The following is a 144,179-nucleotide window of genomic DNA, read 5'->3' as shown; positions in this document are numbered from 1 at the left end:
CGAGCTTAGTGGCAAAGAAAAATACACCAAATTTGGGTTATTAAAAATGCCCCAGTTAAAAAAATCTGACTGAGTGTGAAAGAATTTGCTTTGATGATGATGGTAGATATGACATAGAGAATGGAGAAGAAAAATCACCTCATCGAAATGAGGTTCAGGCTTAGCCTTTAACCTGAATGGGACAAAAGATACCTCACGGAGGAGGCTGAGGTGTAACCCTTAATCTGAACTAGCATGGATAAAATACCTCACGAAGTGAGGCTCAGGTGTAACCCTTAACCTAAACGGGTATGGATAAAATACCTCACGAAGTGAGGCTCAAGTGTGACCCTTAACCTGAATGGGTATGGATAAAATACCTCTTGAGATGAGGCTCAAGTGTAACCCTTAACCTGAACGGGTATGGATAAAATACCTCATGAGATGAGGCTCATGTGTAACCCTCAACCTGAACGGGTATGGATAAAATACCTCATAAGATGAGGCTTAGGTGTAACCCTTAACCTTAACGAGTATGGATAAAATACCTCATGAGATGAGGCTCAGGTATAACCTTAACCTGAATGGGTATGAATAACAGAATCCTCGAATAAAGAGACCATGATGGAACCTTCGGATTTCACACAATAAATCTGAGAGGGGTTTGCAAAAGGATGAAAATGGGGGTCCCTAAGGCTTGAAAAGGGATTGATCTTGGGTGTCTCATTGCTGAGACTGAATGACTTAAAATAATATTTTTTTAAAAAAATAATTCACGTTTAACCCTTACTCTGAACGGGAATTGTCTATGGTGAGACAGTGGGGAACACAGAAAAGTGTGTGAATCTGAAAGCCTAGGTGCTTAGATTAAAAATAGAAGGGAAGGATCTTGAAAACTCATGTTATCAAGTCCTAAAGAGGGATAACAACAACTCCAGGGTATGTCAAAATAGACATCAAGCTCTCACTTCATGTCGGAATAACTTGAAAATATTGCCAATAAGATAAAAATTGTAGTTGATTTGAAATGATTGAAAGTAAGCACATTTGTTTGAAAGATATTCCCTCTTCTACCTAGAGTATTGCCTCCAATTAGGCCAACTTTGTAGAATCCAGAATCAAAATCAAATTATTATAGTTGAGTTTCTTCAAGGAAGCTATCAATTTTCTTGATATGAAAAGAAAGGCATTTGTTCTTAGTATCATAAAAGTAATTTATGAAATGATATTGATAAAAAAAATCACATAAATAAAGATAATTCATGGCAGATCTGGCAGTTTGATATCTGAGGTTTACCCATGATGATATTTTTGCACTCTTTTGAGACATAGGAATTGAACTTTTCTTGGGGTTTGGCAAGAATTTCATCACATCAGCCTTTAACTTAGTTATGTTTTAATTTTCCCTGGAAAGACATATCACATACTCCTTCAACTTGGAGATGATCCGAGTCTTCTTTAGTCTAAAAAGTACATTGATAATGTTGTCTCTTTAATTGAAATCTCTTGATAATCTTTTGTGCTCTTTTGAGACATGAAAAGTGAGCTCTCTTGGGATTTAGCAAGAATTTTATCACATCAACCTTCAACTTAGCGATGTTCTGATTTTTTCTGGAAGGACATGTCACATACTCCTTCAACTCAGAGATGATCTGAGTCTTCTTTAGTCCCAAGAATTATATTGATAAAATTGTCTCATTGGATTGAAAATCTCTTTATAATAACAGTGATCAAATATCTTTTAGGGATTGGCGGGAGGTTCATCGCATCAACCTTCAACTTGGTGATGGTTTAAACTTTTCCTTGAAAGACACGTCACATACTCCTTCAACTTGGAGACAATCCGAGTCTTCTTTGGCCCCAGGGGTCTAACTCATCCATCAGTCTTCAACTTGACGATGATTGAGAGATCTCTTTTGCAGATAGTTGATTGTAGCTTGAATGATTAAAGAGATATATTGAGATTGAGTTGATTCTTTTTTTGCTCAAGATATTTTCACTGCCTTATTACCAGAAGAATAATCTTTAAAAATGTGTCATAGATATGATCAATATCAATTCATTTATTGCTTTTCAATATCATTGGATTTTTCCTTTACCTGTCATATCAAGGATTTTTCTTCATCCTTTTGGTTGACCAACAGAAAAGCTTAAATTTTATTATTTCTTTGCAAGAGTTTTATCCTTTTGGAATAAATACTGAAGGTAATATGAGGTAATTCTTTATGCAATAAGAGTTTTTTGAGATCAACAACTATTTTTTATAGCAAATTGGCAAAATATTCTTGAAATCCTTAGTGAAAGAAATCGATTGACATCTGATTGACCCATCCGTGACTAGATAGTGAACCTTGAAAAAGACTAGGTATTAATAAAAGATCAACTCAAAAGTTGAATTTTTGAAAGGCCATCACAGGACTGGATTTGGTGAGAGGACCAGAACAACTGGATTTGGTAAAAGAACCAACGCAAAGATGGATTTAGTGAAAGCACCAATGCAAAGATGGATTTAGTAAAAGGATCGATGTAAAGGTAGATTTTGTAAAAGGACCAACGTGAAGCTGGATTTTGTAAAAGGATCAACGCGAAGCTGGATTTTGTAAAAGGACCAACTGAAAGCTGGATTTGATAGAAGAACCAGTGCTAAACTGGATTTAGAAAGACTAGTACTAAACTGGGTTTAGGACCAGTGCTAAACTGGATTTGGAAAGACCAATTCGAAAATTGGATTTGGAAGGACCAGTGCTAAACTGGATTTAGAATGACCAATTCAAAAATTGGATTTGAAAGGACCAGTGTTAAACTGGATTTGAAGGAAAATTTGAGTCGAAACTCAAATCTTCAAAGGAAAACTAGAACGATTCTTGGATTTGAAAGGAAGGAAATTCGAGTCGAAATTCAAATCATAAAAAAACTGAAAAAATTGAGTCAGAACTCAAATCTTTGAAGGAAAACTAAACCAATTTGGAGTTTAAAGAAAGAAAATTCAAGTCGAAACTCGAATCCCAAAGGAAAATTAAACTAATTCAGATTTAGAGGAAAGAAAATTTGAGTCAGAACTCGAATCTCAAAGGAAAATTAAACCAATTCGAATTTAAAGAAAAGAAAATTCAAGTCAGAACTTGAATCTCGAAAGAAAATTAAACCAATTCAGGTTTAAAGGAAAGAAAATTCGAGTCGGAACTCGAATCCCAAAGAAAAATTAGACCAATTCAGTTTTTAAAGAAAGAAAATTTCAGTCCAAACTCGAATTCCAAAGAAAAATTAGACCAATTCAGTTTTTAAGGAAAGAAAATTTCAGTCAAAACTCGAATCCCAAAGGAAAAAGTAAACAAATTAGGATTTAAAGGAAAAAAAATTGAATCGAAACTCGAATCCCGAAGAAAAAACTAAACCAATTAGGTTTTAAAGGAAAGAAAATTCGAGTTGAAACTCAAATCCCAAAGGAAAACCAATTCAGATTTAAAGGAAGAAAATTTGAGTGAGAACTCGAATCCCAAATGAAAATTAAACCAATTTAGGTTTAAAGTAAAGAAAATTCGAGTCAAAACTCGAATCCCAAAGACAACTGGAAAATTTGAGTTGGAAATTGAATCTTCAAAGGAAAACTAGACCAGTGTAGACTGGGTTCGGAAACATTGACCAGTAAAAACCGGATTTAGAGAGTTCGACCAGTAAGAATTAGATTTAGAAAAAGGCTTAACCCGAAGGTTGATTTTGGCATGACCAGCAAAAATGGTTTTGATAAAAGACTTGACCCGAAGGTCGAATTTAAAAAAGACCGGTGTTTTTGAAAAGTGCTTCTCAATTGTGATGGGAGATTTTCAATCTTCACCCTCACGATGACTAGGACAACTGTCGGGAGTCTTAGGATTATCCCTTATCCTGAATGTGTAATAAATTTGATACAAACTGATGCAAATGAGTGCAAATAGAGGCAAATAAATGTAAATAAATACAAATAAATGCAAATAAACGATGAAAATTTTTGTTTGATCCTGTCTACATACAAGACGTTTTGAGGTAAAAATAAATTTTCAAAAGATGCCCCAGTGTGACTAGGGAATAAAACAATGAACAAAAGGATAAATAATTGATATTTGACGAACGCACTTTGAAGATAACAAGGGAAATATTGACGTTGCGCTTCTTGATTGATTCAGGAGGCACTCTGAAAGAGGTCACTCCTCGCAAGAAGATATTTTGCAAAAAAAAGATGGCATCAGATTATGAGAAAAATAGATAATTTTATTGATGCATTAAAGAAAGAATGACAAATCAAGGAAAGAAATGAGACTATATCGTCCCTTTAAAATGACAAAAGCAAGATGGGAGAGCATTGACATTATCACTTTCTTGAACGATCAAGGAAAGGCTTGGTCAAGACAGTCGGTTGATCTTGTTCTTCATCTACCACAAGAAGCTTTTTGTCAATACAGTCTTGAATAATATTCTTGAGGATAAAGCAACATTCAGTATCATGCCCCATTGCTTGGTGGAACTTGCAGAAATGATCTTTTTATTTTCCTAGGGTGACTGGAGGATCGGCAACCCTTGAAAGTTTGATCATATCTTTTTCGAGCAGGTATTCAAGAATTTCCTCAAGCGACTGATCTAAAGGAGTGAACTCGCGATCGTAACCCCAACTGTCGTGTTTTATCTTCTCTCCGGTGCTTGGTTTCTGCGGGGAGCCAGAAGACTTGTTATCATGCTTGAGGGCATCACCCTTTTTGCCCTTCATATTGTTGTTATTGTTTTGGCCCTTGGTATTGGTTGCGTAAGTGGCTCACACTTTTCCCTTGGCATCTGAGCTATTCTTCGATAGCGTGAAGCTCTCATATACACCATTTTCTATCTCTATTTCAAGTCATTCAGCTCATTCTATTAATTCGACAAAGGATCGCGCTGGAGAGGTAGAGATCAGGGCCCTTAGAGGTTGGGAGAAATTATTTAGGATCACTGATAATGCATGCCCTTCTGATATCGGATCCCTCATTCGATTGCAAGCGGATCTTCATCTGTGAATGAAGTCTCTGCCCTTTTTGCCCTCTTTCTGTCTCAGGCTGCAGAGAAAATTCAATATGGGCAAGACTTCAGTATTGAATAAGAACTGTTCAATAAAAAGGTTGACCACCTTATCAAACTCTTGCAACTCGATTGGATTGATATGCTCGGAGTACCATTTGGCTATTGCGCCTTCCAAGCTGCGTGAAAAACATCTAAACAAAGCCTGATTGTCTCGCTTGAATTGGTTGCACTCTGCGAAGAACATGATTGAGTTTATTAACTCTTTAGAAGCGAGTGCACGTGCCATTTGTGTAGACCATTGTGAATTTAAATATGCATGAATCATCATTCATCACACATTGACATTATTTAAAAAAAAATAAACTATATGCAATGCAACCCTAATTTGAGCATAAAATTAAATTCTTATTCCACTTTTTTTTACAATTTACATCAATAATAAATTGAAATAAAGAAACAAAAAATAAAGGAAATACAGTCTTGAGTGTTCCTGCAAAACTAGCAAACTTGTTAGTGAAGATATGTCAGTTTTTTTTATTTATCCAACAATATTAGAAATGGAGGGATTTATCTGAATATAAGTCTTTTTCCATGTTTTCTTAAAATAAACATAATAAATGATGATGCAAATTTAAATAAATAATAAAAATAAACAACTTTGAAATTTAAAATTTTGGGAAAAATGACCAAAAGCACCTGAAAACAATACTATGGCCTTGAAATCAGGGTTTTCAAAAAAGAGTTTTATAAAACTTTTAATTCAGAGATCAAACAGATTCAAATCAATACCAAATCGGGTGTGGAGCACCCTAGCATGATTATGAACATGATCAAACCCTAAAAATATAAAACTTTTCCAAAAAAAATCAAAATATCAAAAAAATATCAATTTTTGCCCACGTTTCAGTTGAATCGGGACTCTGCGGGCATCTTGTTCTTATAATTTAACTAAAAAATGTATCAAATGAATTCTAAAGTCTGTAAAAATTAACATGAACACTTTTAATAACTTTAAAATTAAAGTTAGATTGATAAATAGAATTTTTGGCATTATTTTGATATGAAAATTAAATAAAAACATGAAAATATGTGACTTTTCCCGCGAGCACGTACCTATCACAGTTTCAAACCCAAATCAGGTGTCAAATAGTAATGAAAAATAGTGAAACTTTATATGAAGAAATTAAATAGATAAACAAAAATAAATTTTTTTTTGCATATAGGAAAAAACATCTTTGGTTAGGAGATATCATTTCGGCAGTATACGCTTGATACCGGCAAATACGTAATGGTTCTAGAAAAGACAGTTCTGATTTCGGTTTAGATAAAAATAGTAGACAGAGTTAAAAAATTACCAAAATTATTTTAATAAAACAAGACATACTGCTAAATTCTTTGCATTTTATGGATTAAAAAAATGATCTCCGGTTAAGGAGATACGATCCATCCAAGTTGACCTAGAGCTTAAACCACACATAATGGTCCCTGATAAGCAGATTCTGATTTTTGATAAATTAAAAATAGCAAACCACCATAGAAAAATCTGAACATTTTACATAATATACTAGACATTTTGATAAACGCACTGTTTTTTACGGATTATCGATCGAATATCCGATGAGGGAGATATCACCTCAACAAACTGTACCTGATTTTGTACAACATTTTCACGGTATAGGAACCAGGTTTCGGTTTATTATTTTTTTAGTTGGGTTACAGAACTCAAAGTAATTTGATATTTTTATGGAAAGTCACTGACACACGCATGATTTAACTCTAAAAAAATCAGATTTTATTAAAAAAATATATACATAAAATAACATTGTTCCTGCATGGCCAAAATCAAAATACGTATATTATCGATAAAGCATGAATAACCCTAATCTAAACATGCAAAATAATAAAGAAAAACTTGTAAATAACATAAAGAATTTTGATTTGATGCTTAAATGAGTAAAACAAACATGGATATGATGAAATAATAAAAAAAATTAGGGATACACAATTAGAAATTTGATTTGGTCTTTGAAAGAGGGATTCGACCTATAAAAAGGTCGAATCTTGATCTTTTTGGGGCATTTAACATAATAACCCTATTTCTAACAAATCCAACGGATTAAAAATGTGAAAACAATGATGGATGATCAGTAGATCATTATCTTAGGTCATGGAGAATGGATCTTAAACAAAAAAATAAAGAAAAAGCTCACACATAAGGGTGGCAAGGGTGAAAATCAATAAAAAAAAGAAATAAAATAAAACAAAAAGAAGAAGAAGAAGAGAAGGCTCACCTTTGTTGCAGCAATGAAGGAAGATGAGGAACTTGGAGGGGAAAGAGAGCCACAAATTTTAGAGAGAGAGAGAAGAGAAAAGCATGCTTGGTTGACCCCCTATAGAGCTCATTTTATAAAAAATTTCAACTCTTAATTAAAGAGTTGGATTTTTTTGAAACTTCTTTAATTAATTAAGATAGAGCAAATGGGGGAACGATTTTTGGTGGAGTTATAACCCAAAAAGACTCTACCTAATTAACCTAATTGAGTCTTAATTAGCCTAGAATAATCCCAAATGTGGAGCCACCTACTGTGGGGCCACATTTAATTTTATAAGCCCTAATTTCAAGATTTAAAAACAAGGTTTTAAAAAGTGAAAATAAAGGTTAGATTTTAAAATCAATTTTGATATTTTTGAAATTCTAATTCAATTAAGACACTAACCAAACTTGAACTAACCTCTTTCAAATGTGGTGCCACCTACTGTGGGCCACATTTAAGTTTTCAGAAAATGATTTTTAAAGTTTGAAATTAAAGAGGTTAAAAACAAGATTTTCAAAGAGGGTTTAAAACAAAAGCTTAAAATCAAAATTCTAAATCAACTAGAGACCTAGATGAATTGAAAAGCTCTCGAATGTGGCGTCAGGTATGTGGGCCCCGCATTTGAGTTTTTGAATAGGTTAAAAAAAGAGTTTTTAAAAACAAATGGGAATGAAAGCAAAGAACAAATTCGAGAAAATTAGAGCCCTAAACCAACTAAAACTCCTTACTAGAGTCCTAAAATTTTGAAACTCTTAAATTTTGGTTTTTGAAAGACAAACGAAGAGGTTTTGAAAGATCTTTTTCATAGATTAGAAAAAGTGAACAAAAAGACGAAATCATGGTCCGAGTCCTAATCAACTGGGACTCTAGAATAAAGTATCAAAATTTTGAAACCCTTAGAATTGGATCTATTTTCGAAGAATAAGTGAAATAAAAGTAAAAATATGAAATCAGAGTAGAGTTCTAGACCGACTGAAACTCTGGGCCAGAGTCCTAAAATTTTGAAACTCTGTGATAAAATCATAAAACCTTAAAATTTGGTTTCTAAAAAGATAAATGCAGAGATTTTTGAAAGATTTTCTCAAAATTAAAGTCAGGGTTAGAGTCCTAATCCGACTAAAACTCTAGAACAGAGTCCTAATCCGACTAAAACTCTAAAATTTTGATTTCTTTTAAAAGATTTTGAAAGGTTTTCTTAAAAACAGGTAAAAATAGAAATGAATGATAGAGTCTTAATCCGATTAAAACTCTTTGATAGAGTCCTAATCCGACTAAAACTCTAAAATTTTGATTTCTTTTAAGAGATTTTGAAAGGTTTTCTTGAAAATGGGTAAAAATAAGGATGAAAAGTAGAGTTCTGATTCGACTGAAACTCTGTAATAGAGTCTTAGTCTAACTGAAACTCTAAGATTTTGGTTTCTTTTGAAAGATTTTGAAATATTTTTCCGAAAATAGGTAAAAATAGAAATGAGAGATAGAGTCTTAATCCGACTGAAACTCTGGATAGAGTCCTAGTCTGACTGAAACTCTAAAATTTTGCAGGGACACTCAAGATTATATTTTCCGTTATTCTCTTTTTTTTTATTTCAATTAAATTATTGATGTAAACATTGGAATAAGAATTTTCTTTTTTTCTTAGATTAGGGTTGCATTGCATATAGTTTATTTTTCAATAATATCAATGTGTGATGGATGGTGATTCACGCATATTCAAATTCATAATGGTTTACACAAATGGCTCGTGTACTCACTTCTAAGAAGTCAATAAACTCGATTAAGTTCATATTTGTGACCATAGTCAGAATACAAACAATATCCAGATTTATCATCTCCTTTTAAACCACAAACGGCCTACACTCTTGGGCTATTTCGAAAACCCATTGCATATTTTCAAACTTTTTCTAAGTATTTTCTCCTTTTAGAATCAAATAAACTATATTTAATATATATTCGTGATCATAGTCAGAGATATGTGACAAATCTATTTCATCTAAATTCTATAAGGCACAAAAATCCTTTTTATCAATGATTTTCTATAGATTCTTTAGAAAAGATTTTCTTAAATTGCATTCATGCATCATCTAAGTTTAGATTGCATCATGAAAAGTTTTCACAGGGCCACACGCCCATCCTTTTGATCAATTCAAAAATCCTATCTCAAAAAATTTGATTTTCTCAAAGTCACATGAGCTTTTCTCAAAATCGATTTTCTCAAAACCCTTGGTTTTTTAAGAAATTTTTAATCTTTCTAAGTTTAATTTATGTTCTCTAAAGTTTCAATACTTCTCAATTTCAGAATTCAAGTTCAGAGAAATCGACTTTCTCATAGTCATTTGAGTTTTCTTCAAAATCAATTTTCTCAAAACATCAGGATTTCTTCAGAAATCAATTTTTCTTTTCTTCAAAAGTATTTTCCTAATGTGATTCACAATTTTCAAAGTTCTTTTCTCGAAGTATTTTCTAATATTCCAAGCATACTTCATATTTTCAGTCAAAATCTTTCTAAGTCATAGCAAATGCCAGATTCATTGTGCATTTAGGAATAGAACATCAATTTAGATAGTTGAACAATGCAAAACACTAGATTGATCCTTGGTCCGATTACCCCTAGTTATGGTGCAAGAAAGTGTTAAACCTCGTACCGAGAGGCGAGTCTCATTCTTCAGAATTTTCTTGCATTTTAAAATGAAGGTGAGTTATTTTTAATTTTTTTTCAAAGGTCAGTTTAACTTGCAAAAGTAAAATTTTACAATAATAATATTGGCGTATTTATAATAAAGAATATTGAAGCAATATACAATGGACGAGAACCTGATTTCGATGTTGTATGCTCTTTATTATCCTCTATTATTGGGGACTCAATTTATATATTGGTGTCACATTACATTTTTGTTGCAGGATAATATACTTGAATTCTGCACAGAACTATGCAAAAAATTGACAAAATTTTTAATTGCAGAAGAGAAAAAACTCAGTCGGCAAGAATACCTAGAAGGCAACGAATGTCGCGACCCCCTAGGAGTAATATGATCACTACAAGAAAATTACCAATTAGTGACGGATATTTGCGATGGATTTTTTTCATCGCAAAGTTGCGGTGGATTAATGAGAGAAACTAATCCATCGCTAATATTTATAATATTTATGAAACTAGCGAGGAAAACACTTTTGTCGCTAGATAGCGAAGGTAGGTTTTTGTTGTAACACACTTGACGGTTAGCGACGGCTTTGGCAATGGACATTTTTCTGTCGCTACGTAGCAATGACAGTCGCGACGGAAATATTTCGTCGCTAACTAGTCATCTAAATTTATGATGGATTTGTGACGGAATTCGACCGTCACTAATTTTCGCGTAATCAGAGCCCTTTTTCCTCTTTTCTGTTTCGTCTCTGCCGCCTACCCGACGCACTCCTCTGCCGCCCGACGCACTCTTCTGCCACCTGAAGCACTCCTCGGCCCACCACCTGTCGCTCCCTGGCCCATTGCCCCCCGGTCCCCCGCCAGTCGCCTGGTGTCTCCCAGGTAAATCCCTCTTTATTTTTTTCGATAAAAGGGGCATTTGCCCCTTTTATTTTTTTCGGCAGGGGGTTGCCCTACCTGCCTCGTTTGTATTTTTCGGCAGGGGGGGCGACCCCCTGCCGCATTTTATGTTTTTTGGCAGGGGGGTGACCCCTCTGCCGTGTTTTGTGTTTTTCAGCAGAGGGCGACCCCCCTACCTCGTTGTTTTGTTCAGGCAAAGGGTCGGCCCTCTGCTTTTTCGACAGGGGGTCCCCCCCCCCCCCCTATCGCATTTTGTGTTTTCTGGCAGGGGGGCGACCCCCTGCCTCGTTTGTTTTTTCCAGCAAAGGGGTGACCCCCTACCGTGTTTTGTTTTTTTCGGCAGGTGGGCGACCCCTTGCCTCGTTGTTTTATTCGGGCAGAGGGTCGCCCCCCTGCTTTTCCGATAGGGGGTCGCCCCTCTGCCACTTTTTTTTTGGCAGGGGGGGGGGGGTGGCGACCCCTACCTTGTTTGTTTTTTTTGGCAGGGGGTCGCCCCCTCTGTCTCATTTTTTCATTCGAGCAGGGGTCCCCCCCCCCCCTTGCTTTTTCGGGAGGGGGTGGGGGGCGACCCTCACTCATTTTTTTTTCGGTAGAGGTCGCCCCTTCTGCCTCGTTTTTTTTTTTGGCGGGGGGGGCGACAGGTCGGGTGGCGCCCGGTGATCGTCGGGTTCCTTAACCACAGCATCACCCCGTGCTTGCCGCTTCGGGGGACTATCACTGCCTCTAGAGACCTCGTGTTGTTGTCGTACATCGCTGGCCTACTGACTGGCAAGCCGAACTCGAGGGCGGTCAGGCCGAACGGAGAGGTAGTCAATGCCCGGAAAGCATTCCGCCTCGCCGGAATCCGGTCCGACTATGATATTTATTCTAATTTTTTTCCTTTCGGCTGAGGGTGACTTCATTTTAACACAATGTCTTTTGCAGATTTCTCAACGGATCACTCTTGTGCCCTGTCACCCATGGTAAGTAAGTGACAAAAACAATACAAATCGGGTAAATACTCGTGGTAAGTGATGCAAGCACATCACATGTTATTTAATTTATTGGATGCAACACTTTACTGTTCACACACTCACTTAGTTGTTGATATCTAGGACTGCTTTGTTGGAGTTTGGAGATCATGCTGAGCATGATTTTAATTTATGAGAATAGAAGTGTTCTTATTTTTGGAGTACAGATTCCATGCTAGGCATGGTAGTAGTAACGGGATATTGAAGTGTGTTTGTTGCAGGTACATGTTTGACATTTTTTGATATGAATGTTTTCGATGTATTGCAATGTTTGATGTGATTATATTCATGCTTGCATGTAGTTACTTTCAATTTGATTATGACTTACATGTGAAATTGTATAATGAAGGCATGCTTCAAATGAATGTATCGTGTTATGAATAGTTTGCATATGAAAATATTAAGTTATCAATGCACGCATCATAATTCTTGTGATTGTATGACATTATATATTGCATGATAAATTTGATATTTTCTTTATCATAGAATTCTGATGATTCTTTTTTAACTGGTTAGGATACTATTTGTAACATCATACGATAAAATGACTGCAAACCGTGAATAGATATACCATAGGATAGTTGATAATAAGTTATTGCATGAATATATAGATGGTGTTGAAAGTTTTATTGAATTTGCAATGGCAAGTGTCAGTACAATGGATCCTACAGGTTGGATTAGGTGTCCCTACAAGATTTGTAAGAATAATCGATTTGTAAAACCTCATGGCGTTAGACATCACCTATACAGGAAGGGTTTTGTGAGCGATTATCAGAATTGGACGTTTCATGGTGAAGAATTTATAAACAATTTTGATGCATGAGTGAATATGGCGCACGATAATCCATATATAGATTTGATATTTGATGCCACAGGAACAGAATTGGGTTCTGCTATGGGTCCTAATGATATAACAATTGCATTAGATGAAGAATCATCAAACGATGCAACTAGTAGATTTTATGATTTACTTAGAGATAATAATGAGCCACTTTCGAACGGTTGCGAGAGTCACACTATCTTGTCTGCAGTTCTTCAACTAATGAATTTGAAGTCCGAGTATAATTTGAGTCAATCATGTTTTGACCGTTTGTGCATGATTGTGAAGAGTATGTTGCCCAAAGATGAAAAATTGTCACAAAATTTCTATCGTGTGATGGTTATGGTCAACGCTCTAGGTATGGGGTATAAAAAGATAGATGCTTGTCCAAATCACTGCATGTTGTATTTCAAGGATCTAGAAAACAACATATCATGCCCGTCATGTGGGCATCCTCGGTTCAAGCCAAAGACAAGAGGCAATGGTAGCATGAGATCAAAAGAAGTTTCATACAAGTCGCTCCGCTACTTTCCTATCAATCCTAGATTGCAACAATTATATATGTCTTCAAGGACAGCTAAACACATGAAATGGCATGCAAATAAAGTTTGACATGATGAAGACAAGATCACGCATCCTATTGACGCGGAAGCTTGGAAGCACTTTGATCGTACTCATCAGAACTTCGCAATGGAAGTGAGAAATGTTAGACTCGGTCTATGTATAGATGAATTTAATCCATTTGGGGGTAGATCAACTCCATACTCATGTTGACTAGTATTTATAACTCCATACAACCTTCCACCAAGCTTGTGTATGAAGCGTCCAAATCTTTTCTTGTCTCTATTAATCCCTGGTCCGACCTCACCTAACCAAAATCTTGATGTATATTTAAGGCCATTGATTGATGAACTAAACGTACTGTGGAATGACGATATTACTACATATGATGCCCACAAAAAACAAAATTTCAATATGAAGGCCGATGTTCTATGAACAATCAGTTATTTCCCTACATTTGGTATGTTATCTGGTTTGAGCGCGTATGGGAGGTTGGCATGTTCGTACTGCATGGAGGATACAAAAACTTTTAGATTGATGCATGGAAGGAAGCCTTGCTAGTTTGAGTGTCATTGTTGATTTTTACCCAACAACCATCAGTTTCGAGGACAAAGGAATGTGTTTTGAGCAGGCACAATTGAAATGGAAGGTCTACCCACAAGATTGTCTGGCATAGAGATTTTAAGAAGATTGCGATACTTTCCAAATGTATTAACAGATGCCCGTAGTCTGATGCCCTTCCTTGAATTTGAGAAGGATCACAATTGGACAAAGAAATCTATTTTTGGGGAACTACCATATTGGCCAACCCTATTGATACGACATAATTTGGATGTGATGCATGTGGAGAAAAATGTGTTTGATAATGTGTTTAATACAGTAATGAATGTTAAAAGGAAAACAAAGGATAATCTGAAGGCCCGTATGGATTTAAAAGTAATATGTAAAAGACCAGAATTGGAACTCAAAGAGTATAATGGCAAAATACTCAAACGAAAGGCAAGGTACGTCCTTGGACCTGATCAAATAAAGCAGGTATGTCAATGGTTGAGACAGTTGAGATTTCTAGATAGATATGTCTCTAACATTACTTGGGCTGTGAAGATTGATGATGGACAATTATATGGGTTGAAGAGCGATGATTGTCATATCTTTATGCAACGATTGATACCCCTAACCTTCCATGATATGTTAGACAAACCTATATGGGGGGTACTGTCTGAGTTGAGTAGATTTTTTAGAACAATGTGTGCATCGAAAGTTGTAGTATTTGATGTAAAGAATCTCGAGGACTTTGTCATCACTACTATTTGTCTGCTAGAAAAGATTTTTCCGCCAGCATTTTTCGATGTTAAGGAACATTTGATCATACATTTGCCATATGAACTAAGGGTTGGTGGTCCTGTGCAATATCGATAGATGTACCCATTTGAAAGGTATATGTTTTATTATATTTGTCTCTTCAATGACAGATATTTCAAATTTGAAATATATATTTTTGACATATGCATGTTTGACCTCAAAAAAAAAAAGGTTCGTAATAAAGCAAGAGTAGAAAGCTCTATTTGTGACGTGTACACTTTAGAAGATATTTCAAATTTCTGATCTATGTACTTTGAACCTCACATTCAAACACGTTACACATGCCCGCCTCGTAACGATGATAGAGAACAAGTAACTGTAGCTGACAAGCTGTCGATATTTCAACCACTTGGGCATGCATTTGGTAGTTGCCGATCAAGACTTTTGACAGATCGAGAGCAAGACGCAACACACATCTATATTCTTTTTAATTGCTCAGCGATCGACCCATACATCGAGTAAGTATATGTAGACGTAACATAATTCTAAATCCTTTTATGTCCTATACGTGCATACATGGTTCGGTAATATAAGTATTTATGGTTTGCAGACGATTTGATCTGGAGTTGCGAAGATAAGTTTCACATCTCACTGATGCAGAAGTACAAAAAGAACGTGAAACTAAGTTTGTGGAGTGGTTGAAACAGTTGGTAAGGATGCTCACATAAATTGTGTACTTGTAAACAACACTAAGTTACTTAATTGGTCGTGATTACAATCGTTGTTTATGTTTGTGTGTAGGTCCACCATGGTGATGTTAAAGATCAAGAAATATGTGATTTACAAAATGGTCCGACCAAAGTTGTGCAATGTTACAACGGGTACATCATAAATGATTATCGATTCCATACAAAAGATTACGGTATAAACAAATCAATAATGAATAGTGGCGTGTGTGTCAAGGGTAGCAGCTACGGTGAAAATGAACATGATTACTGCGGTGTTATAGAGAAAATAATAGAGTTGACATACTTAGGCATAAATAATGGGTTAACTTTATTCAAGTGACATTGGTTTGATCCAACTGCAACAAGCGTCGACAAGGCCTCTGACATTGTGGAAGTGAATCATAAATCAAGGTTTGGAACATATGAACCATTCATATTAGCCTCGCAAGCTCAACAAGTTTATTATACTTCATATTCGAGTAATAAGAAGTCAGATAGAAATGAATGGTGGGCAGTTTGCAAGGTGAAGTCCAAACTATACCCTGAGTATGATCAGTTACAGGAAGACAAGTTAACTGAAGAGAGTGATTACTATCAATTAGATGATATCTATGACTTCTCTTATGGTCACGATGTTGTGCATGATATGCATGTCATATCTCCATTGGTCGATGAAACATTCATAAAAGAATGTGATCCAAATGATATACCAAGTGGATGGTCAAACAATGAAGAAAAAGAAGATGATGAAGAAGAAGAAGAATATAAAAGTCAAACAAGTGATGAGGAAGAATTCTCAAGCTAGTGAGTAAAATCTTGTAATACAAACCTTTATTTGAATGTATTGCAATACTTGATGTGAATGATTTGAATTATTTGAATGTATTGTAATACTTAATGTGAATGATTTGAATGTATTACAATACTTGATGTGAATGATTTGAATGTATTGCAATGATGTGAATGATTTGCAGGTATTCCAATGGTTTGAATGATTTGAATGTATTGTAATACTTGATGTGAATGATTTGAATGTATTGCAATACTTGATGTGAATGATTTGAATGTATTGCAATACTTGATGTGAATGATTTGAATGTATTGCAATAATGTGAAAGATTTGCAGGTATTCCAATGATTTGAATGCTTTGAATGTATTGCAATACTTGATGTGAATGATTTGAATGTATTGCAATAATGTGAATGATTTACAGGTATTCCAATGATTTGAATAATTTGAATGTATTGCAATACTTTATTTAAATTATTTGAATGTATTGAAATGTATTGCAGTGATGTGAATGATTTGAAACAATTTGAATGTATTGCATGACATTTTCTATTTGTTAGAATATGGTTCATGGAGCTTATAGTGGTCGTTCATCCAGTAGTAGCCAGGCTCAACCTTCATCTTCACGGGCTCCTTTGATAGGTATATCATTTAACTAATTAGATGCTTGATTAGTTGAAATGTGCATTCTGAGAATTTCTAACGTATTTTTTTACAGATGATGTTTCACTTGTACATGACCCACCTACACCAGTTGATCATATAAGTCAGGAGCCAACACAGGATGCAGAGTCTTCTCAGTCTGGCACAAGAAGACTCATTCGAATAGTGTATATCGATAATCGACCGTAAGTATTTCATTTTCACTTATTGCATATCTTATAAATATTATATATTGATATTTACTGTGTACCAATTCATATGCAGCACGAGGTTTGGGCCACAAGAAGTATTACGCGATATTAGGAATTCACTTCTTCAATATCTACCAGGACCGATCGCTCAATGGAAAGACTATAAAAAAAAGGTGATAGACAGATTGTGGTCCTCATTCATGGTATACAATCATCCATCATAGTTAATGTGTCTCATATTTAATTTTTTATTATAGTCATGTCTGCTAACTTTCTAAAAATATATATAAGCTTTGAATCACATCGCGACTACGATGGAGGAACATGATGCAAGGAAGGTGTGGCAGAAGGTGGCTGCCAATCGATTTGCAGACATGCTGCACAATATGAAGACTGCATCAAAAAAAGCATCTGGCGGAATAGATGATCCACTAAAGTGGAAAGGCCATGGCCTTATTACTGTCAAAAGAGAATATTAGGAGGGAATGTGTGACAAGTAGGCGAGGGATGCATTTCGAAATCGCTCAGCGAAGGCTGCACAAAATTGATCGAAAATGCCTGAAACCCATCTACACACAGGTGGATCTAGGACTTTTGGAAGCCACATGAAGAAAATGGTAACTCATCAATATATATTGTTAATTTTATAAGTATTGTTGCAAACCTGTTAACTAAATCTTTTATCATTTCACTTCGCATGAAGCAGAAAAAGTAGGCATTGTACCATACAAGGATGTGTTTGTTGAAACACATAAATGTAAGACCACGGGAGAGTTCGTATCAGAGAAGGCGAGAACGACAACGGTATGTATTTATTATATTAATAATCATTGTAATATACAAGTTATAATAAACATTATAATTCTTAATTATTAATGCATATTATAAATATTATTTTGTAGGAGACATATGAGCAACAAATGGTAGAACGATATGGCGATGACTCTACTCAACATCCATCATTTGATCCTGCAACATGGGTGACTGTAGCAGGTGAACCTAAAAAGGGTCATGTGTTCGGGTTTGGGAGTAATATGAATACCTCACCAGTCGTTGCTTCCTTCAGTCACGGCTCACAGACTTCTCCTGTCGACATCAGCTCCAAGCATCCTATTTTTTCGGGTGATGATGTACTCCAGATCATTAAGGACACAATACATGACTACTTCCATGAAACAACTGTTGACGTTCTCCGAGATGAGTTCAACAGTTTTTTGCAGAACAGGGGAACTTCGATTGCAGGTGCCTCTTAGGTATGAAAGTTTCATGTGATATATTGCATGTCATTAGAATTCATATAACTTTGATTGCCTTAACTTAGGTTTGGATATAATCTATTTCAGTATATTTTGTTTATCAATACTGATCTTTTATATAATATTTTAATATAATATTTTTACTGCCTTTGAACACATATGAGCATGATAGAATCACATATACAGTTTTTTTACTGCCTTCGAACACATATGAGCATGATAGAATCACAAAAACACTTTTTTTACTGCCTTTAGAATACATATGAGCATGATTAAATCACATATAAAGTTTTTTAACTGCCTTAGAACACATATGAGCATGGTAGAATCACATATACAATTTTTTGTCTGCCTTATAACACATATGAGCATGATAGAATCACATATACATGTTTTTTACTGCCTTAGAGCACATATAAGCATGATAAAATCACATATACAGTTTTTTGTCTGCCTTAGAACACATATGAGCATGATAGAATCACATATAAAGTTTTTTTACTGCCTTAGAGCACATATGAGCATGATAGAATCACATATACAAATTTTTTGACTGCCTTAGAACACATATGAGCATGATATGATCATATATACATTTTTTTGCCTGTCTTAGAACACATATGAGCATGATAGAATCACATATAAAGTTTTTTGACTGCCTTAGAACACATATGAGCATGGTAGAATAACATATAGAGTTTTTTTGACTGCCTTAGAATACATATGAGTATGATATAATCACATATATAGTTTTTTGTCTCCCTTAAAAGACATATGAGCATGATAAAATCACATATAAAGTTTTTTGACTGCCTTAGAGCATATGTGAGCATGATAGAATCACATATACAGTTTTTTTGACTGCCTTAGAACACATATGAGCATGATATAATCACATATACAGTTTTTTGCCTACCTTAGAACACACATGAGCATGATAGAATCACATATAAAGTTTTTTTACTGCCTTAGAACACATATGAGCATGGTAGAATCACATATAGAGTTTTTTTGACTGCCTTAGAACACATATGAGCATGATATAATCACATATATAGTTTTTTGTCTGCCTTAGAACACATATGAGCATGATAGAATAACATATACAGTTTTTTTACTGCCTTAGAACACATATGAGCATGATTGAATCACATATAAAGTTTTTTACTGCCTTAGAACACATATAAGCATGGTAGAATCCCATATACATTTTTTTGACTGCCTTAGAGCATATATGAGCATGATTAAATCACATATAAGTTTTTTTTACTGCTTTAAAGAGCACATATGAGCATAATAGAATCACATATACAATTTTTTTACTGCCTTAGAACACATATGAGCATGATAAAATCACATATACAGTTTTTTTACTGCCTTAGAACACATATGAGGATGATAGAATCACATATAGAGTACAATTTATTTCAATATATTTTGTTTATCAATACTGACCTTTCTTTTCTTGTGTAGGTTGCTGGCGATAATCAACGTAGTGGAGCTGAAGGGAGATCAAGACAATGAACAAGAGGACGCATAAAATCTTGGCGATGATTAGATTCATGTGTTAAATTTGTTCTACTTTTTTTTTGTTTGAAAATGTAAATGTTGAATTATAAATAATTAGAACTTGCGAATTTTAAAGTGGATCGATTAATTGTTTTAGTTTCCTTTTATATGTATTTTGATGTGTACTTTATTTTTTATTCACAAAAAATATAAATTGTACAGAAAATATAAATTGTATCACGAGAATTTTTTTTCTCGATATTTAATTTTTAAATAATTTTTTTAATTTTCCCTTGTTTGCAATGAATTGGCGATTGATATATCCGTCGCTAATTAATATTACCATTGAATGTAGTGATGGATTAGCGACGACTATAAATACGTCGCCAAACCAAAGTTGCCGTATAGTAACGACGGTCTTGCGATGGATGTTGGCATTCGTTATTCTGTCGCAACTTAGCGACGAAACTGGCGACAGATATAGTTCATCGCTACTTAGCGATGGATTGGGCGACAAATATATTTTGTTGGTATTTAGCGTTGAAAAATTCGCGATGAAAGATATCTGTCGCTAATGCACCGCTAATCCATCGCTAAGTTGTTTAGCGACGGATTAGGGGCAGATTAGCGACGGATTTAGGTCGTTGCTAATCTACAAGTTTCTTGTAGTGAAACAAAACAATATCTCACAAATCGTTAGTATGTTACTATAACCGCGATTTATGATATATTGCATATACTGAGTGAATGAACAATACTGAATGAGGTAGAGACCCTTCCTCGCATATGTAACTAGCATTCTTGTCAAGAGGTCCCAGCGTCTTACAAATATCTTTCATTTTCCAACCATCGAAAGGACAAGATCCACCTACAATAACAAAACAACACTTTAATGGCACTCACGACAACATACGTTCTTTAACAATAGCAAGATGACAAGAAAAAGTACTCACGATGCCTTAATGACACTTGTTGGAATGTTTGTGCGTCATTGCTTTCTTCCATACTGCCTAACGACAACGAAAAAGAAGAGAAGACTGTAAAAAGAGATGACCAACAAATGCGCCTATGACACCCACCAATGATCGAACCAGTCGGTCGTGAACCCAGAAATGTTTTTTAACACAAGGCAGGAACGAGAAGGCGACAATGTGTTGTAACACAAGCTAAAAACCAAGGTGAGAACTTGGACTCAAGATGACCGCAAAGGCTGCTCTGACGACAGCAGACAACGGTAAAAGGTGCGTCATCAAAGGGAGCTTCTGTTACAGCAGATGGTGCAAAAGTTTACTGCTTAGGGCAAAAATAAAATGTTTGGACTTTGAAGAGTTAACATCATCCTCAACTTTCTGGATGGAGGACATTTTTGTCCTTTTCTCGAACCGTCGTTTCCCTTTTTTTGAATGGATCTTGAACCATCATTTCATGGCGAGAATAACAGGAAAGGGTACTTAAGTCTTTGCAACTGCACTAGACTCTGATGCTAAGTGATGCCGACACACACATGAATACGAGCCCCACGTGCTTATATACGTGGCGCTCATTTGAACCCCCGAACACACAGTAGCAAACAATGCGTCTTCGGGGGAGAACACACAACATGGTCTCTAAATTTGGATATAACAGAGGTCCTAGGATGGGATAACCCGAAAAAGAGATTAGCGAGTCCAGACTATCTTCTATGCCAAGGAAGCTCTTGAAAAAACAGTCTGATAGGATATTAGTCCAACTCCAAAGTCAGAAAATGGTGGATTTGCTTTGGTTAGACTGAGGGTCCGTTTGCATAGTGCAGAAAGCCGGGGTTTTCGAGGGAGATGAAGGTGGCACGGAGTACCTCCCTGTGCAAAGCAAATGCACCCTCAATGAGGGCAAGGAGATGAATGGATTCAGCTTTGGGAAAGAGTCACCACTCACCAAATTCAAGTTCGTATCTAATGATGTTATACATGAAGTCTAATCTAGATAAGATAAACAAATCAGGAGCTGGTAAGGGCATGCCCACTTAGATTCAGGATCCTAGTGCTTGTGGAGTCAACCGGTTAGGAATGACCCAATTCATATTCGAGTTGGGTCCAAGAAGAGCCAGTTTAGGGCTTTATACAATAGGTTCACTTAGCAAATTGGGTCAGTTTCAGATGTTCAGACTTCAGAGTACTATATGGACCCGAGTATGGTTTACAATTTTCCAACCCTAAGTTCCAACTAGTCTGCAAATTCTCCGTGTGAAAAACATGTGTTTGCTTTGGGCACAAGGTCAATATTGTGAGTAATTTTCACCAGATTCAAGGCCAATCGACTTAGCAAAGTGGCAAATCTCTTTTTTTTCCCCACATCCGACACTATCTATAAGTATTATTTAGTGGGAACTAGCTTTTGCATTGTCAGAATCCGATCTGTGTATGGGTTTTTCCGGCAATAAAAAAATTCAACAACTATGAATGTATAGGTTTTTGGTATCTGGACTAAATATGCTCTTGCCTAAGTGGGGCCAGGGTCAAAACCAAACCCAACACCAGTGCTTCAAAATCCAACCTGGCTAAGAGAGCTGCGCCTGCATGGTTCGGTTCTGAATCAAATCCGACCCGTTGACAACCCTTGCCAAGTCAAGGATTTGGTCTTACCTTTGCTTGCGTTCAAGTCTTGAAAATTTCGATATTTTCAAAGGATATACTGAAACAAGCGAAAATATCATGTCTTAACGCGACGTCAGTGAGAGAAAAACACTAAAAACAGTTTTTGCAATAGTTCATATTATTTATAGAATATTCACGTGCCCGTACAAAAATTTATATGAGGATATTTACCGATATTTTCACGATAAAAACTTGAATTTAAAAACATCATCAGATTTTCCCTCGCCGAGTTTTTTTTGTTTTTTTTCCCGAGAACGCCATTCATTCGCATTCTTCCCTTCTTCTTTCCCTTCGTTTGGGTGGCGCGCAGAACTGTCTTTCTCCTGCGCGTTCGCGTTTGGAGGCGGAGACCAAAATCGCGATTTTCTCTGCGTCCCCGAAGTCTCAACCGGGCGGGCTGGTTAGGGTTAGAGGAGAGAGATGGTGGGGAGCGGAAGCAGCAGCAAGTCGGGGGTCGGGAGGGCGCTGGTGAAGCAGCACAACCAGACGGTGCAGCTCGCCAAGGAGAAGGGCCGCGCCCTCCGCAAGCAGCGCGTCCTCGAGTCCGTCACCGACGTCGCCGACATCGACGCCGTCATCGAGCAGGCCGAAGAAGCCGGCCGCGTCTTCGACGCCGATAATCCGCTCCCCGACCTTATCAACCTGTGAGCGAATTCCCACCCCAGTTCTTTGTTCACTCCTGTTTCATTCATTCATACGTTTTTCTGGATTTCTTATCGAGACGGTTCTCCCTATGAGTAAAAAATCCCTGAAATTCGCTAGCGAGATTGCGGGATTCGTTAGTCTTTTAACTTAATTTGGTGGTGTTTTTCTGTTTGTTGCCCTTGATGATGATGATGATGATGAATGATTGCTGGTTTTTTATTTGAACTATCATTCATGGCACTGTGCATCTATTCTTGATCAGACAACTGTTGTCTTGAAACTATAGTAAGTTTGGAGATAAGAAGGTGAGGGTGCGAAGAATTTATATGATGCATTCAAGGGTGTTTGGTGCACCCACTTATCCAGATAAATGGAATAACTTGGGGTAATGCAATTTGCAGATTGTCCTTTTTATTTGGATATGTTGGTTTGACAATTACCCATGAGTAGGGGGAAATGGAGTCCGACCGAACAATTGTGTTAGCAAATATAATTTTTTTTCTTCTTTTGAGCACCAATGATGTATTGAAAATGGGGAATTCTTTCTAGAATGCATCACTTTTCCTGCTCTCTTTAGTTGTTAATTCATTTAATGGTGGATAAATTAAGGCACCAGTCAATTAGATAAACTCCTAATGATTCTAACCTCTTGGCAAGTTGACCTTCCTGAAGGGTGGCTGAAAAGAACAAGAGAAAATCAGAAAGAAGTGAATGCTTGCACATAGATGATCGACGCCCACCTTGGGTTTTGTTTATCTAATTTGTAGTTTGTGTTCTTTATCAGATAAGTTGGATCTTTGTCCTTGGCTTGTAGGTGTATCATTGCTGAACCTTTTGGTGGTAAGAATAGTCATAAATATCGCCCATAACTTGAAAATGATACGATTTTATTGCAATGGTGAAATTATACTGAAAACCCAATATTTTCAAACTTTCATCTCTTTTGAAAATATCGTGTTTTTAACATTAACATGATAAAACGCTTTTCCCTAGTTTTTATGTTTTTAGGTTTTCATTATTATTGTTTATATAATTATATATGTGTACACCAATATTTGCCAAAGACTCATTATCTCAAAATATTGCAAGATTTTCCCTCACCAATATTTTCCCGAGAACGAGATTTGTGACTGTTAGTAAGTCCATGCATGTTGCTTCTTTCTTCCTCAACAAATTTTGGCAGTAAAGAATAATGTACACTTCACATGCCCATTTATATTCGAATTCTTGCTCTTATTTGCAGCTGTGATTCATATCTTTGTTTGGATCTTTCTTCGTAGTCTAATCATTCACTCTCCTATACATACTGTAAAACACTCATGGACATGGCTACTAGCTCAAACAACTATGTTAGTATTTCTGTTCATTGTATGGTTACTGGTGCTCTATGCCTTTACACACATAAATTTTTGCAGTGACTTGAACCCTGATTTAACACCTGAGGAAAGAAGACAACAACAAAAGAAAGAAGAAATCTTATACAGAAGCAACCTTCGTGTCCCTCGTAGGCATGTATTTCTTTCTTTTACTTGAATATTCTTTTTTCTTTGACCTTATGCCACTGTAGGTTATCTTGTTTTCATTATAAGGGACCAATTCTCTTGAATGCTTGATGATTTGTGTTAGAGCTATGTAGTGGTTTGAATCTTGTTCCTTCCTTTACTACCTATTTCTGTTTAGTGGTTTCAAATTAGCACAGCAACTCATGTTTTTAATGTTCTCCTTTTACTATGCTGTAAAAGCATTCTGGTTTGTTAACTGAAATTCATAATATAAATAAAGTATCAAACTGTGTTTCTTTCTTCTAATCTTTATTATATATATGGTTAAATGGGGTTTGGAAGGTGTATTACGGGAACCTTTTTCCCTCCTGGGTTATACTTTTGGCTTGTACAGAATAGAGTAATTAAGGGAGTCAGCATTTGATGCTTGGTAAACAATCTGCTTAGGATTTCTTGATCAGGGACTAACCTGAATGTATTTGTGGTTGCCAAGATATTGCTTCCAAAAACCAACCCCAAGTCAATTTTGAACAACCTGGGCAAGATACTCTTGAGGCAACACTTGCACATTCCTTAAGTTCATCATTAGTGTGTGCACATGTGCATGTGTTGATGGCTGATTGTTAAAGCATATATATATATATACTTATAGTTTTGTGTATGTAAATATATATACATATATTTATATGTATATATTTCTTGATGTGATAAGTAAAACCCATTAGGGGTATTTTATAATTTCACCTTATGTAATCAGTTGTGTTCATTAGGGGCATTTTAGGGGTTTCTTTTTTCTGTATTTAATTCATTTTATCAAGGGCATTATAGACCTTATAATGCCCTTGAAATAGAGCTGTTGGGAGCAATGTTGTCTGTATTGTATCGATGCAAGAGATCAATACAATACACACCCGTATCTTGATACATGTGTGTATTGTAGGTGTATCACATGTATTGTATGATATAGTGTCGTATCACACGATACGATGCCTACAGTCTTAAAAATGAGAAAAATCGTGCTTTTATGTTTTTGGGTTTTAAAGAGCTTTTGAGGACCTAACTCTCATTTGTAAAGAACATATTGAAGAGCTTCCCACACACCCTAGGAATCATGAGACCATTTTGGGGGTCGATCTTTGTGCTGAGAGGGCTTTCGTGATTTCATCAAGAGTGCATTTTCACCCAAAAAAGTGGGTTAAGGTAAAAAAGTGCAATTCCACCATTTTTTCACTTAAGAAAATGGGTTAAGGTAAAAAATCTTTATTATGAGTAAAATTACAAAGCTACTCTCCAATTTTTTTTTGCCTCAGAGGGTGCTGTCCCTTACAACCTCCTGCCAACTTACCGTGAGGTTGGATCTGCGAAAAATAAAGATTTACATCAAGGTTGAAATCAGGATCCACACTCCAATAAAGATGGCATCAAATGATCTGTCAATGGCAATGGGGCACTCAAGTAATGAGTGAAAACTGATTGAAAATCGAGTGCAACTATTGCCATAAAGCGCCAACTAAGAGTTTTGCATAAACATAAAAATGTTGACATTATTGATAAAATGTTCTAAAAAAGCCATTGAGATTTTAATAACATACATAACTATGAACCCACACATAATCACATTAAGCAAGGGATTTTTCTCACAATGTAACTAATATACAATCTCCAAGATACATGATATAAGATATCAATACACAAGAAAGAAACCACTAAGATAAGCAACAAAAAATGATTTGAGTATATGATAACAAGTCATGCTTATGCTATTCAATAAAGACTATTTGAGGTATATACCTAAAGTTGCCTTAATCCAACACAAGTCATTTGAAAATAGTCTTACTTAATAGTACAATATCACTCATACATGAAATTTAGTATTTTGCAAAAACATGAAACACATAAGATTTTAAGAAACCATATATTTTGAAAAATATAAATTTTCACTACACATCACATATTTCAAAAACATTTAATTTTATCATGACCCCTTTTACATACACTTACCATACATATGAAAATAGACAAGCCAAAGATACATACCGGAATATAAAATGCTTAAATCCATACCATCCATTAATACAAATCTTTCTCAAGACCTCAATGCCTTGCTCCGATACCATCTCACGAAATAGTACATATCCCAATGCACTCCGGAATGTGTCCCATGAGCCAAGATTACAATGTAGTTAAACATACATTCACAATGAAAATACCCATAGAACACAAGACTTTAAAAGTAAACAATTTTATTAAATATACAATTTGAAAAATAAAAAAAATGAAAAATTACAAAGAGCCTCACTACAACACTCAAACACTCATAACGTAGGAAACTGCTCATTACTCTCTCATCTTCAAAGTCACATACCCACCCATATATATAGGCCAAAAAAAGAGAGAAGAGAGAGGAGTTAAAAGGGAAGGAATCTCTTTTAGCCGTTGGACTAGCCTCCAATGGCTAGAACACAATCAACCTAGGTTGACCAATGGCTTAGTCAACCTAGGTTGACTAAGCTATATATATATATACGTACTTGTATACGTACCAATGATAATTTATCGTAACAATAGCATCTCCTTCACACCTAATAATTGTTCCATACAAGATCTCCAATCCGGGAGACAGATCGGTGAAGGACATAGGGAAGGAGTTTTTTACTACATGGATCAGATCGATCATTCCCAAAGATGATTTTTGTCTCAATGTACAAAAATTGGATATTGTTTTGTGACATCAAAGACTAGGACATCCTAGCATTTATAAGTTATCCAATGTATCTCATTAGCTTCCACAGTTATATGCATGTGTAACCATCCATGTGTAATTGATTTCATGTAATCACTTAACACACATGCATTTGTCCATAGTTTCATAAGTATATGAGAATATTTATGCATGATTATACATGCCAATAGACTTCGATCCCATATATGCACATGCACTTACAATTTGCTATTTCATGAGCGACACATGCTTCCTATGAGTGGTCCGCACACACAATCACTATACAATTTAATAAGATATTGCAAAATTTCAGTGAACATAAGGCACACATAGATATTCAAGTTTTGTGTTTCACCATGCCACATTTCATAGCAAATAAAGGAATGCACATTGAGCTAAGCATATAAATTTTACCATGACAACTGAAAACACAACACTTTTCTAATTATTCAAATTCAACATCTACTATCCTTAGATTTAGTTGACTGTCCAAGACAGATCGGTTTTACCACTTTCTAAACAAAGTTAGAGGCAACAAAAATTCAGATTCCAATTGGGTTTCCAAACAAATTTCTTGTACATGCCAGAAATTTAATTTCCTTTTAGAATCAGATTGAATTAAATATCTACAACAAAACAAATTGCAACAATCATTCAGTTTAGTGTTAGTTGACTATTCAAGACTGGTAAATTTTGTGGTTCCAAAAGAAGTTAACATTTAGGACATCATAAATAAATTTTAATATGTTCAAACCTCCTTCGAAATCTGATCCAGTGTTTATACTCATATGTTTATATATATATATATATATATATATATATATATATATATATATATATATATATATATATATATATATATATATATATATATATATATATATATATATATATATATATATATATATATATATATATATATATATATATATATATATATATATATATATATATTGGCTGATTCAAGAATCTACCCCGAATCTATCAGCCCCAAAATCGGTCAGTATTACTGTTAAAACTTATCAAACTCTAGGTCAAGGAATCACAACCATATATTTTTTTTTTACTAATCAATCGAGTTATAGGCCAGCTCCCAGCTGACTGGGTCAGCTGGGCCTGCTGTGGCCTGGTTCAAAAGGTGCACAACACCCCGCCGACTTGGGTCGGCTGGGCCTGTCACCCCTTAATGCACAGTATATATATTTTTTCTTAAACAATCATAGCTCGGTCACAGAATGAGATTGGTCTTGTACTTAACTGAAAGAAACTCCTTGTATTCTTGAGTACTCCACGGAAACTGAATACATTCAATGTTTTTAACACCAAAATTTCTCAGTTTATAATTAAGCTTAATCTATATTCACTACTGCTAACAACTATGCAGAAGTAATGTAGATTTTAACATGTATGCCAACTGCCAAAACAAATCTTAAGTACATTTATATTGATTCCACCAAGAACGATATCCCTAAACAGAATTTACATGTATCATGCCTCAATTCCAAATCAAGAGAACCCAAATCGGGTTGATTTTGGAACTCAGCAGATTAGGGTCATAAAAAAAACATCAATTTAAAAATCTCCATATGCAGATTCCCCCTTCTTGCATAAAAGTAAGAAACCCCCAAATTGCACATCTAGGGTTTATCAGAATTGTCTTCCCCTTTTTTTTTTAAAAAAAAAAAAATCGGGAATACCTCCAGCGACAGTCTTCCCTGGATGCTCCCCTCAAAACCCTCACACGGGATCGAACCCATGTTCGATCCCTCACCCAAATTCGTTAGAAGCACCGTACCTTATGAAGAGTTTTCCGGCGATCAGAGGCTGAAATCACGTGGTAAGGCCGACTGGGGTTGCTCCTTGTTGCTGCTGTGACAGGGAGCTCGCTGGAGGTCGGCGATGGCTGCTAGTTGCCGCAGCTCGCCGGCGACCTCTTCTTCTTCCGACACACCGAACTCGACAGAGAGAGGGATAGAGGGAGAGAGAGATGAGGGAGAGAGATGGGGGACTGAGTGGAGAGAGAGAGACGAGTGGAGAGGGCTCCCTCTCCACTTCCTTTTATCGGCCAAGACCCCCCCTTCTTCCATGCCGAGATGGGGGGAGGTCGGTTACGCCCTGCGTAACCCCCCCTTCCCCCCTTTCCTTTTCCTGTTAGTTTTTATCGGGCAACCCTTATCGGGTTGCCCCTTATCCTTAAAAGGGCTGTTATATGGGGCTCGGGTCCGAACCCGGGACCCGTAACCCGGCCCCAAACTATATGGATCCACAAGTGGATCCAAATGGATCCAACTGTGGATCCTCGGATAAATTTTAAAACTTAAAAATTTTATTTATTTTGAATCTCACATTATACATAAAATTTTAACCACCAAAAAATATGGATCCGCAGGTTGGATCCAAGTGTTTCCAACTGTGGATCCTCGAATTGCTTAATCTATATATACATATATATATATGTATATTTCTATTTTATTACTAATATTAATATTATTTTAATATAACTCCATTATTTAAGCATAAATACCCCTCTATGGGTCTTCGTTCCGAAACTGGATCCCAGGCCCAAATCACCCATATCCTAATATATTTAAAATAAATGCTTAAAAATTATGGTTATTACATCCCTACCCCCTTAAAAGAATTTCGTCCGCGAAATTAGAATGTACTAAATGTGAGTAGTACCATAATCAATTATCACATGAGTACTAACGATTGTCAACTAAGAAGATACCTTAAACCAGATCAGTCTGATCGTCCTGAGTAGCAGTCGTAACAGCGTAAACTCTCCCATTAGTCTTCCGCTGACCCTGTTGCGGTTGAGGTATCTGTTGTTGTTGCTGCCGTGGTTGTTGTCCTACCTGAGCTGCTGGCTTGTTCAGACAAAAAGGAGCAATGTGCCCTGGCTGTTGACAGTGATAGCAATTTCCCTTGAACAACGGGCAAAAACCTAGTAGATGGTTCTTGCCGCACCTACGACATGTTGGCGGGGCCTTTTCTTGCTGTTGCCCATTATAGGTCCGCTGCTTCTTGCCACCCTGAGTCTTTCCGCCTGTAGGTGGATCATTCCTCTTTCCGCCCGAAGCATCCCCTCCATTTGTGCTTCCCTTTTGCGATACATTCTTAGACCTCTCCCAGTCCTTGGTCAGAACAGTGGCTGAGTCGATAGCATCAGCCAAGGTAGGAGGCCGACCTGTCAGGACGCGAGTTCGCAACCCATCCTTTAATCCGTGCACGAACTTTGACGCCTTTGCCTTCTCATTCTTGAAGAGGTTCGGACAATACCTCTCGAGGTTCCGAAACTTGGTAGTGTAATCTACCAGACTCATGGTTCCCTGAGTCAAATCAAGGAACTCCCGTTGCATCTGTTCCTCAGCGTATGCGGCGAAATATGTGTCTAGAAACTCTTCCCTGAACGTCTCCCAGGGGATCTCGTCCCAATCGGCGAACTTCACACTTCGCAGGGTATCCCACCATTTCTTGGCATCGCCCTTCAGACGGTACGTGCCAAAAGATGTCTTCTTGTCCTCAGGAACAGACAGGACGTCGAACACCCGTTCCAACTCCTTAACCCAGTTCTCCGCTGCCTCTGGATTTGCCTCTCCTGAAAAAGTTGGCGGATCCAACTTCAGGAACTTTTCGAAGGAAACTCCACCCGCGTTTGGAACAATATTGACAGGAGGGTCACGAGTCGCTGCCTGCGCGGCTGCCTGTGCAGCCTGTGCCACTTGCGCCGTTTGTGCAGCCTATGCCGCCTGGAGGTTCTGGGCCGCTTGCAGCGCCTGCGCTGTTTGTGTTGCTTGAGCCGTCATGGTCTCGGTCAGGGTATGAATGGCCTCCATCATAAAGTCTCTCTGTTCCTGCCAGTTCGCTGGAGCAGCAGTAGAGGACGAAACACCTCTGCGGGTATAATGCGGCATCTACAACGCACATCCTTTCTACAAATTAGACTCTTACTTATCCTACCCCCTTAGGGTTGATCACGAACAATAATCGTTCACGTAATCGCACCAAGACTTATTAAACTATAATTGCAATCAATCACACAGAATTCACATAATTCAAGTAAAGTATTAAATAACCATACCAGTGAAGAAGATTGCTCTGAAGGACGAGTCACACTTGTCGATGCTTCAGGACAGGGCTCATATACCAAAATAAAAATTTAATACTCAAAAGATGATAAAATTGCAAGTCTTTGTGGTGGACTCTGATACCAAACCTGTAACGACCCCAATCCAAACCCTTTAAAAATGCGGAATATTTTTTTTTTCTAAGAGTTGCGGAAACTTTCCCAGAGATCTGGGGTCCTCACAGTTCCACTTTCCATTGGATAGCCCAACCACCACAAACGAAGTTGCAATTATCATCCATATCAACCAACTAAAACTCTTTTATTAATGAGTAAGAAAATTTCAAAGACAAGGTTTTCTTCAACTGAAAGTAAAGTAACAATTACAGAAATTAAAAGAACTGAAATACAAAAGAAAGAGCCACTATGTCCTCTACTAAAGCTGACAGGCCCAAGTATAACTCATCCATCCCCAGATGCATGTCCAACTTCACTGTTCACCATTTCCTGTGAAAAACCAACAAAGTAGGGTGTCAGAACCGAAATTCTGAGCACAACTACTTCTAAAGAAACCAGGTGAGATAAAGAACATGGATAAGATTCCATGCCGTGATTTGAGTGAGTGCAGATATAAAATTTGCAACATTCAAATATCTATAACTACCAATAATTGCATATACTCACCAGTCAAGAACAGTAAAACAATGTCATATATCAAGAACTAAATAATCAAATCTTGCAGCATGATTTCACAAAGTAAATCATATGCTACCACCAAATGATGTCATGATATCAAGAATGATTCAAACATGCATGATCTAATGCATAACAGAAAAATGCATGATTATGTGCAATGCATGATTTCTTCTGTTATCTTTCATTTAAGTTCCATCTTTCCATATGCATGCCCTATTAAATGCACACAACTTTAAGTTCCTCTTTTTAATTACCGTGGCCCGCGGATACACCAAACGGGTACAAACCTCGAGGTCAAGTAGGTTCCCAGGGTAGCTTAACATACAATTTGAATTTTATTACTGGGTTCCAACTTAGCCCTTGACCGATATCAGGAAACAACACCATCCATCGGAACATTAGACCTCCACATCTAATGTCGGGGACACAAGGGACACCCCACGCCCACAAGTGTCACTTCCTTGGTACCATAACAACAGCTGTGTCAAACACACCACTCCCGGATAAAGTGACAGACTCTCCTTAAAACCGTGGCTAGGAGAAAGAACCTCAATATCGGGTTCAGGGGGCCAAATTCACGCACACGGAGTTTTTGTATCCTCACAGTCTCCCCCAGACCGGATATCCAAGATTCTCATACTCCAGATGAGATACCCCAGAATGTATATTACACTGTTCTTATTCATTATATTTTTAATTAAGTCCATTTCTTTAAGTTTGCAACACATATGCAAAAGTAAAGTGAAAACCCACATCCTCCCTTGCAGGGACCCATTCGGGACTCCAGCCCTTATAAACCACTAGAACAATGTAGTAATGTGCCAAACCATCTTATGTGGTTTAAGTGATGCAGTTAAATTATATGTGAAAGAAAACCAAACCCACGGCTCTCCAGGCCGATGATGCTCCAATTAAGCCATCGGTGCATCCCACAACCAAAATCATAACTTGCAATGTATGCAATAATACCAACATAATTAAAAATGCACATTCATTCATACCATTTTAAGAATGTTCATGAGCTTCCACAGTTATATGCATGTGTAACCATCCATGTGTAATTGATTTCATGTAATCACTTAACACACATGCATTTGTCCATAGTTTCATAAGTATATGAGAATATTTATGCATGATTATACATGCCAATAGACTTCGATCCCATATATGCACATGCACTTACAATTTGCTATTTCATGAGCGACACATGCTTCCTATGAGTGGTCCGCACACACAATCACTATACAATTTAATAAGATATTGCAAAATTTCAGTGAACATAAGGCACACATAGATATTCAAGTTTTGTGTTTCACCATGCCACATTTCATAGCAAATAAAGGAATGCACATTGAGCTAAGCATATAAATTTTACCATGACAACTGAAAACACAACACTTTTCTAATTATTCAAATTCAACATCTACTATCCTTAGATTTAGTTGACTGTCCAAGACAGATCGGTTTTACCACTTTCTAAACAAAGTTAGAGGCAACAAAAATTCAGATTCCAATTGGGTTTCCAAACAAATTTCTTGTACATGCCAGAAATTTAATTTCCTTTTAGAATCAGATTGAATTAAATATCTACAACAAAACAAATTGCAACAATCATTCAGTTTAGTGTTAGTTGACTATTCAAGACTGGTAAATTTTGTGGTTCCAAAGGAAGTTAACATTTGGGACATCATAAATAAATTTCAATATGTTCAAACCTCATTCGAAATCTGATCCAGTGTTTATACTCATATGTTTATATATATATATATATATTGGCTGATTCAAGAATCTACCCCGAATCTATCAGGCCCAAAATCGGTCAGTATTACTGTTAAAACTTATCAAACTCTAGCTCAAGGAATCACAACCATATATTTTTTTTTTTACTAATCAATCGAGTTACAGGCCAGCTCCCAGCTGACTGGTTCAGCTGGGCCTACTATGGCCTGGTTCAAAAGGTGCACAACACCCAGCCGACTTGGGTCGGCTGGGCTTGTTACCCCTTAATGCATAGTATATATTTTTTTTCTTAAACAATCATAGCTCGGTCACAGAATGAGATTGGTCTTGTACTCAACTGAAAGAAACTCCTTGTATTCTTGAGTACTCCACGGAAACTGAATACATTCAATGTTTTTAACACCAAATTTTTTCAGTTTATAATTAAGCTTAATCTATATTCACTACTGCTAACAACTATGCTGAAGTAATGTAGATTTTAACATGTATGCCAACTGCCAAAACAAATCTTAAGTACATTTATATTGATTCCACCAAGAACGATATCCATAAACAGAATTTACATGTATCATGCCTCAATTCCAAATCAAGAGAACCCAAATCGGGTTGATTTGGGAACTCGGCAGATTAGGGTCATAAAAAAAACATCAATTTAAAAATCTCCATATGCAGATTCCCCCTTCTTGCATAAAAGTAAGAAACCCTCAAATTGCACATCTAGGGTTTATCAGAATTTTCTTCCCCTTTTTTTTTAAAAAAAAAATCGAGAATACCTCCAGCGACAGTCTTCCCTGGATGCTCCCCTCAAAACCCTCACACGGGATCGAACCCATGTTCGATCCCTCACCCAAATTCGTTAGAAGCACCTTACCTTTTGAAGAGTTTTTCGGCGATCGGAGGCTGAAATCACGTGGTAAGGCCGGCTGGGGTCGCTCCTTGTTGCTGCCGTGACAGGGATCTCGCTGGAGGTCGGCGATGGCTGCTAGTTGCCGCAGCTCGCCGGCGACCTCTTCTTCTTCCGACACACCGAACTCGACAGAGAGAGGGATAGAGGGAGAGAGAGATGAGGGAGAGAGATGGGGGACTGAGTGGAGAGAGAGAGACGAGTGGAGAGGGCTCCCTCTCCACTTCCTTTTATCGGCCAAGACCCCCCCTTCTTCCATGCCGAGATGGGGGGAGGTCGGTTACGCCCTGCGTAACCCCCCCCTTCCCCCCTTTCCTTTTCCTGTTAGGTTTTATCGGGCAACCCTTATCAGGTTGCCCCTTATCCTTAAAAGGGCTGTTATATGGGGCTCGGGTCCGAACCCGGGACCCGTAACCCGGCCCCAAACTATATGGATCCACAAGTGGATCCAAATGGATCCAACTGTGGATCCTCGGATAAATTTTAAAACTTAAAAATTTTATTTATTTTGAATCTCACATTATACATAAAATTTTAGCCCCCAAAAAATATGGATCCGCAAGTTGGATCCAAGTGGATCCAACTGTGGATCCTCGAATTGCTTAATCTATATATACATATATATATGTATATTTCTATTTTATTACTAATATTAATATTATTTTAATATAACTCCATTATTTAAGCATAAATACCCCTCTATGGGTCTTGGATCCGAAACTGGATCCCAGGCCCAAATCACCCATATCCTAATATATTTAAAATAAATGCTTAAAAATTATGGTTATTACAATTCCTTATCAAGAAAGGACCTTTTTTGCTTCCAAACCGCTTGAGTTAATACACTCAGATGTTTGGGGTCCTGCTCCTGTTGACTCTAAAGGACAATTTACTTGTTATGTGATTTTTCTAGATGCTTATTATCGTTTCACTTGGATTTACTTTCTTAGGCACAAATATGAAATTTTCGTAACTGTCAAAACCTTTCATAATCTTGTCAGAAATCTCCTTAAAACCAATATTTCTATATTCCATTCAGATTCAGGAGGAGAGAATATATGTCAAATGATTTCAAAAGTTATTTGGAAAATCACGGGATTTTGCATCAAAGATCTTGTGCAAATACGCCTCAACTAAATGGTTTGTTCTCAAGGAAACACAAATATATAGTAGAAACTAATAGAACCTTGCTTATTTCTAAACATGTTTCAAACCATTTTGGGTTGAAGCTGCGCTTACTTCAACATACCTTATAAACAAACTTCCTTTAACCAAACTTCAAAATATTTCTACCTTTGTAAAAACTTTATAAAACTACCTTTGATTATTTTAGACTAAGGACTTTTGGATGTAAATATTTTGTTTTTACAAATTAAGATGATAAACTTTCACCAAGAGCCATTCCTTGTGTTTTTCTTGGTTACGAAGAAAGCCAAAAATGATTTAGATATGATTTTAAATATGATAAATTCTATATATCAAGGAATGTTACCTTTACAGTGCAAAAAAGTTTCTTTGAGTCAAATGTGCCTATTAAAGAAAATGATGATTACTCTTTTCTTGAATTATTTTCTAAATGTAATCATGATGTGTTAAACAACAATGATGTTGTTAATGATTAACCTTAATCCAACATCCAAGGTGATGTGTCTAATGACGTTGATGGTGAACCTCTAGTTATCCAATATAGAAGAACTGGTGATAGACATCCAAATGGCTTAAAACAATATTCTAGCATAGAAAATCAAGAATCAAGCACTCATAGGAAATCTGAAAGAACACGTAGGCATCCAGATAGATTTGTATCCTAAGAAAATTTTACTCCTCAATATAGAGCTTGTCTAGCCAAGATATTTTCTTATTTTGAACCCTCGCCATACAACATGGATAAAAATTATCCTGAATGGACGAGTGCTATGAATGCTAAAATACAAGCCTTAGAAAAGTGTTTTCCTTATGAAAAGAAAACAATAGGTTGTAGATGGGTATTTAAAATTAAAACCAGGAGTGCTGGAACTTTAGAGAGGCATAAGGCTAGATTAGTGGCTAAGGATTATTCCAAGAAGTATATAATAGATTATGCTGAAACTTTTGCCTCAATTGATAGGATGACTTCCATTAAAATTCTTATGGCTGTAACTACCATTAGATGTTGACCTATTTATCAAATGGATGTCAAGAATGCCTTTCTTAATGGTGAATTAAAGGAAGAAGTTTATATGGACACACTATTTGGATAAGAGGTTTTTGTTGGAAAGGTGCTTCACTTAAGGAAAGCCCTTTATGGTTTGAAACAGACGCCTAAAATCTGGTATGATCATTTTAGTTCTGTTATGGTTAAACTAGGTTTTACTTCATGTTATACTGACACTGCTATGTTTATTAAGAGATCTGATGCATGTATTATTATCCTTATTCTCTATGTTGACGACATGATCATTGGAAGAGACAAACATGGAGTCAGTTTTATTAAGAATGTTTTAAAACAAAGCTTTGTAATGATTGATTTAGGCTTTCTTAGATACTTTTTAGGGAATGAGGTTGCATATTCCGCTCGTGGCTATTTTCTAACTCAATCCAAGTTTGCTTATGATATCATACATAGGTCTGAAATTAGAGATGAAAAAAGAGTGGATGCTCCTGAAGTTATAAATGCAAAAATGAAGATAGATAATGGAACACCTCTGGATGATTTTACTCCTTACCGCCAAATAATTGAGGCCCTCGCATACTTGACCATTACCAGACTTGATATTGCACATGCAGTCTATACATCAAGTCAATTCTAGCATTCTCCTCACTGTGCACATGAATGCCATGATGCGTATAATTAGATTTTTACAAAATTTTGTTTCTAAGAGGATTTTTTTGTCTTCCTCCTCTCCACTTGAATTAATTGCTTATACTGACTCTGACTGGGGAGGAGATCCTAATGATAGACGCTAAACTACAAGTTTCTGTGTGTTTGTAGGTGACTCATTAGTCTCCTAAAAATGCAAGAAGCAACAGAATGTGTCATTGTCATCAACCAAAGCTGAGTATCGTTCCATGACTACCACAATATTTGAAATTGTGTGGTTAAGAAGATTATTGGAAGACATGAGGGCATATGCAATCAACTTCAAGGTTATGCTATGACAATAAAAACATCATCTACATAGCTGACAATCACACGTTTTATGAGTGCACCAAACATATTGAAATGGATTGCCACTATGTTCGTGAAGAGTGTTTGAAGAAGACCATCATCCTGCCTTATGTAGCATCGAAATTTCAGTTGGTCAACTTCTTTACGAAAACTCTTTTTTCTCTCTGGTTTTATTTTTTACTTGGCACACTTTCGGTGATTCCACCGTAAGTTTGAGGGAGAGTGTTAATATATATATATTATATAATAAGTAAAACCTGTTAGGGGTATTTTAGTCATTTCATCTTGTGTAATTAGTTGTGTTCATTAGGGACATTTTAGGGTTCTCTTTTTTCTGTATTTAATTCATTTGATCAAGGGTATGCCCTTGAAATAGAGTTGCCGGGAGTGCTCCCAACGACTATATTTCTAGCCATTGGGAGCACTCCCAATGGCTCTTACTCCTTTTTTGTGTATAAATAGGGGATGAATCCTATCTTGTATGTTATGCTTGTTCTCAAGCTATGTTACACACTCTTCTAGCAGGGGCGCCCCACCTGCAACCATGCGGGTGCGACACTTGGACACAACTTCTTTTGTGTGTGGTGAAGTCAACCACACTGAGGTCCATTTATGTTCAAAAGTAGATTCAGTTAACCCTAACCAAGTCCAATTTTATCTATATTATATATATAAATCAGACTTACCGAAAGCGCCTAGGTAAGTGGGGAAGCGCGGAACGTCGCGCTTTCGAAATGCGCGAGGAAGCACCCTTTTTAAATAAGAAGCGCACTTCTCTTTTATGGGAAGCACACTTAATGGGAAGCACACTTTCCATCACGCTTCCCCTGCGCTTCCCCCATTTTTTTCAATTTTTTGTATTTATTTATTTATTTTTCGCTTCCCCCTCACTTCCTAGGTCGCTTCCGGTTCGCTTCCTAAGTCACTTTCGAGACGATTCCCGATTCACTCCTAAGTGGTCCCACGTTTCTCGCTTCCTAAAATTTTGAAAGTGCCTCGCTTCCCGCTCCCGCTTCCTCAACTGGCAACCATGATATAATTACATAAATGCACACACATACATGTAGTGCTAACTTAAAACTGTTAAAAATTATATATGTATATATATACCCTCCCCACATCCTCGCACCCAAGTTTTTTTAAAGTGCCGCATAGCCGCATCTGCACCTGCACTCGCACCTATGTGACAGAGTTCTCAAGCTCTCTATCAATAAATCCTATATATTTTTTTATGTTTTCTCTCTTTCCCATAAGTGGCATTGTGTGTGTTGTACTTGTTAAAATGTATCCAATATATATATATATATATTGTATATTACATCAATACCCGTTAGGGGTATTTTTTGTAATTTCACATAGTTGTTTTAGAAAACAACTATTTTTCTTTTTTGAATAAATGTAATTTTATTTTTTAAATTCTTTTTTTATTTTATTTGAGGACCTAAAGGGGCTCCAACCTTAGAGTCGTTGGAGCCCCCAACGGTCACAAATGTGACCGTTGGGGGCTCCCAACGACTCTATGGGAGCCCCCTTTTGGCTCTCCTTTTGAGGCCTTTTGGCCACCCCTTTGCTCCTCTCCTTTTTGTATAAATAGGGGTGAACCCCTTGTATATTCTTCATTCTTGAGAGCTTTCTCTCTTCTCAATAAGAGGCTTTTTATATTGTTGCCTTCTTAAAGGCTTGTGCTTGTATTGTCCCTTTGTGGACTTGTGATATTGTCTCTTTTATTCTTTATTGTAAGTGCTTGTATGCACTCTTTATATTTCCGCAATATCTCATTACAGTACTTGCCCATAAGAGGCATTGGTTTGTGTTCTTTGTATCTCATTACACTGACTCCATGCCATCAAACTATCTAGAATCCTTTGAGGCTAAGTTGTCACCAGTTGGACTTAACTTCCAGTGCCAGATTTTCATCAATTTCTTCTCTGTGCTTTTGAGTCCAAGGCACAAGTAGCATTCCTTAGGAGCCTAATGCTCCTTACAAGAAAGTGCATCTTTTCACCAAGAAAAGGAAGTTGTCAGGGATGTTCCTCTTTTGAGCAACTGATCATTTCTATTGTTAATGCATGGTGTGGATTTGCTAGTAAGATGGTAGTCCATGTTTCATACTGTCCAAAATTAAAGGTTTAGAATCAATCAGCCTAGCTCAAGGGCTTAGATCCCTTCTATATATACTTTTCTCTTTGTAGGATTTCATCTAACGGTTTCTGAAATGAAATAGGGATCTTCGAAACACGAGCTTAGATTTACAAGGGCAAGTGTCAAGAATGACACTAAAGCATAACCCTTAAAAAGGGTATAACTGAAAACAAAATAAAAATAAAAATGTATTCTTTATTGATATGAAAAACCAATTGCTTAAGAAGCATTGGAATAAAATACAAGAGGGGCTGCACCCCTTTATATGCACAACGGAAAGAGGACTCAATAGAGCTGTTGGACACAGTCCAACAACTCTTGTTGGACTGTGTCAGTCCAACAACTCCTGGTGGACACAGTCCAACAACTCTATTGCTAGTCAACTCTGGACAGGACATGACTAGCAGCAGTCATTCTAGTTCAAACTGAACTAGATGACATAAAGACAAAAAATAAAAATAAAGGAAAAAATTATAGAAAAAAAGAAATGAAAAATATATTTATATATATATATATAATAATAATAATATAATATTATTATATATGCATAGTTTTACATTTTAACACTCCCTCTCAAACTTACGGTACAATGAGCGAAAGTTTGTCTAAGAGAAAGTGAAATCAGGGAGCAGCGAGAGGCTTTGTAAAGAAGTCTGCTAACTGATATTCTGAAGTGACATATGGCAGATCAATTATCCCGTGTAGATATTCCTCTCTAACGTAGTGACAATCCATTTCGATGTGTTTGGTGCGTTCGTGGAATGTTCTGTTACTGGCAATGTAGATCGCACTTTTGTTGTCACAACATATTTGTGAAGCCTTTGTTGCTTCAGCTCCCATGTCAGCAAGCAGTCGTCGGAGCCAAATTACTTCCATGGTCGTGGTTGCCATGACTCTGTATTCAGCTTCGGTGGATGAGAGAGATACCTTCTGTTGCTTTTTACACCTCCACGAGATCAATGATTCTTCTAAAATAACACAAAAGTCAGTGGTTGAGTGTCTGTTATTGGAATCACCTCCTCAATCAGCATCAGTATATTCAATTAAATCAAGAGAAGAGGAGGAAGATAAGAAAAATCATCGTGAAAGAGAGGACTTGATGTATCTGATAATACGCATGACTGCTCCTATATGAACAGAAGTAGGAGCATGTTGAAATTGACTTGCTGTGTGAACAACCTGTGCTATATCTGGTCTGATAATGGATAGATAGGAAAGTGCCCCGACAAGCTGTCTGTAAGGAGTAAGGTCTGCAAGAAGTTCTTCATCATCAATCTTCATTTTATCATTAACAACTTCTGGAGTGTCAACTTTCTTATCATCAGTAATACCAGACCTGAAAACAATATCAAAAACAAATTTAGTCTGAGATAATATATATCCTCTAGGAGAATAAGCAACTTCAATGCCTAAAAAATATCTCAACAAGCCCAAATCAGTCATTTCAAAATGAGATTTAAGAAGTGTTTTGATTGTTTCAACTCTTTGTTTATCGCTTCCGGTGATGATCATATCATCCACATAGAGAAGAAGCACAATGATCCCTGTATCAAAATTCTTAATAAACAAAGCAGTGTCAGTTAAACAGAATTGAAAACCAATATCAATCATAACACGACTAAACCTATCATACCAAGCTTTTGGTGCTTGTTTAAGTTTATAAATAGTTTTTTCTAAGCGAATGACTTTACCATTACGAATACTTAGACCAGGAGGGGGTTCCATGTATAGTTCTTTAACTAGCTTTCCATTTAAAAAATCATTTTTGACATCCATTTGAAAAATGGACCATTTTTTGATAGAAGCTAAGACAATTAAGGTTCGGATAGTTGTCATACGAGCCACCGGAGCAAAGGTTTTTTCATAATCAATCCATATTCTTGGGCATAACCTGTGGCTACTAAACGAGCTTTATATCTTTTAAGAGTACCATCACTCTTGGTTTTAATTTTATAAACCCATCGACATCCTATAGTTTTCTTCCGTGGAGGAAGATCTTGAATGTTCCATGTAGAAGCCTTTTCAAGTGCACCTAGCTTTCATGGCTTCTATCCATTTGATACCATTTTTGCTTGAAAATATGTGGATGTTCTTCATATGAGTGAATTAATGCAATAACTGCCCTATATGTGGGTGAGAAAGACTCGTATGATACAAACTTTCTTGGAGGCCTCGTGACTCGGGATGATTGTCTAGTTGGAATGTTAGAATATTTTTCAAGTGCACATGGAGGATTAGACTCTTGTCGCCTGGAATATTGAATACTAGTATCTCTATGAACTTCTTCATTTTAAACATTAAGATCAATAATTCTTTGATCATCATCAAAGTTACAGTCAAGGTCATATTCATCAGATGCTGATGTTAGATCTAGCAAAAAGGAGTACTTAGTGACGTCTTTTAATTTTCTAAAATCAAAGAAGCTCTCATTTTCAAGAAAGGAAACATTTATAGACACATATAGTCTATTATTTTTGAAGTCAAAACATCTATAACCTTTCTGTTTTTCAACATATCCTAAAAAGGCACAAGGAATCGTACGAGGGAAAAGTTTATCATTTTTGTCAGTAAATATGAAACAATTACACCCAAATATTCTTAGTCTAGAGTAGTCTGGAGAAATGTTCATAAGTTTTTCAATGGGAGTGATATTTTGTAACGAAGAAGATGGCATCCTATTAATGAGATAGGTGACAGTTAAGGAACTTCTGCCCAAAAGTCTTTCGGGACTTGATTTGCTATTAATAAAGACCTAGTGGTTTCTATAATATGACGATGTTTTCGTTCTGCCAGTCCATTTTGTTGAGGTGTATAAGGACAAGATCTTTGATGTGTGATGCCATGCAATTTAAGATAATTTTGAAAATCTGTGGATAAAAACTCTTCCCCTGAATCTGTGCGAAAAATAGTAATATTATTTCGAAACTTATTTTTGACCATATTATGAAAAGTTTGAAAGTATGAAAATACTTTAGACTTATGTTTGAGAAAGTAAATCCACGTATGTCGGGAGAAATCATCGACAAAAATAACATAGTAAACAAATCCTATTTTAGAAATTACTGGTGCAGGACCCCAAACATCTGAGTGTATTAATTCAAGTGGTCTTGAAGAGAAAAAGGTTCTGTTCTGAAATGATAATCTTTTCATTTTGCCGAGAATACAATCTTTACAATCAAATGATTCAGAGTTACAAAATTTTCCTAGATTTGAAAAATGTTGGATTTTGGCTATATGTGAGTGACCAAGTCTCTTATGCCACAATTCCAACTATATTTTCTGAATATTATAACAAAAGGCTTTCTTCGACATTTCCAAAAAACCAATGTAATAGAGTCCTCCTTCTCTATGGCCTTTCCCAATCAGTTTGCCTCACTGGCGATCCTATACCCAACAACCATGAGAAGAAAAGGAAATATTACACCCATAATCAGGAATTCGAGATACAGATAAAATATTTAAATTTAATTTAGAAACATGTCTAATTTCTGGAATAGAAAATTTCTTTGTTTTATAAATTTTTTCAAAATTTCTATTCCTTCTATTTCAAGAGAAGTCCCATCAGCAGTAAAGACCTTTGACACACTTGTTTTATTTTTAACACATTTGGATAAACTTTTATTATTTGGGGTCATATGAAAAGATGCACCAGAGTTAAGGAGCCAAGAAATTTTACCTAGATCAGAAAAAGATGTGGTTGCTGCGCCGGTTGAAGTTTCAGATGAGGAAGAGGCACCTTTGATGAGAGGCTGAAGAATCTCCATTAGTTGGGCCAGGAAAACTGGTGCATCCTGATCTTTAGGCTCCGATCTAGCATTTGCAGCTCTTTTTTCTCTCAGCTCCTTAAGTTTGGGACATTGTGGCCTGTACTGTCCCGGTTCATGACAGTGATGACAAATAACTTTCTTCTTATCATAGTCACCATTTTGTCGGTTAAAGTGAGGAGGCCTATATGATCGAACATGATTCCCTGGTCTAGATACGGCTAAAACGGAATCATCTTCAATTTTTGAAGAACCTTTCCGGAGACGATTTTCTTCCATTGTTAACTCTTCAATAGTTTCAACAATAGAAAAAATTTTTCCCCGGTGAAGTAGGCCCAATTTAGTGGTTTTAAATTTCGGCCTTAATCCAGTGATAAACTGATAAAAATGTTCAGCATCGAGTTGTTTCTGACGAAGCTCGATGTCTTCGGCACAATGACACTTTGGTTCTAAAAGGAAAGTTCTTCCCAAAGTTCGGACAACCCATTGTAATATTCACGAATAGTTTTGTCTCCTTGTGTCATTATTCGAACTTTTTCTTGGAGGTTGCACACATGTGCAATATCTTTAAGGGAATACATATTCTTAAGGTATTCTCATGCTTATCGGCATGATCAAATTTGGCAAGACTTGAGCATTTTTTAATGTCAACGCTATTGATAAGCCATGATCTTATCTTCGCATGAGATATTCTCCATTCTTTCCATTTCTTCTCGTATGAGGCAAGACCTTGATTTTCTCTTCTTTCGATAGAGGGACCTCTTTATCTCCCTCCTTTTTAGTAAGAGATAGTTTAGGTTTCGAATCAGAACCATCCACAATCCCCCATAGGCCTTTTCCCCATATATGGTGCTTCATGATTGAAGCCCATGTTATATAGTTCGTATCGCTTAGTTTTATAGGCATGATGGTGACTTTATCATTGTCATTCATCGATTACAAGGAGAGAAAGAATAGGGATAGAAGAGAAATAAGAAGGAAAATGAAAAAGAAAGAAGATAAAAACAATACAACAAGATGTGAAATCTTCCCCAATAAAGTGATAAAACACTTCTCTTCAAGTGGCGAACACTTTTACAAATAGGCACAGAAGCCGAGGCAGCTTTTCCTCAAGATTTAGTACTTCCGCGGCTCTGATACCATGAAATGAAATGTAGATCTTTGAAAGTCGAGCTTAGATTCACAAGGGCAAGTGTCAAGAATGACACTAAAGCATAACCCTTAAAAAGGGTATAACTGGAAACAAAATAAAAATAAAAATGTATTCTTTATTGATATTAAATCCCAATGCAAGCAATTGGTTTTTCATATCAATAAAGAATACATTTTATTTTTATTTTGTTTCGAGTTATACCCTTTTTAAGGGTTATGCTTTAATGTCATTCTTGACACTTTCCCTTGTGAATCTAAGCTCGTGTTTCGAAGATCCCCATTTCATTTCATGTCCAAGGGAGGGAGGGAAATCACATGATAGTTCCTACATTTTGAATGCTTGTTTGACTTATTCAATTGAAACCTAATTCTTGTCATTTCTTCTGTTATTTTCAATTGTTTCTGTTGATGATATGATGAACCATGTTCTCTCAATACGCATGTGGCAGATGCATTCATCTGCATGATACACACATACATGCACATATGGGTTGCTGCTGGTATAATGGTTCTGTGTTGCACTTGATTTACTTGCATGGATAACATATGCAGGCCTCCTTGGAATGCCAATATGTCTCCAGAAGAGCTTGATGATAATGAAAGAAATGCCTTTTTGGTTTGGCGTCGTAGCCTTGCAAGGTTAGTTTTATGGTTGTGTTTTTTGTGGACTTCATAATCTTTTCTTATCATATGCATAAACTGAGCTTAGCAGCTGTAAAGTTATATTTTTCTCACTGATTTTGCGTTTAATATCTATACTTGTTCTCTAGCTTGTCTAGATCGTTCTCTCTGTTATCTGAATTCCATGCTTTCGAACTTGAACAGTTGGGTGTGTTATGATGTAGTAAATACCTATCATGTACATGATAGATTCATGCACACCCTCTCACATGCATATATTAAAAAAGTGCAAACTAGTTATATACTTGAGGAATTTCTTAAATTAGTTTTCCATACCCCATAGGGGGGATATAGTTGTCAACTTGGAGTGGCAAATTGTACTTTTTCCTGTAAAATATTCCTGGGAAAAGAGGCTGTCTTGTCAGCTATCTCATATGCCACTATATGTTGTATTGAAAGGAGTATCTTTTCTTAATAGACATGATCAATTGGACATAGACTCAATTTTTCAATTTTCCCATTTGATCCCTTGTCCATTTTTCCCCCTTTGCTTCTGGTGGCATCAAGATGCCAATGTGCCACAATATCTTGTTTGTTTCTCTAGGAAAATGGATGTCTCTGAAAAAGATTTTCAATCTATTTCTTCCATTCTAAATCAGACCAATCAACCTATTTAACTTATTGCATTGCTGTGCAAGTGCAGCTGACTCGTCAAACTTTTCTGTCAAGGATCAAATTTCCTTCTGAGTTTCAAGGGATTAAGAAACAGAACATATCCATCCTTGTCAAGATCACAACTCATCATATTGGTATTTCATTTCTGTTGGATTAAACTAATGATTTTGAATTAAGCAACTAATGGATTTTATAATATGGTTGCATAAGAATTACATGATTCCTTTTCAATTTCATGTCAAAATTTTCAACAAGCCCTTCCATGAGCTATGAATCTACTACAAGTTCGTAGATCATCCCATGGATTTTCTTCCTATAATTTTATATTGACATTATGCATACAAAATGAATAATTATCTTTACCTTGTTTTCCTCACTGAATGCTTATTCAACTTTATTTGGGGTTTTATTTATTAGTATTAGAGTCCACAAAAAAATTCCCTGATTCTTGCATATTGATTAAATAGCTAATAATCTCGTTCATTGATACACTCTAAACTGGAATTGCAATCTAATTATATTCAAATAGTTCCTCTCGAACCCTTCCAAAAGAAGTAAAAGTTCCAGTCTTTTTTATTTGATAATTAGTTATTCTTATTTTGTATCATTTTGGTGGTGAAAGAATTAGAAAATGACATTGCATACAGAGTGGGGCAGTGAAGATACATATTTTTGGAGTTTATTTGAAGCTCTCAGTTGTAACATCTTTTTTGGTTCTGAGATGGAGAGCTTTTTGCATAGGTTGTATCATCAAAGACAGATGGTACAACCCATTCTAATTTCTATTCTTGCTATATGAAACAATGCCCAAAAGTTGGGCCAGAAAAATAACTTAACCCTAGTGATAATCTTGACTATCTTTGGAAATATTGTGATATTATCATGATACTTTAACAAGACAAAATACCAGTTATATTTTCTGGTCCAAGTTCGAAACCCATGGGTGGTGTCCCGTTCCGCAAGGTCTAAGCTGGCTGTACTCCCCTGTGGGCAGGGGGTGTTGGGACATGTTCAGTTTTGGACCATGGATATTGGGTCCAATATATTTATAACACAGATATGCTTCTGTTATTGCCCCTTTCTGTGTTGTATTTTATTCTTTTAATATTAGGGGCATCATTGTCATGTAAAAGTTGTTTTATATTCAATATAAAAGAGAGAGGAATAAGGCACAACTCCCACATTTGGAATTGTGCAAGATTACAGCCCCATCTATTTCGTCTTCTATTTTCTTCTCTGCAGGTAATTCTGGTTGTGATTCCAAGTTTATCATGGTATCAAAGGAGGCCATGATGAGAGGGATCGGTGATTGCTAAGCCTAAGTGACCATTGAGATCCATCTCTTTCTCTTCAAGGTATCATTTTCCCTCTTTCACTCTAATCTTTCTCTCCAAGAAACCAAAGTTTCATTCCTCCTTATTCTCTTTTAATCTCATCTTCCTTTCTAATATCTCTTGTCTATATTTGAGAAACTTGCTGTTTTGGTACAAAACAGAATCCCAATTGTGTTACCTATCCTAGAGATTTGCATACTTCTTTTCTTTATCATGTATCGTCTCTCTCATACTTCTCTTAAATCGTCTGTTCTAGATATCCCCTAATCTTTCATTATATCATCTTTGAAACTCTTATTTACTGCTATATTTTTCTGTTTTGTATATACCACACGTGTTTGGGTTTGGTATTGTTGATATTCATGGGCATGTCATTCAACCTATGCTGAAAAATCAATTGGGTTGATTCAAAGTTGTTTACATAGCATATCTTATTGTTGTTTCTGGTAATCTGAAAAAAACCCGCAGATCATTCGCTGCTATTTATTTTCGTCATCGAGTGCCATATTTGTGTTGATTTGAAAGTTACCTAATCATCGCCTTTGGTTTCGGTTCCTGCCCGCTTTTCTCGGTTATGGTTTTGTAGCCGTTACAACTGATTGTGTTAGTGCATTTTTTCGTGTGGTGTTTCCATTTCTTAAAATCCTCTTTTAAGGTTTTTGATTTGGATCCTTGTAAGATCCAAATCCAAAACACAACCTTTGCTCTTTATATATATAGTAGAGTAAAGGATTTAGTTGGGTCCAATTGGACCCAACCCAATCCAAAACCGTACCCTGACCCAAATCTTTTGGGTCATATCTAGGTTCGATCCAATCGGATCCAACCCAGATCCAAACAGGGATGTCGACATCCCCACCGCTCTTCTCCATTATTTAAACCTCCTAAGGGGGGGTTTCTTTTATATTTTTTGAACTCTCTCTCTCTCTCTCTGCACTCTCACGCTCCCTCTCTCTGGTTTCTCTCCCTGTCACCCTCTCCTTTTCCCCTCCACAGCTCTCGACGAGCCTCGCCACAACATTCACACTGGTGATCTCTCTCTCTTCTCTCTTCGCTGTTACCGGCAGGAGGACGCCACCCCTCCTACCTCTCTCTTCTCTTCTCTGTTACCAACGGGAGGGCGCCACCCCTCCCGCCTCTCTGGCTCGCCAGATAAGAGGGTGCCTAACACCCTCTCCTGTGTTTTTCCATGTGAAATCAGCAGTAGCCGGAGGATGTTGATGCTGTTCTTGGTGGGACAACCGGAAGGAGTGGCTGAAGCCTCTGCCCCTTTTCCCCTTCTTTTTTCGGCCACAGCAGCAGCATCCTGCTGCTACTACCCCTTGGGCTAGCCTACAGAGTTGATCTCGGTTCCCTCTCTAAGAGGACCGAGCCCAGGCTTGGTCCTGCCTTTGACGGGGACCAGGCGTGGCTCGGCCTGACTGTCTGTAATGTCCGAAAAAAAAAATCCGAATTCGACACGTGTCTCAGTCAGTCGACAATGCTGGATCCGAGCTAGACCCGGATCCGAGCCCAACCCGAATCCGGCTTCTCGAATTTTCGAGAAGCCGGTACACCCCCCCTTTTTAAAGGGTTCGGGTGTCTCGGGCGAGGGCATTTGCCCTGCGCGTCTACCCATCGACCGACAATCGTACGATCGGCCTTCCGGTAGCCACCTTGGTGGTGATCGACTCTCCTCCTCCGTGTTTGCATCGGAGCCGCGCCGTCTCCTCCTCCTTCTCTGGCATCTCGCCGCCGGTTATCGCAGGTAGGCCCCCCCCCCCCCCCCCCCCCCCCGGAGCTTGGGCTGTCGGCAGGGGGCTTGGCCCCCTGTCGCCGTCGGTGTGCCGACAGGGGGTTTGCCCCCCTGTCGCCAGCGGTTCGTCGACAGGGGGCTTGCCCCCCTGTCACCGACGGAGTGTCGGCAGGGGGTTTAGCCCCTCTGTCGCCGACGGGGTGTCAGTAGGGGGTTTGGCCCCCTGTCGTCGTCGGCTCGTCGACAGGGGGTTTGGCCCCCTGTCGCCGACGGGGTGTCGGCAGGGGGTTTGGCCCCCTGTCGCCGTCGGCTTGTCGGCAGGGGGTTTGGCCCCCTGTCGACCGTCGGCTCGTCGGCAGGGGGCTTGTCCCCCTGTTGCCTTTGGGTTGCCGACAGGGGGCTTGGCCCCCTGTCACCGTCGGCTTGCCGGCAGGGGGCTTCTCCCCCTGTCGACGTTCTGTCTTCCGGCAGGGGGGCTTCTCCCCCTGTCGTTGTTCGGCTTGCCGGCAGGGGGGGCTTCGCCCCCCTGTCGCTGTCTTGTCTGTCGGCAGGGGGCTTGGCCCCCTGTCACCGACTGCTCGTCGGTGGGGGGCTTGCCCCCCCTGTCGCCGTCAGCTCGCCGGCAGGGGGCTTTGCCCCCTGTCGTGGTTCTGTCCGCCGACAGGGGGCTTTGCCCTTGTCGCTTCTGTTTGCCGGTAGGGGGCTTCGCCCCCTGTCGCTGTTCCGTTTGCCGACAGGGGGCGGGGACCCGCCCCCTGTTGTCATTTCTGTCTGTCGGCAGGGGGCTCCGCCCCCCCTGTCATTTTTCCTGTTGCCTCTGTTTGCCGGCTGGGGTGTTCATCAGGGGCCTTGTTTGCCTGTCTTTCCTTGGCGGTTAGGCCCGTGTTTCACCTTTGTCTTATGCTAACCTCTTTGGGTTTGCAGGTTGCACGACGGAGCACGTGTCTCGTGGCCTGAGACTCTTCGCACTTACGCCCGCAAGCGCCCAAGACCTCGCAACTCCCCAAGGTAGGGGAAAGTTGCGCAAAAGGACTTTGAATGAACTAAACTGAACTAAAGAAAAGACAATTAAACAATATACATATATACGTATACATATAACTATATGTACGTTTTTTAACTCAAGGACGCGGTTTCGCGATCCTTGTCCTATTTACTTTCCAACACTTTTCTTTCTGCTGCCGCCGCGCTATATGTGCCCAGACTTTACTTTCTGTCTTTTTAACTCAAGGACGCGGTTTCACGATCCTTGTCCTATTTACTTTTCAACACTTTATTTTCTGCTGCCGTCGCGCTATATGTGCCCAGACTTTACTTTCTGTCTTTTTAACTCAAGGATGCGGTTTCGCGATCCTTGTCCTATTTACTTTCGAGCACTTTACTTTCTGTTGCCCCGCGTTTTATGCGCCTTGGCTATTTACGTTTCAGCACTTTACTTTCTGTTGCCCCGCGCTTTATGCGCCTTGGCTATTTACGTTTCAGCACCTTACTTCTTGTTGCCCTGCTTGCTTATGCTTTTACTGACTCAGTTCTTGCCTGCGCCATGTGAATTACGATTATGCTATTGTTCTACTTTGCAGGTACCTTCTAGAAATTGCTATCAGTGTTTGAGCTCGTTTTGAGTGCTTTCTGGTGACTTGTGGTTATAAACCTAGCCGCATCTCTTGGCAGTGCTATGCGATGCTATGATGCGTAGCACGAAGTGAATAGGCCTCATGTTTTACAAATATCATAATTTGGATGTCTCACTAAATGTTTATCATGCGCCTTCACAGGCAAGATGCTCGAGTGGGTCGAATAGACCAGGGCATATAGAGCAAGGCGATGATGATGAATAACCCCTCATCGTGCTTGTTCGGGCTGGTTCATCAAGAGAGATGATGGATGGTACAAAACCTCTGGTGGACAAGCCATTCATGGCTATTTCGGGTAAAGATCCGGCTTCCCCAGTCATCAGAGGTAGGGGAAATGACGTTACCATAAGTATCCTAGGTGGTAGTCGCCCGACACTTCTGCAGAAGTTGGATGCATCCTTGGGCCCTCTTTTAGCCTTTGAGAACTTACTCTCTCGCCCACTGGTCGTCTCCTTAGGAGCGGACTCAGTCAGTCCTTTGGGGTATAATAAAATACATAGCATAATGAACCCTCGAATGGATCTCGGCTGTTTCTACGTTTTATACATTGTGCGTACCCACAATGTCGAGATAATAATCAGATCACGGTATGACATGCTCACAACTGTTGTTTGTTCTTTCTTCGGACTACATGCTTTTACCTTGCTATCAGTTTGTTATTTGCAATAGTTGGAAGGTATGCATAATAAGTCTGGTTGTGATTTCTTACAGTTAGATTGTTATCACTGTAATACTTGCTTGCTTGAGCTCATGGTATCTTGGTTAGTTTTGCTGTTCACCTGCGTATGATGTATCAATTTCTAGTTGCTTAGATTTGAGTATGCTTTAGATTAGTTCGTCTTATTTCTTTTGCGTACCTACCAGTTTTCAGGACTGATCCCATTTTTATGGGTGTAGGTGACAGATAGTTTTTCTTATTGGCGGCGGTGCAGATGCTACGTGGTCAAAGCCTCGCCTCTCTCGTCGACACGCTGGCTATTCGGTTTTGTACTTTTTGTTGTTTTGGGTGGATACCCTTCTGCCTTGTATAAACTAAACCCTTTTTATGAATATACTTTTTTCTATTTTTTGCTCACTATTTTGGCTTAGAAAATGGGCTTGTGTTTGTGCCGAGTCTTTTTGCTAACGTACTCAGAAGAATCGACTTGTGTTTTTAAATCCTTTGGCATCTTTAAAAATCTTTGCTGCAAACTCTGATTTTCGAAGGTATTTTTATTCAAATCTTTTTCTCTCAAGTCGAACTTCTGGGGTGTTACACTGTCGAGCCGTCACCTTCCTGCGCTCGCACAACAACTTCTACTGTTGCTTTCTCGAGTCATGCCGAGCCGAGCTCAACTTGATTCGGTCCAGCAGCCCTGGGCCAGCTCGGGTGCGCCGAGTCTGACTCGGTTTCACCGAGCCAGCTCGGTCGGACCCTGCCAGCCCTCCCTCGGCCTTCCTTGTCAGGCGCAGCCGAGCTGAGCTTGGCTAGCACCGAGCACGGCTCAGCTAGCACCGAGCACGGGTTGGTTAGAGGCAGCCTCAAGCTGCCTCTTGCTTGACCCAGCCGAGCTGAGATCGGCCCCGGCTAGCCACCGAGATCGGCTTGGTCTTGGACCCTGGGTCCTCTGTCTCCTTTTGAACCGAGCCGGCTCGACTTCTTGTGCCGAGCCCCTCCCTTCCCTTTCTTTCCAGATCTGGCTTGCACATTGGGAATCATGCAAGATTACAGCCCCATCTATTGCATCTTCTCTGCAGGTTATTCTGGTTGTGATTCCAAGTTTATCAAAGGGGACCTCAAGGGTTTTGCCAACAGAGGCCCAGGCAATATGCGGTCAGTGATTGGGGTCTTTTCCTTGGATTATCCCAAAAAAACTAGTTATATTTGGAGAATATATAGCAAATTCTTCAACATTGCGCAAAAAATACTTTTTGGTTTATGCAAATTAAACATGATTCTTGTTCATATTTTGTTTCTTATTACATTTAATAACTTTCCACCCTGTTTCTTTATTATATTTTTACAATTACTAAATACATTTTGTTGTTATTTTATTTGGTTAGTTTTCTAATTTCTCATGATTTATTAAAAACTGAAAATATCCCTGAGAAATTGCCTTGCTCAGTTATCCCAGGACCAGCATTGGTGTTTATGGTCCAAATCCTAAAACTTCATCTATTAGTGAAGATTCTTAAGAGGTGCATCTAAGGCCATTTTTTGCCATGGTTTTGCTGGGGATTGGCGTCACTACAAAATTTAATGCCATTCATGCTGATTTCCAGTGTCATCTTTGCCAAATGGTGATGGAAATGAGGCTCCTTTTTAATGCTATACATTTGCAGACAAACACCAATGCATACATGCTTGCATAATGGATATGTTTAGATCTTTATTGCAAATATCTTTCATTATTGAAAGTTGTGATGTTTATGTAAGATGTAAACAACTTAAAATTATCAAGATATTTTCAGATGTCACCAAATTTCAGTTTTTCAAAGAATTGTTAAAAGATTTTCTTGATACTTGAAGGCAAATTTTTTTCCCACATCCCTTTTTCTTTCAGTTGAATGTTATAACTGGATTGGTGGAGTGGGACTTGTAATGGAATACAAAGAGATTCAAATGTCACTTATAGACATACACAACCACAAGGATCACTTATGGATCAATCACATAAACCACACAAATCAGCCACTTATGAGCACATAACACAAGTAAAAATATTAAATGTTAATGAGGTAAACCTCTAAGCAAAAGCCTTAAAAGGTGTGGGGTTTGAACCCCTACAAAGCAGCCAAGGTGTAGCCGTTGGGATCTCCCCAATGACTTGAAATATAGCCGTTGGGGAGATCCCAACGACTCTAATCAAATGGCCATCAAGCTCTATCCTAATTCTAAGATTTACAAAGATTAAAATAAGAAGAAAATAAAAAGGTGTAAAATGACTACAATACCCTTTATGTACAAAAATACCCTTGTGTCTATACATTAACACTCCCCCTCAAACTTACTATGTGGCCACCAAAAGTTTGTCTAACAATAAATGAAACCTAGGAGAAGGAAGAATTTTAGTGAAGAAGTCTGTAAGCTGATATTCGGATGACATGTGGTAGCAAAATCGTCTTCAAAACTTCTTCTATGACATAATGGCAGTCCATCTCGATGTGCTTAGTGTGCTCATGAAGGATATGTCCCAACAATGTATATGACACTTTTGTTATCACAACATAACCTCGATGATACTCCCATGTCTGCCAGCAAACTCCTCAACGAAACAATTTCGGATATTGTGGTGGCCATAACCCGATACTTGGCTTCTGTGGATGACAAAAACACCTTATATTGCTTTTTGCATTTCCAGGACACCAGTGAGTCTCCTATAAAAACATAGAAACCAGTGGTTGAACGTTTATCATTGGGATCTCCTCCCCATTAGACTCAGAATATGCAACTAATTCAAGAGAGGAAGAGGAAGAGGAAGAGGAAGACAACAATAATCTTTTGTTAATAGAATTTCTTAAATATCTATCAATACGCATAACAACACATATGAACTAAGGTAGGATAGTGCTGAAATTGGCTAGCAGTGTGAATTGCATGAAAGATGTCTGGTCTGGTGTTGGTCAAGTACGTCAAGGCACCAATCATCTGTCAATATGGTGTGGGATCATCAAATGAAGTTCCATCATCAATCTTCTTCTTTGAGTTAACTTTGGGTGTATCTACTCTCTTTTCATCAGTCAAACCAGACCTGTCAATAATCTCAGTAGCAAATTTAGATTGAGTTAACAAATATCTTTGGAGAGAATAAACAACTTTAATCCCTAGGAAAAATATGAGAAAGCCTAAATCAAACATTTTAAAATGCTATTTAAGTACATGCTTAATATGATTTACTCCTTGTTTATCTCTTGTTATGATCATGTCATCAACATAAAGGAGAAAAATTACAATACCTATAACAAATTTCTTAACAAATAAGGCAGTGCCAGTATAACATGAAAAATATCCAAGACTAGTTATAACAGAATTAAACGATGATACCAGGCCTTCAGTGTTTGTTTGATACTATACACAACCTTTTTAAGATGAAGAACCTTTCATTTCGGGATATCATACCTAGGTGGTGGATCCATATACTTTTTCTTTTAATTCTTTATTAAGGAAGACATTTTTGACATCGATTTGGTAGATAGGCCATTTCCTAATAATAGCTACAACTATAAATGTTTTAACAATAGTCATTCTAACGACAAGAGCAAAGGTTTCTTCGTAATCTATCCCATATTCTTGTGAGTACCCTTTGGCTACTAGTCTGACTTTATGTCTTTTCAATGTTCTATCACTCTTAGTTTTAACCTTTAAGACCCATCTACATCCTATAGATTTTCTCCATGTGGTAAGTTGATCATTTCTCAGGTTTTAGATTTTTCTAATGCTTTTATTTCTTCACACATAGCATTTTGCCATTCTAGATATTTTTAGCTTACTTATATGAGGCTGGTTCGAAATAGGAGATTTTTTTTGCTAGATATGCTTTGTATTGAGGGGCAAAGGACTCTTATGTCACGAATCTATTAGGTTATTTATAATGTCGTTTAGAGTGCTTAATATTTCTAGTTTCTTGAGCTTCTAGGTTGAAATATTTTTCTAAAGCATTTGGATGGTAGTTTTTGTCTTCTTTTATATTGAATATGTCCACCACTCTGAGTACGTATTTGAGGTTCATTATCATCAATTTGATTCTTTTCTGATATCAAATCGCTATCATTCTTAGAATCCAATTCTAAAAATATATATTCATCTTCTCTCTTAGGTACATCTTTCAACAACAACAACAACAACAACTACGCCTTCATCCCAAAACAATTGGGGTCGGCGATATGAACCAACAAAGAAAATCATTATGGGTCTTCCACATGAATCCTTCTCCTCCATTCATTTCTATCCAATGCCATGTCCTCGGTGAGGTTCAAAGCATTCATATCCTTTCTTATCACCTCCATCCATGTCTTCCTAGGCCTATCCTGACCTCTTTTAACTAATATATTTTCCCATTTCTCCATCCTTCTAACTGGAGCATCATTAGGCCTTCGTCGAATATGTCCAAACCACCGTAAACGATTCTCTCTCATCTTATTTTCAATGGGTGCAACGCCTACCTTCTTACTTATCTCCTCGTTCCGAATCTTATCTTTTATTGTATTTTCACACATCCATCTAAGCATACACATCTCGGCTACACTCATTTTTTGAATATGATGTTTCTTGGCAGCCCAACATTCCGTACCATATAGTAAAGCGGGCCTAATAGTCATCCTATAAAACTTTTTCTTCTACCGCAATGGCATTCTATGATCGCACAACACTCCAGTTGCACTTTTCCATTTCATCCACCCAACCTTTATCCTATGATTTACATCTCCATCAATTTCTCCATACTTTTGAATGATAGATCCCAAATATTTGAAAGAATCATCCACCGGTATTTCGTGCTCACCAAGCTTCACTACACTTCCATCACTACTTCGTTGCTTACTAAATCGACATTCCATGTATTCTGTCTTACTCTTACTCAACTTAAAACCTCTTGCTTCCAATGTCTGTCTCCATAATTCTAACTTAGCATTAACCCCAACTCTAGACTCATCAATCAAAACAATATCATCAGCAAACAACATACACCACGACACATTTTCTTGAATTGATCTCGTAAGCTCATCCATCACTATAGCAAATAGGAAAGGGCTTAAAGCAGATCCTTGATGTAACCCAACCGTTATAGGAAAATTGGTTGTCACCCCTCCACAAGTGCGGACATTGGTTACTACTTCTTCATACATATCTTTAATTATACTAATGTACTTGAGAGAAACACCTTTCTTCATCATTGTCCACCAGAGAATGTCCCTAGGTACTCTATCGTAAGCCTTCTCCAAATCAATAAAAACCATATGAAAATCTTTGTTCCTCTCTCTATTTCTCTCAATAAGTTGTCTAAGAAGATGTATAGCTTCTATAGTTGATCTTCCAGGCATAAAACCAAATTGATTCTCCGATATCATGACAATCTTCCTCAACCTAGACTCAATCACCCTCTCCCAAAGTTTCATAGTATGACTCATGAGTTTTATACCACGATAGTTTGTACAATCTTGTATATCACCCTTATTCTTATATAGGGGCACCAAAGTACTCTTCCTCCACTCATTAGGCATCTTATTTGTCCGCCAAATCTTGTTAAAAAGATTTGTCAACCATTCTAAACCTTTCTCTCCCAAGCATTTCCAAGCCTCGATAGGTGTACCATCTGGGCCAACTGCCCTTCTTGATTTCATTTTCTTCAAAGCTTCTGCAATTTCTTTATAAAAAAAAATTCTCTTCCAAAAAAGTAGCATTTCTTGAAATATATAGCTTATTGTTTTCATGATCTTAGCATCGAAATCCTTTTTGACTCTCACCATACCCAATAAATACACAAGGGATGGCTCTTGGAGATAACTTGTCATTTTTGTTTGTTAATACAAAACACTTATATCCAAAGGTTCTTAGTCTAAAATAATCAGAGAATTTTGAAAGAGTTTTTCATATGGAGTTACATTTTGAAGTTTGGACGATGGAAGCTGATTTATCAGGTGAATTGTAGTAAGAGCTGCCTTAGCCGAAAAGTGTTCAGGAACACTTTTAGAGATGAGCAAAGTTCTTGCAGTTTCTACTATATGTCTGTGTTTTCGTTCGGTTAATCCATTTTTGTGGGGCGTGTTTGCATAAGACCTTTGGTGTAAGATTCCATTGGATTCTAAATAAAATTTTAAATCATTTGACATGTATTCTCCCCCATGAGCGTGATGCCCCGAAATTTAAAACCTGAAATTTTACCAAAAATTTTGAAAATTTTTCTTTTTAAATATTGACAGAGGAAGAGGATTTAATATTGAGTTCAGATTTGAAAATTTTGAGCGATCCACAAGAGTGAAATAAGACAAAGCTATTATCAGAGTGAAAATCAAAATATTATTTACATCATTTTTTGACAAAATGTACATATAGTTCAAAACTTGAGAATATAAAATATTATGAACAAAAGTCCCAAGCTAGGCCCTGGATCCTCCGGAGAGTACTAGTTTTTCGACGCTGCTCCTGCCCCACTGCATTCACTGACATGTACCTGAACAAAACCCATTAAAGAGTCGAACTTCTGACAGTTTGGTAAGTCTATGCCAATTTCGGTAATTCAAAATATTAAACATATTTAGTTAATTCAGATAAGACATTTTTACTGAAAAGTAAGATCGAATACGAAAACATAATTGCTTGCATAATTAGGGCATATTTTCATTTCAAGTTGTGATTAAAAAGGGTTTTTGTTTCAATAATTAACCATCCATCCTGGTACGTGGGAGAAGATCATTTAGATAGCCAGGGCATTCTGGGGGTGTATTATTTTCAGATGTATTAATCCCGGGTACTTGACTGTAGCGGACCCAAAGCCCAAAGCGGGCTGTCTGTGATCGAGAGAATCACTGCTAAGGTAGAATAGAAAGTAGGATGCATCCTGGACTACTACAGTAGGGATCTATCACCTAGGACACGTGGATAGCCCCGACTTCTGTAAACCTATGAGTGAGTGAAGACCATTGGGACACCTTGCTCCCAAAAATCAGAACAAAATCGGTCGAGGTTATACCATCTACCTTCTCCAAGGTAGAGATCAGAACAGAATGGGTCAAAAGGGTTATCTTTATTAAAGGGATTATTTTAAGTGCCTTACACTGTGTAGGCCAGAATGGGGGTTCAGTAATCCAAGTATCTGTTTTTAGGATAGCAGTCCTATATGTGTACCCGATCCAATCAGTACTTGCTCAGTATGTACGAGCACTTCGCAAATGTGGCAGATCAATATCTTAAGTTTTATATTGGCATGTTTTATTTATCAGATAGTGCTTTGTTTCGCACTTTGAGAGTTAATTTATTTCAAGCTCATACACGAGTCAATCTCAAAACGGAAGTATGCCCTACACATTACTGTGTACCCGAAAGGTCTCTAGAAGCTTAGCCTCTTTTGGGCCACAACCATCTTATTTTCCTTTTTATTTGGAGTGGAATATTCTATTGTAAGTAGGGTTCTTTGAACCCGGAGTTTTGTTGTTCTATGCATGTTTCAAATATTTTATCTTCGCAAAGCGTAAAGTATTATTTTATTCAAAATATATGCATGCATCTTTATAATATTTTATTCAAAGTATGATGCGTACCAAGAACTACTATTTTATTCGAAACACAATGCATATGCATATATTATTTTATTTAAGATATAATCTTTTTCCTCAAAATATGGAACATACAAAATCTATTATTTTATTTGAAGTATGATTATTTTATTCTACGTAAGATACTTACCAAAACTTATTATTTGAAAATATCTTTGTTTTATTCAAAGTACGATATATATCAAAACTACTTTATTCGAAATCAAATGCGTATATATATATATATATATATATATATATATATATATATATATATATATATATATATATATATTCATGAGACAAAACGACTACGTTATGCGTAACAATTTTAATATAAGCGAACATATGTGCTTCCAAAATATATTTAAATATTAAGAATCCACACGCATTTGGATAGAGCTTACCTCGTATAGCGTTTTGATAAGAGACAAAAAAATTCTCAGAAATCCTGGGGGAATTTTTCCTCCAAGTTAAACTTTCGACATGTGCGAAAGAGGTGAACTGCGTTGGCGGGAAGTGGTGGAACCTAGTTTAGAGGCGGTGATGATAGCAACTGAATCGGGTTGATTTGCTTGAAGGGACCGGTAATGAGAGTCGGGTTAATGAGTGAGTGAGAACCGAGTTAGGTTTAGGGACAGAACCGGGTGGCTAGTCAAGAGAACCGGGTGGCTAGTCAAGAGAACCGGGTTGGGTCAAAACAAGACTGGGTTTGGTGAGCTTGGTCTGGACTGGGTGCAGCCCGGGCAAGGTTCAAGTAGGGCAGACCGGGTGAGGGAGATGGCAGTTAGGTGGTGCAGCTTAAGTAAGGTGGCTGGGTTAGGTGGTTGTAGGTGGCACCAATGGTGGTGATAGAAGAAAGAAGAGGGTGGCTGTTGGCTAGAATAGGCACCAGTTAATGGTGGTTAGAGGAGGGGGAGAGTGGCTCAGTAGGGAGAGGGTGAACGGGAGAGTGGGAGAGGGAGCTGATGAATGAGGTGGGGGAGAAGGGGGCCTTATACAGGCTAGGGGAGGGGCTGTAGTGTTGCCACCCAGCCTTCCAAGTGTAAAACAAGAGGCCCAAAACAGTGGGCTCCTCTTGCTTGACCTAAAATGGGCCTTGGGTTGGACCTAGTGTGATCCAACCCAAGGTTCCAGGCCCAACAGCAGGCCCAACCAGTCCAGTTCAACTGAGCCCCTTTTAGTTAATGTAACTAAGAGTCTATATATATATATATTACCACTATGCCTCCGAAACTTGACGGAAGCGTTACAACTCCGATTTTGATGAAATCAGAACAGTTCTTCTTGAATTTTCAATACGAATGCAACCAAGTGTTCAAAACTCACAACATCGACCTTCAAAATTATAATTTTTCCCTTGAGGTTGTCGGGCATGTTTTGCGAGCGTATGAGCTCCGATTTCGACGAAATCACTTGCGTTCTTTTTGGAATTTTGATGTGGTTGCAACCGTGAAATCTAAAATCATAAAATAGGTTGCCAAAATATATTTATTACCTTAGATATTTATATTCGAACAAAATTTCTGAAAAATTATCGAGTATTATAATGAGTCAGAGCGAAAGATGAATATGTTCGTCTTGACTAAATTTGTAACCAATTTGTGAAAAGTTTTGAAGTTTTCAAAGACTTTATTTTTGTGCTTGAGAAAGTAAATCAAGGTAAAGCGAGTATAGACTTTACATTATAAACATATCCACCATTAGACTTTACTAGAGCCGGGCCCCAAACACCAGAGTATATTAATTCAAGTGGTTTTGAGGTAAAAAAGGTCCTCTCTTGATAATGAATGGATTTCATCTTGTCAAGTATACAATCAATACATTGGATTTTTTCATTGCAAAAATTTCTCAAATGAGCTACATTTGACAATTTAGTAATGCTAGGATGACTTGGTTTTTAATGCCACAAAATTAAATCCAATTTTTTGTACATTGAGACAAAAAGGTTTTTCTGAATGATTAGCCGATCCATGTAGTAGAGTTCTCCTTCTCTATGGCCTTCCTCTTCCCTGACTGGAGATCTTGTATTGAGCATTAGTCAGATGTGAACGAGACACTACAACCTTGATTGGTGATTTGCGAAACCGAAAGTAAGTTTAAATTGAGTTTTGGAATAATTCTTATTTTTGGAATACAAAAATTCAGAGATTTTTCAAAATTTCCAATTCCTTTAACATCAAGAGAGGTTCCATCCGTAGTAAAAATATTTTTCCTACTTGAATCAACACTATGATTGTTAAGCATGAAACCATTATAGGTCATACAGAATTAAGGAGACAAGGAGTCATACCAGGGGGGAAGAAGTGGAGACAGCGACATCCGTTGTAGAGGAACCTTTGCGGAGAGGTTACTAAGCTTCCATCAATTGAGATAACGACGTGTTCCCTATGGATTTACTTGAGTTTAAGTTCCAACTAAAGCGATCTTCCTTTTCTTTTTGCCTTTAAATTCTTGACAATATAGTTTGATATGTCTCGGTTCTGCACAATTGTAACAAACAATTTTCTTTTTTTCATCTCCTTTTCTCTCAAAAGACCGAGGTTTTCCAAAATTATTTTTGTAGAAATGTGGAGGCTTATATGTATGAGAACTAGCACCCGGTTTGGAAATGGCCAAAACATTATCTTTTGACTTTTTTGATTCGGTTTGAGATTTTAACCTCGTCTCTTTCTTGCAAACTTGGGCCAAAACTTCATGAATAGGTGGTAGATCTTCTTGCTTTCTATTGAAGATGTTGCTCCTCATTTGCTCAAATTCGGGTCTTAGACCCCTCATGAATTGAAAAAATTGTTCATTCAAAATTTGTTTCTTTCTTTCTTTGGCATCATTTGGGGTTTCCCAAATAGGTTCTATTTTCGACACTCGATCCCACAACCTTTTTAGAGTCCCATAGTACTCTCTTACACTCTTTTCTCCTTGCTTGCAAGTGTGAATTTTGTCCTGCAATTCCCATCTATATGCGGCATCATTTTGAATATAGGTTTGCTTGATAAAGAGCCAAACTTCATAGGCTCTTTCAAATTGTAATATGTTCTCCAATATGTCCTCACTCATACTTCTCATAAACAAGGAAAGTACCTTGTCGTGTCCAATTTTCCATTATTTTATAGCTTTCTTATAGTTCAAGAGAGCCTTTTCTTTCTTTTTTCCTTTAAGGACATCTTTAATAGTTCCATCATTTTCGCAAGAGGACTTTGTAAGAATAGGTTGTGTTTTCATTGAGGAACCATCAATGTACTCCCACAATCCTTCTCCAATTAGGATCCTTTTGATGACGGTGACCCATAAGTTATAATTATTTCTATCGAATTTAATAAGAACCATTGTCACCACTTCCTTATCGGCCATTGAAGAGAGGAGAGAAAACAAAAGAGAAAAACAAAACTATATATAACCAAGAGTATAAGGTACTTATTTTGGCAATGTTTCACTGTTTGATATGACACTCTTCCAACCTTCAATGAACTAACCACACGAGCAATAATCTTCAAGTGAGGCTAAGGGCACACTTCCTCAGACTCTCCGATCTTCTTGATCTACCACGAGTCTCTTGGATGCTTCAATATCATTAATGGAGCACCTAGACTCTGATACCATGTAATGAAATACAAAGAGATTCCAATGTCACTTATGGATCAATCACATAAACAAAACAAATCAGCCACTTATGGGCGTACAACACAAGTAAAAATATTAAATGTTATTGAGGAAAAGCTCTAAGCAAAAGCCTTACAAGGTGTGGTTTAAACCCCTATATGTACACAAAGCAACCAAGGTGTAGCCATTGGGATCTCCCCTACAGCTAGAAATGTAGCAGTTGGGGAGATCCCAATGGCTCTATGGTCCAATGACCATTAAGCCCTATCCTAATTCTAGGATTTACACATTAAAATAAGAAGAAATTAAAAAGGTGTAAAATGACAGCACTACCCTTGTATGTACAAAAAAACTAAAATACCTTTGTGTCTATACATTAACAGGACTATCTTAACCAAGGGATCCTGGGTTTGAATCCTACCAAGAGGTATTCCCCTAGTGGATCACCTTGGTTGTTAGGCAGAAAAGAAGGATTCTTCTTCTGCACACATGCAAAATGCAAACATGCATGCAAGCACAACTATGCCCCCCCCCCCCCCCCCCCGCCCACACACACACACACCACACCACACCACACATGCACAAATATCCTACATGTACATACATAATATATATATATATATATTGTAATAGTTTGCTCAAAAGGGGCATTTTAGTCTTTTCACTTGTAATTATAGCTGTTTATTAGAAACAATTATATTTTTCTTTTTTTCTTTTCTTATTTTTTTCCTTTTTCTTTTTTATTTTTCCCATGCCATTGGGGCCCCCACTCCATAGAGTCATTGGGGCCCCAACGGTCATAAATATGACTTTTGGTCTCTCCTCGTCTCTATGAAGGGATGGCCTCCTTCATAGCTTGTTGTATATAAATAGGGAGGTGTTCCCCCTATATTTTCCAATGTTTTTCAAGCATATTATTAATAACATCATATTCTTTTACTTGTTGGTGTTGCCCTTTGTTCGCTCTTTGTATTGTCTCATAGTTGATTTTTGCTTATGCACTTTTGTGCTTGTATTGTACCTTTGCAATTGTCCACTCTTGGACTTGTATCTGCTTTTGCACCTTGTTCATGTAATTCTGCATACTTCATTACATGGTATCAAAGCCGTAGTGCTCTTGGTCTCTTGAAAAGGGACCCTTGACATATCGTTATTTGGGGATCTTGGTGCTTGCGGTAACTCAAGTGGAGGGGCTCTTCCGTGTTCTTCCATAATCCTTCTTCCTTCTTCTACTAAGTCAAAATGGAGAATGAGCAAAAAATTGATCTCTTTCAAATTGAATGGTACCAACTACATGATGTGGGCATCCACCATAGAAAATAACCTCAAAGCCAAGAAGCTTTGGGGTTATGTGATGGGCTCTATTCCGAAATCTCAACTCAAACTCACTAAGTTAGAAGGAGGTCAAGAAAAAACTTTAGAATGAAATGATCCAAGATGGAAGATTGAGAAAGTAAACATACAAAAATTCTTGCATGGTTTATGAACAATGTTGAGCTCAAAATATGTGCCAACATTGCTAAGTTCAGCAAGGCCAATGAGGCATGTTTTTTTATAAAATATAATTATACACAAAAAGACCTTACAAGACAATTCTTTCTACAAGAAAAAATACGTACCATCAAGCAAGATTTCAAAGTCATCCTTGAGATGAAAGTTTTGATAAGTAACAAGGCAGTGTCGATGCCTCACTTTAATGTTGTCAGCTTTGAGGGTGAACATCAACCCTACATGGTTACCACGATAACGACAGTGAAGCTTCACGAGCGTTTGATGTTTGCACTCTAGATGAAGAGAGGCATGAAAAGTGGTGATGAGATTTTTTTCGTCACAATCCGTGCAACAGATGAAGCGGGAGGAGCTACTGATGTCCCAGGGGCCCTAGTGCCCGTATTGAAGGAGTTCGGCGATGTTATGCCTGCTGAACTGCCGAAGAAGCTACCTCCGAGGTGTGAGGTAGACCACCAAATCGAGTTAGTGTCGGGTGCACAACCACCCGCAATGGCTCCATATCGTATGATAATTCCTGAGCTGCAAGAATTACGTAAGCAATTGGATGACATGTGGATCATCCAACCATCCAAGCTCCCTTTGGAGCGCCCATGCTATTTCAAGCAAAACACGATGGGTAGAAGTGTTTGTGTGTCTACTATAGGGCACTCAATAAAATGTTTGTGAAGAACAGGAATCCACTTCTTTTCATCACGAACTTGTTTGATCAGCTTGGAAAGGCAAAGGTCTTCTCTAAGTTGGACCTGAGATCAGGCTATTGGCAAGTAAGAGTTGCTGAAGGGGATGAACCAAAAACTACTTGTGTAACGCGTTACAGGAGTTCGAATTTCTTGTTATGCTATTCGGCCTGACGAACACGCTTACAACCTTCTAAACCCTAATGAATAAGATTTTCTACCCGCACCTTGATAAGTTTGTCTTCGTGTACTTGGACGATATAGTGGTGTACAACTACTCTATTAACCAACATATTCAACACCTTTAAATTATGTTTCAGACTCTGAAGGATCACGAGCTGCACGTCAAGCGGGAGAATTGCCTATTTAGTTAGGGGGAAGTTCAATTCCTTGGCCATATTGTGGGAGGAGGCACATTGAAGTTGAACCACAAGAAGGTTGAAGCTATTCAAGCTTGGGAACCGCCTGCTAAGGTTTCCGAATTACGTTCTTTCTTGGAACTTGCCAATTACTATCGATGATTCATCAAGGGATATTCTCTGATCGCCGCATCGCTCACTGATCTGCTAAAGAAAGACAAACCATGGCTATGATCTGATGCATGTCAGGAAACTTTTGAGGAATTAAAGCATGCCCTGACAGAAGAACCTGTGTTAAGGTTGCCAGATTGTCAGCAACCGTTTAAAGTGCAGACTGACGCGTCTGACTTCGCAATTGGAGGGGTGTTGCTCCAGGAAGGGCATCCCATTGCATTTGAGAGTCAAAAGCTGAATGATGTTGAACGTCGATACACTGGGCACGAGCGTGAAATATTGGCGGTCGTGTATTGTCTTCGCACATGGAGACACTATATTTTGGGGTCGCAATTCGTTGTACACACTGACAACGTTGCGACGAGCTACTTTCAAACTCAGAAGAAGTTGAGTTCAAGACAAGCCCACTGACAAGATTTTCTGGTGGAGTTTGATATGATCCTTGAGTATAAGCCTGATAGGACCAATGTTGTTGCTGACACCTTGAGTTGGAAGGTGGAACTTGCAACATTGCTCGCTTGGGACGATAATATTAGCCAACGAACGAGTGATCTTTTCGAGCGGGTTCGAAAAACTTTGAAGAATGATCCAACGACCCAACAATTGATCGCATTGGTAAAAGAAGGAAGGACACAAAGATTTTTGTTAGAGGACGATTTACTCGGCTCCACAAGAGATCTTCTGTATATTCCGCAACAGGATACTCTATGAAGGCGCTTAATGCACGAGTGCCATGATACCACCTGGGTGGGTCACCCAAGACAACAAAGGACTTTGGCGTTGTTAGAACATGCGTTCTATTGGTTGCAGATGCGCGATGATATGGGTGCTTATGTGTGAACTTGCTTGATCTGCCAACAAGATAAGCCTATAAATCAAAAACCTAGTGGACTATTGGATCCCCTACCAGTGTCAAGCCGTCCGTGGGATTACATGACCATGGATTTCATCTTCAGCTTGGAGCTTGCAAAACGCTCAAGGTTACACTTCTATCTGAAAAGAATCATTTATGGATCTGGATTCAATCCAGACCCGTATCCATATATGGGTTGTGCTATGTTGTAATTTTAAACATTCACTAAAGGGTATTTCTGTATTCCCTCTTGAATCTTTTTAAACCCAGACCTCCAATCAATTAGCGTCTCAGCATATTTCTATTTTTGTGCCTTCTTAAATCAGCGTCTCATCATATTTCTGTTTCTTTAATTGACGATTTCTGAAATTTCTTTTCTAAAATCAAGAATGTCTCTCGACTTCTATCTTCTTCTTCTTCTTCTATTGACAACAATCTTTAAAAGGATCATCGATCTGCTGTCAATCTGTCTTACTTGAAATTTTTTTCCTGTGTTATCTATACCATTCTCGTTATTTGAGATTACATGTTTTGTTGAAGGTTAGTTTTATGTTCATTCAACAAGGTATATTTCTTTTTATCAATCTGAAACCAATTCAGTGTTGACAGCATCAGACCTCTTATGTTTGCTGACCACGACAGGATATAACCTTTCTGGTTAAACCTTCAACAAAAAAAAAGTCGTTGATTCTCTTATCTATTAACTGAATCTGGTCCAAAAGTTTTCTTTTTTCTTAATCCCAATCACTTGTGTTACCCTCAATAGATTCCTCATTCTCACAAACGCATATTTCTTCTAATTTTCTTAGTCAACTCGTTTCTAAGAAGTTAAACAATAGCAATTTCTTGATCTGGAAAAGACAAATCGTCCCTTTTATAAGGAGTCAAGATCTCTCTGGACATCTGGATGGGTCAATTCCAACCCCTCAAGAGTTTATCTCGCAAGAAAAGGAAGATGATAAAGGGACATCCTCTACTGTGCTTCTTAGAAACCCAGATTATATCGTGTGGATGAAGAGAGACCAAGCATTGGTGGCATACATCACCTCTACATTGTCACAAGAGGTTCTTGTAGCTATCTCTGATGATTGTTCAACCAAGGAATTGTGGGATAAGTTACTTCAGACATATTCACAAATATCCGAGGCTAGAGTTATGTTTTTTAAGCGAGAATTTCAGATGATGAGGAAAAATTTCATGTCGATCATGGAATACTTAAATAAAATGAAGAGTATCACGGATCAACTGGCTATCGTGGGATGTGTGGTTAATGACAAAGACAAAGTACAACAAACTCTAAGCGGACTAGGGCCAAATTATCATGTTCTAACAACGTCATTATTGTGCCTCCCAGAGCTTCCTAAGTTCGAAGATTTACGTGCAAAATTGTTACAATATGAGATGAGTCTGAAGGGGTTTTCTGAAGAAAATCATGTGCAATCTGGGACTCAAGAAGTTCTTGCTACAGGGCTAACTTATGGCAGAGGAAGAGGAGGTAGTACTTTTCGAGGCAGGAATGGACAGGGAAGAGTTGGTTTTGGGGGTCGTGGGCTACTTCCAACGCCCAATGTTTCTTCCAATTTGCAAGGTCAAAGGCCCATTGCTACCTGTTTCTTATGTAACAAAAGGGGACATATTAAAGCAAATTGTTGGTTCAATCCCCAGAATAAAGGGAAATCTTTATAATTAGAAGCCAAGAAAGACACAGAAAATTCAAAGTCTGGGGGAGAAGTAAAAGAGTTACTATTGGTAGCACAACCCATATGTGGATACTGGCAGGGCTAAATATGAAGCAAAATGATAAAGGCACTTGGTATGTTGACTCAGGGGCAACAACCCACGTTTCAGGTGATGCGGGTAAACTCTTAAACCTTATTCCTTATGTTGGTAGAAATAACATAGTCACAGGAGATGGGACTCGCCACTCTATATCGCATATTGGAAATGTTGTTATACCCATGTCTAAGTCTTCCCTTCAACTTTCAAATGTTCTTCATGCATCAAATATTCAGGAAAATATTGTTTCTGTGTCAAAACTTGTTGATATTAATGCTACAGTTGAATTTACCCCCTCTTCTGTTTATGTCAAGGATCTTCGCACGAGGGAGACATTCGCTGAAGGAAAAAGGCGAGGCAATATGTACATCTTTCAATAAGATCCCTCCTCCATAGTTCATTCTACTTGTTCATCGAAGCTCTATCAGCATCCATCATTAGTCTCATCTGAGTCTGTGTTCGATATTTCTGAATGTAATAAGCCAATCCTTTGGCACAGTCGATTGGGTCATTGTGGTCGTCACTTCATTGAAAAACTTGTCTCAAATAATTTGATTCCTAAGTCTAGTCTGGGTTCAGAAACAAGTAAAATAAAATGTCCGAGTTGTCATTTATGTAAGAGTCATGTTTTACCCTTCAATTCAATCAATAAAAGAGCTTCAAGGCCTTTTGAAATCATATGTTCTGATGTCTAGGGCCCTGCCCCAATTGCTTCTGCTTCTGGAAGTAGATATTACCTTATCTTTGTTGACAACTATTCACGTTACACTTAGATATTCTTCATGAAGCATAAATCAGATTTCGAAAGTTCTATTCCTTTATCAAAAACCACTTCTCTGAAAACATTCTACATTTTCAATGTGATGGAGGGGGAGAGTTCTCCTCTAGTGATTTTATTGAATTTCTCCAGCATAATGGAATAAGGAGGAGAGTGTCTTGCCCACACACACCTCAACAAAATGGGATTGCTGAAAGAAAGCATCGACATATTGTTGAGAGTGCAATGAGCATGATGCATGATAGTAACCTTCCTATTACTTTATGGACAAAGGCCTTTCACTCTACAGTGTATGCGATAAACCGCTTACCCATGTCACTGTTGGAAGACATATCACCATACTTTACACTTTTTGGCATCCATCCTGATTACCATGAATTACGTGTTTTTGGATCTGTTTGTTATGTGCACATTGATAGCTCATTAAGGCATAAGTTTCAAGACAAAGCCATCAAGTGTAGATTTATGGGGTATGCAGATGAATATAAGGGGTACATGTGTTATGATTCTTCGAGTAAACGCATCAAAGTATCGAGAAACATTATTTTTGATGAGATGAACTTTGATAATCAACCAACAAACTCCTCTGGCTCATGTTCCAATGTTGAGGTATATTGTCCATGGCTAAGCTCCGAACTCTTCTCCAACATTAATACTGAATGCCCTTCGGAGGAGACAGGAAGGTATAAGGGCATCGTCTACACTCGACGTGAGAAGGACCTTCCACCTGTCTCTACTTCTTGTACGGACCTTAATATGCCTCCTACTTCCTCACAGATGTTGCCGGTCAGAAGGTCTACTCGGGCTCGTCACCCACTTGACAAATGGGTCAGTTACAAAAATATTTCACTGGATTATCAATTGTTTTTGACAACCATAACCAAAGAATATGAACCTCTCACCTTTTATCAAGCTGTCAACTCAAAGAAGTGGATTGAAGCGATGAATGAAGAAATGAAAGCTCTACATGAATGTGGTACTTGGGAGGTTGTTCCCAGACCACCAAATAGAAATGTAGTCGGATCGAAATGGGTGTACAAGATTAAATATAAACCTGCTGGGAGTATTGAAAGGTACAAAGCTAGACTTGTTGCCAAAGGATTCACACAAGAGTAAGGGCAGGATTTTGATGAAACTTTTAGTCCCGTGGTGAAAATGGGGACCATTCGAATTGTGTTGGGTCTAGCTGTTGAACATGGATGGATATTAAGTCAGCTAGATGTTAAAAATGCCTTCCTGCATGGAGAACTCAAGGAAGAAGTCTATATGGAGCAGCTCGCAGGATATGCAGAACAAGATATCGATCAATACGTGTGTAAACTGAAACGAGCGATATATGGTTTGAAACAGGCATCTCGTTCTTGGTTCGAGAGTTTTTCGCTTGAAATACAGAGTCATGGCTTCTCTAGATCTCTTCTTGATTATTCATTATTCATCTACAAGAAGCAGAGTGTGACCACACTCCTATTGATATATGTAGATGACATCATCATTACAGGTAACTGCGAAACTCATATTGAGGAAGTAAAGAAATTGTTGAATCAAAGATTTAAAATGAAGGATCTCTGAGATCTACGATATTTCCTTGGGGTGGAAGTCGACAAGACATGTAATACACTTATTCTCACTCAACACAAGTACACAGTGGATATTCTCTGTAGAGCGGGTATGATGAATTGCAAACCCCTGGCAACCCCAAGTGTTGTGCATCAGAAACTGAGTTCTAAAGAAGGAGACTTATATGAAGATCCTACTAGATACCGCAACATAGTAGGTATGTTACAATACCTAATATTCACTCAACCTGATATAGTGTATTCTGTCAATCAGGTATCTCAATTTATGCATGAACCTCATATATCATATATGGAGGCAATTAAGAGAATACTAAGATATCTAAAAGGTACTGCCGACGATGGCCTTGTATACAGAAAGAGTGAGCTGAATCAAGGTGCACATGAGATCATTGTTTATGTTGACGCTGATTGGGGCAGGTGATCCAGACGAACGTCGATCGATATCTGGTTATTGCAGTTTTATTGGGTCAAACCTAGTTTCTTGGAGCAGTAGAAAGCAGAAAGCAGAAAGCCATAGCTAGATCAAGCACAGAGTCCGAATACAGATCGATGGCTTCCGCGACTGCAGAGGCTACGTGGATAAAACATCTTCTCACAGAGATAGGAGAATCGATTGCTCGATCATTTTTACTATGTGACAACCAAAGTGCCATCAGTATCTCTTTCAATCCTATTTATCACAGTCGAGCAAAACACATTGAGATAGATCAACACTTTGTAAGGCAAAAGGTTAAAGAAAAAGAAATTGAGCCCAATTTTGTTTGAACAGAAGAACAAGTTGCAGATATATTCACAAAAGGATTAACAAAGGACATGTTTTGGATGTTAAAAGGCAAGTTGTTTATGATCCAAGATCATGTACAACTTGAGGGAGGGTGAAAAGAATCGTTTATGAATCTGGATTCAATCCAGACCCGTATCCACATATGGGTTATGCTATGTTGTAATTTTAAACATTCACTAAAGGGTATTTTTGTACCCTAATCTTTGTAATCTTTATTTTACATATGTTTTAAATAGATCAGTCACGAGTGGAAGAGGAAGCCGTGACTTTCAGCAACCCTCTTTTTCTTTTCTCGTTTTCTCCTTGCGCAGGTAAACTTGGAGTTCACCTTTTCGCACTATCTACGTAGTTGTGAACAGGTTTTCGAAGTATGTCATCTTCGTGCCTGCTTCTGCCACCTGCTCAGCTGTCGATACCGCAAAATTGTTCGTGTAGAATGTGATCAAGTATTGGAGAATCCTTGAGAGCATGTCAGTGATCGTGATGCTTGCTTCACTGACAAATTTTGGCGAGAAATATTTTGCTTGATAGGAACAAACTTGCATTTCAGCATAGTTTTCACTCCCAAATCGACGATCAAACAAAAAGAATCAATAGGATGCTGGAGGAATATCTGCGACACTTCATCAATGCCAGAAATTGAGTTGATTTACTTGATGTTGCTCAATTTTGCTATAACCTCCGAAAGAGTGAGTTATCGGGTCATAGTTCATTCGAAGTTACAACCAGACAACAACCACAAACTCTGAGGACGTGGTAAAGCATCTTATGCATACCAGTTCGTCAGGAACTGGCAGGATCAAACAGAGTTAGCAAATGCATGTTTGAACAAGGCGACCAAGCGCATGAAGAAATAGGCAGACGAGAAGCGTTGGCCAGCAGAATTTCGTGTTAGAGATAAGGTGTTGGCGAAGCCCTTCCCGATCGCACAACTATCTTTCGAGGCTGCCACCGAGGCCTCATTCGCAAATATGACGTCCTTTTCACCATCACTAAGCGCATTGAAAACTTAGCGTACCGGTTGGACTTGCTATCAAATTTTCAAGTGCATTCGCTCTTCCATGTATGCAACCTGAAGCCGTTCCATAAAGACGAAGGAGACCCTCAACGGAGCATGCCTCAATGTGCTCCCATTTTGCAGTGCACACCATTAACAATCAACTTTCTAGGCAAAGAACCAGAAGTCTCCTAAACCACTCCAACAACTATCTTGGTGAAGTGAAAAAGTACCTGGTTCTGTGGAAAGGTCTACCAGATTGTGAAGCTACCTGGGAGAAAGCTACCCACATGTTCCAACATTGTAAACTTGTGGAGGACTACCATGAACGATTGGCATCGAGGACGATGCCAACTTAAGCGAGGGAGCGTGTTTCAGACCATTATGTTTTCACCTTTTTGTTTATGATGTATATATCTCTTTGACACTCTCCAATGTTGTATATGACCTTTTAGCTTAAAAACCCCGTGTATCGGGCCCCTTTCTTCCCCTCTTTATGTACTCTACTTACAAGTTGTTATAAAAGAAGTTTTATGCATCCTTACATCCTTGCTCTCTTTGTGTTTATGCATGCGCTTACTCTTGCTTCCGCTCTTTTACGTGTGTTGTGAGTTGCTTGTGCGCTTAAAAGGTTTGCTTTTGGTGTTGGTGATTACTCGAAGCTACGTCGTGGGGGCCTTCGCTTCTAAGCCCATGACACTTTTGTATTCTTATATAAAAGAGATAAATTGTCACTAAAAGCCATTAAATGTATATTCATGGGTTATGGAGAAAACCAAAACAGATATAGATGTTTTGACTCTAAGAGTAACAAATTATATGTTCTTAAAGATGTAACTTTTTTGGAAAATGAAAATGGTTTTGAGAGAACCAAGGAAAACAATGAAGTAGATTATACTTTTTTATTTGATCTTTTGCCACAAGAAGAGTTGACTTCTTGTGATGATTTTTTGAATGATATCGGTGATAATACCTTGAATGATAATGAAAATGATGATTATAATGTGCATTCAATTGATGAGAATGTGAAATCATCTATAAGAAATAATGATATTGTTGATAAACCCATACAAATATATACTCGACATGGGCAAAAGAATCCTATAAATGCGTTAGAAAAATATTCTCAAAATTCGTTGTTAGAAGAAACTGCTTTTAGAAGATCCAATCGTATCTCGAACCCACCAAGTAGGTTTGTATCTTTTAACATATTGACATCAAAATACAGGTCATGCTTAATAACTTTACATTCCTATCATGAACCGTGACATTATAATGAAGCTAAAAATCTTTCATAATGGGTTGAAGCATTGAATATAGAACTTAAAGCTATTAAAAAGGCTAAAATATGAGAACTAACTTTATTATCCGCAGGGAAGAAATCTATAGGATCTAGATGAGTTTTTAAGGTTAAAATCAAGAGTGATGAGACTCTAGATGTTAAAATGTAAAATACTTTTTGTATTTCTTATTTTTCTTTTTTTTTTATTTTAACTATCTAGTTCAAATGGAACTAGATAGTTAGGGTTTTGGTCAAGTTCCGGTTGGAACTTTTCCAAACTCTAGCCATTGGAGCTAGTCCAACGGCTAGAAATCTAGCCATTGGATTAACTCCAACGGATAGAGGGAGAGCTCCTTACGAGCTCTCCTCTCCTCTCTATTATAAATAGGGGTGCATCCCCCATTGTATTTTACTTATAGAAAAAAGCTTTTTAAGCATTTCACATTTTAATAAAAATCCCCTTTTATTATTGTGTTTTCCATTTTTACCCTTTTATGGGTCTTGTGTGAAGTGTCTTTCTGGACACTTGTTTGGTTGGTTCAAGTGCTTTGGTGGAACACCATCACTTTCTTATATGGTATCAAAGCCGCAGGATTATTAGATCTTGGAGAAAGTCTACCTTGATTTCCGTGCCCCTTATGCAAAAGGTGTGTTATCACCTTGTTCTTGCAAAAGTGTTTCATCACTTCATTATCAGGTTACAAAACGTATCATTTGAAAGGCTTCAACATCATTGTATTGTATCTCTTTCCCTTCTCACACAATTTTTTTTTCTTTTTCGTTTCTTGTCTTCTATCTTTTCTTTTTTTTTCCACCTCTTGTAAACGATGAATGACAATGATAAAGTCACCATCATCCCCATGAAATTAAGTGACATAAACTATGTAACGTGGGCTTCAATCATGAAGCACCACATATGGGGTAAACGCTTATGGGGAATCGTGGATGGTTTCGATTCGGAACCTAAACTATCCCTTACCAAGAAAGAGGGAGATAAGGAGGTCCCATTATCAGAGAAAGAGAAAATCAAGGCTTTAGCCTCCTATGAAAAAAAGTGGAGAGAGTGGAGAATGGGACATGCGAAAATAATGTCATGGCTTATTAATAGTGTTGACATTAAAAAATGTTCTAGTCTTGCCAAGTTTGATCATGCTGATAAGGTATAAGAATATCTTAAAAATATGTATTCCTTTAAAGATATTGCACATGTCTGCAATCTTCAAGAGAAGGTTCGGATGATGACCCAAGGCGACAAATCAATTCAAGAATATTACAATGGGCTATCCGAACTCTGGGAAAAACTATCTCTTTTGGAACCAAAATGGCATTGTGTCGAGGATATTGAGCTTCGCCTAAAGCAGCTCGATGTTGAATATTTCTACCAATTTATAACTGGGTTAAGGCCAGAATTTGAGTCCACCAAATCGGCCCTCCTTCAACGTGGAAAAGTTCTCACTATTGTGGAAACTATTGAAGAATTAACAATGGAGGAAAATTGTCTCTGGAAAAGCACCCCTAAAGCTGATGATGATTCTGTCCTAGCAGTATCTAGGCCTGAGAATCATACTCGTACTTACAGGCCACCTCACTTTGGAAGACAGAATGATGAGTTTGACAAGAGGAAAGTTATTTGCCACCACTGTCATGAGCCAGGGCACTACAGGCCCTAATGCCCTAAACTAAAAAAGATGGATGAAAAAAGGGTTGCCACCATTGAAGTCGAGCCAAAAGATCAAGATGCGTCTGTTTCCATGGCTCAACTGATGGAGAGCCTCTAACCTCTTCTCAAAGGGGTATCATCTTCAACTGGAGCTGCAGTTGCATCTATTTCCGGTCCAAGTAATTTTTCTTGGCTTTTAGATTCTGGTGCTTCATTTCATATGATTCCAAATGACAAATGTTTATCCGAATGTCTTAAAAATAACTCAAGTATTTCAAAAGTTTTCACAGCAGATGAAACATCTCTTGAAATAAAAGGAATAGTTGTTTTGAAAATTATCAACGTTTTTGTATTCCCAATGTTAGATATATTACAAAATTAAATTTGAATCTTCTATCTGTTTCACAAATTTCTGATTATGGATGTAATATATCCTTCTCTTCTGATGGTTGCTGGGTACAGGATCGCCAGTCAGAGAAGCTGATTGGAGACAGCTATAGAGAAGGAAGACTATATTACATGGACTTTTTGGAATTACTAAAGAATGTTTTTTGTCTAAATGTTTAGAAATTGGAGATACAATTATGGCACAAAAGACTTGGCCGTCATATGTTTAAAATCCAATTCTTCTCAAGTTTGGGAAAATTTTGCTTGTACAGCTTGCATTCTTGATAAAATGAAAAGATTACCTTTTTCTAGTAGCACCTTTGTTTTTACAAAACCTTTTGAGTTAGTGCATTCAGATGTTTGCGGACCCATACCAGTTATTTCTAAAGGCGGTTATGCGTATTATGCCATCTTTATTGATGATTTTTCTAGACACACATGGATTTATTTTCTTAAGCATAAATTCGAGGTTTTTGTTTATTTTCAAATATTTTATAAAATGATTATTAATAAATTTCAAAGTAATATCGCTATTTTTCGCACCGATTCAGGGGAAAAATTTGTTCAGAGAATTTAAAATTTACCTTAATCTACATGGCTTTACTCATCAACAATCATGCCCACACACACCTCAACAAAATGGTCTTGTTTAACGCAAACACCGTTACATTATGAAAACCACTAGGACTTTGCTAATTGCAAGTCAAGTTCCAAAAGGGTTTTGGGCTGAAGCAGTCCTTAAAATGAAATAAGGATTTTTGAAACAGGAGCTTAGATTCACAAGGAAAAGTGTCATGAATGACACTAAAGCATAACCCTTAAAAAGGGTATAACTGGAAACAAAATAAAAATAGAAAGGTATTCTTTATTGATATGAAAAACCAATTGCTTAAGTAGCATTGGAATGGAATACAAGAGGGGTTGCACCCCTTTATATACACAACTGAAAGAGGAGGACTCAATAGAGTTGTTGGACACAGAGTTGTTGGACTGTGTCCAACAACTCTATTGCTAGTCAAGTTTGGACAGGACTTGACTAGCAATAGTCATTCTAGTTCAAACTGAACTAGATGACATAAAGACAAAAAATAAAAATAAAGGAAAAAAGTTATAGAAAAAGAAATGAAAAATATATTTATATATATATAATAATATTATTATATATATGTACAGTTTTACATTTTAACACCCCCCTCAAACTTACGGTACAATGAGCGAAAGTTTGTCTAAGAGAAAGTGAAATCGGGGAGCAGCGAGAGGCTTTGTAAAGAAGTCTGCTAACTAATATTCTGAAGTGACATATGGCAGATCAATTATCCCGTGTAGATATTCTTCTCTGATGTAGTGACAATCCATTTCGATGTGTTTGGTGCGTTCGTGGAATGTTCTGTTACTGACAATGTAGATCACACTTTTGTTGTCACAACACATTTGTTGTCACAACACATTTGTGAAGCCTTTCTTGCTTCAACTCCCATGTCAGCAAGCAGTCGTCGGAGCCAAACTACTTCCATGGTCGTGGTTGCCATGACTCTGTATTCAGCTTCGGTAGATAAGAGAGATACCTTCTGCTGCTTTTTATACCTCCACGAGATCAATGATTCCTCTAAAAAAAACACAAAAACCAGTGGTTGAGTGTCTGTTATTGGGATCACCTCCCCAATCAGCATCAGTATATGCAATTAAATCAAGAGAAGATAAGGAAGATAAGAAAAATCCTCGTGAAAGAGAGGACTGGATGTATCTGATAATACGCATGACTGCTCCCATATGAAAAGAAGTATGAGCATGTTGAAATTGACTTGCTGTGTGAACAACATGTGCTATATCTGGTCTGGTAATGGATAGATAGAAAAGTGCCCCAACAAGCTGTCTGTAAGGAGTAGGGTCTGCAAGAAGTTCTCCATCATCATTCTTCATTTTAACATTAACAACTTCTGGAGTGTCAACTTTCTTATCATCAGTAATATCAGACCTGGAAACAATATCAAAAGCAAATTTAGTTTGAGATAATAAATATCCTCTAGGAGAATAAGCAACTTCAATGCCTAAAAAATATCTCAACAAGCCTAAATCAGTCATTTCAAAATGTGATTTAAGAAGTGTTTTGATAGTTTCAACTCCCTGTTTATCACTTCCGGTGATGATTATATCATTCACATAGAAAAAAAGCATAATGATCCCTGCATCAGAATTCTTAATAAACAAAACAATGTCAGTTAAACATAATTGAAAACCAATATCAATCATAACACGACTAAACCTATCATACCAAGCTTTCGGTGCTTGTTTAAGTCCATAAAGAGCTTTTTCTAAGCGAAGGACTTTACCCTTAGGAATACTTAGACCAGGAGGGGGTTCCATGTATACTTCTTCAACTAGCTTTTCATTTAAAAAGACATTTTTGGCATCCATTTGAAAAATAGACAATTTTTTGATAGAAGCTAAGACAATTAAGGTTCAGACAATTGTCATACGAGCCACCAGAGCAAAGGTTTATTCATAATCAATCCCATATTCTTGGGCATAACCTTTGGCTACTAATCGGACTTTATATCTTTCAAGAGTACCATCACTCTTAGTTTTAATTTTATAAACCCATCGACATCCTATAGTTTTCTTCCCTGGAGGAAGATCTTGAATAATCCATGTAGAAGCCTTTTCAAGTACATCTAATTCAACTTTCTTCTATCCATTTGATATCATTTTTTGCTTGAAAATATGTGGATGGTTCTTCATATGAGTAAATTAATGTAATAACTGCCCTATATGTGGGTGAGAAGGACTCGTATGATACAAACTTTCCTGGAGGCCTCGAGACTCATGATGATTGTCTAGTTGGAATGTTAGAATATTTTTCAAGTGCACATGGAGGATTAGACTCTTGTCGCCTTGAATATTGAATACTAGTATCTCTATGAACTTCTTCATTTTAAACATTAAGATCAATAATTCTTTGATCATCATCAAAGTTACAGTCAAGGTCATATTCATCAGATGCTGATGTTAGATCTAGCAAAAAGGAGTACTTAGTGACGTCTTTTAATTTTCTAAAATCAAAGAAGCTCTCATTTTCAAGAAAGGAAACATTTATAGACACATATAGTCTATTATTTTTGAAGTCAAAACATCTATAACCTTTCTGTTTTTCAACATATCCTAAAAAGGCACAAGGAATCGTACGAGGGAAAAGTTTATCATTTTTGTCAGTAAATATGAAACAATTACACCCAAATATTCTTAGTCTAGAGTAGTCTGGAGAAATGTTCATAAGTTTTTCAATGGGAGTGATATTTTGTAACGAAGAAGATGGCATCCTATTAATGAGATAGGTGACAGTTAAGGAACTTCTGCCCAAAAGTCTTTCGGGACTTGATTTGCTATTAATAAAGACCTAGTGGTTTCTATAATATGACGATGTTTTCGTTCTGCCAGTCCATTTTATTGAGGTGTATAAGGACAAGATCTTTGATGTGTGATGCCATGCAATTTAAGATAATTTTGAAAATCTGTGGATAAAAACTCTCCCCCTGAATATGTGCGAAAAATAGTAATATTATTTTGAAACTTATTTTTAACCATATTATGAAAAGTTTGAAAGTATGAAAATACTTTAGACTTATGTTTGAGAAAGTAAATCCACGTATGTCGGGAGAAATCATCGACAAAAATAACATAGTAAACAAATCCTATTTTAGAAATTACTGGTGCAGGACCCCAAACATCTGAGTGTATTAATTCAAGTGGTCTTGAAGAGAAAAAGGTTCTGTTCTGAAATGATAATCTTTTCATTTTGCCGAGAATACAATCTTTACAATCAAATGATTCAGAGTTACAAAATTTCCTTAGATTTGAAAAATGTTGGATTTTGGCTATATGTGGGTGACCAAGTCTCTTATGCCACAATTCTAACTATATTTTCTGAATATTATAACAAAAGGCTTTCTTCGACATTTCCAAAAAACCAATGTAATAGAGTTCTCCTTCTCTATGACTTTCCCCAATCAGCTTGCCTGACTGGCGATCCTATACCCAACAACTATGAGAAGAAAAGTCAATATTACACCCATAATCAGAAATTTGAGATACAGATAAAAGATTTAAATTTAATTTGGGAACATGTCTAATTTTTGGAATAATTTTTTTTTGTTTTATAATTTTTTTTCAAAATTTCCTATTCCTTATATTTCAAGAGAAGTCCCATCAACAGTAAAGACCTTTGACACACTTGTTTTATTTTTAACATATTTGGATAGACTTTGATTATTTGAGGTCATATGAAAAGATGCACCAGAGTCAAGGAGCCAAGAAATTTTACCTGGATCAGAAAAAGATGAGGCTGCTGCGCCGGTTAAAGCTTTAAATGAGGAAGATGCACCTTTGATGAGAGGCTGAAGAATCTCCATTAGTTGGGCCAGGAAAACTGGTGCATCCTGATATTTAAGTTCCGTTCCAACAATTGCAGCTCCTTTTGCTCTCAGCTCCTTAAGTTTGGGACATTGTGGCCTGTAGTGTCCCGGTTCATGACATTGATGACAAATAACTTTCTTTTTATCATAGTCACCATTTTGTCGGTTAAAGTGAGGAGGCCTATATGATGGAACATGATTCCCTGGTCTAGACACGGCTAAAACAGAATCATCTTCAATTTTTAAAGAACCTTTCCGGAGACGATTTTCTTCCATTGCTAACTCTTCAATAGTTTCAACAATAGAAGGAATTTTTCCCGGTGAAGTAGGGCCGATTTAGTGGTTTCAAATTCCGGCCTTAAGCCAGTGATAAATTGGTAAAAATGTTCAAAATCGAGTTGTTTCTGACGAAGCTCGATGTCTTCGGCACAATGCCACTTTGGTTCTAAAAGGGTAAGTTCTTCCCAAAGTTCGGACAACCCATTGTAATATTCACGAATAGTTTTGTCTCCTTGTGTCATCATTCGAACTTTTTCTTGGAGGTTGCACACGTGTGCAATATCTTTAAGGGAATACATATTCTTAAGGTATTTCCATGCCTTATCGGCATGATCAAATTTGGCAAGACTTGAGCATTTTTTAATGTCAACGCTATTGATGAACCATGACATTATCTTCGCATGAGATATTCTCCATTCTTTCAATTTCTTCTCATATGAGGTAAGAGCTTTGATTTTCTCTTCTTCCGATAGAGGGACCTCTTTATCTCCTTTTTTAGTAAGAGATAGCTTAGGTTCCAAATCGGAACCATCCACAATCCCCCATAGGCCTTTTCTCCATATATGGTGCTTCATGATTGAAGCCCATGTTATATAGTTCGTATCGCTTAGTTTCATAGACATGATGGTGACTTTATCATTGTCATCCATTGATTACAAGGAGAGAAGGAATATGGATAGAAGAGAAACGAGAAGAGAAATAAAAAAGAAAGAAGAAAATACAATACAACAAGATGTGAAATCTTCCCCAATGAAGTGATAAAACACTTCTCTTTAAGTGGCGAACACTTTTCTAAATGGGCACAAAAACCGAGGCAGTTTTTCCTTAAGATCTAGTACTTCCATGACTCTCATACCATGAAATAAAATAGGGATCATCGAAACACGAGCTTAGATTCACAAGGGAAAGTGTCATGAATGACACTAAGGCATAACCCTCAAAAAGGGTATAACTGGAAACAAAATAAAAATAAAAATGTATTCTTTATTGATATGAAAAACCAATTGCTTAAGACGCATTGGAATGAAATATAATAGGGGCTGCACCCCTTTATATACATAGCTGAAAGAGGAGGACTCAATATAGCTGATGGACTGTGTCCAACAACTCTATTGCTAGTCAAGTCTGGATAGGACTTGACTAGCAACAATCATTCTAGTTCAAGCTAAACTAGATGACATAAAGACAAAAAATAAAAATAAAGTAAAAAAGTTACAGAAAAAAATAATGATATATATATATATGTGTGTGTGTGTGTGTGTGTGTGTGTGTACAGTTTTACATTTTAAGAGTCCTAACTACCACCTATCTCATCAATAGAATGCCATCCTCTTCTTTGAAAAATATTTCTTCGATTGAGAAACTTTATAATTTAACACCAGACTACTCTAGGTTGAGAGTTTTGGTTGCAAATGTTTTGTATTTACAGACAAAAACGATAAATTCTCACCTCGGGCAATCCCATGTGCCTTTTTTGGATATGCTGAGAATAAAAAAGGTTATCAAAATGGCAAATTATATGTATCAAGAAATATGTCTTTTCTAAAAAAGAGAATGCTTTTGAGAGTGAAAAACCTAAGGATATTACTAAATATTCCTTTCTAATTGATTTAACCTCGGAATTTGGTGAAGAGGATTTCAAATGCAACTTTGATAATGATCAAAGTCCCGTTGTTCCTGACACTGATAGCAGAGACCAAACCAGTAGGGATGTTGGATTGCAGTATACAAGATGAAGAGTTGGAGAACCGCATACTCCATGTGCGTTTGAAAGGTTCTCCGAAGTTCCTCCTCGACGGACTTTTAGAATTTCTAGACCTCCTGACAAATTTGTTTCGTATGACTCTTTTTCACCATCATATAGGGATGCCTTAGCTTTAATCCAATCCTACGTTGAACCTTCCTCCTACTCTGAAGCCAAAAATCATAAAGAATGGGTTGAAGGTATGAAAGTAGAATTGGATGCTTTAGAAAAGGCCATGACTTGGTCCATTTAAGACCTTCCTCTTGGAAAGAAACCTATAGGCTGTAGATGGGTTTATAAAGTCAAAACCAAAAGTGATGGGATCCTAGAAAGCTATAAAGCACAACTCGTAGCCAAAGGTTATGCTCAAGAGACATTGACTACGAAGAAACTTTCGCTCCTGTAGCCCATATGACTACAGTCAGAACCCTAATCGCCTTGGCCTCTGTTAAAAGGTGGCATATTTTTCAAATGGATGTAAAAAATGCTTTCTTAAATGGGAGGCTTGTTGAAGAAGTATACATGGATCCTCTACCTGGTATTTGTATTCCCACGGGTAAAACTCTTCGTCTTGAGAAGGCTCTCTATGGTCTCAAATAAGCACCGAAAGCCTGGTATGACAGGTTTAGTCATGTTATAACAAATATTGGATTTCATTCTTGTTTAACTGACACTGTTTTGTTTGTTAAGAAATCTGATGCAGGTATCATCATTCTTATCCTCTATGTAGACGATATGATCATCACTCGTGACGACAAGCAGGAAGTAACAAATATCAAGACTCTTCTTAAAACTCATTTTGAAATGTCTGATTTAGGATTTTTGAGATATTTTTTAAGAATAGAAGTTGCTTATTCTCCTCGGGGATATCTGATATCTCAATCTAAATTTGCTTCTGATATTGTTTCCAGGTCTGACATTACAGATGAAAAGACGATGGACACTCCTGAAGTAGTCAAAAAATTGATGATGGAGAGCGTCTCGATGATCCTACCTCATTCAGACAACTTGTTGGAGCACTCTTCTATCTTTCCATCACTAGGTCAGACATTACGCATGCCATATATACAGCCAGCCGGTGTCAACATGCTACCACCTCTGTTCACATGGGAGCAATTTTACGTATTATTAGATATTTAAAGAGTTCTCTTTCACGAAGACTCTTCTTGTCTGCTTTATCATCATTAGATTTAATTGCTTATACTGATGCTGACTGGGGAGGTGATCCTAATAATAGACACTCAACCATTGGTTTTTTGTGTGTTTTTAGGTGAATCTCTCATATCGTGGAGGTGCAAAAAGCAGCAGAAGGTTTCTCTATCCTCCACTGAGGCCGAATATCGAGCCATGACAACCACCACAATGGAGGTCGTATGGATCCGTCGTCTGCTTGCGGACATGGGAGGTGCAACAACACATGCTTCACGAATGTGTTGTGACAACAAGAGTGCAATCTACATTGCAAGCAACCAGACATTTCATGAACGCACCAAACACATTAAAATAGATTGTCACTATGTCAGAGAGGAGTACTTGAATGAAACCATTGATCTGCCATATGTTACATCAGAATACTTGTTAGTAGACTTCTTCACCAAGCCTCTTGCAACACCCCGATTTCACTTTCTTAAACAAACTTTCACTCATTGTACTGTAAGTTTGAGGGGGAGTGTTAAAATGTAAAATAATTTTTGTATTTTGTATTTTGTATTTTTTCTTATTTTTTTATTTTAACTATCTAGTTCAAATGGAACTAGATAGTTAGGGTTTTGGTCAAGTTTCGGTTGGAACTTGACCGAACTCTAGCCGTTGGAGCTAGTCCAGCGACTAGAGGGAGAGCTCCTTATGAGCTCTTCTCTCCTCTCTATTATACATAGGGGTGCATCCCCCATTGTATTTTACTTGTAGAAAAATGCTTTTTAAGCATTTCACATTTTAATAAAAATCCCTTTTTATTTTTGTGTTTTCCATTTTTACCCTTTTACGGGTCCTGTATGAAGTGTCTTTCTAGACATTTGTTTGGTTGGTTCAAGTGCTTTGGTGGAACACCACCACTTTCTTACACTAGAATGATATAAAGGTAGGTTATACTCTCAAGAATATAGAATTGACTATGAAGAAACATTTGCCTAGTAGCTAGAATAACTAGTGTTACGATACTCATAGCCGTTGCATCTATTAAAAAATGGACCATATACCAACTAGATGTAAAAAAAAATTAAATGAGGAGGTATATATGGATCTTTCGTTGGGGTTTTGTATTGAAAAGGTAAAATCATTAAACTTTAAAAAACTTTGTATGGTCTAAAACAAGCTCCTAAAGCTTAGCATGATAAATTTAGTAATGTAACGATTCATTTGGGTTTTTATTCTTGCTATACTCACACTGATCTTTTTATTAAAAGTGCAAGTTTTATGGTTATTTTTTTACTTTATGTAGATGATATGATTAGCACCCGAAGTAACAAACAAAAAATTAGTGATATTAAAATTATTTAAAAAAAAATTGATATGTTTGATTTAGGTTTTTTAAGATATTTCTTAGGTATTGAAGTTGCGTACTCTCCCAGAGGGTACATTTTTTCTCAAATGAAACTTGCTGCTTGTATTTGTACTAAGTCTGACTTTACAGATGATAAGAAGATAAAAATGTTGGAATTCAGAGTTTCATCCATGTTTTCACTATCAACAGAAAGGTAGATGGAAGAAGACAAGAGACTGGGCAGAAAGGTCATCAATTGTGACCTAGCATTCTGTGTTTATATATACAACACTTTACAAAAAAATACTATGGACGATAATATCCCTGAATAGAAATACAAATCACAGTAAATAACATGTGCAAAATACAAAACATAATACGTGGATTTAGACCAGACGTGGATCCAGAACCACATCACGTTATCACGTCTTAACATCCTCCCTCAAGTTGTCCATGATCTTGAATCATGGACAACTTGCCCTTTAAGAACCAAAAATTGTGTTTGGTCGACCCCTTTGTAAACAAATCAACTACTTGATCTTCAACTCAAACATAGTGTGGCTCCGTTTCTTTCTCTTCAACCTTTTGCCTGACAAAATGTTGATCTATCTTGATATGTTTTGTGTGACTATGATGAATGTGATTAAAGGAAATATTTATGGCACTTTGATTATCACATAATAAAAATGATCTTGAGATAGATTCTCCCAATTCTCTTAGCAAGTGTCTAACCCATGCAGCTTCTGGTGTGATAGCTGTTATGAAACAATATTAAGCCTCAGTACGGATCTGACAACCGCCTTTTGTTTTCTACTACAAGACACAATGTTCCTACCAAGAAATATACAATAGCCTGAAATTGATCTCCTCTCATCTGGATCTCCTGCCCAGTCCACATTTGTATAGATAAGAATACTATGAGCTCCATTATCTATAAGATTCCTCCTGTAAACGAGTCCATCTCCTATTGTGCCCTTTAAATATCTTAATATCCATTTAACTGCATCCATGTGCCCAGCTCGAGGTTCATGCACAAACTGAGACACTTGATTTACAGAATAGACAATGTCTGGTCTAGTGAAGGTAAAATACTGGAGCATTTCGATTATACTTCAATATCTGGTGAGATTATCATATAAGTCTCCATCTTGATAACTCATCTTCTGCAAAACATTAGGAGTGGCTAAGGGCTTGCAGTCCTTTATTCCTGCTCTTCTTAACAAGTCAAGGGTATATTTATGTTGAGTTAGAGTTAACACATCGTCTTTCCTGTCAACTTTTATACCAAGGAAGTACCTTAGTTCTCCAATGTCTTTAATTTTAAAACTTTGACTTAAGAATTCCTTGACACCCTGGATATGATTGCAAGAATTGCCCGTGATGATTATATTATCTGCATAAATCAATAACAATGTGGTTGTATGCTCATCCTTGAAGATAAATAGTGAGTGACCAAGGGTGCATCTGTGAAAATCAAGATTTTGAATTTTGAGAGAAAAACTGTCAAACCAGGACCGTGATGCTTGCTTTAGACCATAAAGAGCTCTCTTCAATTTGCATACATACGCTTTAGGGTCTCCTTCTGTATATCCAGGTGGCTGCTCCATAAAAACTTCTTTTTTAAGGTCCCTATAAAGAAAAACATTCTTCACATCCATCTGGCTCAATGTCCATTTGCAATGAACGACCATTAGATAATATGATACGAATTGTTCCCATTTTAACCACAGGGTTGAATGTCTCATCATAATCCTGCTCATATTCTTGAGTGAAACCTCAGGCAATAAGTCTTGCTTTGTGTCGTTCAATGCTCCCATCAGGTTCGTACTTGATCTTATAAACCTATTTAGACCTGCTGCAATGGTGATGGTCGGCTGCAACGTATCTGCTGGATGGAAGAGGCAGTGCGACTCTCACGATCAACAATGGGCAGAAATAAGAGAAACAATCACCCAAAATGATGGTGACTGTGTTAACCCTCCTTTTATTGAAATAGAGAACCCCAATGAACAAGTACAGTGTTGAACGATAAATGAAATAACAAACAATGCAAAGGAATGAGACAATAGGTAAAGAAAGTAAAAAAAAATGCTGGAACGAAAAAAGGCTGCTGCCCAAAAAAATCAATCCCTCTTCGTAAAACCCTAGGAGAGGGTTTTGAATATTCAGCTGGCGGATCCGGGTCTCGGGTCCAGTCATGGACCCGAGATGAGATCCGGGTCTTCTTCTTGATGGATCTGGATCCGGGTCACGGGTCTTGGGGTAGGGTCTGGGTCCATCCTGCCCTGCATCATTCTCCCCAGGTGGGAAAAAAGTCAGCTCTGACGACTTGTTGTCTCCTCAGTAAGCATATAGATCAGACACATTAGATGTAGGAGAAAGGTGCCATGTTTCGGGCAGCCCAAGGAGGGAAGATCGATCAACTAGGCCCGCTCACCGGGGCAACCCGGTCTCCTTGGTGGGAAGGAGAACTATCCTATGACCCTGAAAGACAAATGTGTACGTATTCCTACGGCCATCATGGATGGTCTTACGATCAAACTGCCAGGGACATCCCAATAGGATGTGACACGCACTCATGGGCGCCACGTCACACCACACTTCATCGTGGTAATGCTCCCCCATAGAGAACCGAACTAGACAACGCAGGGTGATTGGCACCTCGTTGCCTTTCTTGAACCATGCCATTTTATAAGGTTGGGACAATTTTCTGTTTTTAGGTTCAAGGTTGACACGACACTCTCGGACACCATATTCTCTCACGCTCCAGTATCAATGATAACATCACATGCACGCCCCTCACAGTTACACCGAGTTTTAAAAATATTATTTCGCAACCATTTTGTGGGGGTCGACTCTCGGGATGTGGTCAACACATGACGAATGGTTAACAAATTTTCGATGCTGCCATCGAACTCTATGACTTTCACCTCGTCATTCCCCTCAACAAGCAACTCACCCTTGCTCTCACTATCGGACGCAGACTCAACAATGCCCTCTGCTAGATGAGTGTTCTTATTCATGGTGGGACACTTGGATGCAATATGACCCAACTCTTGACACCTAAAACAACGAACAATGAACTCATTGGGCTTACCCTTGGATCTGGTGTGGTACGCAAGTCCAGACTGATCGGGTTTGCTAGGGTCGACTCCTTGGGCGGACTTTGAGTCTTCTTTCCTAGGGGAGCTCGCTCCACTGATTGGGAAACTCGACTTGGGTTGACTGGACTGATCACTATGGGATGTCCTATGTTCCTGCCTCCTTTTCAGTTTCTCCTCTACATTCATAGCATAACTACTTGCCTGATCCAGTGACTCGACTGTGATACAACTGAAGTCGTCAGAAATAGCAGGATGGAGACCAGAAATATACCTCATGACCTGCTGGCGGGCGGTCTCTTCGATCTGCACTCGTAGGGAAAGACGATGGAACTCCGCAGTGTAATCCGCCACAGTATTGGTGCCTTGACGCAGGGTCAGGTACTCCCTATAGGCTCTCTCGGCGTGATCTGACGGCACAAACTTAGACTGCATCAACCGTTGCATCTTTTCCCAAGTCTGTACACGCTCTAATCCTTGTCGCTCCCTCGACCGCTGCATCTCAACCCACCATGTCTGTGCTAGGCCTCTCAACCGAGTAGAGGCTAGGGAGACACGACGGTGTTCGGCGACATCGTGGTAGTCGAAGAAGAATTGGACGGCATATGACCAATCAAAGAACTGCTCTGCATCGAATCAACCTGCGAACTCTGAAAGCTCTAACTTCACCCCATACGTGGAGGGGTGCTCTCTGCTGACGGGCCTCCACCATGCCTGCAGGGTATTCATCCCAAAAAGTATCGTCCCACACTGCTCCATCATCGCGGTTCTGCTCGCCTGGTTGCTGGCGTTGTGCTACTCCAATGACGTGTGGGGGGCGCTCAGGTCGCGTCGGTCCCTGCTGAATCTGCCTCGGTCTGGCTGGCCCATGGGCGGGAGCCATCTGTGTCCGACGTTGGGGTACCGGTATGACAGGTGGTCCTGCGATAGGCGGAAGGGTTGGTCGGATCTCGGGCTCTAGGTGGGTAGAAATTGGATAATATGGGTTTGGGTTATAGGTCGGGTTAGGATAATGGTATTGGGTAGGGTATGGTATTGGGTTTTGGATCTGGGGTGGGTTACCGGGTTGGTTCTGGTTCGGGTATCTGGTTGGGTTGGTATTGGACTGAGATGATTCACCCGACTAGATATGGATCGGGCCTAATCCTACACTATTCGTCGGACCCAAATTTGAATAGGTTGGATCAGGGATCGAGTTGTGGGGGTAAAGGGCTTGGTTTGAACTCGATCCACGATCCCTACAATTATGGGTCTGGTTTTGACTCGGCTCAACATCAAACTGGAGCTCCGTCTGGGTCCGATACAGGTTTGGGTCGGTATGGGGTCCCATTTGGGGTTCGAAAATAACGGGTTGGGCCAGATTCGTAGTAAACTGCAATCCAAACCCAACTGGATAGGCTGGATATGGGTTTGCAGGACCCATACCCGCCACCGGGAACCCAAAGGGTGGTCCCTGGAAATCAGGTATGGGTCCGATCCTAGTGGGATCTCGATCGGACCCTGCTGGAGCTGGTCCGATCCATAGGGGATCAGTCCCCTTGGTCTGCAAATGTGCTGCAACAGCGCCCCCGCGCACAGGTGCTGGGAAAACTGACAGACCCACCCTAGTCTGGGCTGAGGTGGGTGTGTTTGTAGCTTGACTCGACATCAGGTTCGGTCCACGCAGACCGTGCTCGATTGGCAACCCCTGATGCGTGGGTCGTTGCCCTACTTGCGCACCCACGTTGCTGATGGGCAGGCTTTGGGGTAACGGCTGGCCGACATCCCTGCATAACTCCTTCCCTGTATCACCAGATGGCACGACTAACGGGAAGTGTTGTTGGGTCACAGCCACAGATTCGACAGGGACGACACCAACCTGCTGAGTAGATGCTGAGGGTGGTATTGCTGGTGAATCAGTCGCTGCAACTCGACTCTCCACCCCATCCAATCGCCGTGATATACTTGCCATGTCCCGGCTGACTCACAATACGCTTTCCTGCATCTTCCTCATCATTTCCATCATTCGTAGTATTGGGTCCGTGTTGCCGACATCCTCCTGCTCGATCTCTGTCACCGGATCGCCCCTCACCTCCGAACTCATCTTGCTGTTGGGGAGAAAAGGCGCTGGCTCTGATACCAACTGATGCAGTGGTGATGGTTGGCTGCAACGTATCTGCTGGCTGGAAGAGGCAGTGCGACTCTCACGATCAACAATGGGCAGAAATAAGAGAAACAGTACCCAAAATGATGGTGACTGTGTTAACCCTCCTTTTATTGAAATAGAGAACCCCGGTGACTGTGTTAACCCTCCTTTTATTGAAATAGAGAACCCCAATTGAACGATAAATGAAATAACAAACAATGCAAAGGAATGAGACAATAGGTAAAGAAAGTAAAAAAAATGCTGGAACGAAAAAAGGCTGCTGCCCAAAAAAACCAATCCCTCTTCGTAAAACCCTAGGAGAGGGTTTTAAATATTCAGCTGGCGGATCCGGGTCTCGGGTCCAGTCATGGACCCGAGACGAGATCCGGGTCTTCTTCTTGATGGATCTGGATCCGGGTCACGGGTCTTGGGGTAGGGTCTGGGTCCATCCTGCCCTGCATCAAGACCCCACAACATTTCTATCTTTGGGTTTGGGAACAACTTCCCATGTCTGACATTCATGTAGTGCTTCCATTTCATCATTCATAGCTTCTATCCACTTGTGTGACTTGACTGCCTGATAGAAGATGGTAGGTTCATCTTGTTTCTCAACCTGTGACAGAAATAATTGAAAATCCAAAGTGAAGTTATCGTAACTAACCCATCTCTGAATTGGATGCCAAATTCTTTCTGATCTCCTGATGAAAGATTGATTTTCAGGTTCATCAGTAACGATATCAATGGTGATGGTAATACTTTTTGTTGCTCTTCTAACATAGACTGGTCCTGAAAACTTCTCATTCTCTTTAGGCGGCAAATTGTCAATTTCAATCTGAGTTGTGCAAGAAGTTTCATCTAGCACAAAAGTAGACATGGGAACAACACTGCAACCTGATGAACACTCTCCATTGGTGTTAGCAAACAACTCAGCATTCAACCATGGAGAATAAACTTCAACATTGTGATACATATTATGTAAGGAATGCCCATCTTCAAAATTCTGCTCATCAAATGCCATATTTCTGGAGATCTTAACACATTGGACCGAGGTTCATAGCATCGATATCTCTTGTAATCATCTGCATATCCTACAGATATGCACTTAGAAGCTTTATCATTAAGTTTATTCCTTAATGATTTGTCAATGTGCACATAACAAACACAACCAAAGACTCGTAGACCATCATAGTTTGGATGCTATCTAAAAAGAGTATGATAAGGAGATTTGTTTGCTAAAATAACCATCGACAAACAATTTATAATATAAATCGCAGAATAGAAAGCTTCTATCCACAACTCAATAGGAATATGACTGTCATGCAACATACTCATCACACTCTCAACAATGTGACGATGCTTCCGTTCAGCCACACCATTCTGTTGTGGTGTATGCAGACAAGAAACTCTGTGACTTATACCATTGTTTCGAAGAAAGGTAATAAAATCATTTGAAGAGTACTCACCTTCCCCATCGCACTGAAAACTTATAATATTTAAAGAAAAATGAGTTTTGACAAAGGCATGAAAGTTTTTGAATAATTGAAAAACCTCAAATTTATGTTTCATGAAATATATCCAGGTATAATGGGAATAACTATCAATAAAAACAACATAGTACCTACTTCCCGAAAAAAAACAAGAAGGTGCAGGACCCCATACATCAGAGTAGATAATCTCAAAAGGTCTTGAAGCTCTTTTATTAATTGAATTGAAGGGAAAAACATGACTCTTACACAATTGACAACTTGTACATTTCTCATTGTCAAAAGTAGGACTCAAATCAGATAAGGAGATAAGATTATCTCTTACAAGTTTTTCAATAAAAGAACTATAGTGTCCAAGTCGACTATGTCAAAGAATTGACTTATTACTTTTAGACAAACTAAGAAGACACTTAGATGCAGAAGATTCATCAGACTCTAATGAAGACTTCAAGACGACAGGAATACGAACAGTAGGATCTTCTTTGAAGATATACATATTTTCTCGTCGCTCCCCTCTAGCGAACGTCTCCCTCGTTTGAAGGTCCTCGACATACATAGAAGAGGGAGTAAATTCGACAGAAGAATGTGTATCAACAAGTTTAGATACAAAGATAATATTCTTTTTAATATTAGGAGCAAGAAGAACATGAGATAATTTTATGGATGAATTCAAGGAGGGTATTATGGCATTTCCAATGTGAGAAAGGGAATGATAAGTTCTATCTCCAATGACAATACTACCTTTATCGAAATAAAGAGATAAGTTCGAGAGTTTACCTGCATCTCCCGTGACATGAGTGGTTGCCCCAAAGTCTATATACCATACTCCCTTATCATTTTGTGATATTGTCATATTAGAAAGAGCTGCCAATAAAAGTTGTTGCACATCTTCACTAGATTTACTTCCATCAATCTCCCTTTTTGATTGATTTGTAGGATTTTTACCTTTGTTCTGAGGATTGAACCAGCAATCAACTTTAATGTGTCCTCTTTTATTGCATAGGAAGCATGTGGGGACATTTCTTGAATTTCTTGCATTAGAATGAGGAGGCATGTTTGGGGTAGGAAGGAGCCCACGTCCCCCTTGTCCACCATAGCATCCTTGACCTCTACTTTCACGATAATTTCCTCCACTACGAGCCAATCCAGTAACCAAAACATTTTGTGAATCTGACTGTCTATTATCATCATCAGAAAAACTCTTCAAATTGATCTCATAGTGTAGAAGTTTGGCCCATAAATCTTCAAAAATGGGTAAAATAGGTAAACATGTGAGGGACGTGACAAGAATGTGATAATCTGCTCCCAATCCACTTAAAACTTGCTACACTTTATCTCTGTTCGAGACTGCACATCCAACAAGAGCCAACTGATCTGTGATGCTTTTTACCTTGTTCAGACATAGTTCCCTTCTTTAATGACTGAAATTCCCGCTTGAGATACAAAACCTTTGCATTTGACATTTGAGAATAAGTTTAAGCCAACATATTCCATAGTTCAGTGGCTGAACAATCATCTGGAATCACAATCAATATCTTATGAGATAAGGTTGAAGTGATATACGCAACTAATGGTTGGTCTCTTTTTATCCAAGTCTCGAAATCAGGGTTTTGAATAATCTGAGATGCGACAGTCCTTTTATCATCCTGTATTTCCTGCGTGATAAATTGAAGTGGGGCTGAAATTGATCCATCTAGATGTCCAGAAAGATCTTGGCTTTGTATGAAAGTAATTATTTGTCTTTTCCAAGTCAAAAAATTAAAATGGTTGAGTTTTTCAAAGACAAGTTGACTCAGGAAACTAGAGGAAAGACCTGAATGAGTAGAAGACAAATCCATATTTTAATGATGGATTGCAAGAAAGAACTTTCAGATGTCTTTAATTTCAGACCCTGTGCTGCGTACCTTTTTTTTTTAAGGAAAATGAGTTCTGGTTACTAGTTATGTACCTGAACCGCAACACAAGTCTTTATGAAGATCCAATATACCAGAATAATTGATGAAGTGATTCCAAAAAAAAAAAAATAATTGACGTAAAACAGAGAAAATTTCACCCAACAGTAATAATATGCAGAAACAATATGTGGGAAACTGTTAGATAATATAATAATCTAGATAAGAAATATAAAGGAGGAAATAAGGAATGATGGATAAAAGATGATTTTAGAAGAAAAATAAATCAGATTTAACGTGATCTGATTTTAGGATGATCCTTTAGTTAAAAAGAATAAGAGTGATAACAGAAAACAACACCAGATTTGACATAATCCGATATGTTCTTTAGACAGAAAGCAGCACCAAATCTGTCCTTTAGATAAAAAAAAGTGAGAAGAATAAGCGACAGATTAGAAGAGACCCAAATATGAAGAGAAAATAGATCTGACGTGAAACAAAAAAGGAGAGAAGAGAGGAAGAATAAAGAATAGAAGAAAAGAAGAGAAAATACGAAACCAACCTTCAATGGGAGTAGATCAATTAAGCCTGCTTTGATACCATGTTGGAATTCAGAGTTCCAACCATGTCTTCACTATCAGCAGAAAGGTAGATGGAAGGAGACAAGGGACTGTGTAGAAAGGTCATCAATCGTGACCTAGCATTCTGTGTTTATATATACAACACTTTGCAAAAAAAATACTATGGACAGTAATATCCCTTAATAGAAATACAAATCACAATAAATAACATGTGCAAAATACAAAACATAATACATGGATCTGGACTAGATGTGGATCCAGAACCACATCACGTTATCACGCCTTAACAAAAACCCCCAGAAGTGATTAATGCTAAATTGAGGCTGAAAGATGGGCTTAATTGTCAAAAGTTGCGCCTAGGCTGGCTAGGCGTAGGGCCACCACCTAGGCTTATGGATCTAGGTTGTAGGGCCTTTTTTTTTTACCTAAGCTGCCTAGGTTGTCCCCGCCTAAGCCATAGAGACATAGTTGTCATGTTTTTTTAAATTTTTTTGTCTCTTTTTATTCTCTCCTTTTACCACTCCGCTTAGTTGTCAAAAGCGGAGCCTAGGCGAGGTAGTCTCTCGGTCTGATGCACAGTTGCACACACATATGTTTTCTGTATAAATATATATAATTATATATATTAACATATCATAAACATATATTATAAATTTACAATATTTTGTGTTTATATTATATATATATACACACATATTTGTGTACTTAATTCATATATAATCTATAAGAGTAGGAATGATCTATTTAATTGTTTTTATGTAATATAATTGCTTTACAGTGTTCAACATATTATTTGTCTATTGCTTATTGTTGATTGATTTTATGTTATATACATGTTTGTTATTAATTTTAGTAGTTTGTTTACATATTGTGTATGTTTTTTTAAACTTTTTTATTTGAGGTACTGCCTAGGCCTCTCGTAGTCTTTTTTGGGGCTCACCGCCTAGGCTCTGCCTAACACCTTTGACAACTAAGAAGATAAGACTATGCTTGAAGGTCCTACACCTTACCGCCAACTAGTTGGGTCGCTCACTTACTTATCTGTCACTCGGCTAGACATAGCTCATGCAGTTCACTCGGTTAGCCAGTTTCAGCATGCTCCTATCACTGTGCACATGAGTGTTGTCTTGAGAATTGTTAGATACATCAAGAATACTATAACAAAAGGGGGTTTTCTATCCCCATCTTCTTCATTAGATTTATATGCTTATACTGATGCTGAATGAGGTGAAAATCTCAATGATAGAGTCACAACTACCAGTTTTTGTATATTTTTAGGTGACTATGATTTCATGGAGATGCAAGAAGCAACAAAAATTATCATTATTCTCAACTGAAGCTAAATATTGTGCAATGCGTACGACAACAATGAAGCTTGTGTGGCTTAAAAGTCTTCTCAGTGATAGTGGTATGGGAGTAATCATCTCAACACCTTCGAAGATGTGCTGCTGACAATAAGAGTGCAATCTACATTGCAAACAACCACATCTTCCGTGAGCGAACCAAACATATTGAGATGGATTGTTATTATGTGCATGATGAGTATCTCAGAGAAACTATTACGTTGCCGTATGTCACATCAGAGTACTAGCTGACGGATTTCTTCACCAAAGCTCTTCCTGCTCCTCGATTTATTTTTCTCCTCAACAAACTTTACGCCATTTCTTCATAAGTTTGAGGGGGAGTGTTAAAGTATATATATTGTAATAGTTTGCCCAATAGGGGCATTTTAGTCTTTTTATATATAATTATGGCTGTTTATTAGAAACAATTATATATTTTTTTCTTTATTTTCTTATTTTTTCTTTTTTGTTTTTCCCATATCATTGGGGCCCCCACTACATAGAGTCATTGGGGCCCCAACGTCTCTATGAAGGGAGCTCCCAATGCCCTCCCTCATAGATGTTGTATATAAATAAGGGAGGTGTTCCACCTATATTTTTCAATGCTTTTCAAGCATATTATTAATAACATTGTATTCTTTTACTTGTTGTTGTTGCCCTTTGTTGGCTTTTTGTATTGTCCCATAGTGGACTTTTGCTTGTGCACTTTTGTTCTTGTATCGTACCTTTGTAATTGTCCACTCTTGGACTTGTATGTTCTTTTGCACTTTGTTCTTGTAATTCCGCACACTTCATTACAATTATACAAATACATATGTACATATATGTGTGTGTGCATGTAAGTGTATGTATACATGTTAAATTTGATTATTTTTGTGTAGAAAAATAGGAATTCGAAAAATTATGTTAAATTTGATTATTTTTGTGTAGAAAAACAGGAATTTGAAAAATCTTCTAGGGCATCTCATGCTAAAGAATTTTTTTGAGGCATATTTTGGATTAGTCCATAGTATTTTCCAGAGTTGTCAGTCGGAGAAGCGAGAGCGCGGGACGACTTAGAAGCGAGGCACTTTCAAAATTTTACGAAGCGGGAAGCACGAGATGGCTTATAAGCGAGCCAGGAATCGTCTCAGAATCGACCTAGGAAGCGAACCGGAAGCGACCTAGAAAGCGAGGAGAAGCGAAAAAAAAAAAAAAATAAAAACAAAAAAAATGAAAAATAAATTTTTTGGCACTTCCCAACACATTTCGGAAGCACCACGTTCTCTCAAAAAAAGGATCTCTCAAAGAGTGATTTCACTGTTAGTCTAGGATTGAAGCAATTGTACTATCCTTATCTAAGTTAGATGATAATTTTTGCATGTGGTTCTAGCTGTCATTCACAATGAAAGAACTAAGAAATGCCTAAAATGAGGAATGCTATAGAATAACATACTGAAAATAATTATAAATGTAACAGAAAAGAAGTTGAGAGAAGAGTTAAGAAAAGGAAAAGAAGGTTCTAAAGTTATCTTGATGAGCATAATCACTAACAGCAACAATCTGTAGGTTGCTTCTCGTATTTTAGGCTTTTAAGTAACTAATAAATGGCTGGTATGATGCTTGTTCAAAGATCTAAAAATATCTTAGTGGCAGTAATCACCAACAGTCAAGCAACTCATAAGTTGCTTCTCGCAATTTAGGCACTAATAAATGGCTGGAGGTATGTTGTGCATTCCTTTTTTTGAGAATCATCAGAGGTACTCAAGTAATTTAGCTGAATGACCTTTAGGGGCACTTTCTACTAAGATAATTGGTAATTCTTCTTTTATGCTAAATAATTCTGAAAGCCAGTGTCTTTTGAGTTTCTTATTTGTAGGACAAGATGTAACTAGGTAACCAAGTAGTTGCACATTTAAAATATCTGGTTTTCATGGTAGCTGGTGTACTTCAGCCCATGTTTTCATGCTAGGAATTTGAGAATGCCTTTTGAATCTCTAAATACAATAATGGTATCATAGTTGCCATGAAGTTTTGTATTTTTTAAAATTGTTTCCTGTTTCTGTTATAGCTCTTATCCGTATGCCTTTAACGTGATCTTGAGCAAGTTTTTTGTTCTATTTGTGTTATCTCAGGCTGGAGGAAAATGACAAGCTTGTCCTTACACCTTTTGAAAAGAATCTGGACATATGGAGACAATTATGGCGTGTTCTAGAGCGCAGTGATCTAGTAATATATTTTTCTTCTAGGTTTTCTCCTATATGATTTGATTCCTTTATTTTCTTTTGATTGAAATATGGGAAAGTAGATTTGTTCCGAAGTGAACAACTTGACATCTTTGATCTGTGCATGTTTGATACATCTAGTCTTTACTACTGGATAGCTGTACTCAGAATGTAAAGAACCCAAGCCAGCCCCCTCCCTCTTTCTGTCTTAGGTACTGTTGTCAGATAATAATCGAAGATGGTGAGTATAAGGGCCTGCATTGAAGTGTCTTGCTTCATATGTGGTATCGAGTTGTGACATATGCCAAAATCCAGAAAGGTTTGGATCTCTACTCGTGCACCATGGGGAAGATGTTGGTGCCCAATTGGTGTCCTAGTTTAACCATTTATGTCATTCTATGACTAACTTTCCTGCTCTTTCTCCACCCAAGGCTGCAATTCGCCAAATGGCAAAAGTCTGATATCTGTCAGGAAGTTTGAACAGTTCCTGTCTGCCTCATCTTCCTCAGATGCTTTTGAGGAAGAAAAAATACAGTTGTCTGGAGAGATGGAAGTGGCAGAATAAAAGAAAGGGGAAAGAATTAGAGTAAATATCTCTACTTTTAGGCATGATTCTTCCATTCATCAAAGAAACAAAATCTTTTATGTTCATTAGGTATTAAGGACTATAAAACATGTAGATTCATAAGTATCTACAATGTAGAGACAAACACATGCAGACGGATGCATATTTTCCTATACAAACAGAAAAGGTAGTATGAGTTGAGGGAGATACCAGGTTCACCCAAGCTGTGTCATGAGTTAAGGATAGACAAGTTGAGTCATGACTGAGTCACTGGAATTTTGAACTATGGGTGCAATGGGCAGGAAGAAGCACATGAAATTCAATGCCCTAATAGGAGAAAAATATTGATTTAACTATTAGTTTGTTTGTTCCTTAGTCTGGTTAAATCTATAATTATATATTTATTGTTAAATACGAAAAGCTGGCTGGGGAATGAAGCTCACAAGTTGATATATTGTACAGATAAATTATAAAAAAAGTGTAACAAAAATTATCATATAAGCTATGTCACAGGGATTCGGCTAGCAGGGTGCCGCACCCGCGTCGATGCGATTCGACGCGGGTGCGGGTGCAGCACCGGGTGCGGTCAACCCGACCCTGGGTGCATTGACCTTCCGGCAAGGAGCAGAGGAGGAGGGAAGATCGCGACAGGGGGGCATCGGCTCCTTGCCGGCCTTCCGACGCACCACAGGAGAGAGGGAGGGAACGATAGGGGACTGCCGACCCTCCGACGACACAGAGAGAGAGGGCCAGGGGCGTCATGAGCCACTGACCTCCTGCCGACACCTTGACCGGGAACAGAGGAAAGAGGGAGGGCACGGCAGAAGTTGTCGACCCTCTGTCGGTTCTCCGACGACCCAACCGAAAAGGAAAATCGCAAGGAGAGGCTTTTTACCTGTGAGGTCACGGCGACGACGACGACAACGACGATCAGGAGGAAGGAGAGGGGATGGCGCTGAGCTTGCAAGCGCACACAGGGGTTGGTGGTGTTCGGGAATATACCGGTTCTCCGGCGAGTCGAGGGAGACGAGGCAGAGAGAGAGAGAGTGATTGAGAGAGAGATGAGGAGGGCGATCAGGAGGTTAGATGAGGCGGAGGAGGGAGGCGCAGGCGGTGAGGTTCCCCCCCCCTCTGCGATTATTTGAAGGCTCGGGGGACGCCCGATTCAGGAAACCCCAAAGGGGTTTCCTTTCTCAGAAGAAGGGGAGGCTGCGGGGGTTTGACATATGCGAAGGTTTTAACCCTCACATTCGGATGCTAATAACTTCCAAAAGACATGTAGATTGCAACTAAAAAACGAGCATCTGCCATCTGGTTAGAAGGTAAAAGTTCATTCCAACTTTCATAGTTTGTACACGTCAATATAAATGAGCAAATAATCCGAATCACACATTCTGTTTAAAGTTGATATCTCTAGTTACTTTTCCTGCATGAAACTATAAATAATGCATTTAATGCGCCCTTTGAAGACCTATTCTTTATTTTCATCATTTAATCATTAATTGGGGTCTGGCGCACGGTAGTTTCCCGGATTAAAACTCGTTGAATATGATATAATCGAAAATATTCCCCACCGAAAGAGAATCATTCCCTTCTAACTGAGGGTGATATCGCTACAGAGGGAGAAATGATGTGGAGCCCACTGTAATGATTCATCTTTCCTCGTTGGTCCAAATCTACAGCAAAGCTCCTTGACGTCCACGTCGAGGGACGACTGTGGAGTAGGGAGTAGGGTGGTGTGGGAGTGGGACTGGGCCGTCATTGGGGCCCACAGATGGATCTCAACATTTAATGGGCGTGGGAGTGTAAGGCGTGGCAGAGACTGCCACGTTCCCCGCAGTACGCGTTCTCGCGGGTTCTTGCTGATGAGGGGGTCACGGGACAGAAGCTGCTAGAAGGACCCTTGGCCGACCAGGTCCGTGGGGCTCACGGTGTGTCATGTCCTCGTCTGTCTCATTTGCTTCCAAAAGATTCTTGTTGAATAAATTTCTCTAACTCTCCCACTGTTGATGCTCGAGTTTTATATATATATATATATATACATTTTTGCCCCTGCCGCACCCCCACACCCAAGGTTTTTGAAAGTGCCGCACCCGTACCCGCACCCGCACCCGCACCCATGTGACTTAGCATATAAGTGGATGAACATAGGAAAAAAAGTTGTGTACATAGCATGATATATATAGATAAAAACCTAAGGTGTAGTCTGCATGCTGTTTGTTTTGCACTATGTGGTAGGGTATATATACCATGGAAATGTGTCCACTCATCTTACTATTTTGTATACATTAATATGAAAGCAATCCAAGTTGACGATTAGAGGTTTAAACAAACGTGTAGATCATTGATTTCTCATAAAGTAATAGTGGAGTCCTAAAAGCAAGATCCGTAATCCATAGTTGGAATTATTTATGGTTGAGATGGTATCTTATTGTCTTCAAGCCCCCAACTCTTGTTCTTGATTAATGAAATATCTTTGCGAATGCTTTCATAGCTGTTGTCTTTCATAAATCCAAAATATCACCTCTGACTATGAGATACGAATGGCCCATGCTGTCCATTTTACTCAAAAAAGCTTTGCTGATGTTAAAGGGATTCCAAGTCAAAGCATTATTTAGTACATAAATAACCCCAAGCAAAATTCAACAAAATCAGTTATAGGGTGATGGTTGAGCTGAAACTATACTTTAAACCTGTACTTAACATATAGCCATAGATGAACATCTTCTATTCAGGACGTGGCCCCTTGGTGTACGTTGTTTACAAATGATATAGTATTTGTTAGTCAAGATTTTGAAGATGTCCATAGTGGTAGCACCTCTTGGTGCATAACAGGATGTCTGAACCATAATAGTGGTTTTTCTGTGTTATAAAAAAAAGATGATAAGGGGTTTCCCTTGGATTATCCCAAAAAAAAGATAAGAGCAGATGTACTACAGATAGAACTTTGATGGTGTATATTATTAAAAATCTGTTCAAGGATTAGTAGAAAAATTTAAAGTATATGGAGTGCTAGTATAGTGGGGAAGTCAGCAAAAAAGTGTCATAATCTGTCATAGGGACGTGCCATTTTGGCCTCATGTCCCTGCATTTTGGTGCCTTGTCCCTGTTGACACAAGTGGACAAGTGACACGCTGATTCGGACACATTCTTACGACCATTATTTTAATATTTTTAATAATATTTGAATAAAAATGCAAGTTTAAATATTAAAAAACACCAATAATAGATTTTTATTAATTAAAATAAAAATTTCAATTCAATGTCCTTGTGTCCCATTTTTGAAAAAAAAATTACTTGCGAATCGTATCCGCATCCTGTGTCCTTGAGACCACAAATCTTTGTGACGCCGTAATTAAGATGCAAGCTGTAGAATGCAACAATGCTACAGTTTTAATACCTAGGTCTATAATATAACAAGACAATGTATTTGAGTAAAAAAAAGATAATATTAGAAATGAATATATGAGAACATTGAGAAGATATTTAAGAGTATTGTCAATAAAAAATAGGAGAATGTCATTCAAGATGGTCTTGATATGTTGTGAACAAACTTATCATAACTCCAATGAAAAAGGTTGACATGAAGCAAGTTGAAGGAATTGAGAAAAAGAAAGGTGATTGAAGATAAGGCTGTCAACTTGGTCGAGTATTTGACCCATCCGGGAACATTGAAACCCACTCAAATAATAAATAGCCAGGTTCATGTCTTGACAGGTAAGAAAACAAAAGCTCAAACCTGATCCACACAATTTAAATGGTTTCTAATACACACATACAGACATAAAATACTTGAGTCATGCCATCTCGGCTCTGATACCCGACAAGAATATCCCTCATTACCGACCCACATATTTTTAGGCCCAGGTTTGGCCGTTTGGGTCGACCTGAATAACATTCGGGTTGGCATTTTTATGCTCCATACCCCAGTATTCGGGTTCAGGTCAGGTTGGTGCCTGATAAAAAAACCCCATTGATAGTCCTAATTGAAGACTTAAATCGAGACCATAAGGAATGTGAAAATTTATAGGTGATAGAGACTGCAGCTCAAGGTAGTGAAGGAATTGAGGAACATGCCTGGTAATTGGTAAGGCTGATCCCGTGTACTTGGAGTAAGGCTTGATGATGAAATATGGAAGTTCATACCTGTGTAGGTATATTCTGTTAAATTTTTGCTATGGATCATATATGTGTCCTGGTGTCTGTTGCATTATGTCTTTGTATTGGGGTAAACATAGCCAAAAATCTCGTTCTCAGCAATTTCTTTGAGATTTTTTTTTCAAAAGTGGGTTTTAACAGAAAACTCTCAAATGTTTTAAAATATTTTGAAATATAAAGAACTAAAAACAATAAGAAATAATAGATTTTAGCAGTATTTTTGTCGAAACATAAAAAACAATTAAAAATTTCTAAAATAGAATTAACAAAAATAAGAAAAAATATACTTAAAATCTAGAAAATGAGTTTTTTTAGAATATCTTGATATTATCCCTATATTTATGTGATACAAATATTTTGAAGATGTTGCAATACTTTCCCTTTAATATCGGCTGATGCAATTTTCTTGTAAATGCCATGATATTTTCAAAATATCAGCGATATTTTGTGGCTATGGGTGTAAATGATGGAAACTCTGTTTTATTCTGCTGGCTTCTTGGATCTTACATATTTCTGATCTGAATCCTTATAAAGCAATGTCTTTCTATCTCAACTTTTAGGTTGGAATTTAGTCACCTTTTATCTAGGAATTTGGATGAGAACTATTTGTTTAAATTTGTATTTTTTGTTAGCATTTATCTGCATATTAGTTCTTCATTTAAAGCAGTAATTATAACTGAGGTGCCGATTCTGAAAACCATTGACGTAAGCTGTGTAATAGTTGGTCAGTATACTTGTGTTTAGTGAACATGTATTTTCTCTATATAATATTTAAGATATCATATTTTTTCGGTTATATGCATCATTAAAAACCTAATACTAACACTTTTGTGTTTTGACTAGCTTGTTATGGTCGTCGATGCACGAGATCCATTATTTTACAGGTGCCCTGACCTTGAGGTAAGGTTACATTCATTTCCACTTTCACATGGTTATTTAATATCCTGAAATGATACCCATATAACATAACTAGTAAATACTGCTTGCATATATATATATATATATATATATATATATATATATATATATATATATATATATGCAGTCTCATGTTGTCTCTTTGGAATGTGAGAAAGCTTTTCTGTAACCAAATTGACAATGACAATAGATAGTGGTTTTAGTCTTAAATGATATAGATTTTTTGCCTATTTATCATAATTTTGAGACAGTTGATTTAAGCTAGTGTCAACTTAAGTTGGAAGGCAGATATGGCAAAGTTGTTACTTGAATTTGTTCATTCATATACAAGCAGAACGGCCAATGCTTTTATATGTATTGTTTGTGAAGGATCTTTTGTTTTCTCTTTCTTACAAGTTTTTAATATTTGTATATGATGGCTGTCAAGGATTGTGGCCATGTCATACCTGTATTTATCGGTTATTTAGTAATGTTAAGACCAAAAAGGTCATTTTCACCTGCATTTCTGAGCTTCCTATTTATTCTTGTGGACTTGGAGATGTAATGATCAAGCTACATAATTTCATGGTGTGATAGCATTTTCAACAATTGGAGTTCTTTTATGTTTCCTGAAAGATTGCCATGAAAAGTATTAAGACAAGAATGTGTGTGTTCACACATCTATCTCATCCTCCCATCGCAACGTTCCAGTTATGTTACCACCGGTAATTGAAGCTTGAAAAATGTTTACTAAAATAAATTGATTTGTAAACAAGTTCATGTGCGACATGAATTAGAGATTTTGAATATGACCTTTATTATTTGTATTGCTATAATTGGATATCTTGAATATTCTCACTCATCCTTCCTCAGGAATATGCAAAGGAGATAGATGAGCATAAAAAGACTATGCTACTTGTCAATAAAGCAGATCTTTTGCCCTTTACAATGCGGTAACAGCTCTTCCATCTTACAATGCTTGGCTATAATTCTCTTTGTTTTTTTCTAATTTTCATCATCTTATGTTTTCAGACAAAGTTGGGCAAGATATTTTAGGTTCCATGGGATATTGTATATATTTTGGTCTGCAAAAACTGCATCAGCTGCTCTGAAAGGAAAAAAGTTGAATAGCCCCTGGGGAATAGAAGAGAGGGAACTTCCACCTGACCTATCAGATGAAGATGTGAAAATTTATGGAAGCGATGAACTGTTGGTTCGATTGCAGAGAGAAGCAAAGACTATCACTGAGGCTAGGGGGGATTTCCCTGGCAAGAGCATGGGGCAATCGTCTCAGTCTGAACGTCTGTCTCCAGCAGGTGGTGTAAGGCATTCTGATAGTAAAAGTGTTGTGGTAGGGTTTGTGGGATACCCAAATGTTGGAAAGAGCTCAACGATAAATGCATTGGTTGGCGAGAAGCGGACAGGGGTTACTTCTACCCCTGGCAAAACAAAACACTTCCAGACCTTGATTATTTCAGAGGAGCTTACACTGTGTGATTGTCCGGGGTTAGTTTTTCCATCCTTTTCTTGCTCCAGATATGATATGGTTGGCTCAGGTGTGTTGCCTATAGATCGCATGACAGAACACCGACAAGCTGTGCAGGTTGTAGCCAACCATGTTCCCAGAGTTGTGCTTGAGAATGTGTATAATATAAGCTTACCCAAACCCAAACCATATGAGCCACAGTCTAGGCCGCCTTTTGCTTCTGAGTTACTGAGAGCTTATTGCTCTTCTCGTGGATATGTAACATCTAGTGGACTTCCAGATGAAACACGAGCTGCACGCCATATTCTGAAGGACTATATAGATGGGAAGCTGCCTCACTTCGAACTGCCACCAGAAATTCCTGGAGATGTTTCTGAGCAAGCTGAAGCAAACACAATAGAGTTCAGTCATTTTGGTGTTTATTCCAACAAGAAAGGGGTGGAGTTGGTGAGTGTTGTCTCAGAAAAACAGCATGAAGCCAGTGAAGATGCTGGTTCATCTAATGTTGCCCATCTATTGAGTGACCTTGACGCATTTGAATCCTCTAATGGTCTGCTTGGTTCTGTTGCTTATGCGAAAAAGGAGAAGGCTGCAACTGCGTCACATAAGCATCACAAGAAGCCACAGAGAAAAAAAGACCGATCGTGGCGGGTGGGAAATGATGGTGGTGATGGAATGCCAGTGGTGAGAGTATTTCAAAAACCTGTGAGTTTTGGAGCTATGAAAGATATCTGACTGTTTCCTCAGTGCTGTCTCTGGCTTGTTGTGTCCAGCATCTCAACCTTGTGTTCTCTTTTTGACACCAGTTGGCTCAGCTATGTCACACAGATACTCCATTTTGACCACCGTGTCCCCTTCTATACCAGTCATATTGAAACTTCATAAAAATGGCTGAATCCCCGTATCCACAGCTGTATCCCTGTGACATATGTTGTCTGGACTGTAAATATGTCGACATGCTCTGTGGCGGGTGATGTGTAACTATGATGAGCTCACTGATTAATTTTTAGAACGTTTTCTAGCTGGCTTATCCTTTATGACGTGAAAGGAAGTATATTTTATTCAATTTAGATACCTGCATGCTTTCTTTTTTGAGAATTTTGTTGCTGGGACTGGCTATATATCCGTATGCTTGTCATCTGTGATGATTCTTCTGTTAAACTGAATTAATATTTTGTCATTCTACCCAATGTCACAAATCTCATTCTTGGGGACATCTCAACGAGGGAAACCTGGTTTTTGTCAGAAATTATTTGGGATTTATTTTGACTCGGTTTGTTTGTGTATCAAATGGATGAAATTTCAATTATGTATCAAACCATACTATTGACATACTTACAAATATAGCCAATAGGAATAACATAACAATATCACAAATTGCTTTTATTGCACTAATATTGTGATAAAAATGTGATTTTTTCAAGTTGCTTATAGAAGGCTTTTGGATGTTCATAGTAGAACTATTTTTCACGATGCCCACATGATGGATCGTGATGAGATTGGAGGGCTCTTAATGGGTCAAGAGAAAGCATTTGAAATGAAGTACGCCTGTATTATCCTGTCATATTGAATTGGCTCTATGCCAGCCCTAGTCCCAACACCAGCAGAGTATACCAATTGTGGGGTTATCGCATTTGTCTTCGGAAATGAGTATATGGTTCGCAGTTCAAAATCACTTGGATGCCTGCAATTGCATTCTATGGTTGGAGGCCAAGGACCTCATCATCACATGAATGGAATTTGATGTGATACTTAGGCTCTGTTTGCGAGTCCTGCATCCAGATGAAAACACTAATTCCATGTCTTGCCAGAGTATGGTTGTCTCAAAATCTGGTGTTGGAGGATGGGCTTGCTAAAAACATCCTCTTGAGAATGATGAAATGTAGCATTGGAGCTGCCAACTCCATTCTCAATAGTGTTTTGGCAACACCCCAGCTCCCAAACAGCAGGGAGCATGAGAAGACTGGGGAAACTGCAATGCACCTCCGATTCAGGCTCCCGAACAGAGCCTAGAAGAAATTCCAGAGTCATGACGTAATTATGGAATAACCAAGGATAGATGTTGTGAAGCTCATCAACAGTTCTCTTGATGGTAGATGACAACTGCATATGGTACATAAGGATACACAAAACCAAGTTTCCCTCCATTTAAATATGTATGGACTCATAAAGCATGCTAGACAACCAGTGGGAATTGTAGGAGAGAAGAAGAAAAGTAATCCAAGCCACCTGAGTTTTTCCAGGCCTTAAAGAACATCAAGACATCAGTTTCGTAAAATTTTCTCACTTCAACTAGTGGGGTCAGCCTAACCCTTGCTTGTGCAATGTTATCAGCATCGGTGCGTCTTGGCCGATACGCATAATATTGACAGAAAATCGATACACTTCACCCCTGAATCGGCTATTTTTTAATAAATGTGAAAATTACTAATTTTTTTAATATTATTTTAATGGTTTTAACACGTGTCACGTTATGATTGACACATAATATTTTTATTTAAATTTTTTGGGTGATACAGATCAATTATGGCTGATACAACTGAATCAGTGGCCAAACGATTCAGGGCCAATACTGATACTGACAACATTGTATCCAGTGTTGTGAGAGGCTTACGCCTCAGTACCTGAAGCGTACACCTTAGAGGCGAAGCACAAGCTCAAGGTACTGAGGCACTGTATGAGGCGTTTGCAGGCTTGAAGCACACGCTTCACATGGGTGAAGCTCACTCCTCGTATCGAGGCGCGCTTCGCTTCTAAAGCGTGCGCTTCAAGGTTGGACCACCGTTGTGAGGTCATCCAGTCAGTGAAGACGTTGATGAGGCTGGTGAGGTCGAGCGTCTGCGAGAACGCCTGGATCCGCCACGACAATGTCCGGTCGATGAGTCCCAGAGGGACCAACGATTGGGACAGGAGGGTGTCCGGATGGGGGCTGCACCAGTTCTCCTGGTACAGAGGGCTGCCTATTGATGGGTTCGGTGGGAGAAGCATTGTTGTTGTTGTTGGTTCTTAGAGTTGCGGCTCTTGAAAGAAGAATAGAGTGGTGGTGATCCTTCTGCAGGTGGTGGTGATGATGGTGGTGGGGCTGAGGGTCTTGAGGATGAGGTGGGTTTTGGTAGCCATTCTTTTTTATGGTTTTGGTTGGTGGTGGTGTGAGGGGTTTTGGTTCAGGGGAGTTGCATAATTGCGCAAATGGGGTGGGGTTGTTTGGATGGTGAGGATTAGGGTTTTGAGGTTTGCTTGGGGTATGGGTGGAAGGCGTTTTGGGGGGCTTTTGGTATTTGGGGTCTTGACTCTTTGAGTGGCGGTTGGAGACTTGGGGGAGTATCAAGTTTGCAAATCAGGTAGTGAACTCTAGACATATTGAGGGAACTCAAAGTTGGCTCAGTTGCCAAAGAAATTGCATTGTTTCAAGACTTTAGGCAATATGATTTGAACTTGTTGGGATGTGAAATATATTTAAGATACAATCTTTTATTATTCAAGTAGCATGTAAGAGCCGAATTGAGTTCAACACCTGTTGTTTGTGTTCGGTTCACCAAACCCATTTTACCAGTTCAAACAAACTCTTTAAGAACTGAACATAAGCCCAACCACCGGCCACTAGATGTGTTAATGAAAGTAGCTTCCTTCAACTTTCATTTGGTGGCACTTGATCTTTACCACGAATTGTTGGATAAATGAGTATACATGTGTGTGCATGTTGGAATTACACAACATTCCATTAGGTTTTGATCTCTCAATGTATTAACACATGGTGACATGAACTAACAACTCCTACCATACAAGCGGAGCCCTCATTGTATTCAATATGATTTCGTGATTGTAGATATAACTTGTTTTATCTTGCACTATGAGTCTAACTTAATTGTGGTTTACATGTGCATGCATATAAGAAAATGAATAATACAAGTTAATTATAGGAAAGTAGTATTTATTTTATACTATCGTTTATTAGTAGTTTTTATTTAAAATTTTCATTATTTTATTAATATTATATATTTTATTATTTTGATCATGAAGCTTATGCTTCAACGCCTTGAGGCTTACGCTTCGCTTCATAACAGGCTCAACGCCTCGCTTCACCTCATCACATTTAACAACCTTGATTGTATCAACAACAATGATATTTTCGTGATAAGTTCGATTTTAAAATATCACAAATTTAGCATTATATCAAAATGTTAGGATTAACTTGCGATATATTCAAAATATTGCCATTTTCACATATATTTTCTGCGTGGTCTAACCATCTTATTTAATTGTAACCCGAGTCACGGGTCCACTCGTCTGGTAAAGGAAGCTAGTGCACGTCACCTTGTGTAGGGACGTTGCAGGTTCAAAACCCAATGGTACATTTGTATAATTGGTAGAGCTTGCCTTTAAAAAAAAAATGTAACCGGAGTCTCGGGTCCTGTGTTACATGCATTGTTGTGTGTTGATTTTGCTGTTGTCAAAGCCGATAGCGTAAGACCCCCGTGGCTGCCACCTGACCCACTAGAGAAGATACTGTTTTAGCCTTGCCACAATGGAGCATTACCTTTGGTATTGAACTCATGATGTCCTTCAGTTTGAACGTCTCAAGACGATCCATTTATATAGGTGTGTGGAGCACTTTGAGTTCAGTGTTGACCGAAGCAGACTTTTTTTTTTTATATTTACATGGAGAAACCTCTGTCAGGATCAGAGACCTAGTCGTGCTTGCTCTGCCTGCCGTACTTACGAACAATGTAAAACTATGTGAGCTTACCTGTGTCACCAGGAATATGTGTTGGGGCCTGACTCCTGAACTGTATATGAGCTGCTTCCTACGACCTTTTCTAAGGTGGCTCTCACTCTTAGCACAAAAGACTTTTGAAAATTCCTTTGCTCTTGTTGCTTTTTACTAGCTTTTCCAACACTTTATTCAATCTAAAAATGACTGTACTGTATGGTAAAAATGATATATTTTTTAAAATGCCTCATAATTTACCAAATCTGCTGAATAGACAATTTCACAGGTTTTCAATTTTTTATGCTTTTACCTCTTACAACTGCCAATTTTTTATTTTCGCATGTCAATACATTAAATAATACACCCATGGAACTTATCAAAAAAATTGCATCTAACGTTGCGATATTTCAAAACAAATTACAAAATTCCAACAATTTGTGAAACTCGTGATGAATTTCGCACTATCACATGCAAAAATCTTAAAATTTTCCAAAATTCGATAATTGTGAAATTGCGGATGAGTATCACACTGGTATTGCAAAATTCTTTTTTCTTGCAAATTCTCATACGAATAATATAAAAGCAAAGCTTGGGTTTCACAGAAAGTAGGTTTTTTGTGTTCTCCAACTATTGAGAAATTATGATCATTTTTCTAGGGCCAAGCATCGACGGTGAGAAGATCTGCAACGCTTTTTCGGTGAAAAATCACCAATAATGAGTTTATCAGTAAGGACATCTTGTGGTATGGGAGGCATTGAAAATGAAATTCACAATCCATTCTCATCATAGAAAAAATGAACGATGATGATGTATCTCCCCATCAACACATAGTCGACGTATCTCACAATTAGCGTTCGATCATGTAGTACGGGTGGGATATGCAACATCCTTGAGGCCTCTCATCTAACAAATTATGAGTTTTTTTTGGTAAGCACACCTTATGGCATGGGTGGGATAGGAAACCAAAAGTTTGCAAGTTAGCGTTCATTGCAATGATATTAAGGAGAACAATACAGAGAGTAGTGTTTTCTCTCCATCAAAGATGCGATGATATACAACATTCTTAAGGCTCAAGAGATGAAGACATCTTTGCATGTACTATGTTTTCTCCCCATCAAAGAGACATCGAGTAGCAATTTTATTTTGTGAAAAATAAAATGAATGCAATGTATCAGCAATTTCGCTTTGTGAAAGAATAAAATGAATGCAATGTATAAGAATCTTAATTTTGTGAAAGAATGAAATAAATGCAATGTATGAGTGACTTTGTTTTGTGAAAGAATGATGCTTTGTTTCTTAACCCCTTTTTTGCATCTGGATGATTTATTTTTGCAAACCTTAAATTTTGGCCCTCCAATGATTTTTTTGATGAATCTCTTGTGAATGGTGGAGGCGAAAAAGAAATTTCTCAATGCTGGTGCAATGTGAATAAATTTTTTTTGCATGAACCTTGCAAAATTTCTTTTTGATTTATAAAGAATAAACAAAAATTCATATGTACCTTGCAAAATTCCTTCTTGATTTAAAAAGAATAAATTGAAATTCGCATATACTTGCAAAATTCCTTCATGATGCAAAAAATAGTAATTTAAAAACACATGTTCATTCCCTGTTATATACACATTATACACAATTGATTCTCATACGAAAATTGATCACCTGTTACATAAACAACACATATAAAACAAAAAACAAGATCAAACATATAATAGTCGCAATTTTTTGGTGTTCATTTAAATTAATAAAGGCAAATTTTTGTCTTAATTTTTGGATTTATTTTTTATTAAATAAACTTAAAAGTGAATAAGAATCCAAAATATAAATTTGAATAAATTTAAAAATTGTATTGAGTTTAACTTGAAATGTAAATTCTACGAGAAATTAGAATTTGAGTAGAATTTAGAATTAATTTAATAAAAATATGGATTTAGATCTAATTAAATTCAATTGGATCTAACATTTTGATTTGGATCTTGGATAGGCCCAAAATATACTTGGGAATTGGATATGGATATGGATTTTGGGCTACCAAATATTGAAATTGGATATGTTACAAGGATGAGGGTCAATAGTAGTGACCGTTTTTCAGTGAGACAAAATCTCACCACTATTGATAACATGATAACAACAAGATTTTTGTCTCCGTTATTGATAACACAATAACAACGAGGCAAATATCTCGTTGTTATTACTCTACTACGATCATGAATCACGCCGTTATTAGCTTATCAATAACGGCAAGCTGGATATCCCTTGGAATGCCTTGCTCTTACACACATCTCATCATTAAAGACATATGTATAATGGCAAGATTATCTAGCCGTTATTTATTGCTGTCAAAACACTTTACGACTATATTTAACGACCATAAGATCTCGCTGCTATAGATAAATAACTACGAGATGTGGATCACATAGTTATAGGGTTTTACTTAATAATGGCAACATTTATGTCATCGTAATGTCGCTATTATAGAGTGACATCTATAAAAGGGGCTTGACGAACCCTTTTTATATTTCTCACTCTCTCTCTTTCTCCACGATCTCTATCTCTCTCTAATCCGTCCACACGCCAGACTACCGTCGGACTGTTGGCCACCTCCACCATTGACACCAGCCCTCCTTGCGACCCCACAATCTCTCTCTCTCCTATGTGGTCCATCCGCCGTTTGGCGCCACCGCCACCGTTGGGCTGGGTGGACCTCCAGCATCATCTTCTTCCTCTTTTACGCCACTAGGTCTTCTTCTTCCTCTTTATTTCTTTTTATTTTTTTTTCAAATCATAAATGGGTGTTTGTTTTGATTTTAGGGGTTATATTTGTTTTTTTTTTTAAATTGGCATAATGCATGATGTTTTTTACTATTTAAGTTATTGATTTAGTTTATTTTTTAAACAACATGAATGTCTAATTAGGTTTTTAGGGTTTATTGTGTCTTTTTATTATCATTAGGCATGTAATGAATGCTTGATTTTCATTAGAATATTAATAAATTTTTAATTACCATAAATGCATGATTTTTTTTAGGATTGGTTTGGATTCTTGAAAATAACATGAGTGTTTAATTAGGGTTTTAAGGTTCTTTATTTTGATTTTTCAAATGACATTGCCACGTGGTTCTCTTCTTTTTGCCTTGATTTTGTTGTTTAATATGTTTGACGTTTGTTAAGTACTACCTGGTGATCCTCATGCTTGTGAAGATAGATTTGCTGGGTTATTGGGTGTGCTTGTTTGGTTATATTATCTCTTGATGGGTTCTTGGTAGTTTGGTGAAATGGATACAGTGTGAGCATCATGTGGCGATGGTCATTATTTTTGAGTGTTTCATACTGTATTTCTGCATTAGTATGGAGGCAGCATTGGTTGCAGTGTTCTCTGAAATTCTTAACGTGGTTGCTTTCCATTCTGACTCATTTCTTTTCTTGGTGAATGCATTTGTTTGATTATAACTTCTTTTTTCAATGGGGTTGTGCCCTTGTGTTTCTAGAGGTAGGTTTTGCTTTTCAAGTTTGTAGTTGTTTATGCGTGCAAAAGACAATCGCTTTCTCCTTTCCTTATTTTTAAGATAAAGTATGGAAGCAAAAGACCATCTGTTTCCGATAGGTCAGCATGCTGTTACGTTGAGTGTCTCTTATTTCTTTCTGCGTAGTCTTTCACATGGATTGATGGACTGTCGAATGGCTTAAGGCATCTTTTAATGTGGGATATTTGCTGGACAATGTTTTATATAGAGGCATGTTTGAGAAGACTTAGATGTGGTTAAATAGGATCCTCTATGATGAGAATCCAGGTGAAATATGTTGAATCCAGGTTCTTGCTGAAATGATATCTTTGTTTTCACCTGTATGGGCATTTACAAGGATTTGTGTTGAAAATACTATGTATATGTACCAGGAGCATTTTAGAGAATCCAAGTTTCACTCACCATTACTTGCATCACGTTGATATTGTTTTTGAATCTCAAGGGGAACTTATTGTGTTATATGGTGTAGTTCAAGATAACGTCAGTAGTTGTTAGTACGAATGTAGGATTGCTGCAGGATGGTCTGAGGAGAGACTTTAACCTAAAAATCAGTGGTACTTGTCCTGTCTTTTGTTGTTATTGGTAGCGGTTCCTGTGGCCCTTTAAAATGATAGTATGTGTAGCTAAGCTGTCGGCTACCTGTTTTGTTTCAGGTGATCTATTGGACATCTTTCTAAGGGCCTTTTGTTTTCACTTAGATGTTTGGCTTTCCCCTAGTTTAATTTAATATTTGATTTTGGTTAGAATATTAATATTTTTTTGTTTAATTAATTAACATAAGTGATCTTTCTTTGTTTTGATTATATATATATATATATATATATATATATATATATATATATATATATATATATATATATATATATATATATATATACTACTGATAACATATTTTCTTGTTGAATAGAGTGGAGTCGTCATCTATGAATATGAATCAATTAAGGATACACATTTACGGTAGAAATTCTGAACCTTGTATATCTCGAATTGAGAAGCAACTTTCATTATCATATTCAAGGGTTCAAGAAGGTTTCCACAAGTATTATCAGAAGTTTGAAAACCATGACGTAGCAGAATATCTTCTCGAGTGAGTGTAGAAACTAATTTGCAAGTTTTTCACCGAAGACTATTTTACGATAAATATTGAATATATATATTTATATGTAAATAAATGTTTACATTTTTTAAAATTTATATCTACTAATTAATCTTCTTTTGGTTAACAGTTGTTGCTTCATTATTAACAATATTAACAGTTATTGCTTCATTACTAAAATGAATGTGTGGATGAATTTAGCAATGTTATAGCATCATTGATGTGTGTGAGCATGATAAAGAACATTCTTTGTTTCTTATAATACTATTGATGTAAACCATGTAACTAGGCACCAATTGAAAAGCTTGAGAGCATGGTTGTTTTTTATAAAGTTACATATCAAAATGGATTTCAGTAGTCCATCTTTTTCATTCAAAACATGTATGTTAATAAAACATTTTACCTATGATGTTTGGTGTTGAAAGTATTATGTATTGTATTTGTGGTAGTAATGCCCCAAAATCCTGAACTTGTAAATTTTAGGAAAAATTTAAAAAGTTACAATCAATCTATTTTTAGAGTTAAAAAAATGGTAGTTCAGTAAAAAACAATGTTTGAAAGAACAAGTCAACGGACCTAAAGCGCATTACATACCAACTTTCTTTTAAACAATGGATTTGTATCTCCATACATTCATTTAAACTACTAGGTTCAAAAAAAGGTTTTTGATAAATAAATTTTACACAAAAGAAGGTATTACAAAAGAAACCCTTATATAAAATTATAAAATATGCTCAAGAGCGAAACAACAGAGAGAGTGGGTTCTTGATATCATCACGTCATTGCCTGCTGCATCAACCTAATCATCATCTGTATCCCATAAAATGGGTCAGACTTATGAAAGCCTGGTAGGTGCATAGATATCAAAAGTCAAAACAAGACTAACATATGAGTTATTTCACATTGTGCAGTTTTAGAATAAATAAAAATGAGCATGGTGAACTTGTTTCGATAATTACTGACCTACGAGTACACACAAGATAAAAAGTAGAGACAACTGAGACTATTCGGAGGTTTATTATTCCATGTATTTTAATATCTTGGACAACTAGCTGAGTTCGCTCCTAAGGGGATGGCCCAATGACCAAGAGAGAATTCTTGAGAAGCCACTTGTTATCAAGAGATGCATCCGAACTTTTGCATAAGTCATTGGGATCTACCACCTAGGATAATATTTGGTAGCCCAATCTCCTAACTCCGATGACCGGAGATACCGAGTCATTGCTATTTGAGGCGCATGTTAACAACTTGTTCATCAGAGTTTTTGTATCATGCTATCCTCTCTCTTGACATAACTAAAAAATAAATGGGTATGTCAGGTCTTATTTTATCTGACAACCTATTCAATATGCTCTGATCTTTTAAACCAAATCGAGCATCTTGCTTGTGAAGATGATCATCTCTATTTATGTGATTTTCTTTTAATCATGGTGCATTGGCACAATACGAAGTTACCATAAACCTTCAGTCAAATCATCATCGTACTAACATGTGTATATCTGATAGTACCACTACAATGAGAAAGATATTGGTTTCTCAGAAAGATACCAAGACACAACATTGAAAATTATGATATCTCGTGCCATAGGTTGAGAAATATCTAAGTCATTTTGGATACAAAAAAGAACCTAGTTTACGTACCACTAAAGGCTACGTAGTTGAAGCCTTTTTGTTATGTTGGTTCAAAGAGAAAACTCAATTGTGAATTCCCAAGTCATGCCAATCTCAACTCATTTTAGAGCTTGAACATGTTGGAAAGGTGTGTAGAAGAACCTTCCAACGCTAGGGAGTTTGTCTAGTGAGCACAGACGTGACAATGTTGATACCAGTATGTAAGAGAGTCTTGCTTTATACTTGGAATAAACTATGGATGGAATTAATGGATGTTGCGAGTATGCAAACGCAAAACACTGGTTTTATTTTTTGAAACATAAGAGAATGCGAGCTTGAAATCTCACATGTAAAATTGATCAAAAATCAAGTTTCAGTGAGGATGTGTAATTTTACGTCTTTAAATACATACTAGCGTAATTTAAAGTAGGCAGAAGTATGCAAAAACTACGTACTTTATAAAATTATATATGTATTAAGCCTGTGCATATTACAATGCGATAACAAGGTAAATGCGTAAAGTAAAGCCCGATGTGTAAAACCATACATCAAGCTAAATAAATTATTTAAGCGAGACTCAGTCTACGAAACCGTACATCGGGCTACGTAAAGCATGAGCTTATGCACATTACAACATGATGGAAAAGTAAATAACATAAAACAAGGCCTGATGTGTGAAACCATACATCGAGTTAAATAAATTACAGAAAGCTAGAGCCTGTGTACATTACAACGCAATAATAAAGTAAATAAAATAATTTAAAATAGATAAGAAAATACAAAATTATGTCATTAAGTTAAAAACACACACACACACACACACACACACACACACACACACACACACACACATATATATATTACATATATATTGAAAGTGTTTCAACATTGTTCTTGTAAGGCCCACGATATTTTTGAGATAATGTAATATTTGATGTGTTTCAGTAGATGAAATTTCTTGTATGATTATGAGAACTTTTCATAATATATATATATATATATATATATATATATATATATATATATATATATATATATATATATATATATATATATATATATATATATATATATATATATATATATATATATATGAGCGAGGTCCGAAGTCACGTAAGTAAGATGTACGAAGAGACATGAGTATAATTTATGGTGAATTAATTTTCAAGAATCCTAAATTAAATCCATAATATATATAACTAGTTAATCCCTGAATTTGGGGCACAAATGAGGAAAAAACCTTGTTATTTCATGTGAATTACCAGAAAACATATATCGATAGAATACAAGTCATAACGAGAGCAATTTTCGCAAGAGATGAAAATTTAAAAATGTGCTTTGAGAATTTAGGTGTAATTGGAAATTTAAATGAGAATATGTCTTAAAATTTGGTTGAAATCAAGTATGTAAATAGAATTTTAATTATCGTTCATTATTTAGGTTTGGCCGTAGGTCCGACCAATGGGTTGACTCAAGCCCTTGGTCGACCACTTTTAGTGGAGTTGGATGGCCCTAGCCACGAAGACCAGCTGGTCAAGTTGACCAGCTGGGGCGGTGGCAAACTCGTAAGAGGTGGAGCATGATCCAAAAGGCAGAGCCACGATTGACCCTACCCATATACGTGACCTCATGATGATTTATGGGGCATCATTATGAGGGTGGGGCGCCCCTCCAAAGCATTTGCATGGGGCTGCGCCCCATGGTATTTTCAAAAATCCCTAACCCATATTCCAAAGAGAGAGCAATTATGAATGAGGGTGAGCCCTCATTGGGTGCATGAGGTGGAAACCCCATGGTACCCTTGTAATCTTTTTGAAACCTTTTGAATCCTAGAAAATGAGTGGGGGAAGTTGGGTGGCCTTGCATGGCCATAGGGAGGCGTGAATCACCCCCAACCCTCCATCTTCTCCAAACCCTTCCCAACCGTCCATCACACTCACCTCCATATTTAACCCACCAAAAAAGAGAGAGAAGCCCAAAAGGACGATTTCTTCCTCCCTCTCTCTCTCTCTCACTCTCATTCTCTTCTTCCCCAAACCGTGGGGTGTTTTTTGTGGAAGCTCCTAGATGCCAAGTGTTCTCCTCGTCCTCCAACCAAAACTCATGGTGAAGGACTTCAATATCTTACCTCCATTCTTTTCGGTATCATATGTTGTACGAGACATGAAGCCACAAAGCTGGTTGCATTGTAGATATGCATGACTCTTGGCGGATTAGGAGTTGTTTTGGTATTTTGAGCACGATTGAGCATCTCCCTATTCTGTTTCGTTGTGTTTCATGTTTATTTTCATTAAAATGTTTGAGCCTTGTGCATTGCTTTTGTATTTCATTCAGCCATATATACTTATTGTTTTCTCATGATTTTTCCTTTCTTATGTGTTTGCATGCAACAAAAAATGTTTTCTTTTTTTTGGTTGGTTCTTTTTTTTTGTTTTGTTCTAATCCTTGCATGCGTAGATCCACCCCTTGTGGTGTTAGTATGTTTGGTCCCCAACCCCTCTCACTGTCATGAGGTTGGCTGGGGCACCTCTTGAGTCCTTTTGATGGTTGGCGCCCCGGACTGGGCACGGTAGTAGCCCAATCCAGCCGTGACTACCCCTCTTGTTTTGGTAGCACCCCTAGCCACTAGTTTCCCATGCCTTTTTTTTTCTTCTTTTTTTGGTTTGGTTGACCTGTCCCTTGCTGAGACAAACCCAACCAGGTGCACCCTGGTTGAGCAGGGCTTGGCTAGGTGCACCCAGCCTGCCCTAGCTCCCCCTCTTGGCGCGCGTAGGCCACCGAGTGCTAACTGCACCCAGGTAGCCTTGCCTGGGTTCAGACCCATTGCCTTACGACAATGCCTGATCTGAACCATGGGTTTAGACCAGGGGTCTTGTCAGACCTTGTTGTCTGGCCCAAGGGACTAGAACTGTGCCCTGACCCTTCTTCATTTGGCCTTGGCGCAGTAATGATTGTCAGGTGGTAACTGCACCCGGGTTACCTTACCAATCGGGTGCCATGTTGCGGGCTGCTACCTCTTAGCAGCAACCTGGTTTGAACGTAGGTTCAGACTAGGATCCATGCTGAACCTAGGCCTGGTTCAGAGGACCAGACCGCCGACCCATCTTCCCTTGGCCTCCGTTTTGGTGCGGTAGCGGGCACCGAGTGCTAGTGCACCCGGGTGGTCTAACCAGCTCTTTTGGGCCCTGGTTCGGACTGCACACCGAGTGCAGTGCCTTGACTGAACTCTTAGGTTCAGTCCAGGGTCTCTTATGACCTCTCGGGTCTGGTCCAAAGAGCCAGACTCCGGGGTCTGGTCTTGTTTTGGATTAAAACACCCGAACTGTACCAGTCTAGGGAGTTCCAGTCCGCCCACCCTTTCAGCACCTTCTTGGTCAAGCCTAGGCAAGGGTGAGGCGAGTTGAGTTTGGTCTCATCTGGATCAGACTTGACTGAGCCTTAAATATTTTACTAAATGGATGCAGCCATCCCCTCACTGTCGCCAACTTGTAGAGCGAACGAAAAAAAGAGAGAAGTAAAGAAAAACAAAAGAAGAAAGAGAACATAGTTGAATGTTTGGGGTCGCTGTCCAGCAGACCCAGTTGGACACTTGGAATAGTCAGTGCTTTGTCAGACCCATGGCTAGTGGCTTTACAGGCCATAGTTGGTGCATTAGGATTTGTCAGCACATCGTGCCTCGTGCATGACACTTTCGGGTAGCCGAATATGTGTTGTTGTCTGAAGCAAACCCTGTGGCCTCCGCTGTCTCATCCTAACAATATTAGTGTGAGTTGTTTGGCAAGCAGTACACTGCCCACACGTATATAGAATTTTTCTTCGTCTTGGGGTTTTTGAGAGTTCCATCAGAAAACATGTTTTGGCATCGTTAGTTTCTGCAAGTGCGGCAAACCACCATGGAAATGCCAATGTAATTCCCATAAGAATGAGATTGGTTAAATTTCAATCTCAACATGTGAGTGTGTCAAAATCATGAATCTTTCTTATGAAAGTAGCCTTGCTATGCGAGAATTGCCAATTTATGACATTTGAAGTCTAACTGCTTGAAATTGTAATTATAAACATGCAATACTTGACAATTTTGATATATTTATGCAATTATGATAAAGTAGGATTTGTGAGTTTCGTATATTTATGTGGTTACTTTTGTGCTCGTACAACTGCTTCGTGAAGTTAATTCCATTTTCCTGTATGAATCAACCCTAATTTTGTGGAATATTAGATGAGCTAATAGTGCATCACACATATTGGTCCTATCTTTATATTTGAAGTTCCAAGACTGGCAATATTGTTGACAACTGCAAACTATTTGGATACTTTCCAGTGTCATTATATGGGAAATTGTCAATCTGAAAGGAAATCTGCATTTTGGACTGACATATTGCCTAGATTGGCTGTTGCGCTCATCTTATGTATTTGATGTTTTGCTGCTGGACTCTTCTATGCTCATTTAAAACCTAAGTAAAAAGAAAGGTATTGAATTTTGAAGTAAAGGAAGAACATATTTATTTCTATGTCGTTTCTTGCATTTTCATCTATGTGCATGTGTGCACACATGTGATGCACTACTCTTCAGATTAATATTAGAAAATGCACGTCCTCACCAAAGCTAAACAAAAATCAAAATATAAAGCCACCAATGAAAGAATGGGCCTTTGTGATGGACTAATATTAAGAAATAAAATGCTTAATATTGCTTTGGGTTGGTTTCGTGTATGAAATTTCTTTTAGCATTATATGTGTATGGGCATATATGCGCCCGATTTGCCCTCACCTACCATCACCATCATAATCATAACTACCATCATCTGATAGCCATTTTTCCAACCTCTAACTGGATTTGTTGGACTCTCTCTCTCTATCACCTTTATAACATAATTGTGCTGTGGTGGATGTAAATTTATGTGTATGTTTATGGAGTAAGCTGTCTAGAAATTTGCTCATAGTCCCTTTTTTGTGAATTTTTTGTAGATCTATAAGTTGGTGAGCAGTAATTTAATATGGAAGAGGAAGAACCAATAACCAATAAATTAATTTCTCAACCTTCAAGTTCACATAATATATCTCAAGCTCCGATAACACCAGTTGATAGCCACCATGTTTCAATAAAAGATAATGAAGATCAATCAACTAATTCAGGTAGATTTGCACTTGAACAAACAAGTAGGCATAAATCAGTTGTATGAAAACATTTCACTAGAAAAAAGATTGGTGAAAAGAATAAGTCAGAGTGCAATCATTGTCATAAATGTCTTGCTGGTAGTGTCAAGGCTGAAACTACTCATTTGCACGATCATATTAAGATCTCTCATAGGCTTAAACATAATAATATTAAGCAATATATTTTGACTACAAACAAAGCTACGGTGAATGCCAAAAAAATAATAGAGAATTGGTAATTTGTTCAAGATGCTAGAAGAAGGGATCTTGCTATGATGATTATTCTACATGAATATCCTCTTAGTATGGTTGATCGTTATGAGTTTAAAAAATATTCTAATACTCTTAAACCCTTGTTCAAAATGATTAGTCAAAACACTGTAAAGAAAGATATTCACAAAATTTATAATGTGGAACGAGACAAGATAATAAAGTTGTTGGAAAAAACTAATAGTAGAGTTGCCATCACTACAAACATGTGAACATCTTCCAATCAAAAGAAGGGATACATGGCTATCACTGCACACTTCATTGATAATTCTTGGAGCTTGCAAAGTCGAATCATAAGGTACTTGTCAAATGTCAATCATTTTTTTTTAAATTTTTACTAACATATTTTTTCAATATCAATATTGAATCACTTTCATTAAATTATGTTCAGGTTTTTATATGTACCTTATCGACATACCAAAGAAGTTCTTGCTGAGTGTTTGATGGATTGTTTGTTAGAGTGAAACCTTGATAGAAAGTTGATAAGTTTGACGATAGATAATTGCACCACTAATGATGCGATTATAGATATTTTATTGGATAAACTTTCATTTGGTTCATTAATATTACATAGACAGTTGTTTCATATGCGTTGTTGTGCCCATATTCTCAACTTAATTGTCCAAGATGGTTTGACTGTGATTGAAGAAAGAATTGAAAGAATTCATGACAGTGTTGCTTATTGGATATCATCTCCCATGAGAATATAAAGATTTGAAGAGTCTGCTCATTAAATGCATATTTCAATTACCAAAAAACTTGCTTTTGATGTTAAAACTCAATAGAACTCAACTTTTCTCATGCTTCAAACTGCTTTGCTTTATAAAGATGTTTTTACTCATTTAACATATCAAGATCTTTACTACAAGCGTTGTCTGACAGAAGAGGATTGGGAGGTGGCACAAGATAATTTTGAGAAATTAGTGTTATTTTATTGTGCAACAGAATTATTTTCAGGTACAAAGTATCCTACAGCAAATGCCTACTTTCCAACTATTTGTGGGATTAGAGTTGAGAGGACTAAGTGGTAAGTGATCCAAAAGATGTGATGAAAAATATGACGCTTAGAATGATAGAAAAGTTTAATAAGTATTAGAGTGTGTTCCATTGTATTATAGGAGTGGCCACTATTTTAGATCTAAGATACAAGTTGAGTATGTTGGAATATTATTACAAGAAGATTTATAGAGATAATGAGGCTTTAAATGAAATTACGAGGATTAAGAATCTTTGTTTGGAGTCGATTAGTGAATATGAAAAACAAGAAAACAACTCCAATGAACCTCAACTTTTTCCTCTTCCTCCTCCTCAATCAAGTATTGGATCCAAATATCCACTAATTGTTGATCTTTTTGACTTTGATAAATTTATATAATTTAAAGATATTGAAAAAGCATGTGGGAGATCGAAATTGAAACATTACTTAGAAGATGGGATGATGCCAAGAACTCCAGATTTTGATATACTATCCTTTTGGAAGTCAAGTGGTCTCAAGTATCCTCTTCTACAAATGATTGCAAAAGATATATTCGTTATTCCTGTCTCCTCAGTTGCTTCAGAGTCTACTTTTAGTACAGGCGGAAGGGTGGTGAGTCAACATCATAGCATACTTCTTTCAACTATAGTAGAGGTTTTGATGTGCACTCAAAATTGGCTGAGTTGAAGCACGAGGTAATGAAAGTTTATTTTTTATAATTAGTGAATGCTTATATTAACTCCGCCTGTGTATAGCTGTTTAGTTATACACTGCCGGTCCCAAGCCCGGATAAAGGAGGAGGGTTGTGGTAGGCCTGTGACAGCCAGCATAAAAACTTAGTCATACCCAATGAATATGAACCAATATGAGAATTTCATTGGGGCGTTCCCTACTGAGCGACACGCTGTACTCTATAGGCCCGGAGGCAGTGATAAATGGGCAAGGGTTGCTAGGTCGTCGCCCGGAAGCGACGCGTCACACCGGTGCCCGGGTGTGGTGTCAAATAGGCAAGGGTTCCCTCACTTTGTTGGACAGGTGGGGGTAAATAAGTTAGTCCAAGACCATAAAATTAGGTTAGCCACTTGGAACATAGAGTCTTTAATTGGTAAGTTGGTAGAGTTAGTAGATGTTATGTGTAGGAGAAAGATTGATATTTTATGTCTACAAGAGACCAAATGGGTAGGTGAGAAAGCAACACTCACTCGCACATTGCCACTTGTTGAAATGTGTTTTTCATAGCTATGCCTACGTACCTTGCCTCTGTATTTTGACTTATGCGAAGAACTTGAGAAAATATGGCTTTTAGCTTCACATTTGCACATGACACATCTTGACACATGTAATGTTTAGTGCGTATCTCGAGAGGTACACTTTGGTCTCGTGCTTGAGGCATAGATGAGTGCACGAAGTGCACATTACACATATGATATAGAGAATGACAAAAACTTGAACACCGTAGGGTATGAGCAATACACTTGTGGTTTTTTGACTCAGCTGAAGTCTTTGGGCGATGGCCCCATGTTCGTGAGTGAACTCACATATGTCTATACCCTAGAAATAAAAAAGATAAAATGGTGTTATGATCGCCTTCACAAGCGGTGTGCTCTTTGTTGGCCGTGTGAGGCTGAGCACGTAAATGGGCAGGCTAAGTCCTCGTTTGCGTACCCCGCAGGGACCATGAGACATAAACACCTCAGAGGGAGGTATGTTTTCAAACTGAGCCTAAGAAAGATAAATCGCCGCGCCCCATTCACAAAATAGTTCACCTTAGAGAAGGTGGATGATACAACCCTGAGTGACTAGTCGTTGCTACGACACATGTTTTTATAAAAGCTAAAGCGTCATTTGACCTCCTGTCACTCAGAGTTAGGGAGGTCGAGGTGACCTTTTAAGGTACCTCACTATTGCAGTAGTATGAATTGCAATTCTTACCTATACGAGGGTTTCTCTCGGTTGCGTGTTGCTCACATGAGGTTTACTCGGTCTGTAGCATCTCCGGTTACAACATTAGAATTTGAATAACAAACGTCGGGTGCATAGCTCACAGAATGCGATGTTCCTTTGCGTACCCGAAGGAGTAATCAGAAGAACATAAATACTAATCAATCACAACTAACTTACTTTAGTAGTTCTTTACTTGCTACGTTGTTACTGTTCTCGTTCTGCCTCCTTTATTGTTCTTAGCTACTTGTGTACAGTAGTTGCATAGTTTCTTGTTTTACTGCTATAGCCTATTGTACTTATACTTTTGTTGTTATTTAGAATTGTAGTGTGTGCACTTGCCTGACACATGCACATATATATGCTGTCACATGTTTCATGTTATATATATATGCTTTTTCCTTCGAGAGATGGATATATGATGTTGTTGTTCTTCACCAACTCGCAAGAGTACTGACCCCATTTTATGGGGATGCAGGTGATGAGTAGGCACAACTGCGATGCGATGACACACAGTCTGGAGGCTTGGAGACCCACACTTAGCTGCAGATTCTGGCTCCTTTTTGGTTTTGGGGTTTTGAGAGGACTTTTCTTCTTGTTTTGAGAGACTGTGAGAATTGCTGAATATTGTCTCATTTTGTATAATTTAACACTTGGGTTGTATATTTTGGAACTTGATATTTGTATGTATCACTTACTGTGGCCCGCTCAGACTTGTGGCCTTGTTACCGCTGTTTACCACTTTTTCTTTGATTTCCGCTGTTGTCTTAAAAACCATTTCAAAAAAAAAAAATCCTCAAAAAATCAAAGGATTTTTCCAAGGTCGGGGTGCCACAGTTCTTGCATGCAACTTTCTTTTACCTCGAAGATGCTTCGAATTTCTGATGATTCTGAGCGTAGGTTATAATATTGTCCACGCCTCGATAACCATGTCAGAAATATGGAGTCTCGTCCATTGTGTCGAATGGTTCACTGTAAATGGTTTTTACTGTGCTGCGAATAGAATAATGTAACAATCTTAATTTAACATAATAGGTGATGATTGTATCAGAGGAATCGAACCTGAACCAAGTTCAAGCCGACAAGATCGAGACGAGTTTTGACTTGATTAAAAAGAGGCACAAAGACCGAGTCAAGTTTGGTCGACTCCAGAGCCAGGATTGATCCCTAGTCGACTAGAGACCGAGCTAAACTTAGTTTGCTTGAGTGTTATCATCACAAAAATTTTTCCTCCATCTGCGAGTCAAACTTGACCAAAGTTTTGAAAATAACTCGCCTCCATTTTTGAAATTTGAGGGAAAATTCCGTAGAATGAGACTCGCTTGTTGGTATGAGGTTCAACCGTTCCTGACACCTTTACTAGAGGTAATTGAACCAAGGATCAATGTGTGCTTTAACTAAATTCAAATATCCAAATTATGCTCTATTTCCTAAATGCACAAAGAAGTCAGACATGTGCTATGAGATTTTTTAAAAGATGCACATTTTGAGAAATATGATGTTTGCTTCAGAGATTGGAAATATTTGGAAAAGGAATTCCTGAGGAAATCATGAATTATATTAGAAAATGACTTTTGAAATGGAAAATAGATTCTCAGGACAATTGAAACTTTGAGAAAATCAATTTTTGAAGGAGATTTGAGAATTCTGGGAAAACCAGTTTTAGAGATAATTCAAAGATTTTGAGAAAATCGATTTCTGAGATTTGAATCTTGAAATTGAGGATGTTGGAACATTGTAAAATCATGGTTTGAACTGGGAAAATACTTGAAACATCATTTGAAAACTCAGAGTTTTGAGAAAATCAATTTCTGACAAAGACTTACAAAATTTTGAAAAAATCGATTTCTCTGAATTGAAACAAAAGCATATGATTATTTGAAATACTTTCATGATGCAAATTGAATGAAATGAATAAAATGAATGAAATGAATGAATGAATATGGATTAGAAAAATATTTTCTGAGAAATTTGAGAAAATTCTTTTGGAAAATGCAGTGCATTTTGAAGATAGCCTAAGAGTATTGGTTGAATGTGGCTAATACGAAGATCACAAATCTGAGTTTCATTCGTATTCTGACTATGGCCATAAATACGAATTCCACCGAGTTTGTCAACTCCCTAAGAGCTTGTTCTTGTGTCATTCGTGTCAACCATAGTGTATTTGAAAAAATGTGCATGAATCATACATCAGATATTGAAATTGTACGAAAGCAAACTATATGCAATGCAATCCTATTATATGCAAAAATGTTAATTCTTATTCCAAATATTACATTTGATATTACATTGAATTGAATGAAAGAAAAATAAATAAAATCTTCTTCTTGAATATCCCTGCAAAACTAGAAAATGGGGTTAGCACAAAAATGTAGGTTTATCTGGATTTATCCGATAATATCGAGAAATCATTAGATTTTACCCAGATATAAACCCTGATTCATACCTCTTTGATATAAACATAAGAAATAAATGATGAAAATGGATTGAAAATATAAAAATAAGATTTGAAAATTCAAAATTAGGATGAAAATGACTAAAATGCCCCTGATAGCAAGACTATGGCCTTGAAATCAGGGTTTTCAGAAAGATGTTTTATAAAAAAATGAGATTTTGAAATTCAAATGAAAATAAAATCAAACACAAGATGATATGATATGATTGTATGCATGAAAATATGAAAAATGAAGGTCTATGGCCTTCAAATCAGGGTTTTCAGAAATCATTTTTGTAAAAATGAGAATTTCAAAATTCCAATGATGAAAATGAGATGGAAATCAAACATAATATGATATAAAATGATTATATGCATGCTAAAACCCTAAAAATGCAAAAATATCAACAAAAACACTGAATTTCGCCTAAATTTGACAGTTTAAGTAACACACATGGCAAATGAACTTGAAATTGCACCAAATTTGGCATGGAGATCTAAATTTACCCTAAGAACAGAATGGAATCCGAAAATCTATTTTTTGGTATTTTTCAATATGGAAATTCAAATAAAAACCCTAAAAATGGATGATTTTGCCTAGATTTGCCTTAATGGCAACAAAATTTAGGGTACTAACTGTTATCGTCGCGAAATTTTTCCCCGTCTTCCCTTCCTTGCGGAAGAGAGAAAGAGGAAAATGATTTCGCGCTTCAAACTTGACCGGTTTTGGAAATTGTTTTGAAATACTCGCCTCCGTTTTGAAAATGCGGGAAAATCCATGGGATGGGGCTCGACCTGTCGGTACGAGGTTCGACCGTTCCTGCTGCCTTTAACAGGGGTAATCGAACCAAGGACCAAAATTGTGCTTGACTTAGTTAAATCATCGAAATTATGTTCTATCCTAAATGCACAGAGAATTCAGGCATGTGCTATGAGATTTTGGAAAATGCAGCTTGGGAAAAACATGATGTATGCTTAGAAAACATTTGGAGTTGGAAAAGCATTTCTCAGGAAAAGGATGAAAGCCAATTTCTCAGGAAACTCAGATGAAAAGGGGTTTTTGAAATCACGAGAAAGTTTATAAAGTTGTGGGAAAATCATGAATAATTGAGAATCCTGAGAAAATAGAAGTGATTCTTGAGAAAAAGCTGAACATTTGAAAAGGGAAACACTTCTCAGGAAAACTCTGACTTTGAGGATTTTCTTAGGAAAATGATGGAAAATTTATAGGAAAACTCATTGGAGAAGGAAATTCAAAACTTGCAAAATTGAAATCCTGAGAATCTTAGCCTTGAAATACTTGGAAATTGATTTGGATCTTTGAGAAAGATTGGAAAACTCTTTTTGAAAATCTTAAGAAAATAACATTTTCCAAGGAAAATCGAGGGAAAACTTTGATTTTGGAAATCCAACTTAGAAGTTTCTTGAGAGACTGGTTTCCATGGAAAACTGTGAAAACTTAACTTGGGAAAACCGATTTTGGAAAATCCTCAGAGTTTCTTGAGAAATCGATTTCTTGAGAATGAAGTTTTCTTAAGAAAATCATGGGAAAACCAAGGATTTCATGATGCAAATGATATGAGTGAATGAATGCACTTTGAAAGATTTTCTAAGAAATTTGTTGGAAAATATGCATTAAGTCAAAATAAATCCTTCGCATATCCTGACTGTGGCCATGAATATGTTCAGAGTTTAATTGATTTAATGCCCAATACTTTGAAAATATTAGAAATATGATGTGCATTTTAAGATAGCCTAAGAGTGTAGGCTCAATGTGACTAGTAGAAAGATGATGGATCCGGGTCTCGTCCATATTCCGACTAGGGTCGTAAATATGGATTCCACCGAGTCCATCAACTCCCTAAGAGTTGGTTCACGTGCCATTCGTGTACATTCATAGTGCTTTTGAAATAAGATGCATGCATCACATAAGCAAGATATTGCATAAATTCAAACTATATGATATGCATCCTAGTCTAAGCAGGAAATTAAATCTCTTATTCCAAAATTTACATTATTACATCACCAAATAAATGAAATAAAAGCAATTTTCAGACTTCAGCTCCTTCTTTTGGATGTCTCTGCCAAATCTTGAAATAAGGTTAGCTCAAATATGTGGGTTTTTCCAAGATTTTCCAATAATATTATGAAATTATTGGATTTAATTGGATATAAACCCTATTCTCATGCTTCCTTGATATTTGAAATGATGTAAATGCAAGAAATTCAGTGGAAAATAGTTTGAAATTCAGAATGGTGGTCAAAATGACCAAAATACCCCTAATTATAAAGGTATACCTTTAAAATCAGGGTTTTTTTTGAAGGAAAACTTGGTAAAATTAAGATTTCGAAATTCAAATTGAATCAAATGATGATGAAATGCATGATGAGGCATTATGACATGCTGCTAAACACCTTAGGACTGTAAAATCAGAATTTGACATTTTGCAATTTATCCAAAATAACGAATTTCGCTTGTTTTTCGCTTGGATCAGGGTCCCGCGATGCCCTGTTTTGATATTATGGCTAAATCAAGCCTCAAATGAATTCCAAATCACACCAAATTCGGTATGAAGCATCTACATACTCTGATAAACAGCCTAGCATGCTAAAATTCACAAAATGATATGATTTGAATGCTAAAATTTAAAGAAAGTCCTAAAATGATGGATTTCGCCTATGGACCCGAACCAAATGCAATGCTTAATATGATAATGCAAGATTTACACCATAAAAACTTATGATATTTTGCATACTGCTAAAGGACCGGAAATGAAACATTTTTGGTTTTTACAGCTACGGGATTTGAGCCATGGTGAGTTTGGTAACAGGGATTTGGTTCTGACAGAGGTAAAAATCAATCTAATCTAATATAAAATGCTAAATAAATAGAAAAAAGCCATGGAAATTTCTGATATTTAACAGCGATACTCACGACACCTACATGGACAACTTTCATGTTCATAACTTTGACATTTGATCAACAGAAACATAGATAAAAATATAACTTTGTGTTCCTAAATTGACAAAACAGACAAATGTGACCAAACAGGGGACTGACGAAAAAAATCCGAAACAGGTATCACTACTGTTCTAAAAATCGCAGTCTTTCAGATGCAAACAGAGGACACCTCGGACATAACTTTTACTTTTTACAGTTTTGGATTTGGAGCAACACACAAAGAGAACCCATCGACCTAAGTCGATCCAAATTCTCAGAGGCCCAAATCAGGCTCTGACACGTGTCCCGAACTCTCGGATTTTTGTCAGACATAAAAAAAAATTAAAAAAATCTGAGAAAATCAGGTTAACAACTAGACATTCTCCCGAGTTCATAACATCTTTCGGATCGAAAAGCGGATCTCCCATGAGGGAGATTTAGATTTTATAATCGGAAAATAATTTTTAAAACGCATCCCGGGTAACAAAACCCGATTTGTCATTTTGAATGTTTACCGCAGTAAACAAATTCAAATGCTTCCAAATTTTTGGAACAATTCTAGGGACACCTAAGGGCGCATTCCATGATTTTTTTTGGAATTTGTAATAAAAAATAAATGCATGAAATGACATGTGGACTAACTGACAAAAACAGAGAACTACTGAAAATGAGCAGAATTGAAATAAATGCTAAATTAATCCTAATTAATTCATGAAACATGCTAAATAAATGAAATAAAATGCAAATTAAATCTAGCTAAATGCATGAATTCTAAAAATCATCAAGGAATCATAATCATATATTTTTATATGTGTCGTTTTGTGAGAATAGCTCAATCCATCTCTCGGATGAGCTCTTTCTTCAAACGACTCCCGAATCGAATTATGAAATCAAATCAAGAGGAAAAAAAGTGTACCTTGCTTCGTTAGGCAGCGTTGAAGCTCTTGAAAGGGACGGCTATCACGGGCTTTGTTCGTCCTTCGATCCGGGCTTCGGATGATTCACCAAAATCGACCCACCGTGCCTTCTTCACTGAGCCAAAGGGGGCGTGAATTCCAAAGTGCAAAAATCGGGTTCTTTGGAAGGCTAGGTCGAATTTCCAAGTTCACAAGAGCTAAAAAAAATGGTCTCTTTAGGCTGGGCGTGAACCCTTGTTTTTATAGATTTTTTCTGAAAAATTTGAATTTCAAACAGGCTCAATCTAAGCCCTCCATGTGGCGCCATCTCAGGGGTGATATTTTGATTTTTGAGAAAATAAAAAATGAGAATTTTATGGGTGTGACACCTCAGCAGAATTTGAAATTTTTCAAAATTTGGTTTGCTTGATTTTCTCTGCAGGAAGCTCCCAGATGGCGCCACCTCAAAGGGTGCTATCTGGGGTTTGAAATTCAAAATTGTTTTTTGTAGGGAGTCCTCAGGTGGCGCCACCTCATGGTGGGCTACTTTTATAAAAAATTAAAATAAAATAAAATTTGAATCCAAGTGGGACTCTGGATTGGTGCCACCTCAAAAGGTGTTCTGAGGTGTAAAGCTGGAAATAGTAGGAGCATGCCATGTGGCGCCATCTCTGGAGGCTCTTGCCATGTGTCAGAAGGACAGGAGTGGAGGAAGCACTCTGTGCCACCTCAGAGGAATTCAAATTCTACTTTTCTGCAGGGAAGGAGAGGCTGACATGTGGCGCCACCTTAGGGGGGTTCCACACTGTCATGTGGCAGAAGAACAAGACTGGAAGAGTTTGGACATGTAGCAGACAAGTGTCAGCTGTCTGGAGAAGTCTTCTCAAATGGCGCCACCTCAGAAGGTGAATTTGAATTTCAAATGGAGGTTGGCTCAGGAGGAATGAAGGATGGACATGTGGCATTTCCTCAGAGTGGCTCCTACGATGCCATGTGGCAGGAGGGAAAAGCAAGGAACATGTGACACCATCTCAGACAAAGTGGAAAAGGTGAAGTTCAGGATTTGCGCCACCTACGGAGAGATTTGAATATTTGAATTCTAGCTTTCTCTGAAGAGAGCAGGAAGTGACACATGGCATTTGCTTTTTCTGAGAAGAGCAGAGAATGACACATGGCATTTGCTTTTTCTGAGGAAATGAGAGATTGACATGTGTCCTCTGCAGGAGACACACTCCAAATGGCGCCACCTCAGAGGAGACAAGCCTACTTTTTCTGGAGGAATCTAGGAGTGACACGTGTCTCCTATTTTTCTGAGAAAAGTAGGGAGAGACATGTGTTAGGCTTCTTTTCTAGAAGGAGGGAGAGGTTGACACGTGTCCCCTGCAGGAGACACACTTCAAGTGGCGCCACCTCAGAGGAGACAAGCTCCACTTTTTCTGGACAGGACAACCCATGACACTTGGCATCTCAGAGTGATCTTTGGAATGACACATGGCGCAGGATGGATAGGGTGACACATGGCAGATAAATGGGATGACATGTGGCGGCTTCTTAAGGTAGCCCCACACTGACACTTGGCATGGAAATGGGAGGAGAGAGAAAAGACAAGTGACACCAATCCAGGGGACAAGGCTCCTATATTTTTGGGTTTTTCAAAATTCAAAATTTTTAAAAGAAAAACCCGTGTGACACCACCTTAGTGTGGGTCCCACATTGCTTCTTTATTGAAATAAGAATAAGACAGTAAAACCTCTTTTTTGGAATTTTCATAAAATTTGGACTAATCGGTAAAACAGAAATTTTGAAAAGAGTTAGCCCCTGTAGGGCGATTTTGTAAAAGAATGATAGTTGAAATAGCTGACAAAAGGCAAAATCTGAGTTGAAATTTATTGAAAATTTATTGAAAAATTATCCAGATTGTTTTCTTGAGGAAATATTTTGAAATTCAGAGCCCTGGGGGTAAAATGGGAAGAATTGATAATTTTGAAGACCCAGGGTTTTGAAATCAATTTTGAAAAGAGTTGAAATTCAAATCTGAATTGAAAATTTTGAAATCGAGAGTTCTGGACCTCGAAATGACATGCTGTGCAGTGCAGTGATATGAAATGCTCATGCAATGATATGCAATGTCATGTCTTATGTAATAGAATCTTGAACCAAGACTTGGAGATTCCTGTCTTCTGTCAGGAATAAAATTTTGAACATCTGAGCTAAAAATAGAGAAATTTTGAGAGTTGCAGATGAAATTTAGACTTTTGCAAGGTCCGGGCTCAGAAAATGACCATTTTGCCCTCCGGCGATTTCAAAGGTTGAATGATGCTGCTTGGTGGAAATGTCGGGGAGGTGAGTGAAAATTTGGGGTGTTTACAGATGCCCCTCTTTGCTACTATGCCGGCTTGTGGCCGAGCTTAGTGGCAAAGAAAAATACACCAAATTTGGGCTATATATAAAAAAATGCCCCAGTTAGAAGGATCTGACTGGGTATGAGAAAATTGGCCCGAGGAAGATGGTAGATATGAGCGAAGAATGAAGAGGAAAGGTTTGCTCTATGAGAGCGAGGTTCAGGTTTTATGCCCTTAACCTGGATGGGACAAAAATACCTCACTTGGAACGTAGCTCAGGTTTGACCCTTAACCTGATTGGGAAATGGAATATCTCATCGAAATGAGACTCAGGTTTATACCCTTAACCTGATCGGGCGGAAAATGGAATACCTCTTTGAGTGAGGCTCAGGTTTGTACCCTTATCCTGATCGGGCAGAAGATGGAATACCTCTTTGATTGAGGCTCAGGTTTGTACCCTTATCCTGATCGGGTGGAAAATGAAATACCTCATCAAAGGAGGCTCAGGTTTGTACCCTTATCGTGATCGGGCGGAAAATGGAATACCTCTTTGATTGAGGCTCAGGTTTGTACCCTTATCCTGATCGGGTGGAAAATGGATGGAATCCTCGAAGGAAGAGACCATGATGGAACCTTCAGATCTTGCACAATAAATCCGAGAGGGTTTTTTGCAAAAGGAAGGAAAATGGGGTCCCTAAAGCTTGAAAAGGGATTGATTTAGGGCGTCTCATTGCTGAGACTAAAGTCAGCTTTTGAAATTGCCTTTTGCGAGAAAATGATTGGTGGTTCGACCTCGAATCAAAATGGGACTGTCTATGGTGGGACAGTGGGGACACAAGGAAGTGTGCAAATCTGAGAGTTCATGCTCTCAAAGAACGAAAGAAATCAAGTCCTTAAGAGGGATTTAAAATTGGTGTCTGGATGTATCAAAGACGGACATCAAGCTCTCACTTCACGTCAAGATAGCTGGAAAATATTGTCAAAATGTTGGAAATTCTGCTGTTGATTCTAAATTTTTGAAAATGTTGCACATGGTTGCAAAGATATTCTTTCTTTTCTACCCAAAGCATGACCTCCAAACGAGATTCACTTCGTAGAATCGAGATTGGGAACCCAAATTACTTAACATTGGCCTTCTTTAAGGAAGCTATCAATTTCCTTCATATGAGCAGGAAAGAGAATTTGATATTATGAAAGCCGTTGATGAAAGAGTATTGATAATAGAATTTCACAAATTTAAAGATGATTCTTGATAGATTTGGCAGTTTGATATCCTGGGAGCTTCTCTCATGATAATCTTTCTGCACTCTTTTGACTCTCTGGTGTTTTGGCTACATTCTCCTTCATTTTGGAGGTGTTCTTACTTTTTCTCTCTTTCTTTTTCCTCTCTTTCTCTCTTTTGGAAGGGTACGTCACAAACTCCTTCAACTTGGAGATGTTTCGATCCTTTTTGGGCAATGGGTTTGGAGATCTTTGGATGATAGCTGAAATTAAATATCTTTTAGGGATTGTCGAGAGGTTCATCACATCTGCCTTCATCTCGACAGTGCTTTGGACTTTCCCTGAAAGGATCCGTCACAAACTCCGTCATCTTGGAGATGTTTCGAATCTTCTTTGGCCCCGGGGGTCTACTCGCCTAATTCGCCTTCATCTTGACGACATGTGAGAGATCCCTTTTGCGGATATTTAATTGCAACTTAGGTGATTTGGAGGAGACAGGGCTTGGATAAATGTTCTCTTTTCTAGCACTCAGGATATTTTCACTGCCTCATCTTTACAAGAATAATCTTTAAAGATGTGCCATTGACTGCGATCAATATCAATCATCCATGGCTTTTCACTAACATTGAATCTTCTTTTCTGGCCATATCGAGGATTTATCCTTCATCCTTTTGGTTGGCCAATAGAAAGAATTTGAGTTTTGAATCTCTTTTCGCAAAAGCTTCACTCTTTTGGAAGTAATGCTGAAGGTAAATTGAGATAGAGATTAGTGCAATAAAGATTCTGGAATCAACCAATAATTTGATTGACAAATTGACAAAATTTTCTTGAAATCCTTGGTGAAAGAGAGTATTTGAAATCCGGCTCAATACATCCGTGACGAAAATTCTCCTCTCTTTTTCCCCAAAAAGAGAGACTCAGGCTTAGCCCTTACCTGAATGGGAAATACTCCTCTCTTGCCTGAAGAGGAGGTGTTTGCAAAACGAACTTTCAAAGAGAAATTAAGCTTTCGTCAAAGCTCCTTAATATTAGGCTTCTCTTATGGAAAGGGGGCCGATAATAGTGAGGTCAGAAAATTGGGTCATGAAAGGAACGAGTCCATCACACTCTCCCTAAAAAGAGGGTCCTTCATGACGAAAAAGGCCTAGTATGAAATTGGGGGGGGGGGGGGGGTCACAACAAAAGTGAGTCTCCGTCGAGCCTCTCCCTTTAAAAGGGTTCCTCATGTGAAATTGGAAATTGTTTTGCAAACGGTTCACAAAGACGCGAGTCCTTTCAAACTCTCCCTGAAAAGGGGCTAAGTGAACGAATTGGATAGCATGCGAAAAGAACGAGCTCCCTCGAACTCTCCCTAAAAAGGGTCTCTCGCAAGAGAAAATGATTGAAATTGGATATTGAGATTGATTGACCCAAAGATCGAAATTGGAAAATTGGTTGCTGGAAATTGAATGACCCGAAGGTCGAAATTGGATGATTTGACGGTCGAAATTGAGAATTGGTTGACCAAAAGGTCGAAATTGTGTGACTCGAAAGTCGAAATTGAGAATTGAGTGACCTGAAGGTCGAAATTTGGAAATTGGGTGACCCGAAGGTCGAAAATTGGACATTGATTGACCCGAAGGTCGAAAATTGGGAATTGGTAATTGCAATTAAGAATTGGAGTTTGGGTGACCCGAAGGTCAAAGTTGAAGAATTTCCTGATTTGAGGATTTAAATTGGAATTTGGAGGGCAAAATATCAAATATGAGCAATTGACAGACCCTGAGGTTCAAAATGACTTGGATCAACAAAGGAGAATGATGAGTTCGAGTCAGAGCTCGAATAAAATACAGAGATCACGAGTCGGAACCCGGATCAACAAAAGAAAATGAAGAGCTCTAATCGGAGCTCGAATGATGTAATGAGATCACGAGTCGGAACCCGAATCAACAGAGAAAAATGAAGAGCTCGAATTTGAGCTCGAATGAATAGAGAGATCTCGAGTCGGAACCCGGAACAACAAAAGAAAATGATTTGAATAAAAAGCCCGAGTCAGAACTCGGTTTTCTGAAAAATTGGGATTTTGAAAATGTGCCCGTTTGAATACTGGATTTTGAAATAATACCAGTTCTGGGTTTTGGTTTAGTATTGGTGATTACCTTTCAATTTGGAATCATTAGGAATTGTGATGGGACTGTTTGTTGAAATCCCAATACTGACCAGATTGTTGTTAATGCAGTTGGATATAAATGAATATGAATTGATGCACATGAATGCACGAGTGCGTGAAATGAGGAATTTCTTTATTCTGCCTGCATACAAAACAATTTTTTTTTGAAATGCCCTAGTGTAACTGGGAAAGAAAGCTTGATCATTATTTGAAAGAAAATAGGAAGGATTACAAGAGGAGAATAAATGTTTTAAGTATAAAACTTTTTCAAGTGACGAGCATTAATAGGATCTGGCAATTCTACCCCATCGGCATTGATGAGCCAATATGAGTTGCGGGGTAATGCTTCTTTGACAACATAGGGACCTTCCCAATTTGGCGACCATTTGCCGCCGGGACGATGCTTGAGATAAGCTGTGGATCGAAGTACTAAATCATTGACTTTGAATCTTCTTTCGATGATAGACTTTGCATATTGCCTGGCTACTCTCTGGCGATAAGATTGAGCATGCTCTGCTGCTTTTAGCCTTCTCTCGTCGAGTAAGTCTAGTTGCACTAGTCGCTGCTGCTGGTATTAATCAAGAGGTAATTGCAGAAGTGAAGCAAATTTTAAAGCGGGTTTCTGAACATGTAGCGGCAATACTACTTCTGTTCCATAGACCAATTCTGATGGAGTAGCATTCGTTGGAGTGCGAATGGTGGTCCGATAGGCCCATAGTGCATCGTGGATCTTCTCATGCCAGTCACGCCCTGTTTCCACAGTTCGCTCCAAGATACGAATTAAAATCTTATTGGTGGCCTCTGCCTGACCATTCCCTTGAGGATAATATGGAGCGGAAAAATGGTGATAGATATTGAATTTTGAGCAGAATGTCTTCATCTTTTCATTCTTGAAATGACTGCCATTGTCTGACACAATGTCATGTGGGATGCCGAAACGGCAAAGGATGTTCTTGTGAATGAAAGAGACCACATGTCGTCCTTTTACGGTGCGAAGAGTGATAGCTTCTACCCACTTGGTGAAGTATTCTATTGCGGCAAGGAAGTATTTGTGGCTATTTGAAGCTGAAGGAGTGATGGGACCTACGACATCGAAGGCCCACATGGAGAACGGCCATGGAGAAACAACAGATTGTAAATATGTCGCCGGAGCATGGATGGAAGGTGCGTGTATCTGACATTGCACACACTTCTTCACATAATGATAACAGTCTTATTGCATGGTCTTCCAGTAATAACCTGCTCTGATGATTTGCTTGACAAGGGTTTGGTAACCGACGTGACCACCACAAATGCCTTCGTGTGCTTCTCGCAAGACTTCTTTGGCTTCGTCTTCATCTAAACATCTGGAATATTCTGAACTGAATCCTTGACGATAGAGGACATTGGCCAAAATGAAGTGTTGAGTAGACATACGCTGGATTGCTCGCGGCTCTTTCTTTGAGAGTTCTGGAGGAAATTCGCCAGTTTCTACGAAAGTTTTGATATTGTAATACCAAGGCTTCTTTTGCTCAGCCTGGTTTACTTGCTTCGCTGGAAGGAAAACAGGTTGGTCAAGTCTGCCAATTTCAAAAGAGCGACAAGATTCTCCATTTCTGAATGCTATGATGAAGCCTAAACTGGCTAGGCTATCAGCCACTTGATTAAAATCTCTCTTGATATGGAAGAGCTGAAATTCTTCAAACTTGCTGGCAAGAGCTGCAACAATTTTCTGATAGGGGAATAGCTTCTGATCTTTGACCTGCCATTCAGCTCGAACTTGATTGACAACAAGTAATGAGTCGCCGTAGGCATGCACTCTCTTAACATTGAAGTCTAGTAGAATCTTTAGACCTTGAATCAGGGCTTCATATTCGGCCATATTGTGGGTACATTGAAAATCTAACTTGAGAGAAAATGGAATCATCTCCTTCTCGGGAGTGATTAATAGGATTCCAATGCCTATTCCGGCCATGTTCTTAGAACCATCGAAAATAAATTCCAGACTGGAAATTGCAAATTTGCTCATCAGGGAAGTCATCTTCGGCTTTCGTTTCTTCTACCAGAGGAAAATCCGCCAATTGATCTGCAATTGCTTGGCCTTTGATTGATTGCTGCGAGACATATTCTAAGTCATACTGCATCAGTAAGACTTGCCATTTTGAGACTCGTCCGCTTAGAAAAGGTTGCTCCAAGATATATTTGAGAGGATTGAGCTTAGACAAAATTTTGACTTCAGATGCTAGCAGGTAGTGTCTTAGCTTCTGACACATCCATACCAGGGCTAGGCAGGTCTTCTCTATTTGAGAGTATCTCTTTTCATAATCTATGAAAGTCTTACTCACATAATAGATGGCATGCTCTATCAGGCTGCCTTCTTTGTATTGCGCCAAGAACCCGCCGCATGCGACTTGATTGACTGAGATGTATAATAAAAGAGGTTTTCCCAATTCAGGCGGCTTCAAGATAGGAGGATTGAGAAGATACTTCTTGATTCGATCGAACGATTGTTGACACTCTGGTCCCCATTCAAACTTCACTCCTTTTCTGAGTAAGTGGTTGAAAGGTTCGCATCTCATCGCCAAGTTGGAAATAAATCGCCGGATTGACTGCATACGTCCTTGAAGGCTATGCAGTTCTTTGAGATTCTTTGGGTGTGGCATATCAATGATAGCCTTTGCTTTGGCTGGGTCGACTTCAATCCCCTTTTTGCTGACCAGAAAACCCAACAGTTTCCCTGATTCGACTCCAAAGACACACTTTTGTGGGTTAAGCCTTAACTTATAAAGAATGAGTCGCTTAAAGACTTGATCAAGGGCTTCGAGGTGATCCTCTCCCTCTTTAGATTTCACGAGGATATCATCAACATACGCATCCATGATTTTGCGCATCTGATCGTGAAAGATAACGACCATTGCCCGTTGATATGTTGCTCCGGCATTCTTGAGCCCAAAAGGCATAACGGTATAGCAGAAAGTGCCCCAAGGTGTAGTGAAAGAAGTTTTGGATTGGTCGCGGGCGGCCAACTTAATCTGATTGTAGCCAGAATATCCGTCCATGAATGAGAATATGGCATGTCCTGCCGTGCTATCGACTAGAAGATCGATGCTTGGAAGTGGATAGTCATCCTTCGGAGTTGCCTTATTGAGGTCTCTGAAGTCTATGCAGATCCTTACTTTGCCACTCTTCTTTGGGACAACGACGATATTGGCTAACCAATCTGGGTAGTCAATAGCTCGGATAAATCCTGCTTTGAGCAGATTTTCAAGTCCTTCTTTGACTTGTTGTTCTATTCTTGGATCCATTTTTCTTAGCTTCTGCTTGACTGGCTTAGCATCTGGCTTCAAGACGAGTCGGTGTTCGACCAATTTGGGGTCTAAGCCCGGCATGTCTTTATATGTCCATGCGAACACTTCTTCATGCCGCTTGAGAAAATCTGTAAGTCTTTTCTTTTCTTCCGGACTCAGACTGGTTCCAATCTGGAGAATTTTGGGATTTTCCTCTGAACCGATATTGACATCTTCAGTCGGATCTTGTACTAGAGGAGATGGTTCGTCCTGCTTCTGAACTGCGGCAAACTCTGGTAATTCTTGAAGAGATTGATCATATTCTGCACAATCATCTGATCGCTTTGCAATCTGGCCATCTTCGGTGCTTGCTTTGACTCCGTGAATTGTTGCCGATTTCTTAAAAGCCTTGGGATTGAGAACGAGCTTCTTAATTGTCCGAGAAGTCATTCTGAAATTTTTGGATGAAAAATTTGGTTCAGATAAATCGGTCTATAGTAAGACAAGCAATCATTTGAAGAGAACCATGCATGAAATTGAATTATAAAATGAAGAGGTAGACAAAAAGGGAATAAATGACATCCAGATAGACAAAGAAATTTGAAATTTTATTGATTTTGAATTGATCAAGGACATTGATAAAAATGAGACATTTATTTTGGAAAGAATAGAAAGAAATAACAAATGGTCTTTATTGTGCCCCTTTGACAAAAACAGTCTTCTTTGATGAGCTTCCTCCGGAGAACCCTAGTCCTGCTCTATGGGGACGATGTTTCTGGATCACTGGTTCGATGCGGCCATCTTCATTTTTGCCGAGTCCCTTGAAGGGTTGATAACCATGTTTCAGGAGCAAATCAAATCCCTTTCTTGCCTTCATGAATTGAGGAAACAAGGGGTGATCCTTAATGGTGCTGTAGTCGATTCGGCCTCCAACCTTAAAGAATTGAGGACCTCTCCATCGGGTCATGGCTATAGTGTGCAAAGATAGTTCTGATGATGTCGGGAGTATTTCTCGATTTTCTCCGTGACTGATCTCTTCACTTTCCCTGATGCTGGGAATATCTGCGTTGAATGATGGCTGGGGAATCATGGGCTGTGGGAGACTTTCTTCTGGGTCTTCTCCCAGTATTGTGGTAATCATTCCACCTTTTGACCACTTTACGCATTGATGCAGGGTGAAAGGCACTGCATTAGCATTGTGAATCCATGTCCTTCCGAGCAGCAAGTTGTAGGTGGGTGGCACATTAACCACATGGAAAAGGACGGAGTGCACCGAATAGTTGATGAATACCTCCAGAAATATCTTCCCTTTTGCCGTTTGACCATGGTTGTCAAATCCATATATTGTGATGGGATCTGGGATGTATTCTTTATCTTTGATCCCTAATGCTTTTGCGGTCATCTCGGGACATATATTGAGGCTGCTGCCTCCATCTACTAGCACATGGGGTACTGTCATTCCCCTTACCCGAACGACGATGTAAAGAGCATTATTGTGAAAGGAATGAGGCTTTGGAAGGTCCTCATCCGAGAAGGTGATAGGTGCATTTGTCATGGCAGAGTTCACTATATGTGCCATGTCTTCAGGAGTGGTACTGGGCTTAACCTTGATTTTCCTGAGTAAATCATCCAGTACTTGCTGGTGCTTGCTAGAATTCTTGGCCAAGTCAAGGATGGAGACATTGGATAGAGCGGTCAGAGGCTTCTGACTTGAACTCTCCAGCCTGGGTTTGATAATTTGCTTGAGAAAGTCAGGTGTTTCCTTTGACTTGGGGGCTGACTTTACAGGTGCTTCCGAGACTTTCATCTTGTCGAATGCTGAGATTAAGTCCATCTTCTTGGAATCAGGAGTTGCTTGTCATAGTACTGACACCTGATGCTGAACTTGTAGATCTTGTGCAGAACATGGCTTGATATGCTCGTGTGGTAGAAATGGCTGCGCCAACACTACAGCTGTGGTGTGTGGAGGAAATGGCTGATTGAGAATATCCATCTTCTCTTCTTCTTCTCATTCCACTAAAAGATTTTTTTCAATGAGATCTTGCACGATGTTTTTGAGAACAAAGCAGTTCTCAGTGTTGTGCCCCACTGTCCTGTGGAACTTGCAGAACTGATCTTTCCATTTTCCCATGGGCACAGGGGGATCAACCAATATGGGCAACTTGACCATTTCTTTTGACAGCATATATTCGAGCACATCTTCGAGTGTTTGGTCAAGAGAAGTAAATATTCTATCGTAACTCCATCCTTCATGTTTGGTCTTCTCACACAGTTTCGGCCCTTGATCCTGCTGAGAAGGCTTGTTGTACTGAGGAGCAGGCTTTGCTTTCTGATCCTTGTTGTTCGAATTGCCTGAGTTGTAGCAGTAATCTCTCTTCTGCTCTTTGTGCTGATTTCGGCCTTTGTTGCTGTTGCTGGCAGAATAAGTGAAGTGAGCTTTCTTTTTCTGCTCACCTTGGGAGTTGTTCTTGGAAAAAGGTGAAGCCTTCATAGACTCCATTTTCCACACTTAGTTTGAGCCATTCGGCTCGTTCAGTCAGCTCAATGAAGGTCCTGGATGGTGCTGTGGAGATCAATCCTCTTAGCGGCTGCGAAAAGTTGTTGAGGATTAGGGACAGGGCGTGCCTTTCTGAGATAAGATCTCTCATTTTGTTGCAGGCCGATCTCCATCTGTGAATGAAATCCCGTGCTTTTTCATTCTCGTTCTGCTTTAAATTGCAGAGATGACTCAATGTAGGAAGCGCCTCTGTGTTGAACAAGAAGCGTTCAATAAAGAGATTTACAACTTTATCAAACTCCTTGAGCTCGATGGGGTTGATATGCTCAGCATACCACTTAGCTGCAACTCCTTCCAAGCTACGGGAGAAGCATAGAAACAATGCTCGGTTGTCCCTCTTGAACCGAGAGCATTCAGCAAAGAAAGTGGCGAGATGAGCTTTTGGGTCGCCAGAGCCGTCGAATTTGATGAATTTTCGAGGAAGATTTTCCAGATCATCATCCCCTTCTAAGCCGTCATAGAAGTCCTCACTGGTGAAGACTTTCTTGCCCTTGTCGCGGGCTTGCAGATCCTTGACAACTCGGGCCATTTCCTTGAATTGCGCTTGCAAAGGCTCTTCTGCCTCTCTGCTCTTTGATCTGCGGCTTTTACTTTGGCCACGTTTCTGAAATGCTGGAGGCACTTCATATTCTTCATCTGTATCTTCAATGGAGTCTGATTCATCTGAGATTTCCTCTGACTGGATCTGCCTTTTGGAAGCCTTCTTACCCCTGTGACCATGGAACTTTTCTCTGAATGGGTTCCTTTCTGAGCTGGTCCCGGGATGCTCATTCATCATTTTGTTCATCATTTTTCGAAACATGGCATACATTTAAAGGTTTATGCCATCATCTTCTTGCTGCTGCTCTTGACTCTTCTCAGACCGGGGGGAACCCATTTCTTCTTCCAAGGCTGACGAGTACTGCGGTGTTGCTGTCCTTTTGCCTGATCTTGTTTGCACCATCAAATGCTGTGGATGCTTTCTGCAGGGCAAAGACCTGATTAGATTTTGTAGGAATTGATTTTTTGGAAGAAATATTTGCTGGAAATATGGTAGACAATTTGAAAAAGATATCCCATTACTAGGGACTAAGTCATCGCGGGAATCACGACAATTGTGTTGTCATTCCCTCTGCAAAAGAAATAAACAACGAAAATATGCCTTGTTACCTAGGCGAGGTCGTTAAACCACAATGGAAAGAGAGATAATTTTATAGAAATGAGGAAACATGACTTTATTGATCTTGACAAAGAGGTGGGGGACAAACAATTTGCCACCATTCATGATAGTCGACAGACACTCTAGGACCTGGAAAGATTTTAAGAGAGACAAAGGAATCCTAGCTGTAGCAGGCAGAATGATATGCCCCAGACCATTGTGCGGAGGTGAGATCGAACTCTGCCATAGCTCCTGATAACAGTCGGGCCTCGACGTACTGCTGCCTCTGGGAGAATTGCCGAACACATCTCTCTGGTTGGTAGTAAGTGCAGAAGAAAGGTCCCAACAACTTGAACCGCTTGCCGTAAGCGTACGTATATCTGGGAGGAGATAGTTGCCGATCAAATAGTCCCAGACAATGTCATCTTCTTGAATGTTGTTGATCATGGATCGGTACTGCGCTACTGGAAGGAGTTCTTGTCCATTGTATCTAAAAGAGTTTGCTCGGGCTGGAACATGCTGGAAGAACCAGGATTGAAGTGCGTAGATGCAACCTTCAACTAAGATGGATTCCCCCAGTGAGAAACGGGTCAGACCACGATATAGGAAGGCGAGCGCTGCCATGGCTATGGAAAGACGGTTGGTTTGTCGACTTCCCCATCTTCTCATAAGCTGGATTATTCTGATGTCCATGTAGTTTTGTCCATCTGGGAAGAGGGATAATCCTACAGTGCATAGAACCATTGCATTCTGAATCCTTTCTTTGGCTGTTCTTGATAGCGAGCTGACTTCGACGAAGGTCCCGTACTGGCGGTACAACTCAAGTAGGTCAACATATTCATTTCCTTCCAACTGGATCAGAGGCCAAGATCGGCAGCCTGTCATACGAGCTAAGGAGTCTCGGGGGTCCAAACCCTTGACATTGATAAGGAATTGATGCTCTAATGGGTCTCCTGGTTGACCGGCTGGTTCTGGCAACCCCATGATTTCTGAAAATTCATCCATTAAAACAGTCATCTCTCCCCATAGGAACCAGAAGGTACACGTTTGAGGATTCCATCGCTCTGCCATTGCATGGATTAGGTTGCCGTTGATGGTCTGCTTTCCGACTGCTGACGCCAGTTCTAATCCGCACTCGCTCAAATGGTCCGGGAACATTCGGGAAAAGCTTTTTAGCCAGGAATAGTACCACCGGGGAATGAAAGTTCCGGTGCTGAGGGCTCGATGTTCAGGACGACCTTGTCGCACCTCGTAGGAGATGTGACCTTCAGGAAAGATAGGATCGACTTGACTGGATGCCATTGAACTGAAAACAAAGGAAGACTTAGAATGAGACTTTTGGGAAAATGTGAGAAATTTTGAAAACATTTTGCAGGCAGGATATAAATGCAGCTGGAAATTCGAGATCCAGTAGAAAGGTAAAATGTAAAATCGCTTGGAGTTTTGAAAGAAATTAGATATTTGAGAAAATCATCTAGGGTTTGAGAAAATGACCTTGTGGTAAATAAGGATACTTTGAAAAATGTCTGATAAATTGGAAAACATTGGAAAGAATTGAGAAAATCATACATACAATCACATTCTGCACAAACATTTATGCACATTCAGCACTCCCTAAAAGGCTGACTCTAGATGCATCACTTTGAAAACAACTGTAGGACCCTAATCCTAACTCTAGGTTCAGATCATCTTTGTCCAATCCAGTTATGCCGATATACCCGAATCGAAATCCGAGGTACGTGGCATAT

At 38.1% G+C, this 144,179-nt stretch overlaps 1 protein-coding gene across 2 annotated transcripts; it reads left to right on the top strand.

The window, feature by feature from the left end:
• The first annotated feature begins 22,614 nt into the window (after positions 1–22,614).
• On the top strand, positions 22,615–105,267 carry LOC149821050 (GTPase LSG1-1-like). 2 transcript variants are annotated; one of them, XM_089982182.1, is made up of 7 exons: positions 22,615–22,970; positions 24,387–24,479; positions 45,363–45,449; positions 97,009–97,102; positions 102,665–102,721; positions 103,592–103,671; positions 103,751–105,267. In XM_089982182.1, the coding sequence occupies exons 1-7, from the start codon at positions 22,747–22,749 to the stop codon at positions 104,937–104,939; spliced, it is 1,824 nt and encodes a 607-aa protein (XP_089838308.1). In that variant the 5' UTR covers positions 22,615–22,746; the 3' UTR covers positions 104,940–105,267. The 2 variants fall into 2 exon arrangements, with proteins under 2 accessions (XP_089838308.1, XP_089838309.1); XM_089982183.1 differs by lacking the exon at positions 24,387–24,479.
• The last annotated feature ends 38,912 nt before the right edge of the window (positions 105,268–144,179 follow it).

This window comes from Nuphar pumila, chromosome 12 (genome assembly GCF_984573655.1).
Source record: "Nuphar pumila chromosome 12, dmNupPumi1.hap1.1, whole genome shotgun sequence".
NCBI classification, from domain to species: domain Eukaryota; kingdom Viridiplantae; phylum Streptophyta; class Magnoliopsida; order Nymphaeales; family Nymphaeaceae; genus Nuphar; species Nuphar pumila.
The sequence above is the reverse complement of the archived record's forward strand: the minus strand, read 5'-3'. Positions and strand labels throughout refer to the sequence as shown.

Coding starts and splice junctions, on each gene's coding strand:
- LOC149821050 (XM_089982182.1), top strand. CDS start 22,747: ATGGTGGGGAGCGGAAGCAGCAGCAAGTCGGGGGTCGGGAGGGCGCTG. Junction 22,971..24,386: donor CTCCCCGACCTTATCAACCT/GTGAGCGAATTC, acceptor AAATTTTTGCAG/TGACTTGAACCCTGATTTAA. Junction 45,450..97,008: donor TGGCGTCGTAGCCTTGCAAG/GTTAGTTTTATG, acceptor GTGTTATCTCAG/GCTGGAGGAAAATGACAAGC.